This window comes from Botryllus schlosseri, chromosome 2 (genome assembly GCF_051294905.1).
Source record: "Botryllus schlosseri isolate E-star chromosome 2, Bs_hap1, whole genome shotgun sequence".
NCBI classification, from domain to species: Eukaryota; Metazoa; Chordata; class Ascidiacea; order Stolidobranchia; family Styelidae; genus Botryllus; species Botryllus schlosseri.
In genome coordinates, this window is record NC_137237.1 from 13,429,877 (window position 1) to 13,538,563 (window position 108,687).

General features: G+C 40.0%; 7 protein-coding genes and 2 long non-coding RNA genes across 9 annotated transcripts; 3 read left to right on the forward strand and 6 right to left on the reverse strand.

Annotated features, from left to right (window-relative positions):
- Positions 1 to 6,389: 6,389 nt before the first annotated feature.
- Positions 6,390 to 17,160, reverse strand: LOC145433665 (uncharacterized). Its single transcript, XM_080310827.1, has 3 exons — positions 16,886 to 17,160; positions 8,386 to 15,775; positions 6,390 to 7,607 (listed from the first exon to the last, which is right to left on the reverse strand). The coding sequence occupies exons 1-3, from the start codon at positions 17,088 to 17,090 to the stop codon at positions 6,998 to 7,000; spliced, it is 8,205 nt and encodes a 2,734-aa protein (XP_080166953.1). The 5' UTR covers positions 17,091 to 17,160; the 3' UTR covers positions 6,390 to 6,997.
- A 4,801-nt stretch (positions 17,161 to 21,961) lies between these two features.
- Positions 21,962 to 26,281, reverse strand: LOC145433679 (uncharacterized). Its single transcript, XR_013913166.1, has 2 exons — positions 24,274 to 26,281; positions 21,962 to 24,106 (listed from the first exon to the last, which is right to left on the reverse strand). It is a non-coding gene; the product is annotated as an uncharacterized LOC145433679 (long non-coding RNA).
- A 12,515-nt stretch (positions 26,282 to 38,796) lies between these two features.
- On the reverse strand, positions 38,797 to 50,841 carry LOC145433659 (26S proteasome non-ATPase regulatory subunit 2-like). Its single transcript, XM_080310820.1, has 19 exons — positions 50,635 to 50,841; positions 49,258 to 49,314; positions 49,027 to 49,191; positions 47,925 to 48,049; positions 47,763 to 47,862; positions 47,457 to 47,593; positions 47,237 to 47,395; positions 46,512 to 46,652; positions 46,299 to 46,363; positions 46,091 to 46,240; positions 45,362 to 45,472; positions 45,177 to 45,300; positions 44,862 to 45,112; positions 44,701 to 44,802; positions 43,967 to 44,262; positions 43,742 to 43,910; positions 42,845 to 42,960; positions 42,436 to 42,706; positions 38,797 to 39,078 (listed from the first exon to the last, which is right to left on the reverse strand). The coding sequence occupies exons 1-19, from the start codon at positions 50,719 to 50,721 to the stop codon at positions 38,945 to 38,947; spliced, it is 2,760 nt and encodes a 919-aa protein (XP_080166946.1). The 5' UTR covers positions 50,722 to 50,841; the 3' UTR covers positions 38,797 to 38,944.
- Positions 50,842 to 55,313: 4,472 nt separating this feature from the next.
- LOC145433660 (uncharacterized) lies at positions 55,314 to 58,757 on the reverse strand. The gene is made up of 2 exons (XM_080310821.1): positions 56,864 to 58,757; positions 55,314 to 56,230 (listed from the first exon to the last, which is right to left on the reverse strand). The coding sequence occupies exons 1-2, from the start codon at positions 58,630 to 58,632 to the stop codon at positions 55,315 to 55,317; spliced, it is 2,685 nt and encodes an 894-aa protein (XP_080166947.1). The 5' UTR covers positions 58,633 to 58,757; the 3' UTR covers position 55,314.
- A 3,359-nt stretch (positions 58,758 to 62,116) lies between these two features.
- LOC145433663 (large ribosomal subunit protein bL12m-like) lies at positions 62,117 to 63,248 on the forward strand. The gene has a single exon (XM_080310825.1). The coding sequence runs from the start codon at positions 62,607 to 62,609 to the stop codon at positions 63,159 to 63,161; it is 555 nt and encodes a 184-aa protein (XP_080166951.1). The 5' UTR covers positions 62,117 to 62,606; the 3' UTR covers positions 63,162 to 63,248.
- Positions 63,249 to 67,144: 3,896 nt separating this feature from the next.
- On the reverse strand, positions 67,145 to 77,056 carry LOC145433662 (delta-1-pyrroline-5-carboxylate dehydrogenase, mitochondrial-like). The gene is made up of 11 exons (XM_080310823.1): positions 76,898 to 77,056; positions 73,306 to 73,489; positions 70,499 to 70,702; positions 69,177 to 69,332; positions 68,913 to 68,987; positions 68,664 to 68,851; positions 68,481 to 68,603; positions 67,945 to 68,089; positions 67,695 to 67,892; positions 67,442 to 67,563; positions 67,145 to 67,382 (listed from the first exon to the last, which is right to left on the reverse strand). Exons 1-11 carry the CDS (start codon positions 76,942 to 76,944, stop codon positions 67,151 to 67,153), a joined length of 1,674 nt encoding a protein of 557 aa, XP_080166949.1. The 5' UTR covers positions 76,945 to 77,056; the 3' UTR covers positions 67,145 to 67,150.
- A 2,486-nt stretch (positions 77,057 to 79,542) lies between these two features.
- LOC145433661 (mediator of RNA polymerase II transcription subunit 24-like) lies at positions 79,543 to 83,619 on the forward strand. The gene has a single exon (XM_080310822.1). It carries the CDS (start codon positions 80,369 to 80,371, stop codon positions 83,459 to 83,461), a length of 3,093 nt encoding a protein of 1,030 aa, XP_080166948.1. The 5' UTR covers positions 79,543 to 80,368; the 3' UTR covers positions 83,462 to 83,619.
- Positions 83,620 to 84,391: 772 nt separating this feature from the next.
- Positions 84,392 to 87,572, reverse strand: LOC145433664 (E3 ubiquitin-protein ligase RBX1). Its single transcript, XM_080310826.1, has 4 exons — positions 87,474 to 87,572; positions 86,730 to 86,787; positions 86,450 to 86,656; positions 84,392 to 84,559 (listed from the first exon to the last, which is right to left on the reverse strand). Exons 2-4 carry the CDS (start codon positions 86,784 to 86,786, stop codon positions 84,509 to 84,511), a joined length of 315 nt encoding a protein of 104 aa, XP_080166952.1. The 5' UTR covers position 86,787; positions 87,474 to 87,572; the 3' UTR covers positions 84,392 to 84,508.
- A 5,852-nt stretch (positions 87,573 to 93,424) lies between these two features.
- LOC145433678 (uncharacterized) lies at positions 93,425 to 97,687 on the forward strand. The gene is made up of 3 exons (XR_013913165.1): positions 93,425 to 93,813; positions 93,884 to 94,062; positions 97,341 to 97,687. It is a non-coding gene; the product is annotated as an uncharacterized LOC145433678 (long non-coding RNA).
- The last annotated feature ends 11,000 nt before the right edge of the window (positions 97,688 to 108,687 follow it).

Consider the following 108,687-nt stretch of genomic DNA (forward strand, 5'->3'; position numbering starts at 1 on the left):
ACAGGCGATTATCACCACTGTCATTGATGTGTAATAAAATATTATTAATAACAATACAAACAATCCTGGTGGGAGGCCAAGAAATAACAACATGCAACTGAGTGATTAATAGGAACCGCAAGATGCATCATCATTAATATTGTACCCAATATTTTCGAAAACACCCTCCATCAGGTCTACGGGTTAATCTGATCACGTGAGCTGAGAATTTATAAATTTTTGACAATAATATGTGAAACTACCAACATTTTCGATGAAATCCATTCAAGAGGCAAAATTTTCGCGCTCTGCGCGACTACACACATAATCCTAGTGTATTTTCTTGACATTTATACTCGCGATTTTGGTACATAAATTATATATTGTAAGCCTGCTGGGATGTTTTGCTTCTACAATAAGAAAATTTGCGCATTGCATATCTCAAGAAATAAGTGAAGGCACAGAACACCACAAGGGCTCTCCGTGGTGTTAAGTTCCCAGTATCAAATTTCATATGAGCATTTGTCGTCCATGCGCCATGGCGAATCCCCGTTGGAATCCGGACGTATTGTATATGTAATCAAAATGCGGCTTTCGGCGTTATCGGTGTATTATACGGTCAGGGGTGTACGAGTTACTAGAAAATGTTGAAAGGGTGTACCACGACGAAAAAGGTTGAAGAGCACTGTGTTAGATAATACGATTTGTGCGAATAATTATCGTTACGACAGATTTCGCGTCGTTGGGAGGGGCCGTTCATACTTCCATTTGTGTGCCTTAGAGTCAACTTTTATCAAAATACACCAACCCAAACTATGTCAACAAAAGGAGTTCGTATACCACCTAAAAATAGTACATTGAACGCTCTCTCATTCGAAATTTCATGCTGGTGACGTCATATTTTGTGATACTATTGTTAATATACAATGTTCTCTACTAGTAGTTGCTGACGATTAACCCTAACGAGTGTCAGCCGTGAATATTCGGGTTTATTTCAATATGAATATACTATTCAATTGTATATTGAAGTTCTGTACCTCCACGAAGCTCTTCAAACTTCAGTGTTGCCAACCAACAACTGCTGCTGTTGAACGTTCTTTCTCCATTGTTTGTTTGTTTGAGGTATTCGTGGTGTTTGTCGACTATACTGTGGTCATTTACAGCAGGCCAATTTCTTAATTTTTATTCCGTAACTGCCGACTTGTAGCACGGCCCACTTATAGGCTTTTATAAGACACCGTTGACATTGATGATATGGCGAGGAGGAGCCTAGATGAACCTCCAATACTTAGGTAGGAATTCTGGAGTCGACCTCGGTCGGACTCAAACCCACAGCCCATTGGTGTTGTAGCTGTGGATTATACCGCTACGCTATCTCGCCACTGCTTTCTCCATTCTTGGCAAGCTACTTGGTAAGGACAGACATTTTCTACCCGATAATGTATGAATGCATCTTTTGTTGTAACAGGGCTGTGCAGTCGGAATCCGAGTTTGGCTAATTTTTCGCTAATGGAGTCGGTGTCTCAAATTTTTTAGCACAAATTGGAGGCGGAGTCGTGAAAACTATAGTGGCTGGAGTCAGAATCGTGGAAAAAATACTGACTGCAGTCGGTATGGTAACCCTATAGTAACGATATTGATAAAATTGGACATTATTTGCAAATTGCAATCCAGTTGCATAGAGGAAGAAAATCGCTATACGCATATTCGCGATGTAGTCAAAAATTGATACAATTTAGGGTATTATACCATGATACTGTGACAGAGTTAATACATCGTCTGGTTTTTGTAAATTATAAAATTGATGTAAATATAACCAAACGCTGCTTCGCACTTGCCAAAATTTAAAAAGATATATTTGTAGTGTAGCTCAGCTTCTTGGGTCGAACAAATGATTAAGAAGGATTGCAAGTCCTAGTCCTTGAATAGGGGCCTATACTTGACTAAGTGCAGGTGGACTAGACCTAGACATGCTATTTGACTACTTCCTAAATTTCGTTTCTGACCAATGTTTATCAGTAGTAGAGTGTGTGTGCTTGTAATCAGTATAGTGTGTAATGGGAAAATTAGTAGGTTACATCTCTGTATTATGTTGCTGGCGCACACACAAGAGCTACACTTCGATTGTTTTATCTATGTTTTAATTACACAGGATCGGAAATATGTCATGTTTGAATTGATTCATACATATTAGGGTATGTTATAAAAAATTATAAAATATGAAAAAAGGAAGGATATTTAGAAATACATTCTTCCATGTTAATAGCATAGTGAGTCGAGCTGCGCCACAATAAAACAATTTTGCATGTCATCGTTAATCATATGTTTGCATATGTTTAATGCTTATATGATAGTCATTTAACCGTCACTGTGGCATATAATTTTCGAAGTAAATTGGTAATACTGTAGGAGTCAGAGTAGGAGTCGGCACGTTTAAAAACTCAGGAGTCGGTAAAATGAAAATGTGTGGAGTCGAAGTTGGAGTAGAATGAAAATGTCTGGAGTCAGAGTCGAAGTTGGAGTCGGTGGTACAATTTAACTACTCCACACCCCTGTGTGCTACAACAAATTTCAATTATTTCTAATATAATGAGTTAAGTATAACCACTGGAAGTCTTCATACCTCCAGATTTCGTTAAATTAAAGTTTTTCCATGTAAAAATCTGTCAATTCTTCAGTCCAAAAGTTTTTTCATGCCAAACTACTTGGTAGTGACAGACAATTCCAACCAGAAATGAAGATAAGAGGTACAATTCCAACAATATGTTCGAAAACACCTAATTTAAGTATATGAGGGCAGGATTTTGTCAAAATTAAGTTTTTTAAGTCAAAAATTGTAAAAATTTTGATTTTGTAGGTAAAACAAATCGCCCTACTGATCAAAGAATATCATTGACAAGACCACGACTACATCGCCCTGCAGCATTTTTGCAGTCGGTGGCCGTTATCATCAGAATAACCATTCTGTTTAGCCGATACAGCCCAACTGCCGAACCAACCGCGATGTTCTTAGGTCACATCAATCGATATCTAGTGCAAATCGACCGAAGGTTCATACATACGAGTGGCGCAGTGTGTAAATCGCATGTGCTGGGCTCCTCATCGCTGATCCCCTCTGTATACTAACAGTATCTTGAAAAGCCCAGAAACACAGTAAGTCACGCTGCAAAATGTCGGCATCCGAGGCTTGAAGTTGAATGCATGGGAGAGTGAAATGAAGAGTGAAGAGTGAAGAGTGAAATGAAAATGAACGATTACGAAGCAATTGAAAAGCGACGCAAAAGTACGAGGATACTGAAAAAGAGACAATGACATTGAACTGTACAATATCCATGTCGTGGTACGCAAGGCCTAAAAAAGGCTATCAGCGCCACTGAAATGTGTTGAATTAATAATAATAATAATAATGCTACATGTTTTTTCAAAAGTATTTGCACAATTATTACATATGCTGGCATTTGTTTAAACATTGTGCAACTTTAAAACATGTTTTAAACAAACTGTTTTAAAGGCCCTGCTAAATGTAATCATACTGACACCAATATACTCGCGATTGAATTTTGCACAATAATGGTTGAGTGGTGTTGCACATACAGGAAGAACTAGGGCAAGGGTTCCGAACTTGGGTTCCATTGGCCCCTTGGGGGTCCGTGAATTAGTTTGTAGGGATTTAATAATTTATTTATATTAATTTAGGGTTGCCATACGTCCGGAATTTCCCGGACATGTCCGGAATTTCACTGTTAAAGCTGCGTCCGTGAGGAATTTCTAAAATATGCCAAAATGTCCGGAATTTTGAAGTAAGCTCATAATTTTTCCCTAAATCAACATGAACAATATTATTATGGGGCAGATATATGCTACACGAAATTTTTCTTCGCGCTGCGCGCGATTTAGTATCCGATATATTGGTTTTAATATGGAGACTAGCACCCTCGCAAAAATTGCGGACAAAAATGAATAAAAATGACATTCATTTACAGAAATAAGTCTAATTGCAATCGCAGCAATTACAATATATCGGTATATTTGTAGAGTCGGTTTACGCCGTTTGGATGCTTTATACAAATATATAGTGGTTCTAAACGTGGGGGTAGTTTCCGTTAATTCTGGGGTTCGCGAAGATGTTGAACGTAATCAGCTTCCAAAATAGGCCGTGCGTAAGTCTTGAAAATGTGCCGACCTTTAATTAGTAATCAGCTTAATAAATTTTGAGCTGGGCCACGGAACATTTTCAAATTGGAAATGGAGTCGCGACCATAAAAGGTTGGAAACCACCGGATGCGTGGTGTTTATATAGCTCAGTGGTGCAGTGCGCACCGGCATTAGGCTGATAAATAATATTATCGGTGTGGCATGAACATGGCGTACAATTACGCTCCTTTCGATTTTGAGGCATCATCCTCCACAAGCTATACTGCTAACACTGATCATGTGGGCGGAGAGGGGATCAAATGATATACGGTAATGTATGGTAGAACCAATATTATTGGCATAATTCATTAAAATCATTTAACCACGAGATGCATATGGAAACCGGATGCATATAGTAAGCCCACAGAAGTTGCATCGATTTCCCTGCGATGGGCCCAAGACCAGTGTTTATTTGGGCGGGAGGGGGCTGAAAAATGTGGCTTCGGCCCTGGTTACAACTTACAACACACAATCATATATTCCTGAACCGGATCGTGGCTGCCTCCTCTAGTCGATAGACAAAGCTTTGCAGGTGTGACGTGAAATTGATCGACAATGTGCGCATGCTTCATTTTGAAATCCGTTAGTGGGCGCTAAAAGTGTCCGGAATTTGGTTGACAGAAATATGGTAACCCTATATTAATTGTTATTAATTTATTTGTTTCAAATACAACTATATAAAACTAGATTTTCATCTATATATAAGATGTGCCCTTGTAATTGCGGTGTTCCGTTACTTACCGAGCTTACCGCAGGTCGCAAGCGAAACTGATGACCTTTTTCATAGACACCACTCGCCAGGTAGCTTCAGGGTTGTAACCAAATCACAAGGTTCCGAGTCACAAGTCAAATTCACTTTTATAGTTTTGACTCGAGTCAAGTCGAGTCATTTTCAATTCACCACCGCGTCAAGTCCGAGTCCAAGTCACGGAGTAGAGTGTCGAGTCCGAGTCCAAGTCATTGTGTTGACTTTTCAGTTCCAAGTTAGTGTCATGCGCAACCCACTTTTTACAACTCTGCTCGGTGATCTCGAATGCTTCGCATTCTTAACAAACTTTTTCTCACTTTTAACAGTTTCTGAGAACATTTTCAAGTAACAGTACCGATAGCCGAAGTAATAATACTGTGATACTATTCTTCGAAATTACAATGAAATGCCTGTCTTAGTAGACCCAGTCTCGAGTCATACGCAATGACTCGAGTACAAGTCGAGTCAATACGCAAATCGACTCGAGTCGAGTCATCTATCATTTTTAAGAAAATGACTCGAGCCAAGTCGAGTCACCAAAAAATCGCGACTCGAGTCATTATAACCCTGGGTAGCTTATTGGCGTCAACTAGACCAGATCAGGAATATCTAGAGTCTAGTTCTAGATATCCCTGAACCAGGTGGTACTGTGATATGCGTGATCACGACAGGGCAGAGGCGTTGACCTCTTTTGGTTGTCCAGTTCAAAGGATTTTTAAATGGAAGGTCCACACCAACATCCAATAAAAATTAGGGTTACGTGCAAAGATAGTGGAGAACACTGATCTACAGGAAAATCTTGTTCAATGTTGGCAAGTATGTGGAGCAGATTACCGAAATATAGTGGTATAGGTCACCCTGTTGATACATATGAATATGCATAAATATCATGACCTCGAATTTGAAAATATCCTCCACTTTCAATACCATCTACTACCAAATAAAATTATAATATAGCATCGTACCATATAGTTTGGCCGAAAATGGAAAGTATCGACAATTCGACATGCTTGATCATAGTTGCGAGTGGCTAATTTCGATTTGTAGTAGTCGGAGCCAGAGCCACAGTTTCCAATTTATCGGTGCCGCAAGGCAGAAATATAGTCTCAATCATATTTTTAAAAGTCATGATTGGAAGTCACATGGCGTAAACTTCCCGACTTCCCATCAGGTACAAGAATCGAACTATAGCGAGCCGCAGTCGCTATTTCGCTTGAGAAATCGGAGTACGAGCTCGGAAAAACTGACCGAGACGTGAGTCGGAATCAAGTTTATGTCTAGTGGTATTCGGGAGCTGAGTCGCCAAAAAATACGTTAGACTCTCCAGCCCATATAATGTAGCTAGACATCAGAATAAACAAGAAATTGTTCAACCCTAGCAGCACAAAGTCATGGAGACCAACTGCAATACATTATCTTCATTAGACGCAAGAACTGTTTCCCTCGTTCGCCACATTGACGAATCAAGTGGTTATCGTAGATTTATTATAAAATATTCACTACTCGTCAGCTGGTTTAGAAGAAAAGAAAGTATGCCTTTCTCTAAACGGAGCAAGGATGCAATATATAAGTATTAGGCCTATGCAATATTATAAAATATCAAAATTACACTGCTACATACAAAATTAAAGTATGTGCGCGTAATTCTAAATGTACGGAAAATTTAGGGCATAGCGTGATGCATGTCAGATTCGCGCCCTATCTCGACAAAGTTGAGACAAAACCAGAGTAAAGATAGTGCTTGTTGCCTATATGCCTATTTGAATTGCATATGATTATATATAATACATATTATGGAACATTGGTGTACACGACAGAGGCGATAAAAATTGCGTTACGAAAAATGATTACTCAGATTAATAAGTTAAACGCGTATATATCATTATAGATAACTAACTTACGATAACTAACCTACCGTAGGTTAGTTATCTATAATATCATCGCAAACGATTGGGAGATATCAAAATTAATAAAACAGAGATAGTTTCGAGGGGCGTATTGAAATTCTTACAAATAAAACGAACGCGCGGTATTCACGAGGTACACATCAACTCTTTAAATTCATTTCTATCAGCGTTATAAGAAAATATACTTTAATGAAATAGCGATACCAAACAATATCAAATCGAACTTTGTCAATGAATTCGATCGGCATCCGCCAGATGTTGTGGTGGGAGTCTGGGTAGTTACCACCACTGTTGACGATGTCGACTCCGTTTGAGTGGTAGCAGAATTTGTGCTGCTGGAAACGGAGGTAGCAATAGAAGTGGTGGTAGATTCTGATGTAGTGGCAGTCGTCGCTACGGTAGTGGTGGTTGAACTGACTGAAGTTGTAGTGACCGTGGCCGCAGTACTCGTACCGGTGCTTTCTGAGGCAAAGGTACCGGTACCGGTCATTTCCTCGGTCATTAGATCAGTGGTACTATCGGGGTCCGGTGTGGTCTGATCAGCAGCGGCCGTATTTTCGCCATCAGTTGAGGTAGAATCTAATATACTCGGACTGGTGATGGACGCGGTACTTTTGGGAGAGGTGAAGCTGGTAGTGAAACTTTCGGACGACTGCTGTGTGGTAGTGGTTGTATCAGATGCGGTTGTAGGTGCCGTCGTCGTGGTGATCTCGGGGTATAGTAGTTCATATGTGTTGCAGCGATCGGCGTCACAGGTTTTATATTTGCACGAAGACGCGCTGGAAAAGCGAGGGGTAGATGAATAAAGGAAATTGAATAATGAAACAGTAAAAACAACCATTCATCAGGTTGTGAAAGAACGGTGACGTTCACATTTGTCAACATTCCACGGATGGGCTATATGTTTGAATAATGTTGGATAAAAGAGTAAAGCAACACGATGTCATATATATACATTTCACCCCGATTCAAGTGGAGCCTGTATTGATTCCTAGCATACTTATACTTTTGGAATTCGTTTTGAATAACTACGGTGGAATTTGACGAACGTGAGTAAACATTCCCGTATAATGTGGGGACTGGGGATAAAAGGAGTCGCCCACTCTATAGAACGCTGCATTGAAAGAATCAATACGTAAGAGTGGAATTTCAAAACTATAAACTTTGCATAGGTATATATAGGCCTATCTTCTTGCTGCAACACATTTCAGCACGAAAAGACGCGCCAGTTCTGCAAACTGGACCGACAATTCCCTATCACCAAAATTTTAGCTTTACCAAAAAGGCTGGAGGTGATCAGTATCGACTTTTTTGGAATTTGAAGTTTGATTTAACTATAATTACTCAATTGGTTTTGTTTAAAACTACTGACGCTTTTATTTAAAAAAGTGTTCTAAGGTAAACTAGCCTACTTCTCACATTCCCCAATTTTCAAAATAAATCATCTACTTCTATACCTGCGCATCATCGATGAATACTTTGACCACATCTTGCCTGGTAAAAGGCGCGTTCATTTCCAAAGCCAACGATACATCAAGAACAACAATATTAACTCACATTGGTTGCGTTAACGACGTCAAAAGATCTGCCATTTGCAAGTTTTGCTTGTCGAAAATATCCTTAATGATCGTCACGAGGTATTCCGTCAGCACGGTGATATTTCTTTCCTCGCTGAAAATCCATAACGTCGTGTTGTAAATAAACCTCAACGAGTCTTCTGCCTCCAGCTGAAACAGGACATCGACAACAGCCGAGGCTTCCGGATATACTCCCAAAATTGCATTCTTCAAGAAATTCTCTGATACGTTGTTCATCTTCAGTAAAAGCCTATACATATCACCCAGATGCACGAAAACTTCTTCAGGAAGATCGGTAGAGACCATTTGTTGTAGAGCCAACTGCAGCTTGTACTGGCTGATTGCAAACTGAACTTGATACGACGGGTACGACGCATTGTATTCGACAAGGATATCGAGTACGGTTTGCGCAATCACGTCCATTTCGTTATTCAGTATTCCGCTCACAAGCGTTTGCATGTTATTCAAGAGCGGAGTGTAACGATCGGAAATTGTTAGGTTTATGCTCGCGAATGCATTCCGTAACGCGACCCCAACGTCGTTTTCTGCATGTAGATGGTCGAGCACAGATGATAGGAAAATGTCAATCGATGGTTCAATCTGGGACAGCGAAGTAAAGACGGCGTTCCCAGTAATCTGCTCTATTACAGCTCTTGTTTCGTCTGTGACGTTAATGCCGATCTTCTGTATAATTTGTAACGTTAGATTGCTTAATTTTGTGTCTTGCATCAAAGATTGCAGATGAGCCAGTGCGGCGCTCAATTCGGTGATATTTCCTTGCAGAAGCGCAGTTTGGATATCAGGGAACGCGTTAATAATTGGGTCGAGATCTGATGAAAAGCTAAAGCCCCTATCTTTCGTCAACAGCCTGATGTATGCGGATAAGTCTGTGTTAGCCAGTACCGCCAATCTCAACGCAGTGTCCAACGTTTCGGTTTGGTTAGGCATGAAAGTATACAGCATCTCGGGAACGCACTGAAAGAGATGTGTCACATATTCAGGTGAATTGGGTGTCCATTTTTCCAGTTCACTCGTCATGACCTGAGCAAATTCCATCGTTAGATTTCTTCCGCTTGAACAATACTCTTGGTAAGCGCGGTTTCCCCAGTCATCAATCGCAGATTGGTGGTTCGTGACAAGAGCTCGGAGAAGATTATCGAATCCTGACACTAAATTGCGCAACTCAGTTGGAATTTCTGGTACTGTGTCGATGGATTCCAACAAACTCGCGAAATCTACTTCTTGGGTCGTCGAAATGCTATCGATGCTTGCGGACAGTGTGTAGAGGACCCCGTCCCAAATCGTAGAGTTGGTGCCAACAAAGTTGTAAAAATATCCGGGATAGTATTTGATGAAAGTGTATATTTCTTCTGGGATGGAGACGTTTAACCCGAGTCTCTCTATTAAATTTATTGTGGAATTACTCACTGCCTCTGTCGCGGGTGTCACTTTACTGTAAGCGATCAAAACGTCCAATTGCCAGGTATTGATGTAATTGTAATTTCCTGCCATGATTTGATTTAACAATTCTGGCATGCTCCCCAATAATATGTTCAGATTGTAAGACTCCGGTACGAGTTGCATTAAATCACTGAATATCACTGTGAGGTTAGAATTTGCGGAGCCGGCTTGATTTAAATTGCTGGAAATATTGACGAAGACGGCGGTCAACTCAGCCTCGTATTCTGGCAGCATCGCAAGAAGTAATCCTGGAGCGGATGATACGATTTGTTGATACTCATCCGAGAGCGTAACATTCAGTTCTTGCAGAAAAGTCGCAACTGCAGAATTAAGCTGAATAGTTGCCTCTGTAACTTTCGCTGTATTTCTCAGACTCCGAATAGCTTCGATTCCGAATTCTGATACATTCCCTGCAGTAGCGAGGTTGGAAATGCTGCTCAGTAGGGTGACGATTTCTTCAAGTCCTGGAGTCGTCGTGTTGAATGAAAACGACTGGAATAACTCTTGAAGAGTAACATTCGCATCAGGATTTGTCAGATGCAGGATTTGTGATATATTTTGGAGTGCGCTGTCGTAATCAGACGTTAGGCTTGGGGGCAGGAAATTGTAAATGTAACCAGGATAGTATGCGATGAGAGATTTTACTTCTGCTGGTAGCATTTCGTACACGTTCCACCTCTGAAGGATGTCGATTGTAGCGTTGGCGAACGCTGCAGTGGAGGGCGTGATTTGACTGTAGCTAACTAGGAGATTAACCTGCCACACATTGATGTATTCGAAATTACCATCAAGTAAAGCTTGAAGCAACGTCGGCAACGAATTAACCAGTGTTCCAAGGTTATACTCGGACGGGATGACTTGTTGTAAAAGCAGCGTTATCGATTGTAAATCTGGGTTGGTCATATCGAAGTTGTCCAGAGCTTGGCTTACATTAGCGAGTACGGTGGATATAATTGCATTTTCCGGAAGTATTGTGTATAATAGTCCTGGTATGCTTCTTATCATATCTTGGTATTCCGGAGCGATCGTTACATTGACTGTTTCTAAAAATCGGACGATGGAATCTGTGAAATTGACGGCTTGCGGAGTAATCGTGGAGAGTGTTGTAAGTGACGCCAGAGCTTCCGTAGCAAATTGAGTCAAGTTCCGCGCTTGCGCGATGTTCAAAACGGAACTCAGCTGGGAGATAGAAGTTCGCAATGTGACGTCGCTGATGTTGATGGAAAACGAATCCAGAATCTCCAAAATGTCCACGGCAGCCGAATCGGTGAAATTCAGAGCGCCTGCAATAGTCACGAAAGCAAGATCCAACTGAGGCACCATGTCCGCCGATACAAAATTGTAAAGGTAGCCAGGATATATCTTTATAAACGACTCAGTTTCGGGGTTTAGAAGGCCAGACAGACCGTATCGTTCGAACAGTTGGAGAATGGAAGCACTTAGCATTTCAGTGGCATTAGAGTTGCGACTATACGACTGTAACAGGCTTATCTGCCAGACATTGATGTACTCGTAGTTGCCGTTGACAAGCTGCTCTAGCAGCGAGGGTAAAGATTCAATTAGAGGTCGTAGATTGTATTCAGCAGGAATGAATTGACTTAACATCGCAATAGATGAAAAATCTGCGCTAGTCGAATTGAAAGACATGAACCCGGAAGATATATTCAGAAGTATATTGCTGATGAGATCTTTCTGCTCCGGAAACAATTGATACAGCAGCGCCAGGGAATGTTCCATGACAATCTGCTGTTCTGCCGGAACTGATACGTTAAACTGATTCACAATCGCCAAAATACCCCCGCTAATTTGTCGCATCTCGTCAGTGACCACCGATATCGTCTGCAAAGATTGCAGCGCTTCAATTCCGAGCTGTGTCACATTGGTTGCGCGCGATAAATTGGTCAGACTGATGATGACAGTCAGCGCTTTTTGAATCATTGGGTCACTGGTATTGAGCGGGGAAGAATCGATAATTCCTTGAATATCGATAGGTTCTCCAGATTCGCTGGATTGCAAAATCAGCGATATGTTGTACAATAACGATTCGAACTGAGGGACCATGTCCGGTGGAACGAAGGAATTTATATATCCGGGGTAGATGCCAATGACGGACTTTAATTCCAGCGGAATCAAGTCATATACTCCAATCCGGCTCAGGAATTCGACGGTCGAGTTTAAGAATGCATTCGTTGCATCTGACGCGGTGCTGTAAGACGAAATAACATTCAATTGCCATTGGTTGATGTATTGGAAGTTTCCTTGGGTTAGCTCCGACAACAGCGGCGTCAAGGAATTCAAAAACGCATGAAGATTATATTCAACCGGTGTGACGGATTTCGCCAATTCGATGGTGATTTCGTAAATCGAGATGCTGTCACCGCTTGTCTCGAGAACGCGAGTCAAATTAGAAAATATGGTTGCGAGTAATGCGTTCTGCTGCGGTAAAATGGCCGCCAAGAGTGATCCGGTGTTCTCCATTACTTCCACGTAAGTGTCCGGTACGGTGACATTGAATTGTTGCAACAACCGTACGAACGAATTACTCAGAATCTGGGTTTCATTCGTGACCGTAGCGACGCTTCCCAGCGAAAGCAACGCTTCGCTCGCTAGTTCACTGACGTTGCGCGCGTTTGCAATGTTTATGATGCTGTCCATGACAGAAATAATTGAATTAATCGACGGATCGCTGGTATTCATGCCGTATAACTGAAGTATGTCCGAAGTGCTGATGTTTGTTGTCGGGTCAGCCAAGTCCAGTATGTTCGATATGTTGTACAGAGCTCGCTCCAAATCTAGAAGATTAGCCGGGAAAAAATTATATAAATATCCGGGGATGTATGTAATTAATATTTGCAGATCCGGTGTAACGGCAGAATCGAGTCCGAATCGCCTTAACAGGGCGAATGTCGAATTGCTTACGGCTTCAGTTGCTGGAGTTACGATGCTGTACTTTTCAATCAATTCTAGCTGCCAAGTATTGATATAGGTGAAATTGCCCGCCGTCAAGTGGTTCAAGAGTGTAGGAATGGAATCGACAATGATTTGAAGGTTGTACTCAGCTGGCACCATAACTCCAATTGAGGCGAAGATGTTTTCATAATTGTTTTCCCGGATATCTTGAAATATTGAAGTTGAATTTGCCAGAACGGAACTTATTGTTGCTTCATATTCTGGAAATATGGTCGAAAACAACCCCAGTACGTTGCCGATAATATCTTCATACCCCTGTGGTACGGTCACGTTAAATGTTGAAAGGAAATTGACGAATGATTCTGTGAAAGCTGCAGTTCCGTTTGTGATTATCGAGATGCTTTTCAATGATTCAAGGGCTTGCAACCCAATTTCTGTTACGTTCCCAGAAGATGACGCATCCACAAGCCCTTGAAGTACAGTCACCATACTTTGTAGAGCTGGATCACTTACATTCAACGAAAACGATTCCAAAATACTAGCGATATCTATCTGACTTGTCTGCTGTATATTTCCCAGATTGTTTGCAACTTGGTATAAGGCCATTTCAAATTGAGGAATAGAGTCCGCTGGCACAAAGTTGTAGAGGTACCCGGGGTAATATTTGATAAGCGATATCATGTCAGACGGTAGTGCTTCGTACAATCCAAACCTTTGAAGAAGCACGAGTGTAGCGTTGGACACGGCTTCGGCGGCCGACGTGACGTTGCTGTATTCCGCTAGAATGTTAATTTGCCATTCAGTCACGTACTGGACATTTCCCACGACTAACTGCGAAAGGAGTGGCGACAAAGATCTAAGTAGCTTATCGAGATTGTATTCTGGAGGAATCATCGCGCTGAGCGTCTGAAATATGGCGTCGAAATTTGGATTGGAGCTGTTCAGTGAATTAATATACGCGGAGATGTTACCGAATACCGTATCCAAATAGACGTGGTCTGGAAACAGCCACTGAAGTTCTCCAGATGTGAGATTCAATACACCTTCATATTCATTCGGTATTGTGATGTTTAACGATGATAATATGTCCTGAAGAGAATTGACAATCGGCGAGGTTTCATTTGTTACCATCGTAAATTGTTGGAGTGCTGTTAACGCTTCCAAAGTCAATTCTGTCACGTTTTGCGTACTGTTCAAGTTCAGAAAGTTGTCGAAAAATCTAATTATACCATTAAAAGCGGGATCGCTCGTGTTGAGTGAATATGATTCCAATAGACTACCGAGCGAAATGGGTGAACCGATATTGTTCGATGTCAGTACATCAGATATATTGTACAATGCTGTTTCAAGATGTGCTATCATTTCCGGGGGAACGAAATTGTATAGATATCCTGGATAATATTGTATCATAATCTTGATATCATCTGTAATTTGTTCGTGGATCCCAAAATTCGTCAGATACTGCAAAACAGCGTTGCTGAATGTCGTGGTTGCATCTGTTATTCGGCTGTATGATATCAGAAGATTTATCTGCCATTGGTTAGTATATCCCAGATTCCCATTCATCAATTGATTGATCAGTTCAGGCATCGACATGATGAGTTTTTCCAGATTGTAGTAATCAGGAATTATGCTGCTCAAATATACGAACGTTGCATTAAGTGTCAATTCACCGGAGTCAAGTTTGCTAATGAAGTCGAGCAAACCGGCGTCGTTCAATGATCCAAGCTGCTGTAGGTAACGAATTATATTTGGAATGTTCTCAATTGATTCCAGATACTGTGACGGGATAGTGGTGTTGAATTGGGAAAGTATTTCACGTATCGCGTTCCCGAATGCCACAGATCCATTGGAAGCAAATGAACCGTTGATCTCGTCAAGTAGTTCTTCGAGCTGCGCAGAAGTCTGATTCCCATCCGAGTTCGTCGCGGAAATAACAAATTTTATATAATCCTGGATATCTGCGAATGTCATATTCGTTCCCAAGGCATTGACGTCAGATGTGACACTAGAAATGGAATCCTGATACATATTCAAAATGTTAGAGACGGTACGAAAGGCTTCATCAAGCTGTACAGGATCTTCGGAAAACATGTATAGATACCTGGGGACGTAATTTATCAATGTGATCCACCCCTCTGACAACTGTGTATGCGGAGCAACAGCATTCACAAAATTTATGATTGAAGCGCTGAAATTCTGCGATGTAACCGTGGTGTTGCTATACTCCTTTAACAGATTTAATTCCCAAATGTCCAGCTCCAAACCATCTTTACCTTCGATTATTTGCATTACCATTTGGGAAATTGTATCAAAGACACGGAGCGCGTTAGCGTCCGCTTCTACGAGGCCGGGAATAATGGTCCAAATGAGTCGCATCAACGAAGATGCCGCCGTCGTGGTATTGGAACTATCAAAGCCGGAAATAGAAGACACGGCGTAGAACAGAGACTGGTTGAAGGCATCGTAGAAATATTCGTTCTGGATGTATTGCAAAATAAATCCTGGGAGATTTTCAATTAAATGATTGAATTCAGAGGGAGCTGATATGTTGCTATTCTCAAGTAATTGTGAAATCAGTGCGCTTGTCATTTCGTTCTCAGTGTTCAAGATGCTAAAACTATCCAGGAAGACTTTGATAGCCTTTTCGACTTGAGAAACATTAAGTAAGGCGGTAAGAATGAGGGTATCCAACTTATTTATCACTGCGACTGTGTTTTGTGGAAGAGATTGGTTCGTAGTGCTCAAGATATTGTTAACCACTTCTTCTACCAGTCTCATATTGTCCAATTCGCCGTTTTTGTTCTGCAAAAACTGTTCGATCGTCCTCGCTGTGTCCTCAGCAAACAACTTGATTCCCTGGTCGATGATGTTTGTCGCGTCACCAAGGAAACTATTCAGAATTTGGGCATTTGCTGGCGCCGAGACCGGGAACAGTTGATCGCATTCTAGCAGATCCTTGTATGCTGTTGAGATGCACGATCCGTAGGTCAAAGTTACTGTCAAAAGAAAATCGAAATATATTGTTTGACACTCACACGATAATTTCGGAATTCTGATTAAACTCATTGTAGTCGGATGCATAAACCCTTATAAAATATAGCAGACATTGCATAATGCGTGCGATTTCACTATTATAGAATTTTTACCACCGCAGTTGCTTGTAGAGACACAATAATAAATACAGTGTCATAATAATACTGTAACTAATCGACAATGGCGCATCGCGAGACTTATTGTTTATGTTTTTGTTGTGCGTTAGACAAATATCGTGCTCATCACCTATTTGCCCTTTACAGCCTGATCAGTGACAGTAAAAAAGGTGACAGAATGAGACAACATTACCATAAATCGCACGACCGTTCGAGTTCAGAAAGGTTCAGAAAGTAATAGCTAGACTAAAAAATCATAAATGACTGTTTACAACTTAGAAGCTATATAAGGGTCAGTGAGCATTGTGAGCAAACTTGTAATGCAAAATGTGTATACGTTTAATTAAGCACATTTAGCGATGGGGAATCTATATGCGATGTAGGCCTATGTATTCAACGATACTCTGAGTGTGCTCATGCTCATGTTCACGTGCACGATGCACAGGGGGAAGAGGGCGAGTGAGGCAATGTCGAGCAAATATACAGCCGCCACATCAGTAAGTTCTTGTGGCGGCTCCGACATCGCGACCTCGCCAGGATTATTGCGCCACACTGCAACTGCAGATTGGTTCTGAGATCCTCGTCATACTTTTCTGACCACTATTCACAAAATTCACGCAAATTAATAAGCTGATAAAGGAACTTTTGTTATAATTAAAAAGCTGCATATGTATCACAAGTGTATATAATATACATATCAATATCATTAAACTTTTAATAACAAAGCGCGGGTGAAGAGCACACTTAAAATGTACGTCGGGACCCAGTGAGAACGAAGAGAGCATTTGGCTGAGAGCATTTTTCCATTCTCAACAATGACGACAAATATCACATCTAAAGTGCAGCATTTCAAACAAAAACGACGTCGCAGTCGAAAACATTTAAGGCTACAAGAACGCACCCCGGCTACGTCAATGGTATACCCCATACGCATTAGGATATTACATATCTACTTACGATTCTCATCTTGAAAATTCACATCGAATCCGATTTCTCCTAGGAAACAAGATGAGGATCCCGAACATTTGTCAAACTCGTTCCATAAGCGCAAGGGAAAGCCGAAAATAGTCGTGTTGACTCCTGATCTGCACACTCGATCCTGCGCTTCTGTGCTGGAGACCAGAAACACGACTAGTCCTATGATCACCAGAGGTGACCGCATTGCCCGGTATTACAAGAGACGAATATACTGATAACCAAATGCTGTAATGTAAAATACAATTTGATTGAATAAGCGTGGATATGAATTTCAATAAATGATATTAATGGGAAGGAATCTATAATGCTGTCATTTAAAAAAATACTCGTGAATTACCTAAAGCAAATAACATATCAAATGTATTGCCAATGGTTATTTCCAATATTGCGTGTAGCCAACTCAAAACTTGTTTGAGGCTGAAGATGATGGATGCATCAATGTACAGTCGATCCCGACTACATCTACTCACGAAACGCGCGATTATGATTACAATTACAGTATAATCTGGAATTATTTAGTCGATTATTTATTGCAAGGAAAAGTAATCAGTAGGGCGATTTTTTTGACATGTCAAAATCAGTCAAAATTAGGTCAAAATTGTAGCGTTAGGTCAAAAAATCTCAAAATTTGATAAGACTATTTATGGGCCTAAATGCCAATTTCATTCACAATATTTAACGGCAAGATGCATGATAGAAACCAGATGTGTATAGTAAGCCGCCAGGGGCTCAGGATCAGTGTTACTATCTAACATAAATGCTCCTGATCCGGACCGTGACCACCTCTGGTAGATAGCAGAGATGAGCATGGATTAGAATTAGGTTTTGAAAAAACAGGATTTGTGAAATTTTGTCGGATTTGGATTGGATTTGGATTAGACATTTTTTTCTGAACGGATTAGGATTTGGATTGGATTTACCGATTTTCTGGGAGCTTAATATTTCGTGTGGCGAATGGCGACAAACTTTATTCAGATCAGTTATTGATGTACTTATAGTACACTACTATGGTTCACTCGGTGCAAATGAACATGAGAGGTGTAGCCCTATGCTAGGTTATCTTAAATCAAGAGAATCGTTGGTTGTGAAAGTCAATTTTCCAATCCCTCCCTTGCATAAATTAGCATTTTTTCTGAATTTCAAATTGGAATCGGATTAGGATAGGACAGTGGTCGGGAACCTTTTTTGTCCGAAGAGCCATATTGGCCCTATTTTCCCATCTCAACTCCCAAAGAGCCATACATGCCAATCAACTGTTACGTCACAATTGAAAATTGAAATTCGTGACGTCATGGTAGCACTTATTCGAAATCACTACATGGGATTCCTCGTGTGCGCCATATGTTCTCTGTAAAAACTGGTATATTGTTCGAAAATATAGCTCGAAACGAGAGGTAAGGCACTGACAGGCCAAGCCTCACCATTAAAAACGCAATCCATCATAAGTAGCTTAGAATTTATTATAACTGATATTAGTCGAATGTGACTGTCACAATGATTCGGGAAAATCTTAATACTTATTGACTTCTCAATTCTCAAAGTATTCGGTGGTAACATAACGTTGCGCTACACGCCTACATTTTATCGCCGGTATACTACACAGAGTTTAACTTACCAATCAAGAACGTCGATAGCTATGGAGTTGTTTGTAATTAGAGTTTGTAATTATGAATGTCACATCCACAACAGTTCATTTCGCGCCGTAGATCAGGAAGACAAGGTGTATTTGAAAACTGCATTTTGAAATGGGTGTCGCCATTTATGCTATGCTCTTTGATTAATCAACGTATCGCACAATTAAAGATTTCGAGTCGGGTACATAGAATTTGCGAGTGATATTGGCTACCGGCGTGACAGTAATTTAAATACGAGGATTTTAAAAAGAGGTTGTCCGAGCCCCTAAACCTGAAGACGGGGTTGTCTTTACCTCTCAAAGACATGTTTATACGGCCACGAGACTAATTATTCTGGCCGTGATGAAAATTTACCAACAATTCGCTGCAATATTGATCAATTCAGTAAAAAAATTATTGTTTCGCAAAGAGCCATCTCTTATGCCCAAAAGAGCCATATATGGCTCGCGAGCCATAGGTTCCCGACCACTGGGATAGGACATGGACTATAAAATGAAAAAGTTATGGATTAGGTTTTGGATTTGGATTTGAAGTTTCGGATTTGGATTGGATTACGACATAGAAATTCCAAATCCGCTCATCTCTGGTAGATAGGCAAAGCCTTGCTATTGTGACGTCATATTGTCAGACAATGCGTCAAACCTCATTTTCAAATCCGCTAGTGGGCGCTACGGAGTGTCCGGAATTCGATTAAAAAAATATACCGTAACCCTAATCAATTAGTGCATGATGAAACATTGTGATGTAGACACCATTGCCAGAATGAAGCAACACGGTTTGTCACCAGCAGTGTACTTGTACGCACAACTTCATAGTTGCCAGCATGCAATTGCTGCTGTTGAACGTTCTTTCTCCAGTCTCGGCAAGCTACTTAGTAAGGACAGACACTTTCTACCCAAGAATGGCAGAAAGTATCTTTCGATGTACTACAAAAACTATTAATCATTTCCACCATAATGCGTAATGTAACTACTGGAATTCTTCATAGGGCCATAGTTCGTTGAAATAAAGTTTTTTCATGTAAAAATTTGTCAGTTTTTGAGGCAAAAATAGTTTTTTTTTTCAGGCCAAACTACTTCGTAAGGACGGACAGTTAAAACCATAAATGAATATATGTAGCAAAATTCTAACATTATGTGGGAAAACACCAAATTTGCATACGTTAGTTCAAATTTGGTCAAAATTAGGATTCTTAAAGTCAAAAAATGTCAAAATTTTTATTTTTAGGTCGAAATCTTCCGTTTTTAGGTTAAAAAAAATCGCGCTAGTAATGAGTAATCACGATTACAGTTACTTCTTGGACTTGGGCCTTGAACACATATTTGCAGACACTATAACAATTAACATATGACTGTATCATGAACTGAGTGAACATAATTATGTAAATTGTGAGGTCATTTTCTTCTTACGTCACACTAAATCCATTGTACGTACATGACTGCCTTCTCGTTATCAGGATAGGTGTCTGATTCCAAAGACTACTCCAAGTCGTTTCGTCGACTTCCTATCTTTTCATTGAACTGATAAAAATTGCTAATAAACCGAACTGAACTGAACATTGACGATTTGTCACCCATACTGATTTTCGGTTTTAGCCCACGCTACCTCAACATATGGCCGTTGAATAAGGAAAGACAAAATAGCCATGTGTGACGAATAGTACTTATCGTAACGTAACATATATACATGCCTACAGTTATACACCATACAATACACATAATACGGATACTGCGAGTCACAATGACGAATAACACTTAAGAACAGCTTGGTCATATTACGATTCATGTCAGCAAGCGCCCAGTTCTAACGATTTGATATCGAAATCGTCATGTTATATTTGATGGGTATGAAATTTTCAAATCTGTCATCGGTGGCGCGATTGTGCGGTTTATATATTGTACGTACATACTTTTCGCGTAAAGTAGCAATGCTCTATGGCCGAATAGACTTGAATACGGTCTAACTCTAGCCATCCAGTGACCTCATAAAAGGATTATGATCTGGTACAATTTATATTGCTCATCAAGCTATCGGTGTTTCTAGAAGAAGTATTAACTGTGAATATCATGGAAAACTGAATAAGCATTAAGTCACAGCTTTGTTCGAATTACACAGTTTCACGGACAACTATAGTGTGTACTAGATATAATATATATACTATTTATTGCGGGCGACCGTCCCAAAGTACCGCAAGATTTCAACAATCAGCACTAAAAACGGTCAAATGGCAAGGCTGCTTGATACTCCTTGTTCAGTAAACATCGATAGTCCTTGTAAGACGAAAAATTTCACTGAATGGCCCTTTTACAAAACAATCGAAAATATGTGCAAAATAATCGCCTATTCGATTACAATTAGCCTACTTTGAATTCTTTCACATGGAATCGATTAAGATTACTTGAAAATGATGATATCGTCGTAATCGATTACGATTAGAAATACGATTACCTTCTGTGCGCTGTCCAGAGAGTCCAGTGCAATAAGACACCGACAAGTCTTTCACAAACTCCGAAATTACCACGCCGACCATGCGGATCAATTTTAATGCAAAGGCGATGTGGGTTCGCACAGTGTTTTATCATGAATTACGTATACCCTGCGGGCCTAATTAAATGATATATATTTTTCTTAATAAGATGTAGATTGAACGCTGTTATGCATCAGAACACAAAGCAGCAATGGAATAAATATGATAATATGACCATATAATGATATATCGTCCCATGTTTCTAACTAAGCGTATATTCATTAGGGCTCTTCAAAAATGACTTTTTTCTCAAATCGTACTGGCTACTTGATAAAATTGTTAGGTTACCTAATTTCAGCTTACACACAAAATTTGGTTCAATTCCAGCCAGTAACCGCTTTGCTACAGGAGAAGAAAGTTTCTATTTCTTATATAAAAATAAATAATAAAAAATTTGAAAATTTTCTGTTCACCCCATGAAAGTGTTAGGCGGTCTATAGAAACGATCCTCACCAAATTTGGTTCAATTCCAACCAGTGGAAGGGGAGTTATTGCCGTCGAACAATTTTGATTTGTATAAAATAGTATTTACGGTGAGAACAACTGTAATAAATAAACAAAGGATAGTAATGCAATATGTAATGCGATATTCAATCAGCATAATTTTGGACGAGATAGATATAAAATGTGTTGGCTTGAACTCTACCCTATTTTAAAGCTCATGATCCACTGTCCTTGAGGTTAGTTTGTGTGAACGCGATTTTCAATAGAGATATACTCTCGAGAAAATTCCAACTCCCTTAATTTCAAATCTTACAATATTGGAAAGAATAATTAAAAGAGCCCGTTGACGGAGCCGTAGTTGGCGGAATTATCACAGTCCCAGTATATGGATCGTGTGTATGTCTACAGCTCACTACCGTATGATTCTTGATCACTAGGCCGCGACGCGACGAGGCTTTTGTACAATATTTGCCGATTCACGGTAGCTAATTCATTCATATGAGAAGAGAAGTCTCGTTAGAACATTATCAGACGATACTAATATTTTATAGTTGATAGACAGCAATGATATGGTATGCGACAATTCGCTTGGATTGCAGACACTTGCACACTTGAAGTTTAGCCTACTCAATCTACTAATCTACTTATGCAGCCGATAACCTGTACCTTGACAGTGACCTCTATACATGTAACCTACTAGTCAAACCCAACCTCCGGTATATAGTTATAATGACGGATACCACCCACTCATATAACGATGCATGATCTGACTAATCTGTTTTCTCCGACCTTCTTCTACCTAAGATGAGGCCCGTGAATTTTCAGTTTATTATTATTATGTACAGTACACCACATGTGTGACTATGACTATAGGTCTATAACACATGATAGGTTATACTGCACGCAATACAATATTATTGATTTTTGGATATACTGTCGGAAATCTCCTGTTGATGGGAGGGGCAGGCCTACTCAAGATAAGTCATTAGAAGCTGCGACTCTACTACTATACCCAATATACCGCTTTATTAATGAACTATTGCTTACTGAATACAAGTTATGAAATGGCAAATATACTGATCCTGACGCTTGAGGACGAAGGAACATATCTGGCAAGTAACTGTTATGGTCTGAAACTGAACAACTAATCTTCAAAAAATTTCCTGTCAAGGTATACGACTCTTGAACGGAGCCCAATGTATCCCACAGGGCAATTGGCGACCAAAGTTCACATAATGATTGTGAAACGAGAACGTCCCCAAGAGAGAACGAATCCCAGAAAATGCACGCACGAATAACCTACAATTCCCGGTATTTGAAACGGACAGTAGCACTATGTGGTTTAGAGGCCTTTTCACACATATACTGCCATAGTAGCCAGTAGCACGTCAAAACATGAGTGTAACAACGCATCATCGAAATAGTCTTAGTAACATTGATCACGGTTGCGGTAGCAGGTTGTAAATTATTTCCGAAGCCAACTTCAACGGAGTAAGCAATGATGGCGATAATTATACGCAGTGGTATCTCTCCTGATTTACGTCATATATGATATTATCCGATAACGACTGAGAAATGACTTTCAACCAACACATAACACAGAAAAGCACCGTATACGACGCATGGATCACGTTTTTGGTGAGAAAATGCCCGACTTGTTTACTGTAAGATCACAAATGAATAGCCGATTATCATAAAGGCAGAGCGTCTACTACTAACCGCCGACACGCTCTTTCAGCTTTACGAGAGCAATACGGGATAAAAACCTCATTATGCTGCCACTTCAGCCCGAATATTTCAACACCAATATTATCTCTTCCTTGATAACCACAATTACAATCATGATCAAGGATGGAGGCATTAGAATGCATTAGAATTATACAATAGACGATGCGGTGTGATGGACAGATATGGAGATGTAGAAACGGCCACCGGCGGTCTATTAATCTAGCGTCCGCTTTGGCCAACTGATACTGCCCGATATAACAAAGGTTTATCTTGATCTTTCGGATATTAACTCTATACGTTTCCTGACTCTTTTCATTCCATTCTTTCCCTGTGCTTTTGGTAGAGACACCGAAAAAACGTCGTCGCAGGGAGGAGCAGTTCAGCTACAGCCGAGACCAGGAACACGTCCTCTCGTGCCGATTAGACCGTGGATTAACTAACTGCGATGATACTATATGATAATATTAGGAGACATAATTTTAATTGTTATTTTCAATTTCTATGCGAGGCAGAAAATTCTAAAGATTTACCTATTTTCTATATAGTGATATGGTGCGTTTTAGGGTCAGTTCACAAATTGTCACCGAATCAATGGAGGGGGATGTATGAGTGTAGGAAAATACCTTACCGGAAGTAGGTTTCACGTTCGAAAACATGTATAAGTAGTTCTCGTCTCTCTAAATATGTCGACTCACTATATAATGTAGCTTTGTGCGAAGTGAGCATCTTCTCTACAGAAATCATGTAATCATTGAAATAGTCATGATTAGAGGCTAGTGAAGTAGTTATAGATCACTGTCGATCCGAGAGTATAATACAATGTATTGTAATTTGACAAATATATGTGTCAATAAATGCGCAAAAATCCTTTGCTCTAGTTCGTTGCAACGACCTTTATCGCTTTATTCGAATACATAAAATTATTATTCATTTGAAATTCGTAACACTATTGGCAGCATCAGGAGTTTAGGACGTATTGTCGCTTCTATTGTGACGTTACATGTTTCTTTTCAATGTCGGCGATGCCAAATTACATTAGCTTATTTCAATCATGTATGTGTGTGTGTGTGCGTGTGTGTGTTTCGATTCATTTGAGTATCTGCGGTACCGTAAAAGCGTACACAGTATACGAAGTTATGATTCGTGTCCGATGTTCGAATCCTTTCTCTGGTATTCATCAAGCTTCACGTTCATTCAACACGGTAGAAGTATGCTGACCTAACCTTAGGATACACTATATGCTAACATGGATAAAATAAAGACCGAACAAAAGGAGCACTCAATGAATCACCGCGAGTTTGGGCATTGTATTGGGGTGTTGGTACTTACTTTAATAAAAAGAGTGTGTGGGTGGAGGTAGAACAAAGAGATAGGATCCTTTCAAAGCGAGCAACCCGAAATATATCGGATAGATCGCTATTCGAACTACGCCAATTTGTTCTATCCATTCGCGCCCGACTATAGCAACACATCAATCGTCTCACATGACTATTCAAAATATTTCTCCCTCAGGCCGAGAATTTAACCGGTTGCGATAGTGTTGCGAAACGCTCTCGCGTAATAAGTAGAAGAGTGCAGCCTCACTGCGTCACGTGAAGGATTAGCGTTTGCCTCGTGGTAATTTTTCTCTCATTCAGGCTTAACGACGTATATTTGCACGGCAACGCTAACCGTTAGTAACTTCTCCGTGTCCTGTGGTAACCCGGCGCAGGACCGAGAGAAGGCACGTTATCTGCTAAAAATAGGTCTCGCTAAAGCAATAAATTTACGTAGTTATCACGAGCACGTCTGTAAGGTACTACGTTTTCCCGTACACTGTTGCGTATCCGTCGTCCATGTGAACTTCTAATAGGCAATGTAAAATCGAAATGATTTCATCGACAACCGAGGTGAGTAACAGGAAGGAAAACCGGAATGTTTACACAGCATACCGCCTCGGCCAAGCATTGCTTAACCATTATAGACTGCTGCTGTTACTAATCGTTACACAGGTTAATCACACTTCTTGTTCAGAAGCACGCATTTCCGAATGAAATTCTATTTATAGCTCAGAAATACAAAATGTACCACCGATTATTATCCTATACGTTTCATTCACACTTCTACTTTTTTGGAATGTTCAAGTAGACTTTGCCTACTTTCACTACTACTCAAGAACTTCCACTTCTATGTAAACTGCTTTTGAGGTTAAAATATTACATGCTAAAATTCGCAAAGTCGAAAATTGATTTTAAATGTATATTGATAATTTCCATGAATATTTGAACGCCACGACCACCAGACACGGGGCGAATATTGTATCAACGGAATCGATTGCGATTACTTCTGGAACGCGCAATTACGATTAGTTGCAGCAAAATCTAGCAGTTGTCGATTACAATTGCGATTACATGTAAAAAGTTATAGGACTTATAACAATTCAATTATGGACGACCACGTTTATGTCGCATCTCTGAAATTGAGCCTAACACGCATTCGAAGACAACACAACCATTGCAATGAGGCTACATCATAAGATAACCGATTATGTCGGCTATGTCACGGCGATGTCGATAAAAAATCACCACCGCATCAAATCAATGTACAGGACTTGCTGCTCTTGTAGGTGAACAAAAATACTTTATGCTATGGTAATTTGTAAATCCAGACCACGGGCATGACGAAAATGTCTCGAAACTTGCACCCAATCCGACAAATCAAATATATGATCAACCCGGATCGGAAAATTCATGCGAAGGGAGGATGTTGTGGTATAACATCCGTTTCGTTAGTTATGGAGTTACATGATTTCGAAAGTGGTTTACACGACCTGGGGAAATCTAAATGAGAATGTGCAGTTTGTGGGTCTTTCATTGAAACACCACATAGCTGTGACATAGCCGACATAGCCTACAGAGCCGACATAGTTTACATGCACAAAGTAGACCAACCCCTTTTCGTTCTAGTTACACCCCCATGGTAAGTGGTAACGTGATATATAAGCGAGTGACGCATGGCAGATTCAAATCTTGCGCAAAAAATACGGTGAAATAACAATCCGAGAATCAATTAAATAGTATATTCATATTGAAATGAACCCGAATATTTTCGGCTGACACTCGTCAGGGGTAATCGTCAGCAACTAGTAGAGAATTGGAAAGAACATTGTATATCAACAATCGTATCACAAAATATGACGTCACCAGCATGAAATTTCGAATGAGAGAGCGTTCAATGTACTATTTTTAGGTGATACACGAACTCCTTTTGTTGACAGAGTTTTGGTTGGTGTATTTTGATAAAAGTTGATTCCAAGGCACACAAATGGAATTGTGAACGGCCTCGACCTACGATTCGAAATCGGTCGTCTCGATAATTATTCGCACAAATCGGATTATCCAACAGATGTTTGCCGATGGCAGAATTAATGGCTTTTGATCGATCAGCATCAATCTTGAGTGAATGAGTTAAGGGTGAGCTTTTCACATCGCGTGACGCACGTGTTCTGATAAATCTGGGGACATGTTGGTTTATGCGGTCCTGCAGACGTCTTGACGTTCTTCCCACGTAGCCACAATCACAGTGGCACCTATATTCGTACACTACATTACTTTGTTGAAGTGCAGGAAGCACGTCTTTGCGTGTTGAAGGGAGCAGTTGTGTTGTTGTAAAAATCACATTGGTTTTGACTGTATCGTAACATTTACCGACAGCAGAAATCAATTGTTTTTCAAAGCGGGTGGAAATGGGGCCAATCCAAGGTAGATGGATATAAACATCTTTTATTGTTCGTGCGGTGGGCTCTGTTCGTTTTTCTGCGTTGAATTGCGTTAATTTCCTCTCCATGCCGCGGCTGATGACGTGTTCAGGGTAACCGTTATCAAGTAAGATTTTTCGGATGTAGTCAAGTTCTAAACTCAGTTTGTTACCCGAACATATCATCAGCGCACTCGCACAGAGCCCACCGCACGAACAATAAAAGATGTTTATATCCATCTACCTTGGATTGGCCCCATTTCCACCCGCTTTGAAAAACAATTGATTTCTGCTGTCGGTAAATGTTACGATACAGTCAAAACCAATGTGATTTTTACAACAACACAACTGCTCCCTTCAACACGCAAAGACGTGCTTCCTGCACTTCAACAAAGTAATGTAGTGTACGAATATAGGTGCCACTGTGATTGTGGCTACGTGGGAAGAACGTCAAGACGTCTGCAGGACCGCATAAACCAACATGTCCCCAGATTTATCAGAACACGTGCGTCACGCGATGTGAAAAGCTCACCCTTAACTCATCCACTCAAGATTGATGCTGATCGATCAAAAGCCATTAATTCTGCCATCGGCAAACATCTGTTGGATAATCCGATTTGTGCGAATAATTATCGAGACGACCGATTTCGAATCGTAGGTCGAGGCCGTTCACAATTCCATTTGTGTGCCTTGGAATCAACTTTTATCAAAATACACCAACCAAAACTCTGTCAACAAAAGGAGTTCGTGTATCACCTAAAAATAGTACATTGAACGCTCTCTCATTCGAAATTTCATGCTGGTGACGTCATATTTTGTGATACGATTGTTGATATACAATGTTCTTTCCAATTCTCTACTAGTTGCTGACGATTACCCCTGACGAGTGTCAGCCGAAAATATTCGGGTTCATTTCAATATGAATATACTATTTAATTGTATATTGAAGTTCTGTACCTCCAAGAAGCTCTTCAATCCGAGAATCAGAGAATGAGATAAAGTGAACGCGAAATTTTGCTATACCGATTAATTCTTCTCGTAACGTAACACACGTATACCTGCAATCCGCACAATACGGATATTGCTAATCGCTATTACGAATATCGCAACAGAACAGCGTGTATATATTTACGACATATATCCGCAACCGATGAGTTGTGATGATTTGATCATTATAATCGGTATCAACCATTTGTAGTATATTTGAATCCGCTCGCGACACACTCTTCGAAGATTATATCTATATTTCACATCTCCAATCGATGAAGCAGATTTCATTAGCTGAGTTCTTTTCTTGATGATGTTAAAAAATATGGATTTAAAAACGGCATTGTCATACAGGCATCGCCAAGCCGACTTTTTTCTCTGATCGATTAACGCATCGTGCTATCAAAGATTTAAAGCCGCCCGATGTCGGGTACCCCACAGCGAATTTGCTCGTGATATTGGTTGCCGGAGCGTTGGCAACTTCAGTTTTACAATTATACAAATAAAAAATTACTTAGTCGGAATAGATTTGCCCGATTTAGACCCCAAAATAACCTGGAGGTGTCGTATTTTCCCTATTATGGAAAAGAACCGCGGGTAATCTTAAACGGCAATTTTAGAATTTTGGAAAGTAGGGTTCGGAGCCCCCTAAAATACCCTGAATATGCCACTGTGAGCACCCCAGCACTAACACTATGTCTCAGCTGTCACAAGAAGAATGATTCTGACCGGTATGAAAATTTACTAATATACAATACATTAAAAATGCAAATTTCAAGTGCTAAATTAATATTTTATCAGATAGGCTATACCCATGTGACGAGCCAGATATGGCTCGGGAATCGTAGGAATATCTACCGGATATGCGACTACATTGGTTATATAGCTCAGTGGTTACGACTCATGGGGCACAACAATAGCAAATGCTTGAGTAATCATCTGTTAAAACAGCTAGTGGTCGGCCGCCGGCTTTGCACTACATCTTGTAAAGTACAATTGTACAAAGTCTTCCGCAGCACCGACTAGGCTCACTCGTACGTATGTCGTAAGCAGACATGGGGTGATTACTTCATGAATGTAATCGATTGCGATTACGATTACTTGTGAATCCCACGATTACGATTACGATTACGATTACAGCAAAATCAGGAAGTAGTCGATTACGATTACGATTACATTTCAAATGTAATCACGATTACTCACGATTACATTTGTTTTCCTTCTTGAAGCACTAATTTCAGAAGACATATTGGAAGACAATATAAGGCTTGCGATGAAAAGGTCTAATGAGATAACAACTTTCTTTACATATCATACGTCATTTGCTTGTTTTGTCATAATGTACCCATTGCCCAACTCGATGCAGGACTATTCGTCGCACCCAACGATTTGCATTCTTGCCAGGTCCGTAACTGCAACACCCCAAACTCCCCAATAGGACCGGAAGCGAGCTCCAAGGGGACTCAAAAGTATTTCGTAAATCAACATAAATTATTATAGAGTATTTTCAAGAGAGTTTATTAAATTGAAAATTTTCTTCGAGCTTCGGGATTTAATGTCTCTAAATAGCTTGATTTTGAAATGCATACTTCTCCCCATCAAAGCATGCATAATTTATAGGAATAGGCATTTCGGTGTCAGTGGCCGCGTTCTGTGGGCGTGACGAATAGTCCGGTCCTTCAAATCTGAGCCCCAACAATGCAAATGCCACCCACAGAGGAGGGAATACATAAGAATTTGTGTGTGCGTCTCACGAAAGTTTTTTTTTTAATCTGCTACGTTTGGGCGACTACAGTATCTTTTGATTATATAAAAGACGGGAGCTCACGAATTAACAACATACAATAAAGTAATTATAACAACATACCAGATGCTATAGTTATGAATTAGGTGCCCCAGCTCTACGGGTAAATCTGAATGAATAGCAATATAATGCAATTACCAATATCATTGACGAAATTAAGTCATCAACTTGAAAACTTACACCCTATGAGGCCCCAATACCCAGGGTTGTAATGACTCGAGTCGCAATTTTTCGGTGACTAGACTTGACTGAAGTCATATTTTTAAATGCGTAAATTTTTTGTATTGACTCGACATGTACTCGATTCATTTTGCATGACTCGAGACTAGAACGGCCAAGACAGACATTCCATGTAACTTCGAAGAATAGTAAAGTTACCACATTATTTGTATTTCGTCTATCAGTTCTGATACTTGGAAATAGGGCCGTAACCTGTGATAACTGATGAAGATTACTATATTATGAATACGAGTCATTCTATATCACTCAAGAAGAGTTGGAAAAAGGGGGTTAAAGCGGATTGACCTGAAAACTGATCTGTGAACATAACGACTTGGACTCGGACTCGAGTCAAACACTATGACTCGGACTCAACCCTATGCTAGCTGACCTGGACTCGGACTTGACTCGGGGATGAATTGAAAATGACTTGACTTGACTTGACTCGAGTCAAAACTATAAAAGTGAGATTGACATTGTGACTAGGTTACAACCCTAGCAATACCAACGTTTGGAGTTGAGGACGAATTGCTGTTTTGGTCCTGATTGTACCTACAACCCACGCTAACATGGTGTATAACTGGATGGCCATGGCGACAGGTATAAATGTCGAGTGAAGAATTGTGAAATAACGATTGGCGCCCGTTTCAAGTAGAGTCATATGAGAATAAAATAAAGTGAACTTAAAATTCTACCTTCCACTTAATACAGATACTGCAAGCTGCCGTTACGAGAAATGGCAAAGAACGTCTCGGTTATGATATATATCAGCAGCTGTTGATTTTAACCATCGTAATGTTTTATTTGACGAGAGTATAAAATTTCAAATCTTTGTCCGGTGTGCGTACAAAATACATACGTATACTACATAGATAGGCCTACTGCTCGCCAAGCAGAAACGGTCAAATTGCGTTTAACTAAGCATAACCAAACAGCAATACATGAGTTACTATTTGAAACTAGGCAGAGTGGTGATTCGATTATGATCTTGCGGCGAGGTATAGTGGCGTCTGGTGTTTATTGATAACTTGATATACGGCATGGCTCACACTGTTCTAACAATCACAAAACAATGTACATCGAATATATATTTACTACGTGTGGATACTTCTTACGCAAGGACGAGCAAAGCTAATAGCCTACTTCTGACGTAATAATGAGCAGTGGCGTTTGTAAATCAGCCACTTGCGCTATCAACAACCTGTAATAATATCTCTTCCTTGTTCACGAATGTTCGGTTATGTCATATTCATTGTACAAATCAAAAGTAATCGATCTCTCACAAAGAAATCGATTAGATATATGAAGTAGTCGATTACGATTACGATTACTTTGGATTTTTTTCGAATGTAATCGATTGCGATTACAATTACTTGAAAATGCTGTAATCGTCGTAATCGATTACGATTACTAATCGCGATTACCCCATGTCTGGTCGTAAGGCACAGGTTGTTATTGCATGTTGCCTGAGCTGGCGACCCGAGCTCAGAATCAATGGACTGTTCTTGTTTTTCATTATTGCAACACAATGGTTCATTCGCTAGACAAGATAGCAAGCTGTATTTCAAAACACGGACGAATGTTGCGAACTCGAACAAGAAAGCATCAGTCTTTTCAGTATTAAATTGACCATGTAATAAATTCGATATGGTGAGATTTGGCGGCCCCGGGATAGTTAAGGCGATCCACTAGGGGTCGCGACCCACAGTGTGCCGACCACTGCTTTAACAATGCAATAGATTATATATAGATACAATATACATATAAAACAATTGATTACGATTTTTTCCGAATGTAATCGATTTTGATTACTTGAAATCATGACGAATACAAATCACGATTACCTATGTTTGATTAGTACCTTCGCCAGAGGCTTCCATGCATTATCTCATAGCGCAGTGGGCTGTGCATTTTAGAGGTAGGCTACTCAACCAAGTTGTGCCTACGTGTACTAACTCAATTGGATGTGACTTTGGATACTTACTTTTCTACTTGAACAGTTTTTAGGCCAAAGTACTTACTTTTTGCACTTTGAGATAAGCTTGCATCACTTCCTACTAGTGAAAATGTCCGCGAAAATGTCCTTATATCACAGCAACTGAATATAATTTCGAAGATTCACCTATGTTGGCAGCATCATTGGACATTCTGACTTAGCCAGGCATGCTTCTCGCTATTGCGAAGACATGCAGTCATCTGCTATTAACTATGCAGGCGGTATACGAACCCTCGACTAAAGGTACTTTTTGAAGATACTTGCTTGAGTAATGTTCAGACTTCTCATTTTCCACTTACACCTGAAGTAGTTTTCAAACTTGGAAATCGCTGCATCTATACTTGTAATTCAGTAGACACGGCGTTAATTCAACTTATAGTATACCTGTGTAGCGACGTTGGCTACTTCAAGCACATCTGGTAATTTACAACGTACAACGACTGTGTCTTCAAAATATACTTCAAAGGTTTTTCGACTCTCGGCTGTGACTGCGATTTACATCTCGCCGCCGTGTTTCCGCGTAAACTATTGAAAACTCTTGAGAGAACGGGGCGGACAATAGGCGAATTCTGAAGATAGGGAGTTCCCTTTCATCGTCGTTACCGTTATTACGTATTACAGTACACAAAAACGGATGACGCTATGACCCTGAGTACTTGTAACAAATTCGAATGCTTGTTATCTAAAAGCTGCTATCCAGGGTTGTAACCAAGTTACAAGGTCCCGAGTCACAAGTCAATCTCACTTTTATAGTTTTGACTCGATTCAAGTCGAGTAATTTTAAATTCACCACCGAGTCAAGTCCGAGTCCAAGTCAGTGAGCAGAGGGTCGAGTCCGATTCAGTGTTGAGACTCGAGTCCGAGTCCAAGTCATTCTGTTCACTGTTCAGTTTTAAGTACAATCCGCTTCAACCCCCTTTTGCAACTCTGCTCGAGTGATATAGAATGGTTCGCATTCCTAATATCCTAATTTTCCTCAGTCCCAACAGTTTATGACTCAATTTTCCAAGTATCAGGACTGATGGGCGAAATGCCAATAATGTGGTGACTTAACTATTCTTCGAAGCTACAATGAAATGTCTTTCATGGCCGTCCAAGTATGAAGTCATGCACAATGACTCGAGTACAAGTCGGTCAATACACAGATTGACTCGAGTCGAGTCATTTTACGCATTTGAAAAATGATTCGAGTCAAGTCGAGTGACCAAAAAATCGGGACTCGAGTCAAGACAATCTAAGCCTCTCAAGTGATATTCTATTTTTGATATGTGGAAATGTTCCGGCGTTTAAAACACCAATGCCGATGACGCATCGATCGGATCGGCATACTTGTGTAACGGACTCGCACGTAGAGGTGGTCAAAGTAGCCAAGAAAGCTACTCAAGTAGAAGTAGCGACGAAAAAATCTACTCAAGTACGAGTAGAAGTACTTCTTCCATAAGCAACCTGAAACTACTTGAAGTAGGATTGACTGACTTTAAATCTACTCAAGTAAGTAAGTAGTTTTGAAAACAGTCTTAATTCCTTCGCATGAGCTGTCAAAAGCTGCAAATTGAGCTATGCGGATAGCAGCACGGAAAGCTTGATTGGCATTGATGCTTCCCAGGAGGTATCAATTTTCGACAGAACAACCATTTTTTCGCATCATTGGATGCAAATTATAGTATTGATATGAAAATCCGATACTAACACTTTGTTTACGGGAAGACCCCGTTTTAGAGAATATCGTGGCATGGCGCCCTACCCCATATTTAGGCGAAGAGTAATACGGAGAAGTTGTATCGGATGCGGTTTCAACACTTTCAGTATATATATATATAGATATAGATTAGTATACGTTAATAACAAATATTGTACAACAAATCAGATCTACTTGAGTAAGTACCAGTAGAGGTAAACTACTTGAGCACTTCTAAAAAGTATAAGTACTCCGTTACTGACCACCTCTGCTCGCACGTATGATATATATATTATATACTCGACACATCACGCTACCACAAGATCACCAGCGAGTCCGACTGTGCAGTTAATTACCGAGCTCGCAATTTCCCTGTCTCGAGAACAAACGAATACGCATCTTGGTGACGGCTGATAAAATAAAGTTACAGGAATTATTTTCCCAAATGGAAAGTCTGTTCTGGACTCTATTCATCAGTGACTCTGATTCCAGAGGAGTCAAGAGTTTCGATACCAAGAGCCTGCAAGACATTTCTGATCGTTCTGTTTTAGTACTAGCGTTAATCAAAATCAATTACGCCGCTGTCTGTTCACGGTCAGCGTGTATTTCAATCTATGCCGTCCATGTCATCAATGTCTGTATCATATTCCTACATAGCAGGAGATGACATTCGCCACATTTTGCGCCTATAGAAATTGACATCTTCTTGTTGCCCCGCGTTGCGTATTTCAAATAGTCGCGTTCGATCAATGTGTTCAGGGGCATAGCTGAGTTGTTATGGAGTCTGTTCTATAATGGCATCGATTTCAGGTGGTTCGAACCTTTCTCATCTTTGGTAACCCAAGCCCTGACACACATCTTCTGATGGTTATGCTCAAGTATTAACGGAAATCAAGTACGCGGACATTCGATGTCATTCAGTTTCGCAACAATCTTTAATCAGAATCGAGAGATGGGAGCCAAAGCATGCCAGGCCCGAGACGCGATAGTTAGGCCAGCGATGGTATAGTGCGCACCGGACCTATTGCAGATGCAATTTTTCAAGCCAGCGGAACTAGGCTTGATGGATACACGATAAATCAGGCCAGCGACGATTACCATTTTGCGCGGCAATCAATGACCCAATTTCGCAATCAGACTTGGACAACTAGATAATTCTAGTTGTCTAATTTCACTAAATTAGAGCGAAATGCCAGTAATCTAATTCTAATCTAATTTGTGAAATGCTTCCATGCTCTAATTCAGTGGTTCTTAACCTTTTTTCCTCCAGCGCCCCCTTTCAAAAATTATCGTGCTCCAGCGCCCCCCAACCTCATATTGTAAGGAATGTAATAAAGACAATGAGTAAGAGGGAGGGCCGTAACAGCACTTCGTCAACCCCCTAAAAACGATTGCCTTGCGCACCCATAGCGTCATAAACCAAACTTCTGAGAGCTTCGCCCGCAAGAACCCCGTAGCGTCATTTCGATGGTCAGCAAAGTTTTTGTGGCCTGGTCGCCCTAGGTACCAAAATTTTGTATATTGCATGAATGAATAGGTGGTAGTTACATATATAAGCCGCTATAGATTTTTTATCCTCTCAGCCAACGAAATCAGATTTACCAGTAGCGCTGAGTGAGCTGTTGTATGGTAAAATAAAGGGCACGTAATTATTAATTGAACAGATTCGGGCGTGCCCATAGGTACAATTATTTCGTTACCAGGGACGTAAGAGCACTTCGTCAGCCCCCCAAAAACGTTGGTCTTGGGCCCCCATCGGGTGATACACCAAACTTCCGGGTGGCTTCGCCCCCAGACCCCCCTTCTGCTATCCGCTATTTGCTGATACTAGTCATCTACATTGGGTGTCCACTGTCCATTTACTGAGCCAGCTATTCTCATCTAGACGCGCGAAGCGCGAAAAGTTTCAATAATTAATGATTGAATTGGTCAATATAATCGGGAATTGCATGTATATTGATATCAATTTTTATGCTCTCTCTTTCTCACGTAAACAGATTTACCGGTAGAGCTGAGTGATGTGTGATTGAAAGGGTATAGGACCCCTTAATAATAATTATACATCTTCGGGCGTATACCCGTTGGCAGGAACGAAACGGCACTTCGTCAGGCCCACCGAAAAAACTTGGGTCTTGGGCTCCCATAGGGTGATAAACCGACCGCCCCCATCACGTTGTTTGCTTTTGCCACGAAATCAGCTGTACTGTTTAGCGAGCCAGTGCGAAGCGCGAAAACTTTCGATAATTCATGATAAAATCGGTCCGTAAGATCGGGAATTGCATATATATTGCTATCAATTCCTTGTCCTCTCTGTTCACGTTACCAGATTTACCGGTAGAGCTGAGTGAGGTGCGATGTTCCCTCTAAGCTGCGCACGTGCGCAGTGCTGACACGGTCTCTGTGCACAGAAAATTTACGTTGCGCACAACAAATCCGAAGTTATGACCTTTTTTAGTCGTTACGCACTGTTGTCCAAGGGTCGTCTGCGCAGTGAGTTGTTGAGTGTGCGCAGACTCATCAAAACGTAGAGCGAACATTGTGAGGTGTCTTGGAAACTGTAGGGCCCGTAACTAATAATTAAACATATTCGGGCGGGCGAACTCGTTGGTATGACTTCGTTGCATGATGTTATTTCGTGACCTCCTGTCTGCTATATATCAAAAAATATAGAATCGCCCAACAGGAATATCTAGTTTTAGATATCCCTGTCGCCCAATCGTACTAAACTAAAAGACGCACACGATTTCAAATTGGTATTTCTTCACTGGCATATAATTTTTCCCCGCCAGATGGAATTCCTCTTCTGGGGTTCAGATTGCCAAGACAGGAACATTCGGCGCCAGTCATTTAGGCGCCCATGGTCAATTAAACCTATATGTCCTTATTGTAGGCTATATATAACGAAGTTTTTGGTGTTAATTTGCTCTGAATACTCAATAAGGATATGTCCTACCACCACATCATCTACTGCGAAGCCATTTATTTCCAGCGCCCCCCATACCGCCCCCCTGAGCCCAGCGCCTCCCATTTTGCCCCCTGAGCATTTCCGCCCCCTTCAAAATCGCCAGCGCCCCTTGGGGGGCGCTGGAGGCAAGGTTAAGAACCACTGCTCTAATCTAATTATTGTTTTCCTTAAAATGCGTCTTTGTCCGAGGCATATTGCACTATTGCAGTGAGTTAACAAGAATATCCCTCTTGCGCAGGGAAATCCAGTGCCAAGCCACCATCGCCTTACTTTCACCCTGCAGTCTTAGTAGATGTTATGACGAATATAGCCTGCTAGAGTAGCTTGTAGTCTGCGAACAACATTATAGTTTCTAAAACTTACGTTAGTAGGCTACATCGCCATTCTGACTAACATGGGCCATGCCCATGGTTACCCTAAAAGAAGTAATAGCTTATTAAAGTATAGTAAAAATCGAGCCAAGCTTGGTGTACAGAAGTTAACCATTCTCATGTTTATGGGAATGCACTGTTGTTGTTGTTTATTAAACAAAAATATGTGGCGCTTATCGCCTCACGGCCTTTTGCGCCACGCACTGTGATTTGATGTGAACTGCATTTTGCTGTATTCATTTCCCATATACAATTTCATTCAATTTCCGAGTTTTTGCGAACTAAGTATAGCTCTAATTCTAATCTAATTTGAAAAAAAGCTGTGTAGCTCTAATTCTAATCTAATTTGGAAAAACTGTGCAGCTCTAATTCTAATTCTAATTTAGTTTGAAAAAAAAAACTGTGGAGCTCTAATTCTAATCTAATTCAGAAAAGCTGAAAATTTTCTAGTTTTCCAAGTCTGTTCGAAATCATCTCAGCGGGAGATCGCGTTACGTTACATTGTGCACAAATTATTCTCGATAATTGGAAACACGCTTGTCGTTAATTGGCCGTGGCCGCGCTTAACACTGATAAAATACGACTGAATATTAACGCCGGAATGGTCATTTCTAAAGGACGGGGTCTTGCTAATCGTCCGAAATACATTGCTTATTTCTAAATAAATCGATCAATTCGCCAGCCAGTTAGTTACAGACTAGTGCGGAGCGGATCGACAAATTCTCTGGTCCGGCCGCATCAGGAAAAGTACTGATTCGGCTCCAATCCGGTTCCGGCCAAAAATGAAAAAGTCCGGCCAGAAATCCGGCCCTACTCGGTACGGAGGTTTCGTGAATTGATAAATATGCCTCGTTTATGTTCACACTGGCTTGGTGGTTACTTACGTGTGGTTGGTTGGTAGTTATATAGTTATAAAAGTTATGCTTATCCATAAAGATTCTGGCCGCATCAAAAAAGTAGTGATCCGGCTCCGATCAAAATTGTAAAAATCCGGCCGGATATCCAATCCGGCTCCGGTCCATGATCCGCATTATTACAGACCTAACCGAATTCTGGGTATGCCGCATACCCCAGAATATCCCTAGGTATGCGCGGAATACCGAGTTCAGCGCCTATGACTGATACTGCTACTAATAAGGTATAGAAGTGTGCATAACAAAAATTCAATCCTGGGTGTAGAGCCGATCCGCGGATTGATCAATCTAGTCTTGATAGGTTGCGGAGTGGGGTTACGGATGTATGATAGCACGCTGGAACCCGACAGCGGCTAAATATCATTAGGTTTGAAAATATGCGAATTAGGATCATTAACATTATTTTTCTTTTCATGTACGTTGCGCAAATTTGATTTCTTCAAATACATCTAGACCAGGGCCGTTGAGTCGGAGATACGAACAAGGTCTTGTCAGTGAATGATTTTGTGAGGTATGTAAATGCAATCAATTTGAAAAATCGAAAATAGGATCTCTGTTATGATTCTAGCGAAACCGTAACATGTCCATTGCCCAGTCTTGAAGTCACTTCGCACCAATTCTCAAGTTTTGTTGTGTGTGAGCCAGTACGCTTTACTGACCAATCTCAACCGTCAGTTTGTCAAGCTGAACTGTACAGTGCACAGTACTTCCTCTGTAGTAACTTACAACTGCGCCACAATCTCAAAACAAAGAACGAATGCGAGCCTCATCGGCCTTGAGGGCGGAATGCGATAAACGGCAGCAATTGGTCGACCATTATATGGTCGTCACACGAATTCGAAAAGCCTCAAAGCGTCAATGCCTTCATCCCTCCGATGCGGATACGAATTTCTTTATGGACAAAAAATTCCGTTTTAATCAAGGTTCACTGTTACCCGAGATGTTAAATTGAAACCGAAGGAATAACATGTGGCCGACGGTACACAGAATGGCACAAACGAGACCCAAAACACGTTCCGGCCTTCACAGAAAATGTCTATTCGTAATCGGGGTTTTTCCGCAATATGACAAACCCTTCCAAAACCGGATTCAAAGGAAGGTATTCTTCAGTAGCGAGTTCAGCTCTTTCTCCGTACGCCAGAAGGACAGGCGTCGTATGAGTCTGGAATCCTAGAAAACACATAGGTTTTATCCATGTGTTGATACCGGTAATCAACAGAGGTGGTCAGTCTTTCTCACAGATTAAAATAGGTTCGGCATACTCTTACTTTTTACACTTTGAAAAATTTAGAAATACATTTTGGAATACATTTGCATCGCTTTTTAGGAGCCATGTCTCATGTTAACCGAATACATATTTTACATACAAAATTTTGTCAAAATTGTAGCGTTATGTCAAAAAAATTGTCATAATTGTTTACGAAGTCTAAATTTTTTTGCAACTCGCATTTCGTTTGTATCATAGATGTTTGCACTGTCGGTGAACTTATGATTTGACATTTTACAGCCTGTAGCCTACTTATAGGTCTACTGTTGCCGACGGCCCATTGTCTGCTCATTGTTACTCATAGATGGTCAAATGAAACAAATAAGTTGCCATGGTGTTATGCTCAATGTACCGCAATATCGTAACTCAGGGGTGGCCAGCCTTTTCAGTCAACGGGCCACATGAGATTTACGGAACATTGCGCGGGCCACTGGAATGTTGATGACCTTTTTTAGTCGTCCGATAGGAGCGAGCCAAATTAGGTAACGTTGAAAACAAGACTTATATTGCTACACTTAAAAATTGATAACAATTATGTCATGAAAGCTCTCGGTGCAATGTGGATTCATGCCCTGGTCGCGCTTGGCAAAGGTAATGAACGAATTCGATCAATAAATATGTTACTTGCATATATTGGGGGTCGCATCTATATACCACTGGGCTCATTTGGCAAGGACAGGATTATTTGGCGTTTAGACATAGCAATATCTAAGGTTTTGGTGAACAGGCCTCTATAATTTTGTGCAAATGTTTCATCGCGGACGATCTCGCTGCGAGCACACAAGCGAAGAGGAATGTTGGACGACACATTATCTCCTAATTGCGAATATAGTTAGACTCAATTCTGCAAATTATGTGTATTTATAATTTTCAGGAGGAGGCTCCAATACTAAATGCACGAAATCAAGTGACAATAAATCATGCAAGTGCTAAGAAAATTTTCAAGTCAACTAAATCTGCTTCGAAATATTCTACTTTACGGTCATATACGAAGATCTGCGATAAATGTGGCTGGCCCCTGGTTACACCACTGCGCTGGAACTGATCTTTTAGTCATCAAATTTCGCGGTCAGGCTAATCAAATTTGGGTTGGCCTTGCAATTTTACCTGCTGTAATAACTAATTTGAAGAATTACCTCACGGGCCGCGGGTTGGCCGCCCCTGTCCTAACTGAAGCAAGTCTGCATGGGGGTTGCCGGAGAACCCGGCCCTTGGAGAACCCGGCCCTACCAACTCGGCCCTCGGAGAACACGGCCCTTGGAGAACCCGGCCCTCGGAGAATTCCTCGGGAAATTTTGAAATTAAGTGTATTCACAAGTATTAATATGAATTAATAAAGTAATAATGTTATTATCAACTGATTTGTCGGTCTTGTAAGGAGGTCAGGGCATGCGTAGGTCACGCAGTCACGGCGTGATCAGATCACGTGATCACGGATTGCGCAAGCGCCAAGTGCGAGAAAGAACGCGACTTTCACATATCGACCACGCGTGGTCGGCTCAGTATTGATTTGACTTGGCGAGGGAAGGACGTATGCAGTTGTATAAACTCTGGAGGGAATTCAAGAAAGGAAGGAAGACACCCCGTCGCCTACTGAAAGAAATTGCTGGGATTAATGGGCCCATTTGTGAAGAATAACAAACCTGATTAGATTAGATTTTTGTCATTTTTATTTATATTAGATGTGATTCTGTCGTTTTTATTTATATTAGATGTGATTTTGTCGTTTTTATTTATATTAGATGTGATTTTGTCGTTTTTATTTATATTAGATGTGATTTTGTCGTTTTTATTCCATTATATTAGATGTGACATTTACCTGATTCAATTGATTGTGTGAAGTTGGTCAGAGCAGGCTGTTAAGGGCAATGCAACTGTAGGTTGAGGTGGGGTAGGGAGACATTAGGGTTCGGGTAGTGGAATATTGGGTTCGGGTAGGATACTAGGGTTGGGGGAGGGGGGATATTAGGGTTAGGGTTAGGATATTAGGGTTGCCGGGGGTGGGATATTAGGGTTAGGATATTAGGGTTGCCGGGGGTGGGATATTAGGGGTAGGGTTAGGGTTGCCGGAGGTGGGATATTAGGGTTAGGGTTGTGGGGGTGGGATATTAGGGTTGCCGGAGGTGGCATATTAGGGTTGCCGGAGGTGGGATATTAGGGTTGCCGGGGGTGGGATATTAGGGTTAGGATATTAGGGTTGCCGGGGGTGGGATATTAGGGGTAGGGTTAGGGTTGCCAGAGGTGGGATATTAGGGTTAGGGTTGTCGGGGTGGGATATTAGGGTTGCCGGAGGTGAGATATTAGGGGTAGGGTTAGGATATTAGGGTTGCCGGGGGTGGGATATTAGGGTTAGGGTTAGGATATTAGGGTTGCCGGGGGTGGGATATTAGGGGTAGGGTTAGGGTTGCCGGAGGTGGGATATTAGGGTTAGGGTTGTCGGGGTGGGATATTAGGGTTGCCGGAGGTGGGATATTAGGGGTAGGGTTAGGATATTAGGGTTGCCGGAGGTGGGATATTAGGATTGCCGGTGAATACAAAATTTCCCGAGGGCCGGGTACACATTTATTGCATTTTTAATTCAAAATTGTTCGAGGGCCGCATTCACCGAGGTCCAGAGTAGTCGAAAAACACCGTGAATACCACAACAAGTAGACCACGCGTGCTTGATATACAAAATTTCCCGAGGGCCGAGTTCGTCGAGGGCCGGGTTCTCCGAGGGCCGGGTTCTCCGAGGGCCGAGTTGGTAGGGCCGGGTTCTCCAAGGGCCGGGTTCTCTGGTAATCACCAGCAGTGCATGCACATTGCACAACTTCAGTGTTGCCAGCCAACAACTGCCGCTGTTGAATGTTCTTTCTCCTTACTTAGTAAGGACAGTCACTTTTCGATTTTGAAAAGCAGAAAACAGTTTGGGATAAGCTGGTATAACTTTTACAAGTGAGAATTGTTGTAACTCATAACTACAGGGCAAAATAACCAAGGTTGTACGGTAACTGAATACTTTTTCAAAATTATTACACCTCTTTGTAATGCCATTGGTTGTTAGCCATTAGCGCCAGTGAAGACGCATCTTGAAATTTCAATAGTATCATTATGGCCAAATCCACTTTTCATACCTTTATTTTCTAGTTTCACTTGAAACTGTTTTGACATGGCTTGGAAACAGTTACTTCTACTTGCAATTGAGTAGAGTTTTATGGCATTACTTTAAATCTAAATACTTAGAGTCTTTGACAATCTATGGAAATCAACCATGCACTAACCTGTGATGGTTTTGGGTTTGCCTGCTTGCCCCACAACATCAACCGCCTGGCCGACTCTGACGCTCACAGGCAAGGGACGTAGCTCTTCATCAAAAGTAACCAGCATCCTCGGCTGAATAGCGGGCACCAACGAATACAGGAGATAATGACTCTTTCCCAGAATAATCGATTTCACATCTAAGAAGGAAACTACCACCGACAGAATGGCCCCGAGAGCAACGGGGCTCAATAGCTGCCGGTCGCTGTGATATGGTTGGAGAGTCAACGTTCCCTGTTGAAATATAACGATTTCGTTGAACAAAGCATCCAGAAAATAGAGAAATTGGTAATGACAAAGATAAAAAGGCACTACTGCAAGAACAACCTAAGACTGCAGAAGAACTTTCGGTCAGTAAAACTATTCACTCACCTTTCCTAAATGAACCAAGCCCTGCGCTAATTTGACGAGGAAAAGATTGGATTGATCTTTGCTGTAATAGACGGCGAGATTTCGCAACATCTGTGCAAGTCTTGCATTGTTAGTGCCTGAAAAGAAAACGGACGATGCTGAATGAGTACGAAAGATAAAAGATGCAGGGAATAGCCTCTTTTCCTTCATTGAAAGCATTGGGCAAGCCCAGCATTGCCACTACGAATCAACGACTTCATAAGGATTATCGAATTAGTTATTGCTGATACTTTGGCACTACACTGATACATATTTTGTACATCATGCTACTTCGGCTTTGACCCACATATCCAAAATAATGTATCGCAACAAATTACTCTTACAATGTAAAAGAAATTCGAACTACGTACCGCAGCACAGACATTGTTTCCTCCAAAAAAACTGCATTGTCCCGGACAATATATCACTACAGAGAGGAGGTCTGGTCAGTATCAAATTACTTCTACTTCCGAGTACTAGAGTAGGATTTGTCTACTTGCACCATTTCCTCAAGCGATTATGTTTAAGACTACTTCCACTCACATTTTCTCACTTTCAATTTGTGAAGTAGAATGAGACCCCAGTTTTGGGATAAGTTTGTATTACTGTTACAAGTGAATTTGTCATAATAACCGTAAGAAATAGCAACTGTCTACCGGTAACTGAACATACATTCCAACATTCTACCAATTGTTGTGCGATTAGTCATTTTACATTGGTCGCAAAGATACATGTTGCAATTTCGAAAGCAGCCACCGCTCTTTCAAACCACTCGAGCGACCTTTCATTCGATACTGCCACTTCAAGTGCTTCTACTCGAGTACCAACTGTGACCATCTCTGTCCCACTAACCGAGTATTCATCAAGCATTCAACTCACCACTTCCGACCAGCCCCATTCCGAAAATCGCATTGTGGGAAACGTCCGCGTCCGAGTCGTGGCTGAATTTTGACAGGGTGTCCAGTACTGGCAGTTGCGGATTTGAGATGGAAATGAGAGAAAGTGCAAGCGGCACAGCGCGACGAACTGCCGGCTCCCCGTAGCGGAACTTAATTGAAAATACTTTGACAAATCACACACTTAAGAGTAAGTATTTAGCCATACCATATGTCCAAATGTTCTGAACGCCATCTCAGACCCGATATCTTCCCCCATGCCAATCACCGCGATACCTATGACGGCGACGGCTTGCCTGGACAATCCCCACTCCGTTTTCGACTTCTTCTTATCGTCCGATTTTGAGTCTTTTTTAGACGACTTGGAAGAGGAAGAAGAGGACGACTCGCCGTCTTTTTTATCGCTAGATTTCGTCTCGCCAGACTCCTCGCTGCCTTCGTCCTTGTTCACGACTTCGCTGCAGATGTGCAGCATGTCCTGGACTTTCAAGACGTTGCCCGTTCCTGCAGCAGGCAGCAATAGTAAGTATGCAGATTTAGCGTTGATACGGAGTATAAACTACAGACATCCAAAAGCGCTTAGTAGTTTCCTGGCGAAATTTGTAAACTGACGAACAAAAAAATGGTCAATGCCATCACCTCTTCCTAATGTTTTGGTGAGCTGGAATTTAAAAAAGATCCAAGATCCTAACCACAGCCTCAGAGCCAAAAATAAGGACAAATCTTGGGACAACGAAGTTTTTATAAGACGTCACCCTTCAAACTAAGGACAAATCTTAGAAATAGAGGACAGTGCAGCTTTAATGAGACATCGCCGCTCAAATCTTAAAAAAAAGGACAATGTAGTTTTTCTAAGACATCGCCGTTTAAAATAGGAAAAATCTTAGAAATAAGATTTTTCTATATGCGAGAGAACGGGCACTACAGGTCATTTCAACACACCGGCGTAAGCGCAAACGTCAACCAGAATCCTCGCGAACCCTCTGAGAGGTTCCGGCACGACTTCCAACGCTGCTAAAATCGCTTCTTCGGCCTCTTGTTTCCCTATACGACAAAAAATAGCAATGAAACACGGGCTCATACTTTCCGGAGACGTCTATTACCTAACACCACGAGTCCCAACGCCAGAGCCAAGTATCTGGCATAAGTGTCTTTCAAGTCGCTTTCGGGACGCTCGATCAGCGTTTGCAAAAGGCCCGATGTGACTTCGCCATTACATGAGCCGACTGCCACAAGCCCGCACGCCAACGCCGTCACCCCTACCACTTCCATGTTGGATTTGGAGTCGGCTAAAACAGGTAGTAGTAGGGATATGATGTCTTCTCTGTTTGATCCGGCGTAGGCCAACCCGAGACTGTGTGATAGAAAGGAATGAATATGTAATGAAATGAAGCTGCAGCTTTCCATAATTGGCATACCCTAGTATAGATCCCACTCTCATTATGTTGCTATTGTGTAGAATGTAGTCGGAGAGCAAAGCCAGAGCCGGGTCGCATTCATTTCTGACACCACTGTTCACTATGCCACAGGCGAGCAGAGCGCCTGCAAATACGGAGTTTGAGGAAAAGAGCGAAAAAATTGAAATAGAAACATCGCGGCGTACCGGACTTGATGAAGTCGTCGGAAGAATACAAGTATTTGTCGATCTGTGTCAAACCACCGTCGACGTCCCACAGGAGAACCAGTCCCAGCGACGCCGTGGCCGCTAGCATGCCTGAATTCAGAAAGAGTCGTAAAAAGCTACGAGTCAAGAGTATTCATTATACCGTAATCTCATCTGAGGTTAGCAAAGAAGAAAACTTTCCTAATCCGGTCCGGTCGTACGAATACAGGTCGTAAGAAAAAATGAAATAAAAAAAAAGCTACAAAATAGCCCCTGCATCGTCGTTATTGAATACATTTTCGAAATCACACCAATATACATCATTGGTCATTGCTGTCAGTGGTTGGTCATTTTGCATCAGTGGTGAAGACGCATCTAGCAATTTTATAAAGCAGCCGCATTCAATCAACTGCTGAAGTATGCGACCCGTTGCGAAAATCAACCTTTCGAAACTACGCACTTGAGCACTCTCCCGACCTTCATATTGATACTTCTACCAGTAATTGAGTATAACAGCTTCTCGGAGGTACAAAACTTCAATGTACAATTGATTAGTATATTCGTATTGAAATGAACCCGAATATTTTCGGCTGACACTCGTCAGGGGTAATCGTCAGCAACTAGTAGAGAATTCAAAAGATATACGATAGACTCGTTATTGGTTAGAAACAAAATATAGATCCAGCACACAGTAACAACCAAAAGCTGTGACAGGCAAAAGTTACATACCATGATCTTTATTTTTGTAAAACCATTTATTTCCGTCGGTGGTCACCAATTTGTCTTTGCCGAAACCGGCATTCACGAATCCGTTCACGTAGGACGAGGCGAGATTCATCCTTGCCGAATCGGCACTAGCCGCCGAGCTCAAACCAGTACCTGAAAAAAAAAACAAGGCTGGAAGCGAATGTCAATACGCCGGTATTGCAGCACTCACGGTTATTTTCCAAGTGTGTTTTATATATGTCCTCGGGTACTTTGGGGTCCATGATGTCCAGTTCTCTGGAAATGAAAAGAAGCAACTCGTTGGAACACGGGCTTACCAAATCAGATTGTATTCCCTACCGCTAGCTTCCTATGAACCAGGAACAGTATTCAAACACATTTCTGAATCGTAGAGAGACTAGCAGCGATAAAGAAATCTGCTTACCGTGCTAGGGATAGAAAATTCGTGTTCAGTTGAGCGTTGCTCATGATCTCGGTGAGATCCGCCATTTCATCGAGGTCACTGTCCACTTCCAGGAACACTTGCTGCCGTCCGAGAATTAACGCTAATTGCTTTTGCATTACTCTAAAGAAGAACAGCAAGTCCGTTAATCACAGCGAATGCAATAAACTAGGGCTCGGGAAAACCAAATAACTGACTTACTCGATTCTGAGTCGAGCATTAGGTCACGAGTCGAGTATCACACATTATGACACTGAAAGAGTACTCTCCATATTCCATACTCTTTCATTGTCATAATGAGTGATACTCGACTTGTCATGTGGAAAGTTCTTGCTATGCGACCTCAAAAAATTTACCACATTCGATGGGCTACCAAACAAGATAATTTGTTATTTTGTTGATCATGCCTATTTCATTGAACTTGATAACTATGACGTGGGTTGATAACGACTTCACAGAAATGCCATTTCCACGAGCGGATGTAGCCAATCGATGCTTCACGACTTCCACGTTGGGATAAATGCATTGAAACTATAATTCTTGTTGACAATATAAAATATGACAAGGGGCGTATAATTTTAGTACTCAAAAAATTCGCCTCCCACTACTCTACTCGAATTGCTACAATTAACACTAAATTCAGATTCAAGTACTTGAATCATTACACTCAGTCCTAGTAACAGCCACAAACATATGAAAGTACTCACGGATCCTTGCAGGAGTGAAATATCTCTGTTATAACGTTCATGTCGTTGAGCTGCAATGCGAGACGCATAGCTTCGGCGTATCGATCAAACTTTCCAAATATTCTTATCGTTGCCTTCAGTAGGGTGATATTTTCCGGGTCGGGCGTGTACGGGACGCAGCTGCAATTTACAGACGGTTGCCACTGAAAATCGCAGGCTACCAGAAAACGAATTGACAAACCTCGTTAAATATAGACACACTCGTGAGTACGTGGTCTTATCAACGAATTGGTCGAGCAAGTCGAGTTTATTGATTTCCATCAGCAAGTCGCAGGCATCTGTCTCTCCATTGTGCTTCATATTGTACGGGACTATTTCCTGCAATAGATGGCAAGTCTGACGATCACTCACAACTACATTCAAATTGTCACCGACTGAACGAGAGATGACGATAATGATTCACACACGACCAGGTCAGGATATTCGCAATTTTTCAAGATCACAATCTCAAACACATCTCTACTCAAAAATGTAGCCAATTGCTAACCTGAATCAGTTTTCCAAGTTCATCCAGCTTCTTACTGTCTGGTTCGCTGTCGTTTTCCATCAATTCTTTCCACTCGGACGCCACTTCGCCAGACAAGTGCCTGAATATAATTCGGCTGTAACCACACGTAAAGTCCAGCAGATGCGATACAATCTATTTCACCTAACATATTCGTGTCCCCACGAGCCAACCTCATCTTGAGAACCAATCAGACGATATTTCAGACATTCTCGTTCTTCTTCGGACATTGTCATCCCAAGAACGGAAACAACGTCGGCACAGAATTTCTGAAAGTTTCGACAGTGTTGACAAGTAAATAATGGTCTACTACACGTTGATTACAGAACAACTTATTGTCGACAGCTCGGCTTAGTAACTACTCTTGATTCATAAGGTCACAAGTAAGTTCTATAAAGGTCATCTATGATGTAAACTCATCCAGTCAGCAACGAGTACTTCTATTCACACGAGTATTCAAAGTATCTCTTGCTTACATACAAAACTTGAGTAGTTATTTATTTAGAGTTCAACTTCAACAGTGTTTGTCAAACTATGTCCTTTTTTGAGAAGAGAGTAGTTGTGGACGGATTTGCAATTTAGAGATCAGCAGATTCCAAATCCTGTCTTGGCTGTTATATTCATATGCAAGTCGAAATCTAAATCTACAATACTTTATATTTTAGAATCATGTCTAAATCCAAGTTCGAGATTCTGGTAATGACAGAAATTCACCTCAAAGAAACATGGAAATTAGGAATTTTACTCCTAATCAAGGCAAAATATTCCAATATAGTTTCTACAAATTCCAATCCATGTTCATATCTGATGGCACTTCTTTTATGAGGCTATATTAATCTGCTCACGGTAGTAGAAGATAATTTGGATAACAGCACCTATTTGTGGCGCCATTAGTTATTCTGCGATAGTCGCAAAAATGCATATTCTAATTTTGAAAGCGATGCAATACCACAAGTCTGCAACACCTTGACACAATTTCCTTCATGAAACAACTCGAGTAATTCTTGGATGCTGGGTATTCTACTCCTGCAAGTAGATTTCACATGACTTGAAAATTGTTACTTCTGCTTGTCATGGAGTAAATTTGTGTTGGTAAAACTCGTGCTCGGTTAATGACTACTCTGACTAACTCCCAAGTTTTGCCAACAAAATCTAAAAATACGAAGTGATTTAAATTTTATCATAATTCAACTTTGATCCCTGGTGGATAAATAGTCAGCAAGATATTTATGTAGGTAACATTTACTTGATTTTCTCCATCCGGCATCTTTGCGTGGATTTGCTTCAAGGAGCCATAGTGAGGACGTAGAAATTTCAACGGTTTAGGGACTGACGTCAATGAAGCCGTTGATGATCGTATTTTTGTCCGGAGAATTTCAAGAGCAGGACGGTATAACGCAGAGTCATTTTCCTGAAAGCAACATAAACATGCCACTCAATCCACATTCATCCATCATTGGGTTTCAATAATTCTTACCTGTAATCTTTCAACGCATACATTCAATTCGTCAAGCAGTTGCTTATCTTCATCGGTCTGTGAAGACAGTTGCATATAAAAGAGCAGTTACAAAGAAACCCACATTTTATGGGGCCTACACCAAATTTTATAAAATGGGTTGCTAGTTATTAAATGAAAATGAACATTCTTGGAAATTAACAAGAACCGTATGGTTGAATATCCCATGGCGGCTTGTGACGTGTTTCATTGGCGATAAGGCAGCGGCTCCTGAGAGCCACAAGTCAACATCGTGCAGAGTCATCATAAAGTTGAGGCAATTTTTTTCAGCAAGGGAGACTTTGCAACATTTATTCCCAGGATTTTCTAGATTATTGGTCGTCATTATTTAGTGCAAAGAGGAGTTTGCTCACATTACCTCTAGTCTGGAGCCGAGCGAAATTGGTGGCATTGTCGCACACAACTTTCCGTCTAATTTCCATAATTATTCTATGCAACACTGCAAGGAACATTTCTGTTCCTGTCACATGCAGTGTATTGCCGAAAACAACCACTGTTTCCAGTCTGGCAAGCACTCTTTTCGAGCCTAATACATTTTTTTGACGTGAAGCTATATCGTTCCAGATAACCAAAGGTTGGAAACCAATGTAATAAGGTGTTACACTGAGAACCGGCGTAACACGCAAAATATATTACGCTAAACGTACGGGATTACAACCCGGAGATGCCAAGTTAATGAACTTATCCTAATTTCTTATTATTTTCTTCCTGTGAATGTAGGCAAACCGTTGTCGTAACTACGCAAGTATATGCATCATATAAGGATACCGTATTTTGGGAATCTGAAAAGAGGACACTTTCACAAAATTTGCAGACTTACAATACCGGAGCGAAACCAAAAAAAATGGTAAATTTTTCCATTAGTACGTGGTTGGTTGACTACAAAAAGGTCATGTTTTCGGCGCAAGTCCCGAAATACCGATTTTCTATGAGACTATCCTTTGGTTGACTAAAAAAATAAAAGGCCAATTTTCTGGCTCAGGTCCCGATAAACCAATTTCCATGTACAAAACAATCCAATTTCCATGTACAGTTAACCAAAATTTTCAAAAAGGAGGACATTTTAGGCGTCCTGAGGGGACATTTTCAATAAAGAGGACGTATGGTAATAACCCTATATTATTACTATATTATGGAGATAAACGATTTAAGCAAAGATTGCAGTTCCACCATCAGCTGGTGATGTTAAACTCCAATTTTACGCTACTAGTATTCTCACTTTAAGATCCTATGGTTCAGAAAGTCTATACTCAGCAATTGAAAGTGCTCTGTCGTATTGGTTTGTTATATCTTTGCCGCAAGTGGGTATACAAAAGTACAAAACTACAAATCCCTTACCAGATCCGATTCCGGCTCGCTTTTCTTCTCCGCTTTAGTTTCCTTAGGTTTTTCCGATGGAGTGTCTTGCGAAGTTGTAGGAGGCATCTCGGAAACTTATTCCTCCCCAGTGCAGATGACAGATCCAATTCAAAATTCTATATCTATAATTCGAAACCTTTCCAACTCGCTGAACGATGACCATTGACCAATCTCTCTCATATGGCGATTCAGCAGAATATATGTCAAGTCATGTTAGTTCGTGCGATAGGTGGGGCCATATACCTATTTCTTTCTGATTTATCTGTTGTTGCAAAATTGAACGCCATATGATTTTAGGTAATCTTTCGAACTAATAAATATTGAAACTAAGTAAATACTTGCGCTGCAGAAATCGCCAAGTTGTTGTTGGTACCATTATTATCCGGGCTCACCGGATTTGAATGATGGTGGTGTAACCGGGGTCGACACAAATGTCAATCAAGCTGTTGCAAGTCGAAGAAATGACCACTGTGATTCTGCCAGAAAATGCTTACGTCATATTTCGGAAATCGTGGAGTCATTATTGTCGAAATGATTCACTTGTGCTAAAATCAAATGTTATAACCGGAAAAACAATTTCGCGACAGATTTGGGTGCAAACGAACTGAAACACACGAGTTTTATCAATAAATGGCGCAAACGGTATGATCAATACAATATATAATCGAAACTTGAAGAAGTGCTTCATTTTACAACCGCCAGGTAGTACTTATGGCATCTAAATTTTCAGCCGTTACGTAATCTACGCAGGCGGACCTATTTCGATTCTCGCCTGTAGCCGAAGCATCAGAGGTTAATTTCTGTTCCTTCCACCAAGTTAGACTATTTCTTACGGCGTCAAGACGCCCGAACAAACACTCCACAAAAGATTATATGTGATATCGAGCAGAAAAAAACAAACAAATAATAACGTTTAACGAAGACAGCCTATCCCACACTGTTACATCGGCCAATTGGCTTTAGTCGTTGTTTGATTAAAATACCATAATAGGTAAATGCAACATCTTCTTGCCTGTTAACTACATCGCATTGCAAACTATGTGTCTTGAGCACATCAGAATATAAATGATTACGATTATTGCGATCAACGTCACGTTCGTGTTTGGTATAGGTCGACTGTAATGCCGCAATTTATAAGTTATTCAATAAACAATAAAAACAAAAAAATGAAATAGCGTTGCTTCTGCTTCGGACATATTATATATTCGCAAAACTATTTCATCGTGGTTTTACGTAGCTTACTTTTAAAAGATCAAAACGCATGGTTTTTCGTCAAATACGACTTTTCGTCCAATTCGATTTTCGGTCAGTTTCAATCGACAATTAGGACACCTAAAATATAATGGCGTGCCCTCTGCTTTGATTATGTTATATATCTAGATAAGTATTACATCATAGTATTATCGATAATATCAAAAAGTTGAGAAATTGTGTACTTTTTGAGGATCAAAATGCATGATTTTGCGTCAAATACGACTTTTCGTCAAATTCGATTTTCCGTCAGTCTCAATCGATAATTAGGACACCAAAAATATAACGGCGTGCTTTCTGCTTTGGATATGTTATATATCTAGATAAGTATTACATCATAGTATTATCGATAATATCAAAAAGTTGAGAAATTGTGTACTTTTTGAGGATGAAAATGCATGATTTTGCGTCAAATACGACTTTTCGTCAAATTCGATTTTCGGTCATTTTCAATCGACAATTAGGACACCTAAAATATAACGGCGTGCCCTCTGCTTCGGATATGTTATATATCTGGATAAGTATTACATCATGGCATTAACGATAATATCAAAATGTTGAGAAATTGCGTACTTTTTGAGGATCAAAATGTACGATTTTCCGTCAAATACGACTTTTCGTCAAATTCGATTTTCGGTCATTTTCAATCGACAATTAGGACACCTAAAATATAACGGCCTGCCCTCTGCTTTGGATATGTTATTTATTGGGATAAGTATTACATCATAGTATTAACGATAATATCAAAAAGTTGAGAAATTGTGTACTTTTTGAGGATCAAAATGCATGATTTTGCGTCAAATACGACTTTTCGTCAAATTCAATTTTTGGTCAGTCTCAATCGATAATTAGGACACCAAAAATATAACGGCGTGCCCTCTGCTTTGGATATGTTATATATTTGGATAAGTATTACATCATGATATTAATGATAATATCAAAAAGTTGAGAAATTGTGTACTTTTTGAGGATCAAAATGCATGATTTTGCGTCAAATACGACTTTCCGTTCAATTCGACTTTTGGTCATTTTCAATCGACAATTAGGACACCTAAAATATAGCGGCGTGCCCTCTGCTTCGGATATGTCATATATCTGGATAGGTATTACATCATGATATTAACGATAATATCGAAAAGTTGAGAAATTGCGTACTTTTTGAGGATCAAAATGTACGATTTTGCGTCAAATACGACTTTTCGTCCAATTCGATTTTCGGTCAGTTTCAATCGACAATTAGGACACCTAAAATGTAACGGCGTGCCATCTGTTTCGGATATGTTATTTATTGGGATAAGTATTACATCATAGTATTAACGATAATATCAAAAAGTTGAGAAATTGTGTACTTTTTGAGGATCAGAATGCATAATTTTGTGTCAAATACGACTTTTCGTCAAATTCGATTTTAGGTCAGTCTCAATCGATAATTAGGACACCAAAAATATAACGGCGTGCCCTCTGCTTTGGATATGTTATATATTTGGATAAGTATTACATCATGATATTAATGATGATATCAAAAAGTTGAGAAATTGCGTACTTTTTGAGGATCAAAATGCACGATTTTGCGCCAAATACGACTTTTCGTTCAATTCGACTTTTGGTCATTTTCAATCGACAATTAGGACACCTAAAATATAGCGGCGTGCCCTCTGCTTCGGATATGTCATATATCTGGATAGGTATTACATCATGATATTAACGATAATATCGAAAAGTTGAGAAATTGCGTACTTTTTGAGGATCAAAATGTACAATTTTGCGTCAAATACGACTTTTCGTCCAATTCGATTTTCGGTCAGTTTCAATCGACAATTAGGACACCTAAAATGTAACGGCGTGCCATCTGTTTCGGATATGTTATTTATTGGGATAAGTATTACATCATAGTATTCACGATAATATCAAAAAGTTGAGAAATTGTGTACTTTTTGAGGATCAAAATGCATAATTTTGTGTCAAATACGACTTTTCGTCAAATTCGATTCTCGGTCAGTTTCAATCGACAATTAGGACACCAAAAATGTAACGGCGTGCCCTCTGCTTCGGATATGTTATACATTTGGATAAGTATTACATCATGGTATTAACGATAATATCTGTTATAACATCATGATATAACAATTTCTGTTTTACAATGCTATGTCCTGTCCTGCTTTGTCATCTTCGTCCCAGATTTCTGCCAGCAACTCCCCTCGAATCAATGAGTTTCAAACGGATTAATATGCAAATTGAAAATGTAATTTCGAAACGTGTATTTTGTAAAGAATACTCGATGTAGATATAGGATTGTAGAAATGGACGTATTTAGAGGAAAAACGAAATATTCGAATTCATGCGGCATATCATTCCAATTAATCCAATGAAAACCCAAAGTCTTTCGATATTGAATTGTAGTCCTGATTTTTTAGTGCCATTGCGAAAAATATCATTCCTTCAAAATGCAGCACTTCGTTTACATATTCTCGGAAATTTCGTTTTTTGTCTTTAAAACTATGAAACAAAGCGTTCCCAAACACCTCAGGATTCGGATAAACGACTAAACTGTCTTTCGAGCTGTATAGGGACAATTCCCCGCTCATGTGCTTGAAATATTTAATGGTTCTAGTTCTAAGGCAAAATTTCGATTTAATGAATTCCAATAAATTTTCCAGATGCGTTTCCGTAGTTTCGCTCTCGGCATATTTCAGAGTCGAATTGAATTTTTTCAGGGATTTTAGTTGTCCTTTCACGAACAGAGAATGTCGATACCATTCTGCTTTCGCATTTCCATTTCTCATTGACGAGGTGGTAAGTTTTTTTAAATTGTTTAACATAGAATTCAACTGCATGACAGACGTTCCTGTCCATGTCATATTGTTGAGATTGTTTCCATACCGTGGAACATACGGCACATCTTTCTTTTTCTCCACAATTGTGCATGTGCCCAAATTAGGCGGTATGCGGCGACGAGGAATTTGCTTCGATCTTGCGTCCTTGATCGTCTCACCAGTTTTTACGTACATCAGGATTGTAGCATTTTGTTGCGTGTCAATTATTAGCCGATCAGTATTTACCACACGTAATGCGTCGTCGTCGAATACTGTGCAGAATCCATCATGATTTCCGGTATATGCGAGATAGTGGCCCGATGCACACGACGTACCATGATGGATTACTTTCCCTTTTAGTATATAATGGGATTTCAATCCATCTACTTCGAGATCCATTGAATCGGGTATCTGGACTGAGGTGATGTTTTTGCCCTCTGGAGTTCCGCGACTGACATTTATCACCAGCATGTTGGGAAGGGTTCCGAATACGACATGTTCGTCTACATCAGCGTGGCATTGTAGGCATTTGCTGTTAGTATTAACACATTGACGAGGAAAATTTGTGATCAGGTCAGAAATATCACTGTTCTCTTCAAATTTGTGGCAAATCCAATGTAAATGGTACCAAATTGCGTTCCGAAGAGATCGGAGGGGATGATGGAGCTTGATCCGTCAGATCTATCGTTTCGGGGCAATTCAAAGCAACAGCTTTTGTTGTACGCTGATTGGCGTATTTGATTGTGGTCTTGATGATGTTAATCCGATCGCTCGAATAGCATCCTTTACCGCGTGACTTCTTTCGTTTAAACTTTGACTGTACTGTTTTCGAAGTCTTTGATACGGACTGATCACTTAATTTGTATAATAATGTTGCCAAATATCCATTTCGATAAAGTGCGTCGAAGAATTTTTTTTCTTGAATCAAAATTGAACGTTTATATTTGACAACGAAACTATCCAAACGGTTTGCTCTTTCTTTCCCCAGTATAACATTTTTTAGCCAATCAAAGCTTTGCTCGACGCATCCCTGAGTTCTATTGTCAATTGTGATATTGCGGTACCTGGACTTGGCTATCCGTCGGTAATTGTTCGAAAATCCGTTGTACATTTCGGTTTGCTTAGCCGTTGAGAAATTGTTACAATGCCGGCTTAGATCTCCAATCATTAATTCCGAAGTCGTTGGGATTTTACTTAAAATAAATTTTACAACGATGTCGCAAAAAATGCCATCGTTGTATACATTCAACTGGCGTGACGATCCGGCAAGTTCTGATGAATGAGCTATGTAGTCCTGCGATTCTCGGAATGCTTCTGTCATAGTCCCATACCTGTGACGAAATGGTGATCGGAGCTCATGATACTCATCTTGCTTTTTAGATTCAATCAAAATAGTCTCGCTAGAGTCTGAGTGTGCGAAGTCTCTCGGGAACGAATCTATTCCGTCTACATTGCTTCCATCTTCTTTCATTATATGGTCGAAATGATCATCAACAAAAGTTGACGTATACCTGTAAAATATGAATATATATTCGAAGATACCATCACTGAATGACACATCATTTACGCACCATATATGTAGGAATATGGGGGCACATATATGTGAAGGCTTGTGTTCGTGGAAAGGACTATATTGTTTATTTTTTTGTCCTTGATGTTTTTGCAGCATATACACCGACTCATGATACACATACACACGATCTGCGCCTATGTATACCATGAGTGCATGAATGTGTGAACTTAAACTTTTGCAGAAATGGTGCTGTGTGATCAGAGTGAACTTACGACGCCACGCGGCATCACATCACTAAGGTGGGTACGGGTAGAAGGATTTAGGTTTGTGATTGATCCTGTGAGGGATCCAACACGATGCAAGAGTAGACAATACTATAGTTTCGAGAAAATCTTCACATTTCTGAATTTTGTTTCTTTTCGCAAGGACTAACTTTTAAATTAGCAACGTTCGCATATGCCGAACACGGATGTGAACTTGAGGCTGGCATCATTACTATATATATTTATATAGTCCGTCTATACAAGGAAAGTTATGACTATTAGTACCATTTATATACGCAGTTATACGCAGTTGATAAATATAGTGGATCAGTCATAAACTCTGAACTTGATTGATATTGAAATCTTACTTGCAATTTGTAACGATGATGAAACTTTTTACAATCGAGTCCAATTCTTCAATGGTTTTCGCTCGAAACATTTTGGAAATCCAACACATGGCATGTGTTTTGAGGCGCTTTTTATAATGTTTGACGATCATGACTTTTGCAGCTTTCATGGCATGTGCCAAGCAATTCTGAATAAATGGCAGTTTAAGGTCATTCGCATTTGGCATTCCAGATACTACGCGATAGCAGCGGACGTAATATTGCAGTCTTGTTTCGTTGCAAAACGATCTTAAAATTGCATTCCACATTGCAGGCGATCCATCGATAATAATCCTTAGCGGAGCTGATTGAGCTCCGGTCAGGCGAAATCGTTCAGATAGAAAAAAATTCAGGAACTGTGAGATAGATATAGAGTCGTGACTTTTTGTAATGCAGGAAGCGATAGGAAGAGAAACTTCTCCTTTGATAGGATTCCGCACCAACAACGTATAAATTTGGAAGTCTTCGCCTCTTTTCAGGCTCCCACTGGCGTCGCAATAAATCATGTCTATCTTACATAAGGTATTAAACGCTTTGATCCCGAAAATTGTAAATATAATGATTTGCGGGGGAGATGTTTGAATGGATCTAATAAATCTTGTGGAATCCGCCTCTTCATCCTTCATTTTCTCCAAGTTGACGTACCATTCGCGTTTGACATCAATTAAAGTCTGTTCGCACTTGAGTTTTCGAAGTACGTTGGAACTTGGCACGTCTGTATGGGAGCCGAGGATCCTCTGCTCAGCGGTCAGAGTATCGTACAACTCGTTGTGGAGCGATGCCGGCTTTCGGTGCTCCAGTTTACTTCTGATCATTTTCCGCTCGCTTCCGCGAACTGGACGTGATCGTACGCATTCTCCTGTGTGACAACGAGTTCCGTCGATAATAATTCTCCCTTCAACATCTGGACAATTTTGACGCTGCATAAAGGTTACACGATACGTAACGTAACATGTTTTGTGCGAGCAATACAGATTTGCATTACCGACTTCATAACAGTCACTCCCTCTTTCGGTGACGACATGTCGCAAATAATGATTGAGAAAGGCCGGAACGCATTCGTCGTACAAAGATTTTATAGGGTCCAGAATAACATTCCTGTACTCGTCCTTATCGAATCTGTTATTATCAACACCGACGATGTATTTCCATTTACTTCCCTCAATATTAAAGTGACCTTCGATTTCAATTGTTTTAGATGTAATAAGGTCGAGTTTACTGCTGGTCATTAATGAGCCAAGTCCGGTTTCCCCTTCGTTATCCGACGGTTCATCAGAGAAAGATTTGTGGATCTGCGCAATGCCATCATTACACGATGGAATCTCTTGTACATCATGAATGCTATCGGTTTGAGTCCCTTTTGTCAATAGCTCCACCGATGAGGTACAGGTACCGGCATCTTGAAGAATCTTTGATTGCATATTTCCATCAACACGGTGGAATATTCCTGATCCTGATTTGGTATGTACGGCTACAGTGGCGTGTTGGCACAGTAATGGTACTTTTTCCCACTTTCCCTTTACAAATTTACGCAGATCAGTGCCTTTGAAAATACAGATATCATGAAACCACGACTCACACGTGTCACATTGAACTAGCTCCTCCCCGCGCCACTCTTTGCGACACACACAGTACCTCTGACCAGCAAAATTTGTCAACCCATCAACTTGTTTGGAGTTGTGTTTTTCAACAATACAGCGGACATTGACGTCATCACTGGTTGCCACATCATCTGTTTCGAAACGAGACATTCCTTTGAGAGCATTCTTTATCTCCACGTCTTGAAGTTTACAGAAACTACGCAGAAGTGTTTTCCGCTGCGTCGTGCTTTTCCCTTTACAATAACTGCAGCTATCCAGAAAATCATTTTGGAGTTTATCAGTTCTTAGTGATTCTACTCCATTACGATGCAGAAAATTAGCTATAGTCTTCACTAGATATTTCTTCTTGGTACTTAGCTGCTTGATACTTGACTGCTTGGTAGTTGACTGCTTGGTACTTGGCTGATGGGTACTTGACTGCTTGGTAGTTGACTGCTTGGTAGTTGACTGCTTGGTAGTTGACTGCTTGGTAATTGACTGCTTGGTAGTTGACTGCTTGGTACTTGGCTGATGGGTACTTGACTGATGGGTACTTGAATGCTTGGTACGGGTAGAAGCCCGACCCATGACCCTGGATAGAACAACGCTTGCAACATACAATTCTTAACACTGCACCGTATTGGTTTTGCCAAGTGACAACACTTCTTCTTCATGTAGTTCACAAGTTCAAATGACATGACGAGCTGGTTCATCAACTAACGTAATTGTGGCGCGGGGGCCCTTAATAATCTTCGTGTCTACGCCGCAAAATACCAATTATTGATCGTGAATTCAATTGACAGCCATTATAGTCGTTAGCTACCGAGGTTGACTCAAGAATTCCTACCTTAGTGTTGGATGTTTATCAAGGCCCCTCCTCGCTATCTCATCAGTGTAATCGGTCATATTCGGACCGTGCTACAAGTCGGCAGCTACGGATTAAAATGAACAAATGGCCTTGTGTAAATGACCATAGTAGTTGACAAATACCATGAACACCCCAAGTAAACAAAGACAAACCATATTGAAGATCAACCTATTACCAACGCCAAAAAGGCCTAATATCTCGAAGCTTTGCGTTTCATTTCGAGCGTCCTAATTGTCGATTGAAACTGACCGAAAATCGAATTGGACGAAAAGTGGTATTTGACGCAAAATCGGGCATTTTGATCTTAAAAAAGTACGCAATTTCTCAACTTTTTGCTATTGTCAATAATATCATGATGTAATACTTATCCGAATATATAACATATCCGAAGCAGAGGGCACGCCGTTACATTTTGGGTGTTCTAATTGTCGATTGAAACTGACCAAAAATCGAATTGGACGAAAATTCGTATTTGACGCAAAATCATGCACTTTAATCTTAAAAAAGTACGCAATTTCTCAACTTTTTGATATTACCGTTAATATCACGATGTAATACTTATCTAGATATATGACATATCCGAAGCAGAGGGCACGCCGTTATATTTTAGGTGTCCTAATTGTCGATTGAAAATGACCAAAAGTCGAATTGAACGAAAAGTCGTATTTGGCGCAAAATCGTGCATTTTGATCCTCAAAAAGTACGCAATTTCTCAACTTTTTGATATTATCATTAATATCATGATGTAATACTTATCCAAATATATAACATATCCAAAGCAGAGGGCACGCCGTTATATTTTGGGTGTCCTAATTGTTGATTGAAACTGATCGAAAATCGAATTGGACGAGAGTTCGTATTTGACGCAAAATTGTGCATTTTGATCTTGAAAAAGTACGCAATTTCTCAATTTTTTGATATTATCGTTAATATCATGATTTGATACTTATCCAAATATATAACATATCCGAAGAAGAGGGCACGCCGTTACATTTTTGGTGTCCTAATTGTCGATTGAGACTGACCGAAAATCGAATTTGACGAAAAGTCGTATTTGACACAAAATTATGCATTTTGATCCTCAAAAAGTACACAGTTTCTCAACTTTTTGATATTATCGTTAATACTATGATGTAATACTTATCCCAATAAATAACATATCCGAAACAGATGGCACGCCGTTACATTTTAGGTGTCCTAATTGTCGATTGAAACTGACCGAAAATCGAATTTGACGAAAAGTCGTATTTGACGCAAAATCGTACATTTTGATCCTCAAAAAGTACGCAATTTCTCAACTTTTCGATATTATCGTTAATATCATGATTTAATACCTATCCAGATATATAACATATCCGAAGAAGAGGGCACGCCGTTACATTTTTGGTGTCCTAATTGTCGATTAAAACTGACCGAGAATCGAATTTGACGAAAAGTCGTATTTGACACAAAATTATGCATTTTGATCCTCAAAAAGTACACAATTTCTCAACTTTTTGATATTATCGTTAATACTATGATGTAATACTTATCCCAATAAATAACATATCCGAAACAGATGGCACGCCGTTACATTTTAGGTGTCCTAATTGTCGATTGAAACTGACCGAAAATCGAATTTGACGAAAAGTCGTATTTGACGCAAAATCGTACATTTTGATCCTCAAAAAGTACGCAATTTCTCAACTTTTCGATATTATCGTTAATATCATGATGTAATACCTATCCAGATATATGACATATCCGAAGCAGAGGGCACGCCATTACATTTTGGGTGTCCTAATTGTTGATTGAAACTGACCGAAAATCGAATTGAACGAGAATTCGTATTTGACGCAAAATTGTGCATTTTGATCTTGAAAAAGTACGCAATATCTCAACTTTTTGATATTATCGTTAATATCATGATGTAATACTTATCCAAATATATAATATATCCGAAGCAGAGGGCACGCCGTTACATTTGAGGTGTTATATTTGTCGATTGAAACTTACCAAAATTGGAATTGACCGAAAGTCGAATTTGACGAAAAGTCGTATTTGACGCAAAATCGTGCGTTTTGATCTTCAAAAAGTAGGCTACGTAAAACCACGATGAAATAGTTTTGCGAATATATCAAATGTCCGAAGCAGAAGCAACGCTATTGCATTTGTTTTGTTTTTATTGTTTATTGAATAACTTATAAATTGCTGCCTTACAGTCGACCTAAACCAAAAACGAACATGACGTTGATCGCAATAATCGTAATCATTTATATTCTGATGTGCTCAAGACACATAGTGTGCAATGCGTTAAACGTTATTATTTTTTTTTCTGCTCGATATCACGTATAATCATTTGTGGAGTTTGTTTCCGGGCCTCTCGCCGCCACAAGAGATAGTCACACATGGGGGAAGGAACACAAATTAACCTCTGATGCTTCGGCTACAGGCGAGAATCCAAGTAGGTCCGCCTGCGTAGATTACGTAACGGCTGAAAATTTAGATGCCATAAGTATTACCTGGCGGTTGTTAAATGAAGCACTCCTTCCAAGTTTCGATGACATATTGTATTGATCATACCGTTTGTGCCATTTATTGATGAAACTCATGTGTTTCAGTTAGTTTGCACTCCAAATCTGTCGCGAAATTGTTTTTCCGGTTATAATATTTGAATTTAGCACAAGTGAATCATTGCGACACCAATAACTCAGCGATTTCAGAAATATGACGTAAGCATTTTCTGGCAGAATCACAGTGGTAAGAAATGACATGCTCTTAATTTTACCTTAGTACGGTAGTATTATTATTATCGTCATATTATGTGCAGTGCAGCGAGGGAATGTTGAGTATTTCGCGGTGTTGTGTCTTGTATGAGATGCTTCGGTTCCAGGCTATGGCTGCTGAAGTAGAGATTCTATCCTTAATAGTTAAGGCAGAAGATTAGTAAGTTTGTAAACCGTGCCCCACTGGACCACTTTTGTTTGCAACAGCAATCCTCATGCTGTCATGCACTCTGTCTTTGCCAAAATTTGTACAGTCTCGCCGTGACTCTTGGTTATTGAAAAATTGTTTTCATTGTTATGCACTTCAATAAAAAGGTGTGGACGTTCGAACCACTAGGCGCTGATTTGAAAATGGTAAAATTAATAATAATGATGCTGATGTGATAGTGATCAAAATATGTTTTTTGATGTTCATTTAGTTCCGTGTAACATCTTCAGTGCAAGTGTCTGTCTGACTGACAATTTACTTGAATACTTTTCACATTACGGTTATCATTTTGCAGATTTCAATCATGTTCAGGCCTTCGGTTGCAAGAATTGTATGCCGTCAGAATGCACTGACATGTGCCAAACGCTTGATGCGATCGTCTGCTTCAAACAACACAACGGCTGATGCTGCACAGGTTTCAGAAACCCCCATGCCACCACTGGAAACTGCCGAACAAGTTTATGCCCCGAAAATTGTCAAAATAGTAGATGAAATTTCTCATTTAACTGTCCTGGAGGTATCAGAACTTAATAAACTACTAAAAAAGACATTGAACATCAGCGACACTCCGATGATGACGGGTATCGCAGCACCAACAGGCGACTCTACAACAGAGGACGACGCTCCCGTTGTCAAAGAGCAAACCGAATTCACGGTGCGATTGAACAGCTTTGCTGCGGATTCTAAAATAAAGGTAATCAAAGCTGTCAAGAGCCTTATGCCTGATATGAACCTTGTGAAAGCCAAGAGCTTTGTCGAAAGTTTACCTCAAGTCGTCAAAAAGGACGTGCCGAAGGAGGAAGCGGATGAAGCGCTAAAGATATTGCAAGAAGCTGGAGCTACTGTAGTCATAGATTGATCAGTTTGATATATAACATGCGAGTGGATATGGTCAGGCGTCATTCTAAGATTTATGATGCTAAATGAGAATGCTATTGTTTTCTGACCTGTTGACTGGTCAATGGGTAAAATCATATCACTTGGTCCAGGCCATATCCCAACTATCTCGAAACATCACGAAAATTGGCATGCTTACAGAGCTTTGTTTTCTGATTTCAGAAATCCAAATTTCAACAAAAAAGGTCAACTAAATCCGAAGGTATGACCGTCCAAAAATTGCCATTTTTGTGATCGCTCAGGCAGAAAAATTGTCAGAAATATAAACATGTAACTTAAATTTGCCATAATTCGATCAAATTAGGGTTGTTGAGGATGAGACTTTCACAATTGTTCATTTACATCCTACTAGATACTTTGCCCCCTACTTTGACTCCTGGGGTTGCATAGTCTGACCTTTAACCCTTTGATTCTGCGCATGTCTTCGAAAATCGCTCACGCGTGACGTCATTTTTAATTGCAAATTTCTTTTGACCAAGAGGAGGTGTCATCAAGTGTAAGGTGTCATTGGAAAGCTCCTGATAAGGACTTTCAGAATCAACTATAACATTCCTCGCTATAGAATCATTACATATCATAAGAGTGCCATGAAACTAACCTGCAAATAACATGTTTCAATTGAAAATCTCATCTTTCTTAACACGACACAAACTCTGTAAAACAACTAATTTTACTTTTATTCTATATACAGTACCTATTGTACTATACACAAGGTAGTCAGTATAACTCAGAACAGATAATTGCTGACATAAATTATGCTGGAAATAATTTTAGGAGATATTTTTTAAAATAATGGAGAAAATTTGCTACACAGTTTGAGGTGAACACACAATACTTCAAAAATTAATCAGAATTCACAACTATCGCAATGATAAGATGCAATATCTCATGCATTGTAGTCTTCATGTTATGGTGAGATATTAACAATGCACATATCAGAGTCTTCATGCTGTTGGTGAATCTCCAGTAAAGCTGCATTCTCTTTATGGAAATCGAAAAATTAGATACGGAAAAAGAAAAATACAAGAAAGGAATCTTAATGTTGAAAGAAAGCTTGCCAAGGTTTTACATGTTGATGAGATTCAGGAATTTGTAGGGACGGGAAAAGACAAATATGAAAATGAAGTTGCTTTTGAAATATCGTATCAAAAATATAAGAAAAAACAATAGCCCTAATTCAACAAGACCTCAAAAAATTCAAATCTTAACAATTGGTCAAGAATGAAAATCTCGGAAATTTTTGGAGTAAGTGGAAGGTTGTTGAGAGATGCGAAACAGCAAGAACAAGACACTGGAGTTATTCTTTGCCACCACCACAAAAATGGAAGATGCTTTCAGATGAAAAAATTGAAAAAGTTGTGAAGTTTTTTTGAAACAGCAAAAACAATAGGATGATGCCGGCGTTGGAAGACCGAGTTAGCATCAAAAAGAGTGTGTATAAACAACACTGAAAGTCAAAGAAGTTTGGAAGACATATCATCAAAGATAAATATATATATCTGATATGTGCAAGTGCATAGTTGATATCTCACCATAATATGAAATCTACCAACCCGCTGACATTGATTTTCGTTGTTATTGTCCATTTCATTGTTTAGTGCTGATCGTTGCCCAAATGTATTGTGTAGAATAAATAAAATATTGCATCTTATCATTGCGTTAGTTGTGAATTCTGATTCATTTTTGAAGTACTGTGTGTTCACCTCAAACTGTGTAGCAAATTTTTCTTCAATTTTCAAAAATTATTTCCAGCATAATTTATGTCGGCAATTATCTGTTCTGAGTTATACTGACTACCTTGTGTGTAGTACAATAGGTACTGTATATAGAATAAAAGTAAAATTAGTTGTTTTACAGAGTTTGTGTCATGTTGAGAAAGGTGAGATTTTCAATTAAAACATGTTATTTGCAGGTTAGTTTCATGGCACTCTTATGGTATGTAATGATTCTATAGCGAGGAATGTTATAGTTGATTCTGAAAGTTCTTATCAGGAGCTTTCCAATGACACCTTACACTTGATGACACCACCTCTTGGTCAAAAGAAATTTGCAATTAAAAATGACGTCACGTGTGAGCGATTTTCGAAGACGCGAACAGAATCATGGGGTTAAAGGTCAGACTATGCAGCCCCAGGTGTCAAAGAAGGGGGCAAAGTATCAAGTAGGATGTAAATGAACAGGTGTGAAAGTGTCACCCTCAACAGCCCTAATTTGACCAAAATATAGCAGATTTCAATTACATGTGTAAATTTCTGACATTTTTTCCGCTTGAGCGATCACAAAAACAGCAATTTTTGAACGGCCACATCTTCAGTTTTACTTGACCGATTTTCATAAAATTTGTTTTTCTGAAATCAGAAAGAAAAGTTTTCTAAGCATACCAATTTCCATGATAATCTGAGATGGTGGGGGCATAAGTTGAAATTTTTCTGGACCACCTGACATGATCTGACCCCAATGCCAGTTTTAAAGTTGATTGAGGATTCATCATGAACTTCTAACCGCACAAGGATAAGTTATACATTTGGACACCTTGCAAAACCATGCATACCAGCAACATGTTATATGCCCAAGTATCCCGATTAACTTGGTGGTCGCAGCATGTGTTATTACCTCACTGTATTATTTGTGCATCAACATGAAGAGTTGCAGCTCACAAGGTTTACATAGATTAGTTCGACGTGTCAACGATTGTAGACTGGCTGTCATGGTGTTGATGCAGGAATGACCGACTCGAATGAATTTATAATGAAGGCCTACATTTAATGTACATACATTAGGGCTGTTCGAAAACAATTTTTTCTTTCAAATTTCACTGGCTATGTGATTAAATTATTTGGCCTATGTTGGCTAAAACAACGCTGCACACCAAATTTTGCTCAATTCCAACCAGTAGAAGTGAGATTCTTGCAGTAGAAAGCTTTGAATTTATCATATATAAAAATTATTCTGCCGACCCTATAAAATTGTTAGGCTGTCGGTATGCATATCAAATTTTGCTCAATTCCAACCAGTAGAAGCGAGGTTATTGCAATAGAAAAATTGGATTTGAATAAAATAGTATTTACGGTGGCTAATCTTCAATTTATTATAAAATCATGGAATTTTGCTACTGCAATAACTTTGCTTCTAGTGGTTGGAATTGACCTGAATTTGGTGTGCATCATCTCTACTGACCGCCTAACAATTTTATGGGGTAAAAAATTTGAAATTTTATGATAAATTCAAAATTTTCTACTTCAAGAATATCGCTTCTACTGGTCAGAATTGAGCCAAATTTGGGGTTTGTTGTTTTTAGCCAACAAAACAATTTTGTCCCGTAGCCAGTGAAATTTGATAGGAGAAATTGTTTTTAACAGCCCTGTGGAATGAGACACTTAGGCTACATGGTCTTGACCTCATTTAGCAGACTGTCAATCAAAGCAGCTTTTCATGGAAATATCTACAATCTAGCAGTGTAGGCTATGTTCACTTAAATCAGTAGACGGTGGCGCCCTCGTCTCTGTACTTGAATCTAACCCTGCCTGACACACAGAGCCACAATTTTCATGAAAATATTTACTGTGTAGGCCATGTTCTAAAATGTAGTTTTGCATCAAAATAGCTTCTCTCTGAACACCATTCACGCGAAAAACGTTCATAAATACACAATGATCACAATCTTTTTTTGTGACGGCATCTATAATGAACTCGGAGATTTGTTGACCTTGTATATTCAGACCTATAACACTTCTCACAGGCTAATTTCGTATGATCAACACTCGACAGGGTAACTTCCAGCCCCTGTATATATTTCGATTTCACTCCTCTGGAACGAACGCCTCTTCTAATGAATCCACTTTCAATAGTTCAATTGCAGGAACATCAATAGGTCACACATGAATGGAGATGAAACTTCGATTTTGCGAGTTGTTTGTTGAACTTTTCACTTCATTGAGGGGTTTGAACTTTTCACTTCATTGAGGGGTAACTCCAATCCTGCAGCGGCTGATATGTACGCTTTACAACAACAGGTGACACCCATTTATGGAGGTAGTGAGGACCGCCAGGCTTATCATTTGTTCCGGATTTGCGGGCGCCCCCAAACCATTGCTGGGCCACAACCGAACCGGTTGACTTGTCATTAATGTAGAGGTTTCCGGTTGCGTTACGAAGGACATCCTTTGCTTCTTCAACCAAAGACCTGAACAGAATACTATCACTGTCACCATGGCAGATCAGTCGTATACAATGTGAACTCACTCATCTGTACTGTAAATGGAGCCTGTAAGACCGAACGGAGAAGTTTCATCGATCATTTTAAGGGTGGATTTGTATTCTGAATCCTTGTAAATGTAGCACGTCAGTACAGGTCCGAAGATTTCCTGCAAAATATTCGGTCAGAATAAGAATAATCATGAATAAATTTAGAAATTGTGGATACCATTTTCTCAAAAATAGACCACACATCATCTGTAGTTAATTGTCTCATTCCTGAATTTTTACTACCGCATACCTCGTTCATCAGCTTTTCTTGCGGATTGGTAGTCTTCAGTATAGTGGGTTCCACGAAAAAACCCACAGAATCATCGCAATTCCCTCCAGCCAAAACTTCCACATCCGACGATGACTTGGCATGCTCAATGTACGACTTCACTCGTTTGAATGAGGCTGCATCGATGACGGCAGAAGTGAAAATGCCGAGGTCTTTGGGCTGTTATGCAAAGTCATATAATTATATGCTATTTGACAACTGGCAATGATACCTCTCCAATTTTCAAATTCTTGCAAGCTTCGAGCAGAGCCTCTTTGAACTCGGGCCACATTGATTCCGAGATATAAGCACGAGAACAAGCGGAACACTTTTGTCCGCTAAACTCGAAGGCGGAACGGATGGTGCCATTCACAATGCTAGATGTAAAAATAGACGCACTGATATTATTCAGCTTTGTGTCCAGTTGGGTTGAAGTGACCAAATTTCTAGGACGTTTTTGATTGAGTTTATAGCAAGTATTTGTTGAACATCCTAAATTGATGGCATATTATTCTCAATTTATTACATCTTAGATCTTATACCGATCACTAAAAGTTTCCCATTGCTATTGATGTACCTTACATTGTAGCCTAGATTTGAAAGCCTTATTGCTTTTGAAATTCTCGTTGAATCGCGTCAATTAAGGCATTTGTGAATTATTTCCGGTATGGGCTTTCTCAATTGCATTTGGTAAAGCAGGAAGTTGTCCGCCACGATCAAAGTGCAAAACTGCACAGTGCACACTAAGCCAGAAAGCAATGCCATCACCTGGTCACATCCCCAGAGTATATGAAATGAAAATTTTTTCCACCACATTCACCACCAAGCCTTGGGAATGTACGATAATTCATCAGATTCTGACCCACTTGCTGCCACAATCTTGTGAAGGTCCTGAACCGAAAGATGATATTCACACTTTTTTCACTGATTACAGAAACGTAATAGGCTTACGGAACACTTCCTGTAAAGTTGATACCAGCCAAGTCCTTCGACGATGTAACTGTGTCTCCAAAAGTGGGCCCGTCGGCTGGCACAAATTGTATCACACCAGGAGGGAGTCCACATTCGACAAGAATTTTATAGGTCAGGTAATTCGATAGCATTGCAGTGTCGCTGGGTTTCCACAGTACAACATTTCCCTTAAATGATATTGATAAAAGGTAGACTATGAAGTGGTTAAGAGAAGCAGATGTATCCTACCACCATGGCAGGAGCTCCAGCAAGATTTCCACCAATTGCCGTGAAATTGAACGGTGATATGGCAGCCACAAATCCCTGAAATATAGAACGGTGCTAACTGACATGACAGGTGACGTACAATACCAAAAAGCAGCCATCGACATCACTTGAGTACAACTTATGTTTCTGTAGGTGCCACAATAATTTTGAGAATAATAACTTGTTTCAAAGTATTCAAACAATATACCTAAACGCTACTTTGCGAAAATGAATCTTATTTCAAACCTCCAATCCTCTATAGTCCGTGGTATTGGTGTAAACTTCAGGAGTAGGACTGATAGGCTGGTGGGCAACCATGTCCATGGCATATTTTGCATTGAAACGGAAGAAATCCACGAGTTCGGGTCCGGCATCAATTTCCGCTTGAACAATACTCTTGGCCTTGATATGAAAGACAATGGATCATTGTGATAGAAATGGACCGCTGAAGCTAACACCATAATTAGCATTGGGTTTGGGTACCTTCTATATATTAGCCACATTTTGAACATTTACTGCTCACTGCCCGTGTAATGTAATCATGTGGATTTGTTAGAAATTTCAGCATGGGTGGTTACTGGTTAGTTTCAAAGTACTTCTACTCATTCAAAGTGCTCCAGTAGGCATTTTTGATTTGTATCCCCCGAAGGGTTATGGATTAAGACTTCCATTGCCAGTTGATGAATCTATACCACTTATTTCGTGAGATGAGGTAGGGACCATATACAGTCGAAAATTGCACATTTATGCCACCACAAGTCATGTTAGTTGCAACGATGCATCTTGCAATTTTTAAATGCGACTCCAATCTACTTCTACAAACTACCTACTGGAGTAATTAACTTACAGACCTTTTGATGTCCAGGCCTACGTAAAGCAGTTGGACAATTCCTCAAAATCGTTAATCCTTGTAATCTAGTGGAAAATTATGACATTATGTGGTAACGTGGACTTCTCAATCAATGCGTATTTCGACCAATGTTGCTTTCAAGCGCCAGGACGTAGTATGTTTTCATCCTTAATGGTTTTGCGGCATATACACTGACTCGTGATATACATACAATGAGCGTATCATGTGGATATGCTGCTGGACAAGCAAGGTGCAGATATAGCATGGCAATGCTTTCCAAGTCTTGTACCACCCCTCCATGCTAAACCCGATAATGCTGAGCACCAAGCAGGGAAGCCACGGATACCAGTGTTACTAATCAGGTCTTTGGTCTGACCAGGCGGCGGATTGAACCCATGACCTACCGATCAAGAAGCCGGAAGCTCTCGCTACACCATTACACTATCTGGACGGCCAATATTACAGGAGTACCATGATATATATTTAACAGTTATCTGTGAGAAATTGTTAGGCCTACCACGAAAAGTCATGCAAGCAACAAAAGAGGGGCCAATTTAATATTTCCAACTCTTGTTTTGGATTTGAGAATTCGCACAAAATCCGAATCTATAATTTTGTTCGAATAATGTTTACCTCCATATCCGGTAACTACTGACACCTATTTAACACTCTGATAATTGGAAACTACTAGAATTGAATGACACGTCCATTCACCAACCTGTCCAGCCATGGTGGCGGCTAAAATGTCGGCACGCTTCTCGCCGGCAATCATGTCGGCTGCTTTGAGGAAAATTTGCACCCTGTCCTGCATTGGCTTTCTTTCCCACTCCCTTCGTACAGAGAGAGCGTTTTCGATTGCCTTGTCAATTATGTCCGATGAGGCATAGTAGTATTTTGCAATCTTTTGATGATGGTTGTAAGGCTGAAATACAGTATGGTTATCGAATATATTGTGATAAATTCTTGCATACTTAATTAGACAGTGACTTCATTTCTATTAATGATTTTCTTTATTTTATCTCGATACAAGTGGGAATGAAATATATAGAGGGGTACTGGAGGGGATATCAATTACTTTCCAGGCAATCAGTTACTTGATGCAGGATGAGAGAAAATAATTGACAGCATATGCTAACAACAGAGGGTCAGTAAAACCAGGCCGTGCAATCGTCGCATGACTGGCTGCTCTCACAGGTCACACCCGTGTGTCGAGAGGTACAGGTACAGGTACAGCAATTTAGTTGATACCAATTACTTCAAGTCGAAATTGACTTGAGAATTTTGGCATTGAGTCACGAGTGAATCCACATTTGTCAAATGCTAAGTCATTTTTGTGACTCCAGCCAAGTCATGTAAAAAGATTGACCCGAGTCGTGCCAACACCGCTCGACAGTAGACGCATAACGTATGATTATCATTTATCAATACTAGGGTTGTCCATAATTTGGAAAATCTCAAAATGCATGCGTATCCATGCCTCATTTTATAGATTATAGATAAAAAACGTCAATGAACCTGCAATAAGCTCACAGGAAAGTCGGTAACATTTGTCTAAATGCGTTTGAAAGTAGCTGCCGTAGAGTGGGCGTGTCAGCGACCATAGAACGGCAAGCAGACTAGTAATCACGAAATCACGGCGCTTGATTGGCTAATCTGTTATGCTTCAATGATCACGACGGTGGCGACTTGCTGATCAGCTGGTCAAGGAGTCGGCTAACGGCGGTGATTCTGTAAGCGCATTGTAGGTTGGTCCGCAGATAATGATTCAAGATTAATTCAGAACATGTTGAGTGACGAAATACATGATGAACAAAGAACAGCTGCTTCACAAAAACTTCAAATACATGACTTGATGGCTTATTGTGAAGGCAACCGTTCTAGCCTGCATGCCTTGTTTTCGTCGAGGGAAAGCACAAAAACACGAGAAGAAATATTGCAAAGGCGCTTATGCAAGTGGCGAACGAACTTCTAGTTTCAGAGGGGATGTTCTATGATTGAACACAAATATAAAACTTGATATTGACACTACTGTGTCTGATCTTATCTTGTCGTGGTAGCCTATATAATTGAAGTCTTAAAAGCTGTTCGGGCTGGATGAATCAGCCATTTATGCTTGGCACTTGTCACATTCTTGCAGCATAATGAATCATACCCGCGAGTGCTGTCTAAAGTCCTCAATGATGCCCCGGAAGAAGGTCTAAAGGCAAGCATAGACTATGCTGGTAGGACCAGTAAAAAGACTGTTCGCTTGCATTGTTTAGCACAGTGGTTCCCAACCTTTTTCGACCCATCGCCCCCTTTTCAAGGTCAACACCGATCATCGCCCCCCAAATTTTGTGCACCGATAATTGGGCATACAGGCTGTAATCACCGGCGGGTTGACTAAAAAAAAAAAAAAAAAAAGGTCATCTTTCTCTGCTCAGAGCTGAAAATAACGTTTTTTCTCTCCGAATGGCTAGGTGGATGACTAAAAAAAAAAAAGGTCAGCCGTTTTGACGCGTCATCGCCCCCCTATCGCCCCCTTCGCTATTTTCGCCCCCCGTCGCCCCCTTTGTCCATTTTCGCCCCCCTATCGCCCCCTTCGTAATTTTCGCCCCCCTAGATCGCCAAATCGCCCCCTGGGGGGCGATATCGCCCACGTTGGGAACCACTGGTTTAGCATGTCCATAATGAATCTTAGATCATTACCGGCTGCATAATGACTAATGCTAGAATCAAACCAGACATGGACATAAAAAGAATGTATTGAAGCGGCGCGGTAGTTACATTTCTTTAGAGTCCCAATGCAAGCTACCTGGTCGGCCCACATATCTTCTGAGCATACAGGGTTGTGTCCAGAATCCATCTCGCATGGTGTGCTGGACCAGTTTGGCGATAACTAATATACTTTACCTGCACTGCACCCAGAAAAGCAGGACCACTTGGCGTAATCTCAATCATATCAGATAGGTATTTCTGGGATCTATAAGTTCACAAGCATTCGCTGTTTCACCTCTGTCATGCCTGCAAGAGGGTATTGTTGTTCTGAACCTAGCGTTATCTAGTTTTAACACTAAAAATTCAATGATCAAGTGTCTCATTTTAGTATTTAATCACCAACGTACAATGCGCTTACAGAATCATTGCCGTTAGCGTACTTCTTGAACTAGCAGAAGCACATAATCAGCAAGCCGCCGTGGTCGTGATCATTGAAGCATAGCCGATTAACCAATCAAGAGACATGATTTCGTGATTACTTGTCTTCTCGTCGTTCTATGGTCGCTAACCCGCCCACTCTATGGCAGCTACTTTCAAATGCATTTAGACAAATGTTAAGTACTTTCCTCTAAGCTTATTGCAGGTTCATTGACGTTTTTTATCAATACTCTACAGAATGAGACATGGATACGCATATATTTTGAGATTTTCCAAATTTTGGACAACCCTAATCAATACTCACTTTGTCACTTAACAGCATACGGTATTGTTTACAAATTTCTTTACATAATCAAACTAATCTAATGTGAACTCAAGTGAGGTACCAACCGATACTTGGTAGCGGACATCTTGTGTGCGTATGCTTTCCCCTCCGACAATGATAGGTATGTCCTCGACTGTAGATTCTATTTTCGCCAGCGATTCCAATACTTCTGACCGTACTTTTGATCCAGGCTCAAAATCATAAACAGGTTCATTGTGCACAGACAATGTTCTCGCAGTTATGGTGCGCCTGGAAAATTAAGCGCAGAATTATTCGAAAGACACATTAAAATTTAATTATACTATAGTAAAATGAAACAGACATAGACTAAAAACAATTACAATTACGGCTGGGCGAAATCGAGTACCAGAGTGATTCGATTCTGAATCGCGTATTATGCTTCGAGTCGAGTATCAGTATCACCCATTATAAGGTTCAAATATTTTCCTTTAATGCCACCACAAATAATATAGTGTCGGTTTCAGTGGAGAGCAGCTTATAATTGAAATCAGTTCTCGAAAAAAGTGTTATTTGCTACTCGAATCATAAAAATAATTACTCGATTCAGATTCGAGTACTCAAATCATTGTGCTCAGCCCTAATTATAATATCATATATTGATAGTAAAATAAGACAGTTTACATTCTTACAGGGATATCTATTTCTAGATATCCCTGCATTCTTACTTTGGTTGCCATATCAGAAGTTGAGATAATATACCATCGATGTGGTCAAAGTATTCATTCTTGGTGCTCAAGTAAAGTAGAAGTGATATCATAAATTTAAGGTTAATTATAAGTAGCCTACTGATTTTTAAAAGCACTTGCAATAGAAAATGAAAGGCTGAGAAGTATTCACGTAAGTAGTTGGAAGAAGTAGGTTGGAATGACTTTTGTCCATCAATGGCCAGTGAGTGATAGTTTTTAATATAAAATTGCAATGCATCTTCGTGACAAAAGCAAAGTGACAAATGTCAGTGAAAATGAGTGCAGTTTTAGAAATTATAATATGTCTCCGTCATCTTTGGTCGGTTAGTCTGCATCTGCCAGTTATTATGACCATTAGCCCACACTCGTCAAAGTGAAGGATAACAGACAGTGAGAAAAAAATACAATATAATTGGGATGGATGTTCTGCGCTTTGGCTGTTGCCGGACATTTGTAGCAGTGATGGGATCAAGTCACTACCTGTGAGTCACAACTCACAAGTCATTGCACATTTTGACTCGAGTCAAGTCAAGTCACAATTCAAGTCAAATTGTCGTTTTGAAGTACGAGGCATGATTAAGTCATTGCATTCACCATTTCTTCAATACTACGAACTATATATTTTTCTCTTTTCCACTCTCACCTGCAATATGGAATCGTAGTATGGGGAAGTGCATGCAAAACATTTCTGTGCAGAATTCGAACCCTGCAAAACCGTGCGATACGGCTGATCTCATCTGTACCTTTACGTACCAATTTATCGCCTTACTACCGTAAGCATCGAATTTTGCGAGTTGATGAGCTATATCGCTTCGAAGTATCAAAAGTTGTTCACAAATATTTTTCCAATAGTCTGCCTCCTGTGTTTGATGACTTTTTCATACCTGCTAAAAATGTCCATTCCCATTACACGAGATCCTCGTCAAAGGGGAATATCTACTTACCCCCACCCAATAGCAACCTAACTAAGAGATCTATCGACTACTCGGGACCTATCATTTGGAATGCATTACCGCCACATATCCGTGAATTGCCTTATGATAGATTCAAAAAAGCCCTACTTGATCACCTCTTATCGTTACACTAACACTGTTGCCCTACCTCGCCCAGACATTGCTTCATTGATCATTTGCTACCATCGTTTAATTTTTCTTCTATTTTATTTTTTTAACTACTGTAACTTTTTTTACAGCCAGACTGTTTAGAGTCAAGTGTACCTGTTTGATGCTGGTGTGATCAGACTAGATGACCCTCACGGTCTTATCGATCATTCCTATCTAATACCGAATACTGTGCATGCATATTTTCTGTACCACCACCACTGCCGTGTGTTATGTATTTTGGTTTGATGAAAAATAAAGACCCTCTCTCTCTCTCTCTCTTTGACCTAATATAGAAGTAAGACTCATGCATGTCTAGAATTACTATACTACGTAAGTAACTGTACACCGGTACCCATTACCTTCCGTATATAATTATCCGCCAAAATAGAGAATAGAATACGAAAAATCGGATACCGGTAGTTGAAACGATGTGATATGATGCACTACCCAATTACATATCCAAGAGATATAATTTAAGCCTGCGCCGATAGTTCTCGAGAAAATATAAACTATATTCAAATTCAATTTAAATCATACCAGAGGTTTGGTTAAGGTGAGCACCGGGCACCAATGATCAGTCTGTAGAACAGAGACGGGTACTTTGCTATTATATTGCTCTCCTACGAGTTAACGACAACGTACGCTGTAAGCTCCTATCATTTCGTTTGCGGTCAATTCATTGTGATAGAACAATGGAGGTCCAGTAAAAGACCATCGAATAAATGAAACTGGTCGCTCTCACAGGTCACAGCAGCGTTATCGAGACTACTCCCAAATCATGAAACATATAGCGATATTTATTGACACCGATTACTTGAATTTGACTCGTCAATTTTGCTCTAAATCACGAACCAATCTACATTTTTGAAACGCCGAGTCAAGTCATTTTTGTAAACGTGGCTCGAATCAAGTCAAGTCATAGGAAAAAGGTGACTCGAGTCTGACTGGAATCAAATCATGACTCGAGTCATCCCAACACTGATTTGTAGCTGGTCAGTATATATACCAGCTAAAATGTTTGGGAACAACTGATCAAAAGTCTATGCTTATATCACCTAGTTTGTTGCATCTTTATATCAAATTGTAAGGACATAATAGTACTGACAATCAGCTATTCACTACTGACAAACAGAGGTGGTCAGTAAGTACATTCTACTTTATATATTTTCGAAGATCGTATTTGCAGTGTCATTATTCATAGATTTTTGTATGAGACTGATCTGTATTTTGATTGGATGAAAATAAAGACGCTCTCTCACATGGAGATAGGCTATAGCTTGCAATTTCGAAAGCAGTCATATTTGATTACCTGCCAAAAGTATGCAATCTCTCAATGCAATCTACATTTTGAAACTACTTGGTAGTTTCGAGCCTTTCATTTTCTTCCTCCACTTGAAGCAATTTGTCATGTCTTGGGGAATGCTACTTCTAATTGAGTAGTAACACTAAGTCACTGACTATTTTGATCACCTCTAATTGAAAGACACATATTAGAGAAATAATCTAAAATTAAACGCTGGACTCTGGACATAAGATGCAATTTATAAAACTTCTACCTTAAGACTTTTGGCACTGAAATATGAAAGTTTATAAAGTGTAAAGTGTGAAGGTTTCGGAGCCCTACTGCATCAGTATGGAGAGCATACTTAGTGTGCTAGTTGATACAGCGAGTCAATTAGTTATTTTCAAATTGGTTATAGAAAAGCCAAAACCACCATGCGATTTGTAGAAATATTGACAAAGTGTACCGTACTAACATCATCTGAGTCTGACAAGTGACACAAAGGACGTTTATATTGCCTATACTTCTATACAATCTTTAAACGAGTATAAGAGCAAATACCTACCCGGATATTCGCGACACCGAAAATAACTTCGCACCCCGACATAACATGATGATCGCCTCCAGACGCTACGGTAGGTCACATTTAAATCAAACAACCAGCTAGGAACAATACGGGTCATCTAAGTTCGAGGCACGCAAACGGTCTGGGGGCGTGTGTTAGAATTCAACCAATGATATGTGATACCGTTGTGGGCTGGGTTTGGGCTCTGAGCACTGCAGACATGGGGTAATCGCGATTAGTAATCGTAATCGATTACGACGATTACAGCATTTTCAAGTAATCGTAATCGCAATCGATTACATTCGAAAAAAATCCAAAGTAATCGTAATCGTAATCGACTACTTCATATATCTAATCGATTTCTTTGTGAGAGATCGATTACTTTTTATTTGTACAATGAATATGACATAACCGAACATTCGTGAACAAGGAAGAGATATTATTACAGGTTGTTGATAGCGCAAGTGGCTGATTTACAAACGCCACTGCTCATTATTACGTCAGAAGTAGGCTATTAGCTTTGCTCGTCCTTGCGTAAGAAGTATCCACACGTAGTAAATATATATTCGATGTACATTGTTTTGTGATTGTTAGAACAGTGTGAGCCATGCCGTATATCAAGTTATCAATAAACACCAGACGCCACTATACCTCGCCGCAAGATCATAATCGAATCACCACTCTGCCTAGTTTCAAATAGTAACTCATGTATTGCTGTTTGGTTATGCTTAGTTAAACGCAATTTGACCGTTTCTGCTTGGCGAGCAGTAGGCCTATCTATGTAGTATACGTATGTATTTTGTACGCACACCGGACAAAGATTTGAAATTTTATACTCGTCAAATAAAACATTACGATGGTTAAAATCAACAGCTGCTGATATATATCATAACCGAGACGTTCTTTGCCATTTCTCGTAACGGCAGCTTGCAGTATCTGTATTAAGTGGAAGGTAGAATTTTAAGTTCACTTTATTTTATTCTCATATGACTCTACTTGAAACGGGCGCCAATCGTTATTTCACAATTCTTCACTCGACATTTATACCTGTCGCCATGGCCATCCAGTTATACACCATGTTAGCGTGGGTTGTAGGTACAATCAGGACCAAAACAGCAATTCGTCCTCAACTCCAAACGTTGGTATTGCTAGGGTTGTAACCTAGTCACAATGTCAATCTCACTTTTATAGTTTTGACTCGAGTCAAGTCAAGTCAAGTCATTTTCAATTCATCCCCGAGTCAAGTCCGAGTCCAGGTCCGCTAGCATAGGGTTGAGTCCGAGTCATAGTGTTTGACTCGAGTCCGAGTCCAAGTCGTTATGTTCACAGATCAGTTTTCAGGTCAATCCGCTTTAACCCCCTTTTTCCAACTCTTCTTGAGTGATATAGAATGACTCGTATTCATAATATAGTAATCTTCATCAGTTATCACAGGTTACGGCCCTATTTCCAAGTATCAGAACTGATAGACGAAATACAAATAATGTGGTAACTTTACTATTCTTCGAAGTTACATGGAATGTCTGTCTTGGCCGTTCTAGTCTCGAGTCATGCAAAATGAATCGAGTACATGTCGAGTCAATACAAAAAATTTACGCATTTAAAAATATGACTTGAGTCAAGTCTAGTCACCGAAAAATTGCGACTCGAGTCATTACAACCCTGGGTATTGGGGCCTCATAGGGTGTAAGTTTTCAAGTTGATGACTTAATTTCGTCAATGATATTGGTAATTGCATTATATTGCTATTCATTCAGATTTACCCGTAGAGCTGGGGCACCTAATTCATAACTATAGCATCTGGTATGTTGTTATAATTACTTTATTGTATGTTGTTAATTCGTGAGCTCCCGTCTTTTATATAATAAAAAGATACTGTAGTCGCCCAAACGTAGCAGATTAAAAAAAAAACTTTCGTGAGACGCACACACAAATTCTTATGTATTCCCTCCTCTGTGGGTGGCATTTGCATTGTTGGGGCTCAGATTTGAAGGACCGGACTATTCGTCACGCCCACAGAACGCGGCCACTGACACCGAAATGCCTATTCCTATAAATTATGCATGCTTTGATGGGGAGAAGTATGCATTTCAAAATCAAGCTATTTAGAGACATTAAATCACGAAGCTCGAAGAAAATTTTCAATTTAATAAACTCTCTTGAAAATACTCTATAATAATTTATGTTGATTTACGAAATACTTTTGAGTCCCCTTGGAGCTCGCTTCCGGTCCTATTGGGGAGTTTGGGGTGTTGCAGTTACGGACCTGGCAAGAATGCAAATCGTTGGGCGCGACGAATAGTCCTGCATCGAGTTGGGCAATGGGTACATTATGACAAAACAAGCAAATGACGTATGATATGTAAAGAAAGTTGTTATCTCATTAGACCTTTTCATCGCAAGCCACATATTGTCTTCCAATATGTCTTCTGAAATTAGTGCTTCAAGAAGGAAAACAAATGTAATCGTGAGTAATCGTGATTACATTTGAAATGTAATCGTAATCGTAATCGACTACTTCCTGATTTTGCTGTAATCGTAATCGTAATCGTAATCGTGGGATTCACAAGTAATCGTAATCGCAATCGATTACATTCATGAAGTAATCACCCCATGTCTGGAGCACTGATCAGTGAGCAGGGAAACAAGACTGAACTTGACACTACACTTTACTTTCGTTGGTGGGGTCATGGGAAACGTGGCTTTTCTGCAGCGAGATGTCAGAATACATTACAAATTACTTACCTCACAGCCTTTAATTGTAAATATATACAGTCGGAAATCGTCATAATACTACCTAGCGCCGACTGTGGACTGGATGCAGCGAGAGCAGTCCGTGTGCACTGTGCAGGTTGAAACAGTGCATGTGCACTGTGGGAGTGAAAATCAATCAATCAGATTTATTAATATTTTCATCGTTTCAAAAGATTGCGATACAATGAAAAGATAGGAAGGTGTCGAAACAAATTGGAGTAGCCTTTAAGATCAGACACCCACCTTAGCCTAGGCGAAGTAAATATGAGGCATGCACACTGAATGAAAAGTATAATGCAGAGAATATTAGATGCAAGCGACAAAATGACTGTGCAGTGTGCACTTGTGCAGGGTTTGAGTTGGTAAATCTAAAGAATGTCTTGATTGTCCCGCCTATATCTGAACGTATGGTAAGCCTACATCTGAAGCAGTTAGTCTGTAAGGATTATAATAGCAGTGAGAATTATATGTGAACCCTGTCTGTAACGCTGTTATGAAATATGGTAATGACCTACAATCACCATTATTTGGGGATATGTCAGTCAGTCAGTATGCTTTTACTCATCTCGTGTGAACTCACAACTATACGTCATGTACTTCAGATACAAATAGGCTGTCAGAGCTATCATTACTTCAAACTGTTGTGTCGTATTGAACATCTGAAAAAATATTTACCAAATTGTCTGTTGCGATCGACAAACTTGGATTTCAAGAAATATGATTGGATCCAGTCAAACCTTATTTCGTAAAGTGGTGATGACTGCATGGAAGGAGCGTTGGAGTGAGCAAAGATGGACTGTTGCAATGAAAAAGCTTATTCAGCCTGGAAATAACTCTGATATGATCCAAATGGCCGACGTTTTATTTATGCAAGCGTTTGTGGGGAATTCTCCCAATACAGTTCTACTAGGCTATTTCAACTACGGATTGACATCCGGAATACTTTCATACAGTGCCATCTTGAGTGCAATTGCAAAGCATGAGGACCTTCAAAACATACCTAATATGAAATGCACACTACAATTCTTATTATTCTACATCGAGAGAATGAACACGGGTCAGATTCTTGAAGACAGTCTATTGCTTTGTAAGACATTGATGGTCATCTTGAAATGGCTGTTACGCAACATTGAGCAGTACCTTACAGGTGTCAAGGAAGTTTCCAATCCTGAGACTATAGACATCATCCAACATAATTGTTCAGTTTTGCTGTCACTGACAACAATGCGCCGAACAGCATCACTGTTAACGGTGGCTCGTTTCGAAGAGAGTAGTGGATGGAGTCACATTGAAACAGATCTCGCTGTTATCAAAGGTGCTGCACTGAATCATGCTGCACAGAATGAAATTACAACGTCGTGCAATAGTGTTTCTCAGCTCTCGCGATGCCATGCCAAGACATTGGCAATCTACCCTTCCAAAAATGTATTCGGTAATTGCTCACATCACAGTATGCTCACAAACATGCTGATTTTGCTAGAAGGGGATTGGAATAAAATGACAGATCCTGATAGCCTGATGCAACAACTTCTTCTCATCTCACAAATCTGTGGTTTGAATTATAAAGATATATGTGTCAGCTTGATGAGATCATGCATGCTCGGATTCCTGGGAAATATTGATGGCAGTTCGAAGCATAAATGGTCATCGATACTATTTCTGAAATTACCGATGTACTTATGCCGACTCAAATCCTTGTTGTCTTCGAGCTCCGGGTGTGAATTCATGATATCGCAGACCTATGAAAGGTTTGATGATGCCCTCACCGATGCTTTCACATCGCTCCTTCAATATGATAGCTTGCTTGATATGCTTGACCAAGTCACAGCCAGCAGTGATTGTTTCAGCTGGTTGGTGGAGCGGTGTGTTACGTTTGATTTAATGAAGGAAGAGACAAGTGAAGAGTTGAAAGTCAAACGAAGCAAAATGGTCAAGGCACCTTCGCAACATCCTGTCCGTGCTGTTGAACCAAGTAAATTATTGCAATATGAAGTGACAGCGGGTAAGATTCTCTCTATTCTGGACACAAGCGATGTCACAGCTAACCAAGAAAGTCTTGTCGCCACTTGGAGCCAATTATCTAGTAACTTCAGTTTGATCATCGCTTCTGGTCCGGATTCCCAAAATGTACAAAACTTCGCTCAAAAGCTGATCGCCTTGAACGAAGTTGTTAAAGTTAACCCAAAGCAGGGAGAGAATGTAAAGAGCGCTCAAATCAGATGTCAACTTTTTGACTTGTCTTTTTTCTTTGTTTGTGAAATAGCTGAACAGTATGGCAAAGATGTCATACGGAATCTATATGCAGATCAAGATGCAACTGCTGAGCCGTTTATATACCAATGGCTAATGCAGGAGTGGCCTGAGGATAGAGAATCGAGCGTTAAAATGTTGAATTCTAAAAGACTAGAAGTAGACGACAAAAGAGTAAAAATATTTATTGATAGACTCCAGAGTGTGAGAGATCGTACCCAAGATCAACCTCCAACTCTTGTAAAATGGTATGATACTTGTATCCATATGACTAGAGCTTTCATCGAAATGATCAAAGCCTGGAATTACAAGTATATAACGAAAGCGGATGTTCTTGGTGCATGTGACATCATATGTAAAACTTTTTCACTGGCAATCCGTTTGAGCTGTCTTGTTGAAGCCGCTAGGTTTTCTCTCTCTGCTTCATGTGAATTCAATGCCGATCTGAAAGAGGTGCTGTACAAGTTGTCACGGCCATCTTCAATGGGACAAGATACCCACTCCGGGAAAATATACAAAATGTTCAAACGCGTCGCGACATTCTTGCTACAAGAGATTACCCCTGATATATTCCATGATACTTCGAAACAGACTGTCGTCAAAGCCACAGTTCACTATCCATTAGATGTATTCACGGGATATATATCAGAGTGCTGTCAGTCCGAATGGATTGACGGTGCAATGCTGAAAAAGTTGTCAAATGTTCTGGACAGAACAGGTCCGCAATGGTTTACCCATCAAATTGTCAGGCAGCTCCTTAAACTGACGCGTAAAGATGACGTGGAGCGTACTGCTATGGTAGTGAGCGGCTTGATTCAACTTGATCTTGATAGCTGTGTAATTTGCTTGCTTAGACATGAAATACCTCACTATCTTACGGACGGGACACAATACATGCATTTGTCTGCTCCATCTGGGAATTCACTCGCCAGACTAGTGGTATCAGGACTAGCGATGGTATTGCATAACATGTCCCTACAACAAAAAGGATGTCTCCCGAGGACAAATCAGACCAAACGGTTGGAGCAAGAATATCTTGTGTCTGGCATCGAGGCACCAGTCATACATCAAAGGCAAGCTCCTGGCAATGGCGGAGGACCAAACAAACTCCGGCGACTGTTTAGTGTCACTGCTGAGCATGACTTATCGTCCAGTGCATTTTCATCTATTTTGTCAGATTCCCAGGGAACAAATGCAACACAATCGCGCAGCGCGGGAATAACTGACCAACCTGTTCTAAGAGCTTTGAGTTATGTTTTGGAGATTATGCATTTGTCACTGCAAAACCATCAGCCTGGACCACACATTGATTTTATTGTACAGTTTGTGTATTTGGCCTCGTGTTGTGGTGAACTGGTGTCGCAGGCAGTCCTCCAATTCATGCCATTGAAAATGGCATCTGAGTTGGCGTCTTTGATTACTGATAAAGGACGTTCTTATAAAATCCGTCACATGGGGGAAGAATTCGATGCGCTACATTTCAGCCTTTGCATTTCTGACCTCGGAAATGGAATGAGTCGAAAAATTATTGCCAGTACTATTAGTCAAATGACTCTGTGATATGATTATTGCTTCTGGCAGTAGTGGTGTATACTCGGCCATATTGTTGTTTCAACTGCTAACGGCTTCCTCGAATAGTAATATGGAGTGCTGAACTACCAGCACCATTGTTTTCCAAGCCGATGGCAGTTAATTTGTCAATAAATATATTTTCAATGTTACGCTTGCATTCGCAAAGATTACTTTCGTCGAACTTGACGTGGATATATTCAGCATGAATATTGCAGGGCCTCTATACCGGTTCTAGCCTCCGATCTTCTCCAGTTAGTGTGACTTCCTCAGTGTAGCCTGCCTCTTATTTACATTCTCTATGCCAAGGTGAGTGTCTGATTATCCAAGTCGTTCCTCCTATCTTTTCATTATATCGCAATCTTGTGGTGTATTGATCATCATCGACCATCCGCAAGAAGGGTCACAACAGAATTCCCTGTTCTGTCAGTCATTCCGTTCGCACCAGCTATATTGATTCATGGTTCAATGCAGACATTAATACCATGCTAACGCAAGAGTGGCCAACCTTTTTGGCCAAAGGGCCACATGAGATTTACGAACCACTGCGCGGGCCACTTGAATGTTGATGACCTTTGATAGTCATCCGATAGTAGCGAACCGGATTAGGTAACTAACGTTGAAAACAAGACTTCAATCACTACACATTAAAATTGATGACAATTATCATACAAAAACTACGCGTGCATTCATATCCTGGCCGCGCGAAATGTTTCAAAGGTAATGAGTGAATTTGATCAATAATATAGATACTTGTATGAAAACATCTGACGATTATTGATTCATGACGTGACAATTTCACTCAACTCTGCTCTACATAAGACACATAAGTTTAACTAAGCCAAAATGTAAATGAATTTAAATACAATACCCGCTTATTAACTGTATAACAGCACCAGCTCTATGCCAGACGACAAGATATTACACAAAATTCTCAACAAATGTATTTCAAATAGAAACGATACAACGGTATTGAACAACGCAGTTGTTACAATTCCAAAGGGAAATTTTCAATATCTGCTGAAGAGGTTCATGGCTTCATCTACCATATCTCTGAAATTCCCATTCTCTGTTGTCAAGCGGGCACACCTAGAAAATGAGCAATTCGTACGGATTGAGTAGATGAGTCATGCATGTAAGAGAGAGAATTATATTTGTCCACCGTCAAGGACATATTATGCTACAGGGATAATACATCAATATATCAAATAATTCATGAACATTACTGGGTGACCCGATAGTGCCAGTGCTGCAACACACGAGTTTGAAAGTAACAGTTTGAATTATTGCAAATATAAATATAAACACTGATTATATTGCTGCGGTAGGTTATGAAAGTTACACAACCTTGATTTTCTCAAAATATCAAAAATGGATGGATAGGTAGCCCCTGATATGTTAACATAAGTTAGATTACCAGATGACAATATGTTGACATTGTCAAAATATAGCAATTTGCTGGTTACCGTACTGATAATCACGCTAGACCAGTGGTTCTCAACCGCCGGTCCGCGACGACATTCCTGCCGGTCCGCGAGGTAAATTACAATTTTATACTTCAATTTCAAGATGTAATGTTGAAGGCTTGTCCATTGATAGAATAAATAAAACATCAAATTTTAAAATAGTTCAGAAGTTCTAGAGGTAACATTAGGGCTTGAAACATGTTCGATTTGACTTAAAGTTCAAGACGTTTATTTGATTAGCGACAAGTACAGAACAGGTACGTGCTGACTCATTGCTTAACAGCACAGCTTGCGTGATCATTCGTTTTCGATTCATTCATTTTGTTTAAGACCGTAACTGGGGCACCCAAAACCACCCAATTGGAGCTTGAAGAGTGCCCAAAATTATTTTGCAAATGAACCTAAATCATAGCGTACTTTTCTGAAACTTTTTCCAGCATTTTTCAATTTCTTTTCGCGCTTTTTTGCGATTTAGTGTCACTAAATGTCTTGCTTATTCGGTGCCCTTCTCCGAGATACATGCATGATTTATAGAAATATGCATTTTGGCGTCAGCCATTGCCACACCACGACGTACCAACCCCTGATGAAGTATAGGCTAACATGGCACTCCGTAGGGTGTACCAAAAATTCGGTAGCGAGAAAACCGATTCAGTCATGAATGATCGATAATATTCGGCATTGCCGCGATTAAGCTACATAAACTCTCTGCTTACACCGAGTAGAATGAATGTGCTCACAAGTACAGGTGAAAACATCTACCGAACTGTAGGGTCTGGGGGCGAAGCCCTCGGAAGTTTGGCTTACTCCATGTAGGGGACCAAGACCAACGTTTTTTTGGGTGGGCTAACGATGTGCTTCTGCGGCCCGGATTTCCGGATGGCCAGTATAGTTGCTGCAAGGTGTTTTCCCGCGGCACACATTGTATTCGTAGTTGCCAGAGTAGCGTAGGCGTCTGACGGAAGTGGGCAATGAGCAAGGTAGCACGGCAAGGTGCTTAGTTCGACTTGGTTCGAGTTGGCGTGGTCGGTTAAACCCACGGCCTTCGGCGCGAAAGACTGTAAACGACTCTCGGCGGTGGCACGTTTATCTTGATAAGGCAATTTTACCTCGAGTCAGCAGACTGACTACCATAAAATCACATGGATGCTATCATGAAGACAATTAATTACGATCAAAAACCCTTTAAATGTCACTCTCTAGCACCATATAATTGCAAAAAAAGGTTGCATACTTTGCATTTTGGCTTCATTTCAATTTTCGAAGGGCACCGGTCCGCCAGACATTTTTTTTTAATTTTACCGGTCCGCGAGGTGAAAAAGGTTGAGAACCACTGCGCTAGACAACTAAATATGTACGACCTAGACAAAGCAAGAGTGATTCCTGAATCAGAATGTGTCTAGTTTTATTTCTATCAATTCATAAATAATCAATTTAACCAATTTTCTCATTGAATGAAACTGTAGGCTTACAACACCTGCGAAATCTCAGAGTACGATGAATAGATAATTACCTGTCTGGTCTTGAGCCACCTGGAAATGCAGTGAAAGTGGAATGCGTGGTTGCACACTCCCCATGCCACAGTGCATTCTTCGGAAGTTGCAGATGTCTGATTTGCTTGACACTCAATGCATAAATCCATAATATGATTGCGACAAATAGCACAGTTGTCAACGACTATATCCCAAGCCCAAAGAGCAACAGCATTCCACTTCTTGACCTGCAGAGATATTTGTACAGATTTAAAAAATCGGACCATGCTGCTCATCTGCCATCATCATAATGCATCACACCTCAAACCGCTTCTTCGGCGCAGAACTGGAACTCGACGAGGGCTGGTCTACTTCCATACTGCATTTGTAGAGAAAAAATGAATCATCAAGGGTAAAATAGGTGCATCCGAATCTTTTTATTGAGCAAACAACACGGCATGTCTCAAGATGAGATACTGTATCAGAAAATGAAGTCGCATGCTAGAACTGAATGATATATAAAATTGATGGGTTTCAACTTCTATTAGCAGTCAAGTTATTTAAAATCTACTAGTAGAGTTTTTCTAGGGAAGGTACGAAACTACAGGATATTCTAATAATATGCCTGTAGGGCTTAGGCATTCAAGTCTTAAGATACCATTCGCAATCAATGCAGGGCAATATGCCACAACTGTATTGAGGTATAATGACACAGCCCACCGAATAGCATCGAAAGAGCTAATATGATAACTTTCTACTTATACCTGGGCTCCCAGCCTCCACTGGGTCGTTGTTCTTAGTGCCCATACGTCATCTTTTCAAAGAAAGGCCCAGAGAAAGACCCGTTGTACAAGGAAAGGAAAGAAATGGACGAGAAATGAGTAAAAAATGAGGGATAACAGCCTAACAGGTTGTCAACCAAAAAATGTGGAAGAGCTATGGATGTACGAGATATGTTCATTACATCGTATTGTGTCTTGTGTATAGCATTATACATTGTGTGTCTTTATCGGATGAAATTATAATGCTAAAGATTATTACTAAGTTACTCGAGTTTGACATTACCTGGCTGCTGGTTTCGGTTCCGTCTGTCTTCCGTCAATTTTAGCAACATCAAAACCCAGTGAAATTGTGACGAAATATCCGGGGAACGTGCAGCACTACAGGTAAACATGTGAAACATTAATTTGACCAGAAGCAACATGTTACTGACATCAGCACCAGTTTTTACCACACTGAGATATATAAACGAATATCGTCATTTCAAAAACGCCACAAGCCTGCGACACAATGAAGATAGGAACGTGTCGAAAAGACTTGCAGTAGTCTTTAAAATCAGACACCCACCGGGCATAGGCGTTGTAAAGAGGAGGCATGCACAATTGCACATTGCACACTGAATGAAAAGCAGGGCATGGTATGATATGGTATGGAAGTATGGTATGGTATGGAATATGGAAGAGTGCAAGTATGGTATGGTATGGAAATTTCCCAAGTATGGTATGGAATGTGTTTTCCATACTTCCATACTTTGACAGTTTTGCCAGAACCATGACAATAATCCTACTTTCGATTTGTCAAATTGATTGCATACCAAATAAAATCGCTCATTGTCTATGTACATATCTCAAATTGTGATTAATGACTCGCCCATCCCGCGGTCGACATCTACGTGAAGACCTCAAAGTGTGGCGCCGCGCATATGAATGGAAATAATATTATTGATAAAATTATTCCGATTTAAATATCATAAAAATAAATAATTCTTCGAACCGATAGCAGACGATACAAAAAAAAATATTAGGATCTTGGTTGCTTTCACACCCTATTTAGCGTCCCCTTGCAACGTATTAATTTTATTTATTACACGAGCTTTCGGAGCTCCGCTCCTTCTTCAGGTGTTAAAGGTGTTAAAAATTAATGATATTCGATCGCTGTCGCGTTACAATTGCATTTCGATTATCGTAACTTCCACTAAGTATAACCAATGTAGTTCTAAAATCGTAGACTCTGAGAATGTAGAAGTTACATCAATATTTTTATCAATTTGTTAATTTTCTGCGCTTCGGGAGGATGATCGTCACGCAATATCTATTTGACAGAATCATCATTGTAATTCAAAAATATGTAGCTTGTCTTGAAGCGACTTTACGATATGTAGGCTACGACACGCATTGTAACTTCAGGAAATCTGGTTATTTCTGATATAATGGACAGCGGACACCTTGATATTGGCTAATGAAGCTAACGGATGTGACCCACAGATTGGCGGAGAAAATATAGACATTTGATTATCTGTCGCAAACTTATTGTAGTTATGTAAAATTTATTTAAAGATATATCCCAATGCAGGTGTTTCCAACCGATGGGGATGCGACAGTGTGGGTTATGGTGGCTTATATCTACCATACGCATAAGTTCGTCAACACCAGGAAGTTTATCTGACTCATGCAGTATATTCGGGGAGAGAGAGAGAGAGTCTTTATTTTCATCCAACCAAAATACATAACACACGGCAGTGATGGTGGTACGGCATTTACATATGTAAATTGATGCTACCTTGGTACATTTAGAAAAATTACAAACCCTTCCTAGTTTTTGTGGGCTTACCTCACATATCCATTTTAAGGAGGCGCAACATTCAGTGTACGCCTGTACGGTTACCAGTTCACTGCGCATTAATTTTATTGCGTGCTGTTCCATTCTGGCGGTCTTAACTTTCACCAACAGCAAGTCTTTACAAGAGAAAGACTTATATCAAATTTTATTGAAGGAACAATTTTAAAGTGTATAAAGCATTAGTTCTCAACCTGGGGGGGCGCCCCCCTCCCCTTGGGGGACGTGAAAGCAACTGAAGGGGGTGCGATGAAGCGGTTAACGGAAAAAAATTTCGCGCTCTGCGTGATTTACCTCCAATTCACGCATGTTTCTCTATTATATAGACCGAACATCATATTTTTTAATTCTCTCATCAACAGTCATAACCTTCCATGCCATCAAACAATCTGTTGTGGTTGCTAGCATCCCGGTTAGATTTTGTGATATGACGATAAGGGGGCGCGAAATTTTTCACTATCAGAAAGGGGGGCGTGTCCAAAAAAGGTTGCGAACCATTGGTATAAAGGTTGGGAACCTATCTTATAATTTGACAATACCTTTGTTTTATGTAATTCCGTAGATTAGGTTATGCTAGCAGTGCGTTATCACACTAGATTTACATGTCGTGAGATTCTGTTGTGATTTCCAAGAAATAATCCCGTGTGTATAGGCCTACGCCCTACATCATACGTTCCTACATCGCTGACGACATATGATATAAAGAAACGGGGGATAGCATTGGTGCATCAGGACTGTTTAAATGAATAATTAATCTCATCCAAAATTATTAGAATATATACGCCGGAACATTTTCACACATCAAAAATAGAATATCACTTTAGAGGTTGGTCAAGTTTCGAAAGTATGGAAAAAGTATCAAATATGGTATGGAAGAATGTTGGTATGGTATGGAAAATTGTCAAGTATGGTATGGAACGATTGGGCAGGTATGGAGTATGGGAGATTCTCATTCCATTCCATACCATGCCATGCCCTGATGAAAAGTAAAAAAAAGACAATCAAGAGACTTTTTGGGGTACAGAACTTTAATATACATTTTAATAATATATTCATATTACAAATATATTAAAACCCGAAGCTTTTCGTGCCAACACTCTTCAGGGCTAATCGTCGGCATAGAGAGAATTTCATAAACTTGCATATAACCATAACCATAATGTCCTATATGGTGTCGACACCAGACATGGGGTAATCGCGATTAGTAATCGTAATCGATTACGACGATTACAGCATTTTCAAGTAATCGTAATCGCAATCGATTACATTCGAAAAAAATCCAAAGTAATCGTAATCGTAATCGACTACTTCATATATCTAATCGATTTCTTTGTGAGAGATCGATTACTTTTTATTTGTACAATGAATATGACATAACCGAACATTCGTGAACAAGGAAGAGATATTATTACAGGTTGTTGATAGCGCAAGTGGCTGATTTACAAACGCCACTGCTCATTATTACGTCAGAAGTAGGCTATTAGCTTTGCTCGTCCTTGCGTAAGAAGTATCCACACGTAGTAAATATATATTCGATGTACATTGTTTTGTGATTGTTAGAACAGTGTGAGCCATGCCGTATATCAAGTTATCAATAAACACCAGACGCCACTATACCTCGCCGCAAGATCATAATCGAATCACCACTCTGCCTAGTTTCAAATAGTAACTCATGTATTGCTGTTTGGTTATGCTTAGTTAAACGCAATTTGACCGTTTCTGCTTGGCGAGCAGTAGGCCTATCTATGTAGTATACGTATGTATTTTGTACGCACACCGGACAAAGATTTGAAATTTTATACTCGTCAAATAAAACATTACGATGGTTAAAATCAACAGCTGCTGATATATATCATAACCGAGACGTTCTTTGCCATTTCTCGTAACGGCAGCTTGCAGTATCTGTATTAAGTGGAAGGTAGAATTTTAAGTTCACTTTATTTTATTCTCATATGACTCTACTTGAAACGGGCGCCAATCGTTATTTCACAATTCTTCACTCGACATTTATACCTGTCGCCATGGCCATCCAGTTATACACCATGTTAGCGTGGGTTGTAGGTACAATCAGGACCAAAACAGCAATTCGTCCTCAACTCCAAACGTTGGTATTGCTAGGGTTGTAACCTAGTCACAATGTCAATCTCACTTTTATAGTTTTGACTCGAGTCAAGTCAAGTCAAGTCATTTTCAATTCATCCCCGAGTCAAGTCCGAGTCCAGGTCCGCTAGCATAGGGTTGAGTCCGAGTCATAGTGTTTGACTCGAGTCCGAGTCCAAGTCGTTATGTTCACAGATCAGTTTTCAGGTCAATCCGCTTTAACCCCCTTTTTCCAACTCTTCTTGAGTGATATAGAATGACTCGTATTCATAATATAGTAATCTTCATCAGTTATCACAGGTTACGGCCCTATTTCCAAGTATCAGAACTGATAGACGAAATACAAATAATGTGGTAACTTTACTATTCTTCGAAGTTACATGGAATGTCTGTCTTGGCCGTTCTAGTCTCGAGTCATGCAAAATGAATCGAGTACATGTCGAGTCAATACAAAAAATTTACGCATTTAAAAATATGACTTGAGTCAAGTCTAGTCACCGAAAAATTGCGACTCGAGTCATTACAACCCTGGGTATTGGGGCCTCATAGGGTGTAAGTTTTCAAGTTGATGACTTAATTTCGTCAATGATATTGGTAATTGCATTATATTGCTATTCATTCAGATTTACCCGTAGAGCTGGGGCACCTAATTCATAACTATAGCATCTGGTATGTTGTTATAATTACTTTATTGTATGTTGTTAATTCGTGAGCTCCCGTCTTTTATATAATAAAAAGATACTGTAGTCGCCCAAACGTAGCAGATTAAAAAAAAAACTTTCGTGAGACGCACACACAAATTCTTATGTATTCCCTCCTCTGTGGGTGGCATTTGCATTGTTGGGGCTCAGATTTGAAGGACCGGACTATTCGTCACGCCCACAGAACGCGGCCACTGACACCGAAATGCCTATTCCTATAAATTATGCATGCTTTGATGGGGAGAAGTATGCATTTCAAAATCAAGCTATTTAGAGACATTAAATCACGAAGCTCGAAGAAAATTTTCAATTTAATAAACTCTCTTGAAAATACTCTATAATAATTTATGTTGATTTACGAAATACTTTTGAGTCCCCTTGGAGCTCGCTTCCGGTCCTATTGGGGAGTTTGGGGTGTTGCAGTTACGGACCTGGCAAGAATGCAAATCGTTGGGTGCGACGAATAGTCCTGCATCGAGTTGGGCAATGGGTACATTATGACAAAACAAGCAAATGACGTATGATATGTAAAGAAAGTTGTTATCTCATTAGACCTTTTCATCGCAAGCCACATATTGTCTTCCAATATGTCTTCTGAAATTAGTGCTTCAAGAAGGAAAACAAATGTAATCGTGAGTAATCGTGATTACATTTGAAATGTAATCGTAATCGTAATCGACTACTTCCTGATTTTGCTGTAATCGTAATCGTAATCGTAATCGTGGGATTCACAAGTAATCGTAATCGCAATCGATTACATTCATGAAGTAATCACCCCATGTCTGGTCGACACAAGCAAATCTCACGGCTCAGTGAAATTGTATCACGTCACAATTTCCATTTGGCTACAGGCAGTTTGACGGTCATTTTTGATCGGCTTGCCGAGCATTCAATTTGGTAAAACGGGTATCAATCGAAAGCTGACTCTGAACTGATTACGAAAATATAAATTTTATTCTGCTCGCGGCCCTGGAACCCCCACAATCAGCCTCGAATTTTTCATTGTTATGGAGATTGGCATTGGGACGCAACAATGCTGTCCGCTCTTTTTCACTTGAGCTACTCTCTCGTTTCGCCAGACAGCATTGTTGCGTCCCAATGCCAATCTCCATAACAATGAAAAATTCGAGGCTGATTGTGGGGGTTCCAGGGCCGCGAGCGGAATAAAATTTATATGATATAACTACATTGCATACAGCCAATTGGGACGTCATAGAAACAAAACAACATCATGTGCAGACAAACCCCTGAAGAGTGTTGGCTCGAAAAGCTTCGGGTTTTAATAGACACTTACGTGACCTTTGACACGAACCAATCAGGTTGCTCCAGGATGTAAACAAACATCAAGCTCGGGCAAGCTTACTATGAGCTCTTATGGAAAAGGGTTGAAAAATGAAGGTTTTTAGCAAAATTACATTGAATTGGGGATGGCTGGACCTGATGAATAGTAATAGCGCAGAGCTAGTATGTAGATGCAGCGTTTTAATCTAGAATGAACAATTTGAACATGAATAGTGGCAAGTACGCATCAGCATGGTGTGTCCAAATGCATGGAGTTTTGACAACTTTTAGGATTAAGCAACGATTGATGTATACTATACTATCGGATTGTGGTTATGCATACTTGACGATTTCATAGGCTCAGGGCACGAGTAAAATCTCCAAGCATAATATCTCCTGTTCAGAAATATATGTTAGAAAAATATAGCCGCTGCCACACAGTACAATTTTGGTATATATTGATTGAAAGCTATGGATATTCTATCGGATTTGAGTGGGACAGTATTTTCTTCTAACACCGCGGAGAAAGCTACGTACACGACTTAGGGATAAAGATTGAGGAGACAATCCACTCTTATTGTGGAAGCAATATTCTAGTGAACAGCCAATGTTATCGCAGAAAAAACTTGCAGAAAAGTGAGATACCACACCTGATGGAAATATCTCGGAAAATCTAATATTGATTCGTCTTGCACTTGTAAGACAGGGTAAGTAAGGAAAAAGGCATTTCTTCAGAGACTCATGCAATAGATATTGTAACCATGGTTTTATTTTCAGATTAGGTTCTGATATGCTCTCATGCATATGCAGTTATGCAAGGATCAAGACAATCCAACACCTGAAGCTACAAGGGCTGAAAGGCATACATTGTGATTTGCGTCAGCATCAGTGAGCTCGATCGTGATTGCCAAGCCATCTCTTGACCGTACTCGCAACCCATCAACTCCTGCCTCTAGGTAGATTTTGGTGTGTCTGGTGTCTTCGATTTTATAACATTACACCAAACACAAATAATCCTACAACATCTGTACCTGGAGAACTGTTTATTCAACAAATTGGGCATCTAAATGAGATTCAATGCACACCACACCACTGGAATATAGTATGTATAGACCAGTGTTGGGATGACTCGAGTCAGACTCGAGTCACCTTTTTCGCATGACTTGACTTGACTCGAGTCACTTTGCCAAAATGACTTGACTTGACTTGACTCGGCGTATCAGAAATGTGGATTGACTCGTGACTCGGAGCAAAATTCACGAGTCAATTTCAAGTCATCAAGTAGCCTAATCGGTGTCGATAAAAATCACTTTATCTTGGATATGTTCGGATTGTTCGCGAAACGCTTGTGTAACCCCTGTGACTGAGAGCGACCAATCATTCAATAAGCGTGCATTTCACCGAACCTCGATTGTTCTTTCACAAATAGATTGACTGCAAACGAAGTGATCGAAGCTTAAAGCTTACGTTGTCGTAACTCCAGTGGTAAAGTAATAGAATAGCAAAATGTCTGTTCTTAACCAAACCGATTGTTTTATTGAAATTGAAGTCGAATATAGTTTATATAGTCCTCAACCATGGGCACAGGCTCGAATGGTATCATATCTATTTGTAAATGGGTAACGTATTGCATCTTATCAATTCGTTTCCCTATTCTCTATTTTGGCTGGTAACTATAAACTGAGGCTATGCAATTACGTAGTTTCACAGTTCTACGTATATGTGAGCGATAAAGCGCCTTCTTGCGTGTATATTTAACTCTATATTCGTTCATCGGTTCGAAATCAATGACCAATGACCACTCAAACTGTATTTCAGACAGCTAGCAAATTGCAGTGACGTAATCATTCCTCATACATACATCGAAAAGGCAACTTGACTTGAAATGTGACTTGACTAGGGCTGGGCACAATGATTCGAGTACTCGAATCTGAATCAAGTATTAATTCTAATGATTCGAGTCGAGTAGTAAAAGGTGATGTTTTCGAGTACTGAAATTGTACGCTCCATGTCAACAAGGGTGAATTTATCAACGAAAATTATGATTCGATACCATTTTTCACTCTGGAAACCTTAAAACTTCGATTGGTCATGTACCAGCTTACGTAACACGTATTGCAAAGCTACAAATTACCTTTACATGGTGTGCGACAGGCTTTATATTATTTATGGTAGGATAAAAGTTCATATTTGAATTTTGTCATTTTCCATACCGATGTGACGTCATAATAAGTGATACTCGATTACTCGACTCGAAGCAAAATACTCGATTCAGAATCGAATCACTCAGGTACTCGATTTTGCCCAGCCCTAGACTTGACTCGTGACTTGACTTGACTTGACTCGACTTGACTCGAGTCACCTCCAAAAATCGAGTGACTTGACCTGACTCGAGTCACCTTTGAAAATCGATTGACTTGACTTGACTCGAGTCAAAATGTGCAATGACTCGAAATGACTCGAAGGTAGTGACTTGATCCCAACACTGGTATAGACATGCACTGTTGGCGCACACTGACCATGGCACCATGCAATTAGGATCTGTAGCATGCTATTAGTCATTACGATATTCACAATGGAACTGAATTTGCACAAATGCTGAATATGTTGCGTCATTCATTTCTAATCTTGAATTAGAGTAAGCAATTAGTCCATATTCGGTTAGTTGATAGACAATGCTGCATATTATGACACCGGACAAAATTTCACACTCCTTGATTCTTCCGATCAGTTGTTTAATATGAATATGATGTCTCGTCATCTTTCTTGTTGCGGAACAGTTTGGCCCCGACATTTGACGATGTGCCAAATCATGTGCAGGAATATAAAATCTAGATTTAATTTCTTGATTTCAGGCTCAATTGCGAATCCCTTTTCTGCCATGATAGCATCTCTTAGTGCACCATAGCTCCATGTGAATAGTTCTCGCCAGTGTTGTGATCAAGTCACTACCTTCGAGTCACAAGTCATTTCGAGTCATTGCACATTTTGACTCGAGTCAAGTCGAGCCACGAGTCAAGTCACACACACCAATGAACGAATACAGAGTTATACACACAAGAAGGCGCTGTGTCGCTCACGTATACGTAGAACTGCTAAACTACGTGATTGCATAGCCTCAGTTTATAGTTAACATCCAAAATAGAGAATAGAGAAATGAATTGATAAGATGCAATACATTACCCATTTACAAATTGATATGATACAATTCGAGCCTTCGTCAATGGTTAAGGACTATATAAACTAGCCTATATTCCAATCAATTTCAATAAAACAAGACATTTGGTTACGGTAAAAATGTAGAACAGAAATAGACATTTTGCTATTAAATTACTTTACTACGGTATACTAGTTTACGACAACGTAAGCTGTAAGATTCGTTTGCGATAAAAATATATTTGTGAGAGAACAATGAAGGCTCAGTAAAACGCTCGATCATTGAATGGTTGGTCACTCTCACGGGTTGGTTGGTCACTCTCACCAGCGTTTCGTGAACAGTCCGAACATACAGTGTGCAAGATACAGTGGTTTTTATTGACACCGATTACTTGAGGACTTGAAATTGACTCATGAATTTTGCTCCGAGTCACTAGTCAATCCACATTTCTGACATGCCGAGTCAAGTCAAGTCATTTTAGCAAAGTGTCATGACTCGAGTCATACCAACACTGGTTCTCGCACAAAAGTTAGTACACCACAATCCATCAATCCTTTCAAAGTTGTATGTGATTTATAGACAAAGATATTGTGAGCACGGCGGGGTTTGTCTTCATCAGTTCAGTACAGTCAATAATCATTCTAGATTTGAGAATTCGCGAATGGATGCAAATACTGCATTTTTAAGAACCACATCTCTACATAGCCAAATCGAAATTTAATGAAGCAGTTACATACGATTCACCTAATGGTTTAATACTATGCTTACTACAATAATAGGAATTTGACGTCAGTAGGATAAGTCGGGCAATTCAGAAAGAATTTAATGTAGTCCAGTATAAAATTTCATCAGCTTCTCCACATCTTTTGACACTATGGTGCTCTGAGAGCTGAACTTCACCAGCAATAATTGTCCGTCAATTTGTAATTTTCCTGGAAGAGTTTCCTGTTTTGTGCTTCTATACTTCTTCCAGAAATTTGATTTTCTTGCGTTTTATCCCTCGACTTCCTCTTTCTGCAGCGTCATAAAGGATATCCATCAAGCCTGCATAAAATATATAATATGTTTATTTTACAGAGCAACAACACTGCTGTACAGGCACCCATCAAGGCGTGCTCGTGCGACTCATGTCGACCCCTACCAATGTCATCAACTATCCATCTTATCATTGAATATATTGCTTTCAACAATTTCAATCCATTTTACACCATCAAGCAACAACACTGGAGCGGAATAATATGAGACACACACCAAGTCGATTGTGGCATCAACAACGAAAGCGGTGTGACTGCATATCAGTTTGGACTCATTGTTCTATCTACTAAATTATGTGACGATTCAATATTTTTGGTACAATAATACATACGTCATTTTATCAATAAAATGAGAATTCAGATGACTATAAGGAAGTCCACATGCCTTTATCCAGATTTTACTTTCTTCCATGCATGTTATTGGCTCTGGGAAAGGTAGAAGCGCACACCAGGAACGTTCTGGGTAGCAATCTCCAAGTTTCACCCGTAGGTAGGCTATTAGCAGTTTAGCAGCTGTGTTTATCCGGCATTTATCCTGATGGATTCAATACATGAGCTAGAACAAAAAATGGCAATTTCAGCTGTGGTCGGATCATGTTGCCTAACACATATATTATAGTAACATGTTGATTATAGAATATGCAGACAAGTGTCCAGTGTAACCAGGGTTGTAACCAAGTCACAAGTCAATCACACGTTTATAGTTTTGACTCGAGTCATTTCAATTCACCACCGAGTCAAGTCCAAGTCAGCGATCAGAGGGCCGAGTCCACCATGACTCGAGTCGAGTCCAAGTTATTGTGTCGACTGATCAGTTGCTAAATCTTGCTGAATCCACTTTTTATAACTCAGTTTGGTGATATCGAATGGTTCGCATTTATAATACTAATTTTCCTCATTTTTAGCAGTTTCTGGTCGCGTTTTCAAGTATCAGTACCAATAGACGAAATCCCAATAGTGTGGTTACTTTACTATTCTTCGAAATTACAATGAAATGTCGGTCTTGGCCGTCAGAGTCTCGAGTCACGCACAATGACTCGAGTCCAAGTCAAGTCAATACACAGATTGATTCGAGTCGAGTCATTTCCGTATTTTAAGAAAATGAGTCGAGTCATCATAAAATCGTGACTCGAGTCGAGTCATGACTCGAGTCATTACAACCCTGAGTGTAACAGTATAATTTGCTAGATAGTGATACAGACTGTTCCGTATATGATTCCCTAAATAGAACGCATATAACACCGAGCACACATAATGAATACCCCACCTATCCTGACTCAAGATTCCTCTAATACATGCTATTCGGTACGACAATCCTATAGTATTGTTTACGACTAATGATAACACCGCAATAGTTGTTTCATCCGAAAAGTTGTCAGAAATCCATTCATTTGGACATACCGTGCTGATGGTTGCTTGCCACCATTCAGGTTTATTCTAGGTTATAACACTGCAAATACGTACTAGCTCAACGTTATTACCATTCACCAAAGCCAGCTATCCCCAATTAAATGTCATTTTGCTAAAAACCTTCATTTTTCAACCCTTTTCCATAAGAGCTCATAGTAAGTTTGCCCGGGCTTGATGTTTGTTTACATCCTGCTGCAACCTGATTTGTTCGTGTCAAAGGTCACGTAAGTGTCTATTATATTTGTAATATTAATATATTATTAAAATGTATAAAAAAAGACAATACAAAAGCTACAAAATGAGGTGGCATGTGACGTTGTTCACGAGTACTTGGTAATCCATAAATTAGTTGTATGTTTTGTTTGTACATTATACGACTGTTATATTTAGTGAAGGTATAAGTTGTCATCCTGTATTTGAAAATACGAAGGGTAGGTCATGAACATTTTCCGCTTGGGAAAATTCATTCAAGTTTCTGCCCAGATGACAACAGTCAAATACTCAATTTTACTCTGCTGTTATCGGTTGTGAGCGTTGAAGTTTGTCGGGTAGCGAAGTGCTGCAGTAATATTTGCCTGGAGGCATGAATCGCCGTTGGGCAAAATCAGCTGCTGCATTGATATTGCTTACTATCGTTAGTCTTGCTTATTATTCATACCATGACTCTCAACATACGAATACTCCTGACGACTACAATACTAGGACTGGTGTCCAAATTGGTCGTGCCGCCATGGCTTATGATAGCGAAAAGAATCAACGAAATGTGGCAGAAACATTTGGAATCATAGAAAATGAACCGTCTCGTAGTTCAACATCAAAGGTTATTTATAACAGGGTTGGGAAATGTGGAAGTAGATCTATGTTGAGCCTAATGTCGAAGCTTGCAGGAATCAATGAATTTACTTTGTTTGACTCACGGATATCGAATCATACACAAGCGTCATTGAAAGAACGCCTGGAAATTGCTAGGAAAATAAGTACGATGCCTTCTCCCAGTATTTATACAAGACACCTCCACTACCTGGACTTCGCGAAGTATGGGGTTGTTCAACCCATGTACATAAACCTTGTCAGGGATCCAATTGATCGTTTCCTGTCACACTACAATTATTTACGATATGGTGATAACGTGAAAGCGGTGGGAAGGACCTATACAATGAGCAAGACAGAGAAAGAGATGGACATTAATGATTGCGTACTTGGCAATCACTCATTTTGTTCAAAGGAGAGACTATTCTACATTATCCCATACTTCTGTGGTCAAGATGTTCAGTGCCAGTCACCAAGTAAAGAGAGTCTACAAAGAGCTAAGATGCATCTTCTTCAGAATTACCTTGTAGTAGGTTATCTGGAAGACTTTGCTGGGATGATCTATGTTTTAGAGACACTACTACCCGAGTTCTTCTATGGAGCGTCTGATTTGTGGAAGCAAATGTCTGATAAAGAAATAAAACGCACCTCGACATTCAAGAAATCTACCCTCAACCGGACTGCTCGTGAGGTTTTGCAGGTGAAGTTGGAAGAAGAATACGAATTCTATCATTTCGTGAAGCGACAGTTCAAAGCTTCGAAAAATCAGTTGATTTCTGCTGATTACAAGAACTGATTTGCATATTTAGAATATACTGCATGATCTAGGTACCGTATAATTCCATAATGGAACAGAAGTGGTCAATTATCTTGCCAACTATATTCATCTTACAGCAAATATTTTGCATACAGGTACAATTATACAATTGTATAGTATATTCATATTGAAATGAACCCGAATATTTTCGGCTGACACTCGTCAGGGGTAATCGTCAGCAACTAGTGGAGAATTCTCTGTTAGTTGCTGACGATTACCCCTGACGAGTGTCAGCCGAAAATATTTGGGTTCATTTCAATATGAATATACTATTCAATTGTATATTGAAGTTCTGTACCTCCAAGAAGCTCTTCAGGTACAATTATATTAGCAATTATAAAAATTGAACTAATTTTATAGTTTCTTTGCTGTTTTCTACTAAAGTGGTTCAGCTCTATGCTCTGTTGTAAGAGGCGGGCCTGAAACCATAGGCGCCGAGTTACGGGGTGGCACAGCCACCCTATGACACACTTATGGGGTGGCGGTCACCCCATACAAAATGCTCAAAAGCCCACCGTCTGATTTCGAATTCCTATTGTCTGGCCAGTTCGATATGATTAGGGCTGGGCACAATGATTCGAGTACTCGAATCTGAATCGAGTAATTATTTTAATGATTCGAGTCGAGTAGTAAAAGACGATTTTTTTCGAGTACTGAAATTATACGCTCATAGCCACCGAAAGATATTTTATCAACTAGAATTATGGTTTCGATACTATTTTCCACTGTGGAAGCCTTAAAACCTTGATTGGCCGTATCCCAGCATACTAAACATATAATACAAAGCTACTATTGTAACTGGATATACCACATTTCCGAAGTAATGATCCTCCCACAACATTGTCACAATGTGCAATGAAATCGGTAGGGTCGCAAAAATACCAAAGTATCTTTAATATGATGTATAACAGGCATTATATTCTTTGTGGTGGCTTAAAAGGTACATATTTGAACTTTGACATAGTATATTCTGTTATGACGTCATAATGAGTGATACTCGCATACTCGACTCGACTCGAAGCATAATACGTGATTCAGAATCGAATCACTCAGGTATTCGATTTTGCCCAGCCCTAGATACGACATCAGCCCAACGAGATCATCAGCGCCGTCAATTAGCGAGTCCGTGATAACGCGTAAATGCCAACTATTTACCGGTAACCGGTACGAACGCAGCGCGAATAATTGCTTCGGCGACGACGACGAACTAGTGCTTAAAACGCCCCAATAAATTGTAATTCATGATAAGTAATCTACAATCGAAGCGACCTCGTTTACGACGTCGATTTCGACACGCGTGCGCTGAGAAACATCATCTCCTCCTTCGACTAGACGAGCGTATTCACGTTCAACTTCTCGTAATTAAATTATATTTGTTTACAGAATAATTCTCGAGTTAGTTTCGTGATAGTCTCTTCAATTGGAGCGCGAAATAGGACAGTGTGTTTGTGTATGCCTGCGAATTGAAAGTCAATCCTGCGCATATTCGTTACTCTAACAAGGCTTTGCTAACTTTTATCGGGAGAAGAAGCAGCTCAAACGTCGTTATAATGAGCAAACAATTGTCGCGATATCAGACTCGGAACCTCATTGTGCTGTACGCAAGTTGAGGAATTACTGATTAGATGCGCGCTTTCTCGTTTGCTATCATCTGCAGGCTGTTAATTCTCGTCTGCTTTATACACTCGATGTCACTTGTCAGTGTTTGATTTGTTATTAATACTCCGCATTGTGCAGTGCACGGCGTTGAATTACGTTGTCAAATATTGATGCGACACGAGATGCTCGGTGGCGCAAATTCTGAATTTATTCGATCATTGCTGGACGGACTCTATCGAGCGCAACTAATTCGTATTATCGATGCTGCGTGCTGCAAATTAACGAGAATCATTTGTATGCGAAATTGGTCATTTATATCTGATCTGCGCTATCGTCGCTGGTTCGATTTAGCGCGTCCTCATCCTCATGCAGGCATGCCCGCTATAATCTCTGACATGAACAATCACGTGCACCAGGCGAGGCCTGATATCGTTACCAGCCTGAACTATCGAGCCTACGGCAGGACTGACACATGTGATAATATCGCTGGCCTAAACTATAGCGTTTGCTACAGGCCTCGCATGATTTGCATGCTATCTCTACTTATGCGATTGCTACGTCACACTGGCTTAAGACTGACAGCGTGAAATTGAATAACTTTGAATCTGCGCATTTGGCCACGAACAAACTCGAACGGGAGTAATTGATTAGCGTTAGCGCTAATATACGCACATCGGAAGATGTGTGTTAAGGCCGAGTTATCATAAGATGCGACAGGCCTGAATCACCTGAAATCGGTGCCATTACAGAACAGATTCCACAGCAGACTTCAATCGTATTAATTTGTGAAATAGTTCGTCGTCACTGAGGTTGCGTATTCAATTGTTCGCGCGCGTCTGTTGGTGAATAGTTGATATTACAGCGAGATCGAGGAATCGCTAATTTACCGCTAGACTCGCTGGCGAGATCACGCGAACTTATACGCGTAAATTCGTCAACACGATGAAGCTTGTCCTATCCATGTATAATGGGCATTTACGCATGTACTTAACCGTAATATATTGATGCTAACTTGGTAAATTTGAAACAATGTCATCCCCCCCTCCCCTTTTTATTCAAACCCCTCCCTTTTTTCATCTGGCCACCCCATATAAAAGTAAAAGTCGGCGCCTATGCCTGAAACTGTGAATGTCATTTGTCTAAACTCTGCCAATGACTCATATCTCGAGCTTCATATTGTATGACCCTATACAATTGATTTTAGATTAAGTATATTTTGATCCAGATTTGCACAATTCAATTCGAATACACATGATTATTCATTGAATTATTAACTTTTTATCTTGTTATTCTTGCAGTAGGTATTTCCATACGCTTCACATGCAGTATATTACCCATCTCATTCACCTTATGCTGGATCCTGATAGGTGATCAATCTGATGTTTTTTCAAAACGTGCATTCAATTTGTGCAACAGGATTATTTGTAGTTATGTTATTCAGCTTTTCTGATGTGCCTTATCGATCATAACATATCTTCTTTATCAGATTATTTCATGTTATACCTTCTAACGCAGTTATCATTATCTAGATGTGTCGATGTATATTATATATTGGAGCACCTGCATCATCATCCTCTTCTACATTACCGAGTTCTGTTTTCTGTAAATGTGTTCAATTTCATTTTAAGCATCTATGTTGGATTAAGACAAAAGTAATGAGTGGTGTATTCTTGACAGTTAGCGCCGGGCTGATGATCATGGCAGTATAAATATCATGCTGTGTTTTTTCTTGCTCTGATTTCACTGCTGGTAATTTCATGCCATTAATATACCAATTGGTGCTTGATGATTTTAAAAGCCAGAAGATTATTCTTCATATTTCTACCTCTAACTAGAAGTATTTTATCTAGCTATTATGATTCAAATTTCGCATATTATGTGTCGGCCTTGCTCATAAGGGAAACTTAACTGCCTGTAATAATATTTTTCAACATGCTCTCAAGCACATAGCATGCAATGGGATTTCATTGAGTCTACTATCATTCCAAATGAAGGCTAACGTAGAAGAACCTCATTGCTGTATAGTCTTGAGTTCGGTAGGTAGTTTCTAGCCCACTAATAGACATAACTCAGATCAGTATGGCTGCATGATACAGTTGTTGTGGATCTCACCCATGGTTGAAATTACAGATTGACGAAATCGAAACACCGCGGATTCGAATAAGATCTATAAATTTTGCTTGAATCGAATCACCACTTTTGAATGTTGTTTCATGGACAAAAATATACAACTGAACTTCATTTAGTCCACCGAAGTTAATAGGGATGGGTCTATTTGTATCTTGGCTGACTTGGATCAGATTCTGAAAATTTGGCTTGAATCGAACCACCACTTTCCAATATTATTTTCATCAAAATTTACAGCAGCATATTAATCAGTCAAAACGAAATTCAAAGCGGTTTGCACAGCGAAAAGCATAGAACTATTGTGTAACATAACGATCATGGGTTGGTCCTGAACTTCCACACACCTTATAGCAGCAAAAATGTAACGGCAGGCAGCCCCTCTGAACGCGTAAAGGTAGGAGCTTGGAAGATATTTCTAGCCTGGTTGGAAAGCAAACTATTCTGCCAAAGCCAACTTTGATGCTTTATTCTTAAAAGACACCGCTATTCCGGCATCATTCCTGACTGCCACAGACTCTCGCACGATATTATCCATCAGATGATCGAGATTTATTTAATATGTTCAGGGTATCATTGGTTTATTAGCAATTTTTATAAGTTCAATACACCACAAAATGCGACACAATGAAAAGACAGGAAGATGTCGAAGCGACTTGGAGTGGTCTATGGAATCAGACACCCACCTTGGCCTAGGCGATGTAAAGAGGAGGCATGCACAGTGCACACTGAATAAAAGTAAAGAAGATATTACAGAAAAAGAAAGCGGCATGTCATGGGAAGCGAGATCGATAGGTCAGTCGTGGTCCGGTAATCTTGAGGATGGACCGTATTTATCTATAGTAATTGCTTGTATTTCGACTTGAATGTGGACATGCTCGTCTACTGTCGGATAGCCGGCGGGATACTGTTCCACACATCAGGTCCGGCATATTTGATAGAGCGATGATCTTTTCGGTCGATCATATGATATTTGGACGACGTGGACGCGCGTGTGTTGTACTTATGCGCTTTTGATTCTGAGGTAAAGAAGTCATTGAAATATTCGGGGCAACGACCGCAGTGGAACTGATACATAAACTTGGCGATTTCTAGTTTCCGCATATCTTCTATGTTTAGGACGCCGAATCTCTTCAGCAGCGACTTGTTGGACGGGCTGCCAGGCCAGGTAGAAGCAGCATCAGCATGAATGAGCACTGAGCAGTACCGTTGAGTGCCAAAACAATTAATATGCTTTTGTGCAATATCGCGGTTGAAAACAGCCCTTGAGCGCGAGATCACCTCGTACATAAGTCAGTTACCAGTTGTAAAGTGAGGCGCAAACTCTATGTACTTTGCGACCAGGACCGTAACTACCTCACCCCCAAAACCTCAATTGATATGATATAGCAGGGGTAGCCAACCTTTTTGCTATTCACGGCCGCATTTCGATTACCTAACGGCCGCGTTCCGGAACATAGCCGTATAATGAACCAAGCGGACGCCAAACACCCATGTTAAACTGTCCATGTTTATTTCCAGTGAAATCCGGACTTTCTCATATCGGCTTACTATACGCACCGAAATGGCGAGTGGCCATGTTGTGAATAATTACTGAGATATGTTATGGATTTTTTTTTTTAGATTCAGAAATGAATTTCGTCATTACTATTGGTGGATTCTAATAGTGCCATCAAATATTTATCCTTTATCAGCCCATGTGATCAGATTCATTGGTGGATTTGATGGAGGTAGTGTCTTCGAAAATTTAGGGCGAAAGTTACACATTATGATCCATCTTTGGGTGGACCAATTGTTATTATTAGTCACTTTGTTGCAAGATATTATTTCTTGTCCTCCCATCAGGATTGTCGGTAGGCTATATTGGAAATATAATGGAATCGGCTATAAGCCTAAACGTACCAGAAACAGATTTCAAGCATGGTCATTCTAAATGGGGCGTATCATTTTCCTCTGCTGTTCGCATCTGCACTGTGGGGCTCAGATTGCAAAGGGCGATACCATATTAAAATCGACAAATGAAGTGTAGCATTGAATCGCTCATAGCGCGGAGAAAATTTCAAGATGAATTAAATTCTCTCAAAAATTCGGGAGTCTATTCGTAAATTCAATTTGCCTGTTGACGGCCGCCAACGCATAGCCTACTAATTAAAGTACTAGTCACGGCCGCACAAATTTCCTTCTACGGCTGCAGGTTGCCCACCCCTGCTCTATATACTCTCACTCTTGTCGCTATATATTTACTTGCTGAGAAGCTGCGACACCGCTGTATTCCAGACGTCATTGTTGCATCACAATTAGGGTTACCATACGTCCTCTTTTAAGAGGATTTGTCCATTTTTGAAAGTGTCCTCGGAGGACGCCCAAATGTCCTCTCTTTTGAGATTTTGGTGAAATATAGAGGAAATTCGACTGTGATACAGTAAATCGATCAGCACTGAAGTAACGCTCCGGAGGCTATTTCGGTAGCTGAGTCGGAAAGTTTACTTTTTTTTGTCAACCAACTAATATTGTGAAAGAAAAACTATATTTTAGGAGCTGAGCTAGAAAGTTGACCTTTTTTTAGTCAACCGACCACGAGGTGCAAAAATTTACCATCGTTTCAGGATTTTCCTCCGGTATCGCAATTCTGAAAATTCTGAAAAAGTGCATGTCCTCTTTTCATATTTCCAAAATATGCTAACTCTAATCACAATGCAAAATTCGAGGCTGGTTTATGGGGGTTCAAGCAGAATAAAATTTATATTTTCGTAATCAGTACCGTGGTATAGTTTTCGATTGATAACAAATTTATCAAATTTCACATTCGGCAATGCCAGTCTAAATGGTGGAGTAAATTGCCTTTGGTTAAATGGAAAGAATGATTTAATCCATCGCAGTGAGCCGTGCGATTTGTCTGTGTCCACATCCACACCATTGTAGGACACGATATGGTGTCTGTAGGAGATCCCTGTTATCGTCCAACCATGAAATGTGTATATCTCGTAACCGAGAGACATCCTGTCCTAGAGTAATTTGCCTCTAGTATAAAACTACTGATTCTCTCGAATCAGTAGACTCTTTTGCTAAACCTACTTGTAACAACGTCTGAAATATATTCGTATGTCCTGTGTAATGTTGGCGTCTTAAGAAGATCTCACCAGGATACAGGATTCCAGGTTAAGTAGTCAGCCAGCTAAACCTATAATACTTTGGTTATAGCTACTCCCAGGAACATTACCGCTGTATTGTTGCAATGGTACAACGCTACGCACTAGGGATGGTGTGAACGTGAGGTTCACGTTCGCGTTCTATGTGTGAACCTCAGAAAATTAGAGAATCACGTTCACAAACGAACCCTGGTAAGTTCTGCACTGTGATCCTTTAAAATATATTACAATTTTTCACGTCGTTATAACATAGTTGGTTGAAATTCTTGGCATTTCAACTTCGGACCACTCTATATGCATGGCAACATAAAAAAATCAACACTAAACGAGACCGGACAATGTATTCACAAACGGAAAGCTGGATATTTCGAGCAAACTTTTGTAACGAAGCAAGTAAAATTTTTGAGATTGGCAATAAGCTTCATGCTCGTTGATTATTTTATGCTGCCGCAGTGTCATGCATAGTGGCCCGAAGTTGAAATGTAAAGAATTTCAACCAAAATTGTTATAATGACGTGTGAAAAATTGTAATGTATGAAGAAAAGAGTTCACAGTGCGGAACCTACCAAGGTTCGTTTGCGTACCTGAACCTCTAAATTCCGGAGGCTCACACGCAGAACGCGAACGTGAACCTCAAGTTCACACCATCCATACTACGCACGTTTATGAAAATGACATATACCTGTGAATTAAGTTCTGATCAACCCACAGCATTGTCACAAAGGTCGATGAAATAGGTAGGCCTATGATCGAAAAGATACCAAATTATCTTCAATGTGGTGTAAAATAGGCATTATTTGTGGTCGCAATCTTTCCACATCATTGCATACTGTTACTGCATACTGCGCATTACTGCATACTGAATACTCGACTCGAAGTCGACGAATAATAATCGATTCAGAATCGAATCACTCAGGTACTCGATTTTGCCCGGCCCTACTCGTGGTTATTCCTCCTCTACTCTTTTCTTTCAAATTGATATGCAAATATATTATTGATCTTCGCATTGTTTCAACCCCATCAGATCTCAATTTTAATATTATGTTTGCGTATGCATTGTTTTTAGTATAGCGTAAAACAGAATATATAAAATCAATAGATTCTGTTAATTAAAAACCAAGAGGAGTCCGTTCAACTAGAAAAGATGACTGATAAAAACCAATGCAATTATTGATTGGGATTATAGGTCAGACAGAATCCCGCTGTAGAGTAATTCAGTAGTTCGGAGATTACTTGAAAATCGATCAAATCGCAATCAAAGTAAATTTTAGTTGGTGCGTGCCGACCGCGTACGCACTACGCAGTGTCTTTTCAGCCACGATAAGAAAAGGACTTTTCTGTGCATACTCCGGATTGTCTGGTTTTGCTTAGATGTTGTACTTTTAAATATGTTCTTTGGCTAAAAGACCTTACTGCGACTATGTATCTGAAGTGTACTGAAGCAGAATTGAGTAGCACTAGAAAGAGTCAGTACCAAAGTA

Bases quoted from the DNA above. Each gene is read 5' to 3' on its own strand.
- LOC145433660 (XM_080310821.1), bottom strand. From the start codon at position 58,632: ATGTCTCGTTTCGAAACAGATGATGTGGCAACCAGTGATGACGTCAAT. The intron at 56,231-56,863 runs GTAAGATTTCAA...CATATTTTACAG, and splicing joins ATCATCGTTACAAATTGCAA to GTATACGTCAACTTTTGTTG.
- LOC145433663 (XM_080310825.1), top strand. From the start codon at position 62,607: ATGTTCAGGCCTTCGGTTGCAAGAATTGTATGCCGTCAGAATGCACTG.
- LOC145433665 (XM_080310827.1), bottom strand. From the start codon at position 17,090: ATGCGGTCACCTCTGGTGATCATAGGACTAGTCGTGTTTCTGGTCTCC. The intron at 15,776-16,885 runs GTAAGTAGATAT...TTCTTTTGACAG, and splicing joins GAATTTTCAAGATGAGAATC to TAACTTTGACCTACGGATCG. The intron at 7,608-8,385 runs GTGAGTTAATAT...TCGCTTTTCCAG, and splicing joins ACGTCGTTAACGCAACCAAT to CGCGTCTTCGTGCAAATATA.
- LOC145433661 (XM_080310822.1), top strand. From the start codon at position 80,369: ATGATTGGATCCAGTCAAACCTTATTTCGTAAAGTGGTGATGACTGCA.
- LOC145433664 (XM_080310826.1), bottom strand. From the start codon at position 86,786: ATGGAAGTAGACCAGCCCTCGTCGAGTTCCAGTTCTGCGCCGAAGAAG. The intron at 86,657-86,729 runs GTGTGATGCATT...ATATCTCTGCAG, and splicing joins CGCCGAAGAAGCGGTTTGAG to GTCAAGAAGTGGAATGCTGT. The intron at 84,560-86,449 runs GTAATTATCTAT...CTCATTTTCTAG, and splicing joins GGTGGCTCAAGACCAGACAG to GTGTGCCCGCTTGACAACAG.
- LOC145433662 (XM_080310823.1), bottom strand. From the start codon at position 76,944: ATGTTATGTCGGGGTGCGAAGTTATTTTCGGTGTCGCGAATATCCGG. The intron at 69,333-70,498 runs GTTGGTGAATGG...TTTCATATCAAG, and splicing joins CCGCCACCATGGCTGGACAG to GCCAAGAGTATTGTTCAAGC. The intron at 68,852-68,912 runs GTAGGATACATC...ATATCATTTAAG, and splicing joins CTGGAGCTCCTGCCATGGTG to GGAAATGTTGTACTGTGGAA.
- LOC145433659 (XM_080310820.1), bottom strand. From the start codon at position 50,721: ATGCCTCCTACAACTTCGCAAGACACTCCATCGGAAAAACCTAAGGAA. The intron at 44,263-44,700 runs GTGTGTTGAAAT...TGCCTGCTGCAG, and splicing joins TGACGTTTGCGCTTACGCCG to GAACGGGCAACGTCTTGAAA. The intron at 42,707-42,844 runs GTGAGTGAATAG...ATATTTCAACAG, and splicing joins GCTTGGTTCATTTAGGAAAG to GGAACGTTGACTCTCCAACC.